This window comes from Arachis ipaensis, chromosome B6 (genome assembly GCF_059453495.1).
Source record: "Arachis ipaensis isolate K30076 ecotype BB chromosome B6, ASM5945349v1, whole genome shotgun sequence".
Classification (NCBI taxonomy): Eukaryota; Viridiplantae; Streptophyta; class Magnoliopsida; order Fabales; family Fabaceae; genus Arachis; species Arachis ipaensis.
In genome coordinates, this window is record NC_142441.1 from 17,743,866 (window position 1) to 17,883,708 (window position 139,843).

General features: G+C 35.2%; 7 protein-coding genes, 1 long non-coding RNA gene, 2 other non-coding genes and 1 pseudogene across 10 annotated transcripts; 6 read left to right on the forward strand and 5 right to left on the reverse strand.

The window, feature by feature from the left end:
• Positions 1 to 1,428: 1,428 nt before the first annotated feature.
• LOC148554753 (small nucleolar RNA R71) lies at positions 1,429 to 1,536 on the reverse strand. Its single transcript, XR_015886883.1, has one exon. It is a non-coding gene; the product is annotated as a small nucleolar RNA R71 (small nucleolar RNA).
• A 22,127-nt stretch (positions 1,537 to 23,663) lies between these two features.
• Positions 23,664 to 26,546, forward strand: LOC107645753 (2-methylene-furan-3-one reductase). Its single transcript, XM_016349837.3, has 4 exons — positions 23,664 to 23,988; positions 24,636 to 24,941; positions 25,418 to 25,577; positions 26,009 to 26,546. Exons 1-4 carry the CDS (start codon positions 23,776 to 23,778, stop codon positions 26,284 to 26,286), a joined length of 957 nt encoding a protein of 318 aa, XP_016205323.1. The 5' UTR covers positions 23,664 to 23,775; the 3' UTR covers positions 26,287 to 26,546.
• A 7,589-nt stretch (positions 26,547 to 34,135) lies between these two features.
• Positions 34,136 to 71,480, forward strand: LOC107645752 (protein DETOXIFICATION 14-like; annotated as a pseudogene).
• Positions 43,522 to 50,524, forward strand: LOC148554754 (uncharacterized). The gene is made up of 4 exons (XR_015885683.1): positions 43,522 to 43,664; positions 43,750 to 43,804; positions 43,914 to 44,040; positions 49,154 to 50,524. It is a non-coding gene; the product is annotated as an uncharacterized LOC148554754 (long non-coding RNA).
• Positions 71,481 to 86,636: 15,156 nt separating the features above from the next.
• On the forward strand, positions 86,637 to 87,230 carry LOC148554755 (uncharacterized). Its single transcript, XM_088490475.1, has one exon. The coding sequence runs from the start codon at positions 86,637 to 86,639 to the stop codon at positions 87,228 to 87,230; it is 594 nt and encodes a 197-aa protein (XP_088346601.1).
• A 2,240-nt stretch (positions 87,231 to 89,470) lies between these two features.
• LOC107646425 (uncharacterized) lies at positions 89,471 to 91,399 on the forward strand. Its single transcript, XM_016350608.1, has 2 exons — positions 89,471 to 90,544; positions 90,890 to 91,399. Exons 1-2 carry the CDS (start codon positions 89,471 to 89,473, stop codon positions 91,397 to 91,399), a joined length of 1,584 nt encoding a protein of 527 aa, XP_016206094.1.
• Positions 91,400 to 97,712: 6,313 nt separating this feature from the next.
• On the reverse strand, positions 97,713 to 100,630 carry LOC148554756 (uncharacterized). The gene is made up of 4 exons (XM_088490476.1): positions 99,857 to 100,630; positions 99,292 to 99,786; positions 98,626 to 99,093; positions 97,713 to 98,349 (listed from the first exon to the last, which is right to left on the reverse strand). The coding sequence occupies exons 1-4, from the start codon at positions 100,628 to 100,630 to the stop codon at positions 97,948 to 97,950; spliced, it is 2,139 nt and encodes a 712-aa protein (XP_088346602.1). The 3' UTR covers positions 97,713 to 97,947.
• Positions 100,631 to 100,744: 114 nt separating this feature from the next.
• LOC148554757 (uncharacterized) lies at positions 100,745 to 101,644 on the reverse strand. Its single transcript, XM_088490477.1, has one exon. It carries the CDS (start codon positions 101,642 to 101,644, stop codon positions 100,745 to 100,747), a length of 900 nt encoding a protein of 299 aa, XP_088346603.1.
• A 36-nt stretch (positions 101,645 to 101,680) lies between these two features.
• LOC107646424 (uncharacterized) lies at positions 101,681 to 102,556 on the reverse strand. Its single transcript, XM_016350607.1, has one exon. It carries the CDS (start codon positions 102,554 to 102,556, stop codon positions 101,681 to 101,683), a length of 876 nt encoding a protein of 291 aa, XP_016206093.1.
• Positions 102,557 to 105,086: 2,530 nt separating this feature from the next.
• On the reverse strand, positions 105,087 to 107,040 carry LOC107645751 (c-Myc-binding protein). Its single transcript, XM_016349836.3, is given in 6 exon segments — positions 105,087 to 105,313; positions 105,316 to 105,340; positions 106,443 to 106,566; positions 106,651 to 106,699; positions 106,764 to 106,836; positions 106,916 to 107,040. Coding segments are annotated over 6 exon segments (321 nt in total). The 5' UTR covers positions 106,934 to 107,040; the 3' UTR covers positions 105,087 to 105,281.
• Positions 107,041 to 116,011: 8,971 nt separating this feature from the next.
• LOC148554758 (small nucleolar RNA R71) lies at positions 116,012 to 116,118 on the forward strand. The gene has a single exon (XR_015887797.1). It is a non-coding gene; the product is annotated as a small nucleolar RNA R71 (small nucleolar RNA).
• Positions 116,119 to 139,843: the final 23,725 nt, after the last annotated feature.

The following is a 139,843-nucleotide window of genomic DNA, read 5'->3' on the forward strand; positions in this document are numbered from 1 at the left end:
AAGTCAAATTTTCAATTTAAAAATCCTATCTTTTCAAAACCTTTTCAAAAATCAAATTTTTTTTCATTTTTCTTTCAATTTTTTTTCGAAAATTTTAAAAATTGATTTTCAAAATCTTTTTCTTATTTTTATTTCATATTTTTGAAACTAATGGTAATAATTAATGTGATTGATTCAAAATTCTAAGTTATTACTTGCCTAGTAAGAAAGGTTCAATCTTTAAATTTTAAAATCATATCTTTTTGTTTCTTATTAGTCAAGTAATTAACTTTAATTTCAAAAATCAAATCTTTTTAAATTTCTTTTTTCAAATCTTTTTCAAAATGATTTTCAATCATATCTTTTTTAAAAATCAATTTTCAAAATCTTTTCTAACTTCTTATCCTTTCAAAATTGATTTTCAAAATCAATTTTTTTATTTCCGTTTTTAAAACTTTTTCAAAATAAGTTTCAATCATATCTTTTTCAAAATCTTTTCTAACTTTTTTTTTTATCTTTTCAAATTTGATTTTCAAACCTTTCCAAATTAACTACTTGATTTTTTGTTTGATTCTAAAAGTTTTCTATTTCAATCATATCTTTTTCAAACCCACCTAACTACTTTTTTCTCTCTAATTTTCGAATACTAACCAATAATTAAAATAAAAACAAAAAATATTTTCCTTTTATTTTAATTCGAATTCAATCTCCCTCTCTCATCTCTCTATTTATTTATTTATCTACTAATATTCCTCTTCCACTCAAAATTCGAACCCCCTCTTCTTTACTGTGTTCGAATTTTTCTCTTTTCCTTCTTCTATTCTTCCCTTCTTCTACTCACGTAAAGGAATCTCTATACTGTGACATAGAAGATTCCTCTTCTTTTTTGTTCTCTTCTTTTTCATATGAGCAGGAACAGGGACAAAGACATTCTTATTGAAGCTGATCCTAAACCTGAAAGGACTCTTAAGAGGAAACTAAGAGAAGCTAAAGCACAATCCTCTGGAGAGGACCTGACAGAAATTTTCGAAAAAGAAGGAGACATGGCCGAACCTTCTTCTGACTTATGTGGACTTTTCGAAAAATATGGTTGGTGACTTCATTGCACCTTCTTCTGACTTATGTGGAAGAAGCATCTCAATTCCTGCCATTGGAACAAACAACTTTGAGCTTAAGCCTCAATTAGTTTCTCTGATGCAGCAGAATTGCAAGTTTCATGGACTTCCATTAGAAGATCCTCATCAGTTCTTAGCTGAATTCTTGCAAATCTGTGACACTGTCAAAACCAATGGAGTTGATCCCAAGGTCTATAGGCTTATGCTTTTCCCTTTTGCTATAAGAGACAGAGCTAGAACATGGTTGGATTCACAACCTAAGGAAAGCCTGAACTCTTGGGAAAAGCTGGTCAGTTCTTTTCTGGCCAAATTCTTTCCACCTCAAAAGATGAGCAAGCTTAGAATGGAAATCCAAACCTTCAAACAGAAGGAAGGTGAGTCCCTTTATGAAGCTTGGGAAAGATATAAGCAATTGATCAAAAGGTGTCCTACTGACATGCTTCCAGAATGGAGCATCATATGTATATTCTATGATGGTCTGTCTGAGTTATCAAAAATGTCATTGGACCATTCTGCAGGAGGATCTCTTCATCTAAAAACCCCTGCAAAAGCTCAGGAACTCATTGAAATGGTTGCAAATAACTAGTTTATGTACACCTCTGAGAGGAGTCCTGTGAACAATGGGACGCCTCAGAAGAAGGGAGTTCTTGAAATTGATACTCTGAATGCCATATTGGCTCAGAACAAAATATTAACTCAGCAAGTCAATATGATTTCTCAAAGTCTGAATGGATTGCAAGCTGCATCCAACAGTACTAAAGAAGCATCTTCTAAAGAAGCTTATGATCCTGAGAACCCTGTAATGGCAGAGGTGAATTACATGGGAGAACCTTATGGAAACACCTATAATCCTTCATGGAGAAATCATCCAAATTTCTCATGGAAGGACCAACTGAAGCCTCAATAAGGCTTCAACAATAATGGTGGAAGAAATAGGTTTAGCAATAGCAAGCCTTTTCCACCATCTTCTCAGCAACAGACAGCGAATTCTGAATAGAGCCATTTTGGCCTGGCAACCATAGTCTCTGATCTATCCAAGATCACACTAAATTTCATGAATGAAACAAGGTCCTCCCTTAAAAATTTGGAGACACAGGTGGGTCAGCTGAGTAAGAAGATTACTGAAACTCCTCCCAGTACTCTCCCAAGCAATACAGAAGAAAATCTCAAGAGAGAGTGCAAGGCCATAACCATGACCAACATGGCTGAACCTGGAGAGAGTGAGAAGGACGTGAGTCCCAATGAGAAAAGCCTCATGGGACGTCCTCTGGATAGAAAAGAGTTTCCCTTTGAGGAACCAAAGGAATCTGAGGCTTATACAGAGACCATAGAGATTCCATTGAACGTCCTTCTGCCATTCATGAGCTCTGATGAATATTCTTTTTCTGAAGAGGATGAAGACATCACTGAAGAGCAAGTTGCTAAATATCTAGGAGCAATCATGAAGCTGAATGCCAAGTTAATTGGTACTGAGACTTGGGAGGATGAACCCCCCTTGTTCACCAATGAACTGAATGCATTAATGAGGCAGACATTACCTCATAAGAAACTGGACCCCTGAAAATTCTTCATACCTTGTACCATAGGCACCATAACCTTTGAAAAGGCTCTGTGTGACCTGGGGTCTGGGATAAACCTCATGCCACTCTCTGTAATAGAGAAACTGGGAATCTTTGAGGTACAAGCTGTAAGAATCTTACTAGAGATGGCAGACAAATCAATGAAACAGGCTTATGAACTAGTAAAGGACGTGCTAGTGAAGGTTGAAGGCCTTTACATCCCTGCTGATTTCATAATCCTAGACACTGGAAAGGATGAGGATGAATCCATCATCCTTGGCAGACCCTTCCTAGCCACAGCAAAAGCTATGATTGATGTTGACAGAGGAGAGTTGGTCCTTCAGTTGAATGAGGACTACCTTGTATTCAAGACTCAAGGTTCTCCTTCTGTAACCATGGAGAGGAAGCATGAAAAGCTTCTCTCAATACAGAGTCAAATAAAGCCCCCACATTCAAACTCTAAGTTTGGTGTTGGGAGGCCCAACCCTGCTCTGATTATCTGTGAGGCTCCGTGAGAGCTCATTGTCAAGCTATTGACATTAAAGAAGCGCTTATTGGGAGGCAACCCAATGTTATTTAATTATATCTATTTATTTTCCATTGTTATTTTATGTTTTCTTTAGGTTGATGATCATGTGAAGTCACAAAAACAACTGAAAAATAAAAAATAGAATGAAAAACAGCATTAAAAATAGCTCACCCTGGAGGAAGAGCTTACTGGCGTTTAAACGCCAGTAAGAGTAGCAGAATGGGCGTTAAACGCCCAATCTGGCACCATTCTGGGCGTTAAACGCCCAATCTGGCACCATTCTGGGCATTTAACGCCAGAAACAGGTACCAAGTTGGTATTAAACACCAAGAAAGGGAGAAAAGTTGGCGTTAAATGCCAGAAACAAGCAGCAACCTGGCGTTTAATGCCAGAATTGCACTATAAGGGCGTTTTGCACGCCTAAATGGAGCAGGGATGATAAGTCCTTGACCCCTCAGGATCTGTGGACCCCACAGGATCCCCACCTACCCCACCTCTTCTTCTCTCTTCTCCACACCTTTTCATAACACTCTTCCCCAAATACCCTTCACCAATCACCTCATTCACTCTTCCCCAAAACCCCATCTACCTTCAAATTCAAAACCCTATTTCCCTCCCAAACCCAACCCCAAATACACGAACCTAACCCCCCCACTCCTATATATACCCCTCATCCCTCTTTCAATTTCACACATCACAAACACCTTATACCCCTTTGGCCGAATTCACCCTCTCCCTCCATCTCCTCCATTTTCTTCTTCTTCTCCTTCATTATTTCTTCTTTACTCGAGGACGAGCAAACCTTTTAAGTTTGGTGTGGTAAAAGCATTGCTTTTTGTTTTTCCATAACCATTTATGGCACCTAAGGCCGGAGAAACCTCTAGAAAGAGGAAAGGGAAGGCAAAAGCTTCCACCTCTGAGTCATGGAAGATGGAAAGATTCATCTCAAAGGTCCATCAAGACCATTTCTATGAAGTTGTGGCCAAGAAGAAGGTGATCTCTGAGGTCCCTTTCAAGCTCAAAAGGAATGAGTATTCGGAGATTCGACATGAGATTAGAAGAAGAGGATGGGAAGTTCTCTCCAATCCTATTCAACAAGTCAGGATCTTAATGGTTCAAGAGTTTTATGCAAACGCATGGATCACTAGGAACTATGATCAAAGTATGAACCCGAATCCAAAGAATTGGCTTACAATGGTTCGGGAGAAATACTTAGATTTCAGTCTGGAAAATGTAAGGTTGGCGTTCAACTTGCCAATGATGCAAGAAAATGCACGCCCCTACACTAAAAGGGTCAACTTTGATTAAGGGTTGGACCAAGTCCTCATGGACATATGTGTGGAAGGAGCTCAATGGAAAATTGACTCAAGAGGCAAGCCAGTTCAATTGAGAAGGCATGACCTTAAGCCTATGGCTAGAGGATGGTTGGAGTTCATCCAACGCTCAATCATTCCCACTAGCAACCGGTCTGAAGTTACTATAGACCGGGCCATCATGATCCATAGTATCATGATTGGGGAGGAAGTGGAAGTTCGTGAGATTATACCTCAAGAACTCTACAAGGTGGCTGACAAGTCATTCACTTTGGCAAGGTTAGCCTTTCCTCACTTCATTTGTCACCTCTGCAATTCGACTGGGATTGTCATAGAGGGAGACATCCTCATTGAAAAGGACAAGCCCATCACTAAAAAGAGGATGGAGCAAACAAGAGAGCCCACTCATGGACCTCAACAAGAGCATGAGGAAGCTCCTCATCATGAAATCCCTGAGATGCTTCAAGGGATGCACTTCCCTCCACAAAACTATTGGGAGCAAATCAACACCTCCTTAGGAGAATTAAGCTCCAACATGGGACAATTAAGGGTGGAGCACTAAGAGCATTCCATCATCCTCCATAAAATTAGAGAAGACCAAAGAGCCATGAGGGAGGAGCAACAAAGGCAAGGAAGAGACATAGAGGAGCTCAAGAGCACCATTGGTTCTTCAAGAGGAAGAAGACGCCACCATCACCAAGGTGGACCCATTCCTTAATCTCCTTGTTTATTTATTTTTTTCCTATTTTCATTCTCTATGCTTTATGTTTATTTATGTTTGTGTCTTTATTACATGATCATTAGTGTCTAGTGTCTATGTCTTAAAGCTATGAATGACCTATGAATCTATCACCTTTCTTAAATGAAAAATGTTTTTAATCATAAAAGAACAAGAAGTACATGATTTCGAATTCATCCTTGAAATTAGTTTAATTATTTTGATGTGGTGACAATACTTTTTGTTTTCTGAATGAATGCTTGAACAGTGCATATTTTTGAATTTGTTGTTTATGAATGTTAAAATTGTTGGATCTTGAAAGAATAATGAAAAAGGAGAAATGTTATTGATAATCTGAAAAATCATAAAATTGATTATTGAAGCAAGAAAAAGCAGTGAAAAAGCAAGGCTTGCGAAAAAAAATATATGAGAAAAAAAATGGCGAAAATAAAAAAAAGAAAGAAAAAGAAAAAGCAAGCAGAAAAAGCCAAGAGCTCTTTAAACCAAAAGGCAAGAGCAAAAAGCCAGTAACCCTTTAAACCAAAAGGCAAGGGTAAAAAGGATCCAAGACTTTAAGCATTAATGGATAGGAGGACCCACAGGAATAAAATCCTGGCCTAAGCGGCTAAACCAAGCTGTCCCTAACCATGTGCTTGTGGCGTGAAGGTGTCAAGTGAAAAACTTGAGACTGAGCGGTTAAAGTCGTGGTCCAAAGCAAAAAGAGTGTGCTTAAGAGCTCTGGACACCTCTAATTGGGGACTCTAGCAAAGCTGAGTCACAATCTGAAAAGGTTCACCCAGTTATGTGTCTGTGACATTTACGTATCTGGTGGTAATACTGAAAAACAAAGTGCTTAGGGTCACGGCCAAGACTCATAAAGTAGCTGTGTTCAAGAATCAACATACTAAACTAGGAGAATCAATAACACTATCTAAATTCTGAGTTCCTATAGATGCCAATTATTCTGAACTTCAAAGGATAAGGTGAGATGCCAAAACTGTTCAGAGGCAAAAAGCTACTAGTCCCGCTCATCTAATTGGAGCTAAGTTTCATTAATATTTTGAAATTTATAGTATATTATCTTATTTTCATCCTATTTGATTTTTAGTTGCTTGGGGACAAGCAACAATTTAAGTTTGGTGTTGTGATGAGCGGATAACTTATACGCTTTTTGGCATTGTTTTTAGGTAATTTTTAGTATGATTTAGCTACTTTTTAGTATATTTTTATTAGTTTTTAAATAAAAATCACATTTCTGGACTTTACTATGATTTTGTGTATTTTTCTGTGATTTCAGGTATTTTCTGGCTGAAATTGAGGGACCTGAGCAAAAATCTGATTCAGAGGCTGAAAAAGGACTGCAGATGCTGTTGGATTCTGACCTCCCTGCACTCAAAATGGATTTTCTGGAGCTAAAAAAACCCAATTGGCACGCTCTCAATTGCGTTGGAAATTAGACATCCATGGTTTTCCAGCAATATATAATAGTCCATACTTTGCCCGAGTTTTGACGATGCAAATTGGCGTTTAAACGCCAACTTCCTGCCCTATTCTGGCGTTAAACGCCAGAACTGAGTTACAAGATGGAGTTAAACACCCAAACTGGCACCAAAGCTGGCGTTTAACTCCAAAAAGAGTCTCTACACTTGAAAGCTTCAATGCTCAACCCAAGCACACACCAAGTGGGCCCCGGAAGTGGATTTTCTGCACTATCTGCACTTAGTTACTCATTTTCTGTAAACCCTAGTTACTAGTTTATTATAAAAACTACTTTTAGAGATTTATTTTGTATCCAGTTTTCATATTTCGAAACTGAGATCATTGTACACGTTTGGAGGCTGGCCTCACGGCCATGCCTAGACCTTCATCACTTATGTATTTTCAATGGTGGAGTTTCTACACCTCATAGATTAAGGTGTGGAGCTCTGCTGTTCCTCATGAATTAATACAAAGTACTATTGTTCTTCTATTCAACTCAAGCTTATTCTTATTCTAAGATATTCATTCGCACACAAGAACATGATGAATGTGATGATTATGTGACACTCATTACCATTCTCACCTATGAACGTGTGCCTGACAACCACTTCCGTTCTACATGAAAACAAGCTTGAATGCATATCTCTTAGCCTCCTGGTTCACGATCAGAGTCTTCGTGGTATAAGCTAGAATCAACTGGCGGCCATTCTTGAGATCCGGAAAGTCTAAACCTTGTCTGTGGTATTCCGAGTAGGATCTGGGATGGGATGACTGTGACGAGCTTCAAACTCACGAGTGTTGGGCGTAGTGACAGACGCAAAAGGATCAATGGATCCTATTCCAACATGAGTGAGAACTGACAGATGATTAGCCGTGCGGTAACAGCGCATTTGGACCATTTTCACTGAGAGGACGGACGGTAGCCATTGACAACGGTGATCCCCCAACATACAGCTTGCCATGGAAAGGAGTATGAATGATTGAATGAAGGCATTAGGAAAGCAGAGATTCAGAAGGAGCAAAGCATCTCCATACGCTTATCTGAAATTCTCACCAATGAATTACATAAGTATTTCTATCTTATTTTATATTTTATTTATCTTTTAATTATCAAAACCTCATAACCATTTGAATCTGCCTGACTGAGATTTACAAGACGACCATAGCTTGCTTCAAGCCGACAATCTCCGTGGGATCGACCCTTACTCACGTAAGGTTTATTACGTGGACGACCCAGTGCACTTGCTGGTTAGTTTTGCGAAGTTGTGAAAAAGAATTGAGATTATGAACGTGTGTACCAAGTTTTTGGCGCCGTTGAGATCACAATTTCGTGCACCACCCCTCAAACACCAAAATAATTACAACCTTGCCCTTTTTAAGATCTAAAAGGTGTTCTTCAATGTTCTTCACCACACTCAAAGTGTTCTCCGTGTTCTTCATAAATTCTTCAGATTCTTTCTCTGTTTTCACCCGTTTTTCAATCTTTTCAGCAACCGATTTTACCATAATTCAAAATAAAATTGCAGCCACTAAAGCCCCTTATTTTCTACTGTATTTTAACATAAATTCAACCCCAATTTGAGTCCTAGGGTTCGAATTTCCAGCAGCCACAAGAACATGCATTCATAGCTTGAATATCATCAAATTTTCACCAAAATTTCAACAAGAATCACTCATATAAACAATCAATTTCAAGCATAACCAAATCATATCATAATCACACAACTCAAACACAATTAATCAAGATTAATTTTACCAAACCCTACCTTGATTTGCTGCCTCAAATCCGGTTATGCTTTTAGGTGTTCTTTTTGCACTTTTTCCTCCTAAAACACATCAAGAACAACTTTGAATCCGTAAAACCTCAACTGACCAAACCTTAATCAACATGTTAGGAAGGGATTCCTCACCTTAGACGTGCTGAGAATTGAAGATTCTAGGCTCACAAGTCAAGCTAAGCAAGAGATCTAAGGAAGAACATCAAGAAAACACATGTTTATGCATGTGTTCTTGAAAACCGAATTCAAAGGGGAAGGGAACAGCCATCTAACCTTATTTATAGCCTTGATAAGTTACATGATTATGTAGAGGAAGAAGAGAGGATCATTTTGGTGTAATCGGAGTTTTTATTTGAGTTTTAGTTCAGAAGAAATCAAGCTTTGAAGATTAAGTGTTCATGAAGTTTTCTCTCTTTTATCTCCTTTCAATTTCGGCCAAAGGGAGTAAATGACCAGCCTTGGAGTGTCTTGGGGGTGTAAGATGAGTTGTGATTGGTTGGCTTGGAGGTGGATTAAAATAATATTAAAATATCTCAGGTGTAGAATTACTAAAACTAGATGTATCGGAACACACGTAAAAACATCTCTAAAAATTTTTTTCTGAGCTACTAGCATAAATGACACTAGTAACATATTTAACATGAGAATATAACATGTATGATGAGGAATTAGCATTGCTAAAGTCATCAGAGAGTGCTGGTGCTAAGCTGCACCAGTAAACTGTGAACCCGGTTAAACCGATTTTCTGTTTTTAACTAAAACAGACCAGTTAACCTTATAATTATCATTCAAGCATCTTCGAATACTAATATAATGATAATATTATACTATTATCTCTCTTCTCTCATGAATCGAGTCTGGTTCGTCAAACAGAGACTATTTACGAAAACTAGAATCAAAACTCCTAACCGATACGGTTCAAAAACTAGGTTCTTTGTGATTGCGTTATCGAGCTTGCCTCAAAAGAGGTTCTAGATTAAAGATGACATAATGACAATGAGGATTGAGATGCTTGATGATACAGCAGAGGTGTTCCCTTTACTGATCTTCCGGAGAAATCTGTGCCTTCAAAAAAGATCTCGCGTACTCAAAAAACGGGTTGTTACAATCATTCTGCGCAACCTAGCCCTCATGCAAACCCTCGACCTAACCGACCTCAGCACCAGACACAACCTCCCCCATGTGGGACTGGGCATCGGCTCCACTACCAGGATCCCCACCACCGATGATGTCTTATAGTTTATTATGTAGAGTATATTGTTATTAACTTGATGTACTAGACTATGAATGATGTATTGTATAAGTGATGCTTGTATGACTTATTAATGTATAGTCAGTTTATGTGACTTTTTTTTGGCGTTTGGTATTATGAAAAAATCTGTTAGAACTTTTAATGGTGCGATGCAAAAGATGTATAATCCATTCATAAGAAGATGCTCATGATGAGTAACACGTTAATGATTACATATATATTACATAAACCACTATCACACTTATCAGCATTTAATATAACTAGAATAACTTGAAACAACTAGGTAACACCGATCCTAGTAAATGACTATCACCCCTAAGCTTTGTTTGTGGGTTAGTTAGGACAACCTTTCCTAGTATGACCGACTTGCTTGAACAAACCACACCTCTTCTCTTGTCGCTCGACCTCATCCATGTCATTTTTGAACCTGATAGAGATAGGTCTCCCAGTAGCCTTCCTGCACATGAGTGGGTTAGGACGAAGCAGAGCCCACTCTGGCCATAGGGACTCGTCGGGTATTAGTAAAAACTCTATCTCGTACACCTTGAACACAGTTTCTTGCCCATAAAATGGATGAACATACGGAGTCCACTCAATGCTTGCGACGGCACACCTGGCAAGAGCATATCGGCATGGGTAGTAGAGAGACTGAAAGAGCCCACAGTCACACGTACCCGCTGCTAGTCAAACTCGGAAGGAACCTTGTGACCAACTCTCAAACGACTCTAACTCCTCTACAACAAACACGGAAGCTCGTCGATCATAATGAGTAACACGCATTTTTGGGATGCCTTCTCTATTCTTCTCAATGGCTGCCATCAGCCTCTGGGTGAAGTGATTCCCAACAGCCAGTTGTGACAGTGCCTCCCTGCCCTTCGTCACAAACAACTTCTGTGACCTCTCGTACGTGATGCACACGATAGCAGAAATCGGCAAGCACCGTGTACCCTTGAGACCTGCATTCATACACTCCGATAGATTTGTTGTCATATGACCAAGTCGGCAGCCGCTGTAGTAGTGTTGTAGCCATATCTCTTTGTTGAAACGACCAGCCCAGTCTGCCATCTCTCGCGACAAACCTCTCAAGGCATCTATGTACCACATGTACCCAGCCTTGCTTGGACTATAAGCGGCGTTTATAAGGTAGCGCTTGCCCTCATTCGACTTGAAACGAGACATGAAGTTTGCGGCTATGTGTCTAATACAATAAGTGTGGAATGCCCTAGGAGGTTGCCAACCACTATCATCGGCCCTTAGTGTAGCCTTGATCGCCTGTGACCTATCAAATATCATTAACATGCCTTCTTGTGGGGTGACATGTCATCTAAGATTAGTCAGGAAGAATGATCATGACTCAGTACTCTCGGACTCCACAATTGCAAAAGCAATAGGAAGGATATTGCTGTTGCCGTCTTGTGCCACTGCAATAAGCAACACTCTACTGTATCTGTTATACAAATGTGTTCCATCAACAAAAACAAATGGCTTGCAATACTTGAAAGCCTCAACACAGGATGGGAAAACCTAAAACACTTTGTCAAACATGCTACTGTCACAGACCAGAAGGTGTCCATCGTAGTAAGGTACGGCCTTTATCTCACAAATAGTTTCGGGACAACAACTCTGCAGTGCCTGCAGCAGCTTTGGCACCTTGTTGTATGACTCCTCCCAGTCTTCGTATATCTGCTCAATTTCCTTTTGCTTCGCCATCCAGATCTTTCTGTAGGAGGGTTTGAAGTGATAGCTCTGCTAAACTGCACCTTGCAGGACAGTGATGCTGACGGATGGGCTGGACTGTATCAACGGTAGGATGACCTTGCAGATGAGGCTGCTGTCCAATTGTTGATAGTCTTGAGACATGGTGGGTGCTAAACAAGTATGCGCTCCACCTACCCTCCGGACCTCCCTAACGAAATAAAACATCCATGGTTGGAAACTACTCAATATATAGCAATCATAAATGAGTAAATACGCCTTTATTAAACTTGAACTCACCAGTATCCGAGGTTCTATCGGAGGGCAACACGGAGACTCCATGGACATCCATTTGCAGCTTGATGGCAATGCACATGGTAATTTAATCGGTCCGATTCAACCCTTGGTACTCAAAACTTCTGCGAATACTGTAGTTCTTCACACCCTGCATTACTGCATCTCAGCATTTGAATCTGTGGCTGACTCAAAACTCTACCCCACCGTCTAGGTTGTAATCCTCTTCTCCGGTGTTGGAAAATGGAGATTTCTCATGCATGGCGTCCAGATCCAATGTATGATAGTTACTTGGTACATCTGATAGCGCAGGAATCACTTGGGGAGGGGGGGAGGCAAAACATAGTGCACCGCTGTCTCATCCGGCGTCTTCGATACAAACTCCTCCTCCTCATCATCTTCAAAAGAATCACTATCGTTGCTATCCGCAACGTACTCTTCGTCATAGTCTTCCTCACCCACCTCCATGTCTTCTACTGGACTGACAACATGAATCGGTGGTGGTACGAGAGGTGGGTCATCCTGTACAAATGTCGAGTGTACAGAACCATCCCCACCAACATCACCAACCTCAGTGGAAAACTCCATCACTTGTTCCGCCATAATTCTCCCATAGATGTCAAACATGAGTCGCACATGCTCATCGCCCTGGAATCGAAATAGTCGAAACCAGAAAACTCCATTACCTAACGGTGCTAGTAACTTATACCCCACCCTTCCAATCTCTCTTCTCTGTGTTCCCCCAAGATTGCTCAATATCAAACTCTTCAACTCGAACAACGAACTTACGCATTGAGTGTGCAATAGTAACAGATTCTCACACTCAAATATCACTCCATTGTCGCTGTTTCTTATACGACAATTGGGGTACACACAGATAACCACATATCCGTTATTACTGGACATTTTTGCCTACTCTTTATAAGAAAAATAGGGAAAAAGAAGATATGAAATGTACGTGAAGAATGTCAAGGGTTACACATCTTTTTATAGCAGTTGAAAATTTATCTTACTATATCTTGTTTACACTGCAAATGCATTAAGTTACCACATATCTCGTTTACAATGTAAACGAGATAAGCTTGCACGTATCTCGTTTACACTGTAAATGAGATAAGGCTAGGGGGAGGATTTTGATAAAAATTTTATAATTATTTATTTCAGTGATTAAAATATTTATTTAATTTATTTAAATAAAAAAATCCTTGTTAGTGTGCCAAGTTTCAAAATGACATATATTTTGAAAAGAAGTATAGTATATAATTAGCTATTAAAATTAAAAAATATTTAACTATTTTAACTATTTAACAAGATTGCATAATTTCAAATCTCTTTTACTTACTTTCTGAGCATTAAGTAAGCAAGAACCAGAGTAACACTTCTGCTTCTCCCCTCAAAACAATAAATTAAAACTCTCTGACCAATCTGCTCAACATAATCTATAAAATCACAAGTTTCTTCAAATGTGCTGCTGATACAATCTTCATTGTCACTCACCTGTTTTCAATGAACAAGAACAGGACCAATATAAGAGTTAAATCACTGACATAAGTTAATATATGAAATAATTAAGTGAGGAGATTTTGACATCAGCATTAACATGGTGCAAACAAATACAGCTGCGTGAGAAGAATAAATAAATTCTAAAGAGACAAGAAAAGAGGAGGTTAAACATTCTTTTGGTAAGTTTTTAGCAAAAATTTAAATACTTAACCAATTTATTTTACATCTTGGATTTAATATTTGAAGAACCTGAAACAATTAAATCATCACTATCTTAACAGATTATAAATTGAAATGCCATTTCAATAAAATTTGTAGCTAATTTGATAAAGTACTGCTCCCGTGTTTAGTGGGCAATATGTGAAGACCTTTGGTAGTATCTATATTCTCACTATGGGACAATATTGTGTGATCAGCAATATTTTTTGGTTTCAATTTTTCATTAAGATGGAGCTCATTAAAGTTATCGTTTATTCTATAATGAGCAATGTTGTGCCTTGCCATAGATGTAGTGTAGGCATATTTTCAAATGGATACACAGACATGCAATCTATATCCTGCAGTATGAAAATAGTAGTGTCACTATTGTGCTAGTACCTCCTTTACAACGGCAACATCTTCTGTCTTCCCGAGCTCAATACTACCATTGCCCATGACCTCCTTTTATTTTTTTCAGTGAATCTTGTAAAAATCAACCTAAATATCTCCTAACTTGCTCCAATGGTACACATGGGTTATAAGCCCATAATTCAACAATTTCTTGGATAAATCATAAAGGAGAAAGGAACACATCCAATTGTGTTATGATTGGAATTCACAACACAAAATTCAGATTTAGTGTAGCAAAGCTTAGAAAAATAAAAGAAGGTATGAGATAGAGAACTGATTATTATGAATGCAAATTACAGCAGTAGCACTCCCTTCCTTCGAGTCCAGGGAACAGACTCCACCTCTAACAAACTGATTCTCTCCTTCCTCTATTCCCCCCTTCTCCTATATCCTATTGTGTCGTAACTAACTCTTTTTCTCCATTCCTAATGTACCCCTAGTGTACCCCTAGTGTACTCTCACCCTCATTTTCCCATATGGTAGTCCTTAGCCCAAACAGGGGCCTTCCTCTCCCTTCCACTTTTAATTGGGCCTTTTTCTATTACTCCTTCATTTGAGACTTCAGAACCTTCACTTGGACTGGGTTGTTGAATTGGGTCTGGATCCGGGTCAGTGCTTGCAACAATTATCCCGTCCCCGACAATGACCTTGTCCTCAAGGTCAAGATCTGAGAATAACCTCTGTAACTCTTCTCTATCTACCCAAGTTGTCTCTTCTCTGGGTGTTCCCTCCCAATCCACCAACACTTGTTCAATTGATTTGCCTTCTCTCATCACCGTGCGTTTCGCAATAATTGCTGAAGGCAGCGGTTGGAAGGTAGCAGGCGCTGTCGCCAGAACAGGGGATGTGGTTGGTGGCTCACCGTGAAACTCCTTCAGCATTGAAACATGGAACACCGGGTGGATGGTGCTACCGGCGGGCAGCTCCAACCGGTATGCGAGCTTACCTACTCGTCGCTGGACCCGATATGGGCCAAAAAATCGCCGCCCCAGCTTCGGATGTTCACCATGGAACAAGGATATTTGCCGGTATGGTTTTAATTTGAGCAAAATCCAGTCTCCTTCCTTAAACTCCCTATCACAACGGTGCTTGTTTGCTTGATTTTTCATGCGGATTCGTGCCTGATGCAGGTAAAAACCCAGTTCATCATTGAGAATCTCCCTTGTGCGCAAAAACTGATCTACTTCTAGAACTGGGGAAGATCCAGGAATGTAGCCAGGGGGTAAATTCATGGGAAATCCATGTAGAGCCTCGTGAGGGGTCATCTGAATGGCCGTGTGGAAGGAGCTATTGTAGCAAAACTCCGCCCAAGGTAAAAATGAGGCCCAGAGTTGGGGTCGTGAATGTGTGAAGGCACGAAGATATTGTTCCAATGAGCGGTTAGTAACTTCGGTTTGCCCATCGCTTTGAGGATGATAGGCAGTACTATAGTGCAGCTGTGTACCACTAAATTCGAATAAGCTACGCCAGAACCTGCTGAGAAATAAGGTATCACGATCTGAAACTATGATTGAAGGAAACCCATGAAGTTTAACCACCGAAGCAATAAAAATCTTAGCCACCGAAGAAGCTGTAAACCCAGTACGCAGGGCCTCAAAGTGTGCCGTCTTACTAAAACGATCCACCACCACCACCATGACTGCGGAATATCCTGAAGATTTTGGAAGTTGCACAATAAAATCCATGGAGTGTCCCCTCGGAACAGGTAACGGGTGGAGTAGCCCCTGTGGTTTAGAAGCACTATATTTTGTGGATTGACAAATTGTACATTCTTGAATAAACTTGTGAATATCCTTTCGCAGGCCAGGCCAAAAGAAAGCACTGCCCAATGCTTTAAACGTCTTGAGCTCTCCGGTGTGACCCGCCATGGGTGTATTGTGGAACTCTTTAAGTAATTGAGACCGTAGACCATCAAAATCAGGAACCCAAACTCTACCTTTGTACACCAACAATCCTTCCTGAAAATGAAAATCAGGAGGCAGAGTTCCCTCCTTGAATTGACTAATAAGGAGTTGGGTCTCTTGATCCTCTGCGGTGGCATGCAAGAGGGAGGGTAACAACGATGATTGCACCGTTGAGAATGCTTGAAAGCTTGTAACCTCAACATCCTCATCCTGTTGCGATACCGCATCAGCAGCATGATTAGTCTTGCCAGAGCAAAATACTACCTCAAAGTCATATCCCAACAACTTGGTGAGATAAAACTGTTGATTCGGGGTTAACACCACCTGATTCATGAGCTTCCGCAAGCCTTGGTGGTCTGTCTTGATGTAGAATCGGCGCCCCAACAAGTAATGGCGCCATTTAGCGACAGCTTGGGTAATGGCATAGAGTTCCCGCACATAAGCCGAAGCCACCCGCAATCTACTATTGAGCTTCTTGCTGAAATATGCGATAGGGTGTCCTTGTTGAGACAACACCGCTCCAATTCCTTGTGATGAGGCATCAGTTTCTACAGTGAAGGGAAGACTAAAATTGGGCAAGGCAAGGACCGGTGTTTGTGTTAAAACCAACTTTAAACGCTCAAAGGCACCATCAGCAGCTTGATCCCAATGAAAGTTGTTGCGTTTTAGTAGTTCAGTAAGAGGGGCAGCAAGATGCGCATAACTAGCCACAAATCTGCGGTAATACCCGGTTAGACCAAGGAACCCCCGAAGCTGTTTTAAGGTCGTCGGCCTTGGCCATTCCACTATTGCCTTAATCTTGGAGGTATCTACCTGGACACCCTCTTTGGTAACCACATGCCCAAGATACTCAACTTGTTCTTGACAAAAAGCACATTTGGAGAATTTGGCCACAAAGTGATGCTGTTGCAACACACTAAGAGCAATTCTGAGGTGAACAAGGTGTTCCTCCCTGGATCTGCTATAAACCAGGATATCATCAAAGAAAACCGCAATGAACTTTCGAAGGTGGGGTTTGAACACTTTGTTCATCGTGGCTTGAAATGTGGAAGGGGCATTGGTAAGGCCGAAAGGCATCACAACGAATTCATAGTGTCCAAGGTGTGTCCGAAATGCTGTTTTGTGAATGTCCTCATCCCGTACTCGAATCTGATGATAACCGGAGCGTAAATCAATTTTGGAAAAATAGGCAGCACCGTATAGCTCATCTAAAATTTCATCAATAGTAGGAATGGGAAACTTATCTTTGATTGTAATGGCATTGAGGGCGCGATAGTCCACACAAAACCGCCAACTACCATCCTTCTTCCGTACTAGCAACACCGGGCTGGAAAAAACACTGTGACTTTCCCTAATCACCCCTGCCTGCATCATCTCCTCTACCAGCTTCTCAATCTCCTCCTTTTGAAAATGTGGGTACCGATAGGGCCGGACATTCACTGGATTGGTTTCGGGCAGCAAGTGAATTTGATGCTCAATTTCCCTTTGTGGAGGTAATTGCTCTGGCTCCTTGAATACTTCTTGATACTCATCTAGTAACAGTTGCACCTCTTCATCTTGTGGACTCAGTTCTGTTGTAGGCATCGATTCAACCACACGCAAATACAAAAATGAGGCAATTACATCTGCCGACACCATCTTGTTGAGGACTCGGTTCCCTACTGCCCCCGGCTGGAACAACCTCTCCCCCTGCAACTTGATAGTAATTTCACCCACTTTGAATTCCATGGTCAAGTGCATGTAGTTCATCGTAACATCACCAAGTTGCATAAGCCATTGCGCCCCTAGAACAACATCTGCACCCTTAATGTCCAGTATGAAAGTCTCCAACCGAAAACCATACCCTTGCATATGCAATGGCACCGCACTGCACTTGGATACACAACCGATACACTCCCCATTACCCACATACACATTCAGCTGGTGCACTGGGGTCAGAGGTAAGCACAGTTTCTGGGCAGTAGCTGCTTTCATGAAATTGTGAGTGCTGCTGCCATCAACTAGCACCATAACTGGATGACCATCACAAGTCCTGGCAATCCGAATAGTCTCTGGATGATACGCACCCACCATGGCGTTGAAGCTGATCTCCATTACTCCTTCCTCCGGACTGGATTGTGGCGAATTAATGTCCAAATCGAAGCTCTTGTCCTCATCTGGTCTTTCTCGAGTTAACTCCTCTAACTCCTCTCCCCCTACTAACAACAAGTACGTTGATTTGCATTTATGGCCCCTGGAGTATTTTTCATCACAGTAATAACACAACCCCTTATCCCTCCTTTGTTTAATTTCAGCAGTAGAAAGGTGTTTGTGGGTTTGGTTAATTGATGGAAGCATGTTTGAAGACTTCTCTGATGCAGTGCTCATCCCTGTGGCTGATGGGATGTAGCTGGGAGATCGTGGAGGTGGAGTACGATTTGCACCCAGTTGGGCGGGTTGGGAGCTTCCCATGGTTCTACTCCCATGTGGCCTCAAATTCAGGTTGGTGGCTTGAAACTTTTGTTCATGAAGTTTGGCCAGCGCCACAGCTTCGACATACGTGCGAGGTTTAGCCAGCATGAGTTCACACTTCAATGCCTCAGGTAACCCAGCAACAAATAATGAGGTAAGCCATTCTTCACTCAACCCCGTTACTTGATTCGAGAGCTCTTCAAACTGGTGCTGGTAAACTACCACGGTTGTGACTTGTTTGAGCTCCTTCAAGGCTGCTTTGGGGTCATGAAAGATGCTGCGGCCAAACCGAACACAGAGCGCGTCCAAGAAACTCTCCCAAGTGTGATTAATGGAATTGTTCACGCATCAACGATACCATGTATAAGCGGGACCGGTCATGTGGAATGAGAGCATTCGTACCCTCCACGCCTCTGGCACGGCATATACTTCGAAATATTCTCGAGCCCGAAACGTCCAGTCTTCCACCCCCTCTCCGTCAAACATGGGTAGCTCTGTTTTCACCCCTTTTGGCCAGCGAGGTTGCTGCCAATCTCCCACAACAGCGGAAAAGTCGCTGGGTGTTCCATACTCCGGAATGGGTAGTTTCAGCTTCAGCGAATCACGCAACATCTTCTCGATGTTCTTGACAGAGGTCTCAACGGAACCGAGCCGCTCTTGGGTACCCCTATTTGAGCGATCGTCTCAATCTGGCCGCGTTGCAATGCAGCGATCTCGGAGCGATTTTGCTTGCAAACATCCTCGAGCCGTGAAATAGGAGTTCCTGATTCCATTGAATCCTCTCAACGAAAGCACCAAATTGTTATGATTGGAATTCACAACACAAAATTCAGATTTAGTGTAGCAAAGCTTAGAAAAATAAAAGAAGGTATGAGATAGAAAATTGATTATTATGAATGCAAATTACAGCAGTAGCACTCCCTTCCTTCGAGTCCAGGGAACAGACTCCACCTCTAACAAACTGATTCTCTCCTTCCTCTATTCCCCCCTTCTCCTATATCCTATTGTGTCGTAACTAACTCTTTTTCTCCATTCCTAATGTACCCCTAGTGTACTCTAGTGTACTCTCACCCTCATTTTCCCATATGGTAGTCTTTAGCCCAAACAGGGGTCTTCCTCTCCCTTCCACTTTTAATTGGGTCTTTTTCTATTACTCCTTCATTTGAGATTTCAGAATCTTCACTTAGACTGGGTTATTGAATTGGGTCTGGATCCGGATCAGTGCTTGCAACAAATTGAGCATGTTATGGGGGTTTATAGATTTAAGAGTTTACCTTGCATGGAAAAAGTAATACAGAACAAAATAAATCATTATTATAAAATATCATCTATGTGGCTATGTAATGATATCCTTAAATGAACTTTACAAGCTACATAATAATTCAAATAACATTGCTGATTAATTAAATATTTTAACCATATATATTGACATCTTCTAAAGTCAACCAACAAATTTTGTTTACTAATCTTAGGGAGTAAATGGAATATCATACTAACACTATAAAATATAAATTCCGATGATACGACTAAAAACTAAGAAAATATTATTCTCACTGTCAAAATAACAATTCATTGCGTTTGCAATTGAATAGTACATTTCAACATAAGTATCTGAACTTTATCTTATATATTAGCAATTTGAACTTTATTTATCATTTAATTTTTGTGATAAGATTCTACACAAGGCCTATGGCATCTCAACTTACTCAAAACCACTATCCAAATAACCAAACCCACCACAACTTATGTAGAATCTCTCACAAGACCTAAATTTTGTGTAAGATTTAGACAATAAAGTTATTTAATTTTTGCTAAAGCTGTTTGTTGCAGTCTCTAATAATTGAAAATAAAAAATAACAACTAAACTCTTTTTATCTGTCATCCTTGAGTAATTAAGTTTAGCATTGATAGGGTTTAAGGTTTTCCGCTTTTTAGTCTCTACACACTCAACAAATAAATAAAAAAAACGAATCAGAGATCTAACCAAAGCCAAAATTATAATAAAAAGTTTGTCTATAAGTATCCAAATCCATTATGTAATGGTTTCAATTTCTAGCTACACCACCCCCCTTCTTTAAAGGCAACAAGAATACAAAATTTGGGATTTTTTTTTTCTTTTCTACTTAATCCAACCGCGAGAGAAATTAAAATGTTTAAAAGAATATATAGACATAGAAAATCACATGAACTACAACCTGATACTTGTTACACATATATCATAAAATCGTCAACAATATTTGATTACTTGAAATTGATTGATGTTGCCATACTAACAAATTTGAAGAATAGACAAAAGATCTTCCATGTTTTTAACCACCAATCTGGCATCAATGTCTTAATATTCAACTTTTATATCCAAATACATCCTTGTCATTTAGATTGTTCAGAAATAAGAACAATAATCATCATACACTTTAGTTCATACTATGCATTGTATTTGTCTTTCTTAACTCAAACGATGCAAAATTATTTGTAATTAACCATTTCATCTTATGATGTATTCGCTATAGTTATTTCGTATTCCTTCTTTTTTCACAACAATGATATAATAATTAAAATCATAGAAATCATAGAAAGGGAGTTATAGGAAGGGAGAGGCTGGCGACGGTGATAAAGAATGAGAAAGACGATGACACTCTCTGAAACCAGGAAGACGGCGATGTTCTTTGGAACAAGGAAGACGGCAACGCTCTCTGACGCGTCGATGTTCTCCTCGGCTGGTCAGGCGCACGCGAATGCTGTGGTGACCTTGGCAGGGCTGTGAAGGAAGCTTCTTCGTCTTCTTTAGCGGAGATCAGAAGAGACAAGTGTGAAGAGGAGGGAAATACTAACGACAGCGACAGAAAAGAGATATGAAGGTTTGGTGAGAATCCAGCAAAACAAAAAATAACCTGATATTTTTTTTAGTATTTTTAGATTTGTTTATTTTTTTGTATATATGAATGATTGATTAGGGTTCATAGAGAATATCAATAAGATTGAAATAATTTCTTTTAGTATAGATAAATAATTAAATGTGTTTTTGTTTTTGTTTTTTAAATTATTTAATTTTTGAAATATAAAATTAAACAATTTGATTAATTTAAAAGAATAATTTTTGTCTAACAAAAAAAAAGATATTTCAGTCTTTTAAAAAATTAAATAAAAAAATATTTTTATTTTTATTAAATTATAAAGATATTTTAATAAAAATAGTGATATAATATATATTTTTTAAAAAAAAATTAAATGCTAATGTAAAAAATAAATTTCACACCTATCATGTTATTATTTATCCATATTTTTATGTATCAATGTATATAAATTTATTATGCTACCGAAACAATCACCTTTTGATTATTGTACCTTTGATTATTGTCTCGCATTTCATTTATGTTTGATGCTCTTATTTCTTTTCCTTTAAATATCCTCCTATAGAGTATTCCATCCAAAACCAATATTATCAAATCAGAAAAAAAAAAAGGTCTTCTAAAATTGAAGAATTTATAAAATAATAAAATAAAAAATAATCATCATTAAATTTATAACTTCTAATATATATAAATCTCACTTTCTTCTGCAGAAAAGGTTCACATAGGATTGTAACTCCAGGGAGCAAGCAGGATGCTTTGAACTATTCTCTATTTTTCTTTTTGGATATCTCAATACACTAATCAGTATTTTTGTGGGTAATTATATTAAGAAATGAGAAATGTTCAAAAATTAGTAAAAAATTTATTAGTTTTTGTTATTATTTTTGTTCATCAGTCTAATTTTTTTATTTTAATAATTTAATAACATACTTTTAATTTAAATAATTTTTAAATACTATTGACAAAAATAATAAAATTCTATTGATTCTCTAACATTTCTCATAAAAAATTATCTATTTATTTATTGTTTGTTTTTTTAAAATAAATATATATCAACTATTTAATATTCATTATGAAATAAAACGACTTAATTATTTTATATGATAACTTGTTTAATTTGGTTCTATTAAAAGTAATAACAAACTACATAATCGCAATTTCAATGTGTTTACATTTTTTTAAATATATTTAACGCATTCCTTTAGATTAGATTATTATTCATATTAATAAATAATAACAAAGTGATCTTTCAAATTAGTTCCTAATCTTTTAGAATATTAGACAAATAACTATCTAACAAAATAAATGAGAAATTAGTTCCAAACATTTTTTTAAAAAATGCAAAAAAAAAATAGTAACTTTTAATTTTTGCTAAAACAGGATTTAACTGTCTATAAAGTTTAAAGGAATAAGTGATTAATTTATCTATTTATTTTGTTGAAAACTAATTTATCTAATATTTTTAAACAATTAGAGGTTTATTTGACAACATTTTTTGTTAAGTTTATTTATCTGATATAAACCAATTTAGAATTTTACTCTATATTTAAGGATCGAATTTTTAAAACAACAATAACATCAAAGTCTTATACCATCATTAGCACTTTAGCAGGAATCGTTATACGGATAAAGTTTTGGACAAAAAATTAAATTAAATAAAAGACTAATTTTATTTAAATAAGACTTCTACCATAATTGAGAGTTCTAATTTATCATCTTATTATTTTCTTAATATTTAAATAAATAAAAATTTAAATATATATAAATTAGTTTTTGAAAACATAAAAAAATTAAAACTTTATTTATTTTAAAATTAAAAAATAATTAAAAAATAAGTTAGAATCCCTAATTAATTTTCAGGTCAAAATCCTTTTTTCATTGATGATGTTTAATTTTGTGGTGGGTTCATATGGAAAACAGGAAAAGTACAAATGTTGTTGACAAAAAAGTAAGATTTAATTTTGATATATCATAGTTTATATAATTATTAATTATATATATATATTTTAATAATAAATTTAAAAGTTAATTATTTTACTTAGCTAATAATACGACGAATCCGAACGTTTGGTTATGCATAATGCATGACGCCTTAACACCACAAGAAAATCATCATCCATGACGCTTGTATAAACAAAAAATAATAATTTGCATACTAAAAACTAATTATTATGTGTTTGTATATAAATATATATATTATACCGTTAATTAGTTTAATAATTATTAAAAATTCATCAAAAAATTATTTTTGATAATTGCTTATTTATTAATTCAATTTTTTTAATCTAATAGTCTAACAATATATTTTATCTCATATTTTTAAACATTAATAATTTATTAATAATAAAAAATAATAAATTCTGATTTTTTTAATATTTTTTTTATTTTTTATATACACCTAATACAATTTTTTCTCAAATATATATGATAACGTCGTGTGTTATAGGTAGGACTTAGGCGGCTTTCAACTGGTTCAATACATTTTACTTGAAAAGTAATAAACTAAAGAATAATATGATAGAAAATGTCTTATACCCTGACGAGTGACGACAATGCAGAATAGTTATACTAAGTTACTAACTACCAAGTAGTGTTATTCAAACTATAAAATTGATATAATGTATAAGCTCTCTATATAAATGCGACACTTATCCATATACGTACATTTGAGAAACACATAAAGAGAATTTAATCAAAAAAGCATAATATAAGCATACATAGTTGAGCATTCTAATCACAAAAACCATGGCCGCTGCATCAGCAATACCAACTCACATGAAAGCTTGGGCCTATTCTGACCATGGCAAATCAAACGTTGTTCTGAAATTTCACCCTAGTTTCCCTGTTCCTGAACTCAAAGCAGATCAGGTACTAATCAGGGTCGTTGCTGCAGCCATAAATCCCATAGATTATTATAAGATTGCAGGGAGTTACAACGATTCGGACGCCCTTTTTCCGGTAAGATCAAACTTCCCTCCTCCTCCTACCTGCTTTAATTTTACCTATAAAACACCGACATTTTGCTTTAATTCTACAACTTCTGCTAACTCTTGTTTATGATTGTATTTAATAGGAGTGTCTCTGTGGATATATCTAATAAAAATATTTTTTTTATGGTTTTATCTAATAGAAATGTCTTTATAAATGTATTTTTTGTATGTTTCTTTTTATACATGTGCTTAAAATATAATAATTAATTATTATTAACAGATAGTATATTGATATCCTATACTTTTTCTTAATAAAAATAAATTTTTTTTCCAAATTCATTTAGACACACCTAAATATTATAATGTGTCAACATATTTAATTTTATTCCTAAAATATATTTTTAAAATAAATTTAAAAATAATACATATTATTTTTTATTAAAAAATATTTTAAATATTTTATATAATTAAAATAAAATAATTAAAATAATTAAAAAATTAATTTATGTTTTAATATCAATAAAATATCATTATAATTTATCTAAAAAAATATTTTATATTTTATATATATGTATTACCGTATTTTATAAAATTTTTAAATTTATGTGTGTGCATGTCAATAAGAATTTTAAACTTTTGACATTCAATAAATGTTGGTTTTGGTGATGAGTGAAGATTGTTCCTGGCTATGATGTTGCGGGGTGGGTGATAAAAGTAGGAAGTGAAGCAAAGAAGTTTAAAGAAGGAGATGAAGTGTATGGTATCGTTGAGGCAAAAGATGTTGGGTCTTTGGCTGAATATACAACAGTACAAGAGAATGGTTTGGATCACAAGCCTCCTAATTTGACCTTTGCTGAAGCTGCTAGCCTTCCTTTGGCGATTGAAACTGCTTATGGTGCCCTTCAGAAACTTGACCTTTCTGCCGGTCAATCTATCCTTGTTCTCGGAGGCGGCGGTGGTGTCGGAACCCTTGCTGTTCAGGTATGTTGCCTTGGTGGAGAAAATGGATCAAAAAAAAGATGCACAAGCATTCCGCCTTAATATAGGATTCAGAAAAATGTCACATCCAAAAGAATAATTTACGTGACCTAACTTGATAATTACACTATTTCCGCAAGAGGAGTGCTAGGGGACAACAACTTTTATGTTTTGTAACTATCAATTGGCCATCAATAGTGTTTTTAATGATATGAGATTACATCTAATAGTGAGAGATCACTCACTTTTCTTTTGATGGTTAAGTGCTGGCCACAAAACACAAAAGTTGCTTGCCTCCTAGACTTTCTCTTTCCACAATTTAAATATGTGAATTCGAAATTGTACAGAAATAACTTAACCGTTTCTCTAAGACTCTCCTTCTTAATTATTTATTATTTTACAGAACAGAATCTTGACAATTTAGGATTTTTTGACTTAATATTGGAACTAATTAGTGTACAAATATTCCGGGCATGCAGATTGCCAAACATGTTTTTGGCGCTTCAAAGGTAGCAGCTACAGTCAGCACTGGAAAACTAGAATTGATGAGGAAGCTAGGAGTTGATTTGCCAATTGATTATACAAAGGAAAACTTTGAAGACTTGCCAGAAAAATTTGATGCTGTGTATGATGCAGTAGGTAAGATTTTGAACATAATTTTACCGAAAAGATGCTCTAGGTCTAACCACCTCTCTTTGGTTTTGTAATTTAGGAATGCAAATTGTAACTTCACCAATTCTTGAATACTTTGTAATATTTGATCAAAGATGCTGACATCTAAATTTTGTTTCCTTTTTCATTTGATAAAAGATTATTAAAATATTTTGGCCCGTTGAAAAATCCTTTATGAGGTATTGTTATAACTCATTAGACAATGTCTTCAATGAACTTCTTCAAGAAATATTTCATCTAATAAAGATGTTTTAAAAATTTAACATATTATCATTTTGCATCAGTATTAGTTATTATTTAAAATTTGAATATTGAAAGTTAAATATTTAACTCATGAACAATTGAAGTTAAAATTGATTAATTTAAGGTATTTCTTTTTGTTGAAAAAACAAATACAGGGGAGACTAACAAGGCATTTAAAGCCCTGAAAGAAGGTGGGAAAGTGGTGACAATAGTGCCTCCTGGGGTTTCATCAGCTATGTTGTTCATACTCAGCAGCCCTGATGGGTCTATGTTGCAGAAACTAAGGCCCTACTTGGAGAGTGGCAAGGTGGTGCCAGTACTCGACCCCAAAAGCCCATTTCCATTTTCACATACTATTGAAGCATTCTCCTACCTTCAAACACGTAGACCAGCTGGAAAGATAGTCATCTATCCCATATCCCAACATCTTTAAGTTGTTTAGTTTACATCAAAATCTATGCTATTTTTCCTCACCATGAATTAGGTTTGTTGAATTTCATGAATTTCATTCCACCACAAGCATGGTTGTAGTGATTTGTAGTAGAAGAGTAATAGTTCCATTTAGTGACGTTTTAGGAGTCGAGACAAAAATATCTATACTAAAATAAATGTCATTGAGCATGGTTAATTATACTAAAAATATAATGGAGATATAAAAATTAAAAAAATTAATGAATACTCTCATTCTTAAAATATTATTCATTATATATAATTTATAAGAAAATATTTTTTTTTAATTTTTATAATTCGAACTCAAAACATCTTAATTAAATTATAAATAACTTGTCATTCCAACTAATTTTACTTTTATTTATTTCTATACATATTTAATAAAAAAAAGAGTGAATTAGTTGGCACGTTAACGCTTATATACAGTAGTATTTATAATTTGAAACTAGAATTATATATAAATATCCAAAAAAAGCTAAACATGTATATAAAAAGTATTTTTATATAAAATAATAGAAACTTAATTTATACTTATTTTTATCTCTTTCTTTTTAAAATAATTAAAATTTTTAATATTTTTTAATTTAATTTTGATACACTATCGAATTAAAAATTTTATGCATCTATTTAATTATGTATTATAATTAAAATAACTTTTTACATTCATCAGGTAAATAGTTATCTAAAAGAATAAATGTAATTAAATGACTATGTAAAAAAAATATGCATATTTAAATATATCAAAATTAATTTCTATACCTTTAAACAATTATTTAACTACTCATTATAATTTTCAAATATTAATTATCACCTATTCAATTAGAAAATTTATTTGTTATAATATTTATGATATAAAATACTTTTTAATCTAAAATAGTTATTACAAGCAAGATTATTTAAGAAATAAAATTAAAAAATATTATATAATTTTAAAATAAAGAATATTAATTAATAAATAGATACTATTTTTTCTTATCTCAACTAATTTTTAAAAACAAAAAAGATATTAATAATTTTATTTATATTTAAAAAATTGAGATTTAATTTAATAATTAACTAATTAATTAATTTTAAAAAGTATATTAATACTATTCATTAATTTTTTATTGAGTTGATATATTTACTTAATTTTTAATTTTTATATTAAATCAGATTTAATAAAATAAATATTATTACATATTAAATTAAATAAAAAATTATTTTTAACATAAATTTTAAGATAATATTTTGTAAATTTTTGTGGGAACAAAAATATAATTATATTGAAGACAAATATATATATATATATATATATATATATTACTTTTTTTTTAATTTAGTGGGAGCAAGTGCCCCCTTTTTATGCCCTTGGCTCCGTATCTGGTTCTATTTAATACAAAAGTAATGTAAAATAATAAAAAAAATTTAAAAACAGCACTTTTATTAAAATTTAATTAATATTTAATTAATAAAAAAATTAAATAATTTCACACTACTAAATATAATCTCAATAATAATTAATTGATGGTTATAAATTATAAAATCTGCTTTACTCCTCAATAATAAATACCAGGCGGCCAAACACTGAAAACAAAAGTCCACACATGTCCCTCTCTCTCTCAATTTTTTATAAACGGTTTTTTCTTCGTTTCGTCATAAACGGCTTGTTCTTCTTTCTCCTTTGAATTTTTCGTTGTATTCTGTTCGTTACATTCTGTTCAGATTATTCTACTTACTACATCTTGTATCAGAATTTTTTAATCTACAATACTGTGTTTGTGAATTGGATTTGAGTTTTCGTGAAATAAGTAAGTCTTCGGATAATGGATCATTATAGTTCAAATCAAGTAAATTAGGGCGTACTGGTTCCTTCTTCTCAAAAAAATATTTTTGTGCTATACCTTCATAGATTTTTATACCTTTCTTCATGACTCTCAGTAATTATGATGTTAGTTTCCCTTGTTTGAGTTGTGTTATATTCCAATATTTCAATGCTATGTTTACGGATTTCTATGTTATGCGCAAAATTTTACGAGCTAATGTTTAAATATTTCTGTGCTATAATGTATCTTTCTCCATGATTTTAATTAATTAGGTGGTGTTTGGTTTGAGTGTTTTCATTTTTTTTAACTCAAAATGAAAACTAGAGATAAAAACATATTAGTTTGATTTTAATAAAAACTGTTTCTATGAAAATATTTCTAGAATACGGTGAAATAAGGGAATGCTGATTCTCTTTTTTCATCATTTTTATTTGAAAACTTTAAAAACACGGTCACACATGTAATTATGGAGTGTCTTTTTCGATTCTCATCACAGCCAACAATAAAAAGAACGTATTTTTTCTATCTAAACCTATTTCTCTTTATTCATTTTTTTGTGCCGCCTCCATACTCTCGTTGATATGATAATACTTATGCTCCTTATGTCCAATTATATTAAGTTAAAATATTGTCATTTTATTTATATTAATTTATTTTATTTCATAAAGTTTATTTGTTTTTTGTATTTATACTTGTCAGAAAGGAAGGAACTACATGAAGTTTAAGAAGAATGAATTTATGCATGACTATGATATATATTTTGGAAAAAATATTTAATTCTAGCTAAATTAAGTCATGCATCTACTCAAGAGCTTCCAAATTCTGATAAAGAGAAACAAATGGAGAATGACTTTCTTTTAAAAGATGTGCATGTTTCTGATATCATTGATGTTGATAAAGATAATGCCGATAATGTTAGCAACAAAAGAAAACAAAAAGGGTCTTCAAGTGAGAGTAGACGTAAAGAAGCAAAGAATTCAAGATTAGTAATACTTGAAAATGCATTGAGTCAACTGAGTGAATCAATGAGTGCAAAGACAGAGTCATCCAAAGCAAAAACAGATTTGTTAAAAGCTAAGGCTAGACTACTAGCCTACTATATGACCCTTACTCCATAGACGCATGCATGGAATTGTTAGACTATATGAAAGACATTTCAAATAAAGTCTACAATAAAACACTCAAAAAGTTTAAAGATGAGAATTGGAGACGCATCTTTATTAAGATGCCTTCGTTTAGGAGGAAGGATGGGCTAGCATCACTTGAATAGTTTTAAGATAATATTTGACTATTGTTATTTTTAACTCTTGTAACAGCTTGCTTAAATTTTAAGAATTAGATTGTTAATATGTGATATCTTGACTGTTTTTATTTTTAACTCTTGTAATGACTTGCTTAAATTTTTAAGTATTGGATTGTTAATGTATGCTATCTTTTATATGATAACTCATCATTGTGTAATATATTTGAATACCTTTTACTATGAGCCTAATTGACTTTATTAATATTTTGAGTAGGCTTATTATGTCAGAGTATGTATCTTCAATTAGTTCAAGTAGTGACAATAGCTGATTTAGACAAAGATATGAGTGATCTAATTATAGTTTCTTTGATTAAGGAATAATATGAACAAAGTTTTATAAGTAAGATACCATGTAAGACTTTAGCATTGACTAGAAAAATGTATACACTTGAGTTTTTGGCCGGTCATGAAGCTAGATGCTATCAAAGTTTTAGAATGGAAAAAAGATGTGTTTAAGAAATTTTGTGATACTTTAAAGGGAATTTGGATCCTCTAAATTTTGAATTCTCACTTTAGAGGGTAAAGTGTGATCTCTCACCATTTATTTTATAGGTGGGACCAAGAGTAAATATGAGAGAGAAACTATTTAAGGGTAAAAGATCATACTTTACCTTCTAAAGTGAAATTCAAAATTTAGAGAATCCAAATCCCTTTAAAGGACACTGAAATTTTGAAAAACGACAAGAAGGTAAGTGTAGAAGAAGGAGTTGCTATGTTTTTAATAATAATAGGTCATAATTTACGACAGTGAGTCGTTGTAGCACACTTTCGTCTTGAAAATTGTTTGTAAATTGGGTAGTAAAATTATTCGACCAACAAATCAGACAACAACTCATCTGAACATCATGGGAAATTCAAGATTCTTTTCTTATTTTAAGGTAAAATTATGTACAAGTATTTTTAAATATTTTGTAAATGTATAAGTATTTTTAAATATTTTGTAAATGTATAATTGTTTAATTTTTTTGTATTAAATTATTGGTCATATTTCATATGTAGAATTATATCGGTGCAATTGATGGCACACACGTTTCAACATGGGCTCCTGCATCAAAGCAAACTACCTTTCGTGGATGAAAATTTTTAATAACACAAAATGTCTTAGCAATATGTGATCTTGAGATGTTATTCACATTTGTTTATTCTGGATGGGAAGGGACAGCAAACGATTTAAGGGTGTTTTTAGATGCTTTAACTCTTGAAATAATTTTCCAAAGCCTCATGGAGGTATGTTTTCTTCTAATACAAATATGTGTATGTTTGTGGTTGATTTAATCGGAGTTTCAACTTTCAATTATTTTATAGATCGATTCTAATTTTAGATTTCCTAATATGCCGGGTAATCTTGCTCCATATCGTAAGGAAAGATATCATTTGAGTGACTTAGTGATGGGAGACGGGTTTGACGAAAACAAGAACTGTTTAATCATAGACATTATTCACCATTGAGGAATGTTATACAGAGATGTTTTCGAGTCTTGAAAGCAAGATTTTCAATCTTGAAGTTGATGCCAAATTATCCTGCTAGAAGATAAAGATTAATTCCAACTGTTTGTTGCACTATACATAATTTTATTAGATTGGAACATAATGCCGATAATCTTTTTTAAAATTGCTCTGTGGATGACATAATTACAGATGAACCTGGGCTTAAGGGTAGACCAATAAGGCATGAGCAATAATGGTGCTCAAGCAAACCAAATGGCTATTGTGCGATATACAATTGCAAATGAACTGTGGGCTAGTTACAACTATTGAGTATTATATAATAGAGTCTTATTACACATTCAAACAATTTTACATTTAAATTCATCCAAGTCATTTAATTAGTTTATGCGAGGCTTCGTCTTCTTCTTCTTTCTTCTTCTTTCATCCAAAGTCATTCAAATTTTGCTTCTTCTTCTTCTCCTTCTTCTCCTTCTTCTTTTTCTTCATCTTTTTTTTCATTATCGTCATCGTCATCACCACCATACCACTACATTCATCTCCTCCTCTTATTTATTTTTTATTTGAATTTCTTTGATCTTATCCTTCCTTTTTTTTCCTCATTCATCATCATTATCATCATCACCAACAACACTAATATTTTGCTAACATATTTATTGATTCTGATTCTCTGTGGTAATCAAATGAATCGAAAATATTATCAAAACAAAAATTATTGTATAATACCAAATAAACCGAAAATGGTCCATTATATAAATTCGAATTCAGAAACACCTGTGTAAATGAACAAAAAATGTCCATTATATAAATTCGAATTCAAAAACACTTGCGTCTCGAATGAATCGAAAATTAGCTCAAAATGAAACTATTGTATAATACTAAATGAGCCGAAAAGTGTCCATTATATAAATTCGAATTTGATGATAACGATAACGACGATATGTATTAGAAGAAGACAATGATGATAACGATGATAATGATAATGATGATGATGATGGAGGAGAATGATGAAAAGGAAGGAGGAGACGAAATTCCAATAGGAGGAGGAGGAGGAAGAGGAAGAGCTGTTGTTAGTGATAATGATAACGAAATTAAAAAATAATAAAAAGGGAGGAAAAGAAGAAGAAGATGTAGCATCCGGAGTGAAGAAGAAGAAGAATCAGCAGCACAAAGGAGGGAAGAAAACGAGAAAAAGAAAGGCATAACTCAAATCACTTGGATGAACTTGAATGTAAAATTGTTTGGATGTGGAGAATTACTCTATATAATAGATGTATTTAATATATGATAACAAGTATGTTGAACATAATGTGATTTTGGATGATTTGATAAGATTGTGTTTTAGCTATTTTATTAGTAACTATCTTAAAAAATTGCTTGTATTTTTTGTGTCAAAATTCTAGCTTATTTGTTAATTGTATTTATATTTGCAAAAGATCTACATGAAATTTAAAAATAATAAAATGGATTTATCCATGACTATAACATTTTAAGAAGAATGAATTTTTAATGACTATGACATTATGCATGACTATTTATTCATTTGTTCATATAATATTATTTTAAATATTTTTAATATATTAAAAACAATCAAACCAAACATGTTTTCAATGTTTTCATTTTTTTGAAAATTGAAAACAATTATCAAAACAACATATTTCCTAAAATCTAAAAATTTGAAAACAAAAACAATTTTTAAAAAATAAAAATAAAAAACAAAAACAAAAAATATTTCCTCAAACCAAACACCACCTTAGTATGTTAGTTTTCCTTAAGTGAGTTTTTGCTCTGCTCCAATATTTTAGTGCTATGTATGAGGATTTATGTGGTATACACAAAATTTATGTGATATGCTTAAACATTTCTATGCTATGTATTAGATGACTAGATGTTCTTATTTTTCATGTGCTTTCTATTCTGGCTATGTCATAAGTAAAGTTGTTAAAGCTGGTAGTCCGTCCCGCCACACTAAGGTTCGCCTTGCAAAGTAAAGCGAACTTAAAATGCTAATTCGTCCGAATTTATGACAAGTTGGTAGGCCGGCGGGCTAGCTCGACTAAATTTTAAAAAAAAATATTAATTAAAATGAATCTAATGATATAATTTAAAAATTAAATACAAATAAAAAAATTAAATTATAATACAATTTTTTTCTCTATACTCTAAATTTTCAACTTTAATAGAGTTGTTCTCAATAATATCCATCAATAGAATCGTCATTATTTTAAGAAACAAGTAACATAAGTTAAGCACATATATGGAAGTGTAAAAATAACTTAAATAAAGTTAATAACAAAAAGAAGAAAAAAGAAAAAAAATGTTTGAAAATTATATAATTGTTAATTTTTGTAATACTAATCAGTCTTTCATATAAAACAAAGCCTTGGTCCAACGGGATGGCCCGTCCCACCCTACCAAAATCCACAAGTTTGACTGTACTGGCTTGGCAAGTTTTTTTAAATTTGACTAGTCAGGAGCAATTTTTGTAAAATATTGGCACATGAATAGTATGTACCAAAGGTTGGGATGATTTTCAACACATTTGAAAAAGTTGGAAAATTCTATAAAGATTATGCTAAATTGCAAGTTTTTCTACCAAGATAAGGAACTCAAATAGCACGGCAAATGAAATAAAAGATCAACCAATTACATGTAATAAATTAGGGGATAGAAAATTTGATAAACCATCTGCTAAAAAACAAACCCCTCACTTGCTGCGAACTGTCCTGTAAGAATTTATGTCCATATAGTGAAGGATCAATATGAGAAAAATGCTGAATACTTCAGATTTATTGTCGGATATTAGCGGCAAATTTAACGGCGAATTTATTGGCAGATTTGGCAATAAATTTGTCGGATAAAGAAATTACCATCGAATTTAGTTTTTTGATGGTAAATTCACTAATAATAATTGGAGGGAAAAAATTGTTGCGATCATTATCATTGGATTTACCGACGGATAGATCTCCCGGTAATCCGAATTAGTGCAACGCTGCGTTTTGGTCATTCGCAAAGCGTTACTATCGGATTTATCCGCCGATAAATTCGACGGTAATCTTGCCTTAAATTCGAATCACGGACCCTCTCCCCCCTCATTTTGAACTACTCTCTCTCTCTCTCTCTCTCTCTCTCTCTCTCTCTCTCTCTCTCTCTCTCTCTCTCTCTCTCTCTCTCTCTCTCTCTCTCTCTCTCTCTCTCCCCTACAAACCACCTCTGACAGTTCCTCCACTAGCTTTGGCCACCACCAACAACGTTCAAAGACTACATGGACTCTTTGTGTCATGTCGGTTGCTCTATTGCCGCTATTTTTGTTGCTCCCGCCACTACTGCCGTCACTACTACCACCGCTGTCGCTGCTGTTCCCTGTATCGCCGGAGTTGCCTCCTTCCTCCCTCCAGGTATGTTGTCCTCCTCCTTCTTCTTATTATTTTTTCTAATTTATTTATTAAAAAAACCTCATACAGCTCTACCGATTGACCATTGCCGCCGTGACTTCGCCGCCCATTCTACCACCATGCCAGAAAAGTCCTCTACGTTACCATTGTCTCTAAGTAACTCACTAATTAGTTTTAGGTAGTTAAATCCTAAATCCTAATTTATCTAATTTTAATTTGTTATGTATTATAAAATTTGCAATTAAGATGTTTGTATTAGGGATTTAACTGTTTTTTAGATTTAGTTCATGTATTAGTTTAGATTTAGGGTTTATTAATTCTGTTTTTCAGTGATACCTTTCCCATTGGGTTTGTTCTCATTAGTCCGAATTAGTTGATTCTGTTTCCTATTTCCACCTGGGGCTCTCTCTTGTTTCCTTCTAAGAGACCTTTTGACCATCATCCATGGCCCAAAGTCAAGAGGGTTCTGATTTGGTCTTTGGCTATGCTGATCTTCATCACAATTTGCTTCCTTACTTGCACCGAGAATTTTGCCTCCTTCCTAAACCGCTACATTTCTGTCAAAGGCATCTCTGACCATCGTCACCTGTTGTTCATGGCTACCCACTAGTCCTTCACTGCATTGATGATCCGCCTTGTGGCCATATTTTCCACACGAGAAATAGATAAAGTGCAAACCTTCATACTCCACATTGAGGGTACATCCTAGAACCGAGATTCTGGGGACGATTTTTTTAAATAGATCAATTTCAACACATATGTGAGCAAACCTTTGCCTAGAGTAGATTGAAGTAGCTCGATCAATCTTTAACATGGTACCAATGGTAGAGCCAATCGCCACAAAAAGTGATGATTATAGATCTCGATAGGCAGGCTAGGGATACAAATCCACACCGCAATCTTCTTCATTTGGCCTTTCGAAGAGAGAAAGAAGGGTCTCCAACGTTGGACAATAAGATAATGTCTGGTTATCATCCATGGGCCTCCCATAAAGGCGTGAGCATAGTCTTCTTCATCTGAAAAATAAACAAGAAAATAATCATGATTCATGTCAATAGCATTAATCTTACCTTTCTTAACCCAATCTCTATTAAAGCGTTGTTCCATAAAGCCGAGGTAAACTCTTTTTCCAAGCACTTTAACAATGAGAACCGTTTTCCATGGCTTATACCATTCAACAAAATCTTCCTTCAACATGGGAATCACTGGACATAAATCAAAAGGTTTTTCTTCGATATCATTCACTTTTTAATGCATTGTTGATATGAATATAATTGTATCTAAAAGAACAATGGCGTTAAGTGTGATCTGATAGTAGGGGTGAACGCGGATCGAATCGGATTGGATATGGCCAAAATTTTGATTTGATCCGCACTAAAATCATCGAGTCGGATTGGATCCAATATCAGCACCAGTTTTTTTAATGTTGGATCCTATCCGATCCGATCCACACATTTACGGGTCGGATCGGATCGAATATCGGATATATCCGCAAAACACAAAAAATATTTTTAAAAGATTATTTTTATTAAAAATATATTAATAAAATTCAATTTTTCTATTCTTTTAAATATATTTACTCTTAAAATAATATTAAACATACTTTTCTTAAATAATAAATTAAAATAATATAACATATATGATAATTATTAGTTGAAATAAAATATAAAAAGAATATTTACTTATTTATTTCTTTATTTTTGCGGATACGCGGATATGCGGATCGGATATGTGGATACCAATACAAAATCCGCAATCCGATCCGATTAGTGTGCGGATCTGATCTGATCCGATCCGAAAACCTTGCGGATCGGATCCATATCCGTAATTTTCTGATCGGATTCGGATAAACGTCGCAGATATGCGGATCGGATCCGATCCATGAACACCCCTAGTTATCATAGGCAGTGCTAAATAACCAACACCCTTAATCTCTTTTGCCACTACACTCCATGTTATGGTTTCTGAAAAACCACCACCTTCTCCATTTTTTTTTCTCTTTTTGGCCCTTAATCTCTTCCATTGGAGAAGCCAAAAAAAGAAGAAAATGAAGAAGGTAGTGATTTTTTAGGGACCATAACATGGAGTGTGTTGGCAAAAGAGATTAACGGCGTTGGTTATATAGCACTGCCTATGATAACTGTCAACTTATCAACCTATTTTCTTCAGATAATTTCCATGATGATGGTTGATCATTTGGGAAAGCTTGCTCTCTCTAGCACAGCTATTTCTATCTCTCTTTGTGCTATCTATGGCTTCAAGTTTGGAATGTCATGTGCATTGGAAACTCTAGGTGGCCAAGCCTATGGAGCAAAGCAATATACAAGATTTGGTGTTCAAATCTACACTTGTATTGTAACTTTGAGTCTAGCTTGTGTTCCTATGAAATTCTCTACTCAGTGTGAAAAGACTCGTGCTCCAATCACGATGGAACTATTCCATGGGCTTGGAGAGTTCTTGTGCTATGCCGTTCTATCTGATGGGATGATTTGGTTAGTTTCTTCCTCTAGAATCTGATCTTATTATATACATGCGTGTGCACGCACGCTTATCAACCTTGATTTGTTTCTATTGTATTTGATGATCAATGCAGCCTTGAATGGTGATTATACATGTAATAACTCTAATAGAACTTTATGGTGATATTATACATGTTTAATAAGAAATGTTTAAGCCTGGTAGTCATCACTTTTGTTGTTTATTACATAACCGTCAAATTTGTAAATGATGCCACTAAGGTGTTCTATTTTGATATCTTCCTAAACCCTTTGCTTATCTTTAATGAACTCTATTTTTCAAATCATGGTAACCCTATTTTCAAGTTGTTACTATTTGTTAAGCTTATCTTTAATGAACTCTATTTTTCAAATCATGGTAACCCTATTTTCAAGTTGTTACTATTTGTTAAACTGTCTACTTATTTCAGTTAAATTCAAATAAAAGTTACTGCATGAAATGATTCTTTTATTTTCTTCATTTATCTAGGCACAAAGTTGTTATTGTAGAAGTTAAGGTAATTATTTGCTCTTAGAAGATGGGGTTTAGAAGGAGATATCATGTTTTTGTTAAAATTTTTAGTCCCTCCAAAAATTTCTTTTAAGCTCTGCCATTGGCCAGTATGTTCTTCTAGTATGACTTTCTTGGTGGCCAGCCTACCACTTGTAATTGTAATTGGTGGCCAGCATGTTCTCCAATAAAAGATGTTTTGCTATGATAGATTAAGACAAGAAAAAAGTGTAACTGAATGTTTTTGCTACATTCTTACAAACTCAAACAAATTTAGAGCATTGAATTATTGATACTTAGACATCTCATTGTTTTAATTTGTTTAAAATATTTATATTATATTACAAACCACAATGATACATAAATACATGATTAACTAGAAATAGTAACATATATATAATAATTCAACACCCTGAGAATCTAGTTAACTGGAAAGTGTTGGTCACCCCTAAGAAGTTTGGAGGTCTAGGAATTAGAGACCCTTTTTGTGCTAATATTTCTCTTCTTGGAAAGCTAGTTTGGCAACTTTTTCACCATCCGGACAAGCTATGGGTTCAACTGTTGACGGAGAAATACCATTCTTCTAAAGATGGTTGTTTCAGTCGGTCTCGAGGAAGGGGATCTTATGTTTGGAAGAGTATATGTCGAGCCTGGGATATCCTGAAGGAAGGTTTTATTTGATGCATTGGGAATTTGGAATATAACTTTTGGTTTTTTAAATGGAGAAGAGAGGGGCGACTGTGTCAGGAGATGGATTATGTTCACATTTCTGATTTGGATCTCAGGATCTTGGACCTTTGGTCATCTGGACAGTGGAACCTTGAGAATATCTATTCTCCTCTGAATCAGTCTCTGCAGAGCAACATTAACTCTTACAACCCGGATGTTCAAGCTGGTTCAGAGGTCGGTTGGTGTTGGACTGGTGCGGCTTCAAAGGTTTATGATGCTTGTAGTGGTTATTTATGGCTCAGTAAGAAAATATTTAGTTGGGAGGATAAGGGTAATTGGCTTTGGCTTTGGCGTCAACATGTTCCGAAAAATCACAAACTTTTGGCCTGACTATGTCTTCGGGAGGCTCTTCCTACTGCTGCATTTTGTTTTATGAGGGGCATTTCGTACACGGATAATTGTCCACGATGTTTCTCAGGTCAGGAATCAGTTTTACATTATATTCGGGATTGTCCAAAATCCCAACTAGTTTGTCAAGCTTTAGGGATCTCCCATCAACCAGTAGATTTGATGAGTTGGTTCTTACATAACAGCAAACAGTGCCCCTTTAGGTTCTTTTCTGTTCTCTGGTGGATTTGGCGTTCGAGGAATAACGAGATCTTTCATCCTCACGAGCATTGGACCACAAACAAGGTAATTAGTATGGCTTTGTCCTTGGAAAAGGAGCTCCAAAATATTTTTGAGTTGTAATGACTGTCTATCCCCTCCACCATTAGTGGCTCTTGGATTCTCCCTCAGTGGGTACCTTTAAGATTAATTGTGATGCTAGCTATCCTGACAATGGTGCTCGAGTTGGTTTTGCTAGTGTTAGCAGAGATTGGAAGGGAAGGTGGCAACGAGGCTGTTTGGGAACAATTGAGAGTCGTAGCATTTTGCAAGGAGAGTTGTTTGCTATTTGGAGAGGCTTTCTTTTAGCATGGGACTCGGGACAAAGAGACATTATATGTGAGACAGACTGTATGGAGGCTTTTACTATTGTTAATAATTTACAGGATTGCTCTGGGTTTATTGATCTTTTGGTGTTAAAAATCTGAGATATCATGTCTTGGAAATGGCGTGCTGATCTTCGGTTGATCTTGAGAGATGCAAATACAGTAGCAGACATCATGGCAAAGACTGCAATGAGGACCCTTTCTCCCCAAGTGGAGCTTCATTTGCCTTGGAAGGAGTTTGAGAGTAGTATTCAGAGGGACTGTCTTTCTTAAGCAGTTTTTTTTTCTTTCTTAGTTGTTGTTTATTTTTTTAAGTCACCAAAAAAAAAAATAATTCAACACCCTGCTATTTCATTCCTGATAAAGAATTAAACAGGTCATCATCAACTGGTGGTTGGTAACTACTATATATAGTCTAACATATATATAATAATCACTTTCTATACTAATAAAAAAAAATGTCATCAATATGTGGGGATATATAGTAGACACATGTCATCGTCATGGTTCAAGAAAGTTGACGGACATCATCTTTAGCCAAATTTCTTTTCCAAATTTTTTTTATTAATCAATATAACAATAAATTTAAGTTCCTATACTATTCCAATTTTAAAGATGATTGCGTTACGTTTCTTTTTTTGGTAGAAAGTTACTAGGGCATCCCAAAAAATATTTATCTGATAAATATGGTTTTTATATAACTCTCTAACCCTATTCCATGTGCGCCCTCTAGAGCACCCCACATTACTCTCTTAATCTTTTTTTTTCTTCATTTGTATTATATATGTATCTTAAATTTAATTATTAACATTATTACAATTTAGAAGGGGAGAGTAAAAAAAAATGAATGAATCAACCATGAAGAAGAATAAGTGATCACCGCACTGAGCAACTGTAATGTGTATCGTAAAGATTAAGTATAGAAAAGTTAATTTTTAATTAATTAATTAATTTTAATTAGATATTTTTATTTTAAAATTATTTTTTAAGTTTTATTTTTTGGAAGATTAAGGTTTAACATTTAAATTTAAGATTTAAAATTTAGAGTTTTAAATTTTGTTGATAGTAATAAAAAAAATAGTTGGTTATCTAGTTGAATTTATTATTAAATTATATTATACTAAATTAAAACATTAATTTCTAATGCAATTGCACATTTACTATGAATACAAATGTGCAAAAATAATAGACTTAGATATATGTCAAAAAAGAGAGCAATAATTTAATCTGTATCATCATAAAATCTATTGGGAGAAATTAAAGTCAAATAATGTTGTCATTAACTTATTGCCTTTATCTATAAATTAGATATAAAAGACAATTTACACATAAAAAAATAATCACTAAATTAATTACTATGTATTTACATTGCATATAAATATATGTATTATTTAATTTATTTTTAATATATATTTAATATTTTAACATATATTTTATATTAGTAATTGATTTTTAAATACATATAACATGGTTGGTTATACATGGATATATTTATTTTTCATCGCAAGCACGGCAAAGTTAAGATAATTGACTTATTTAATGTGAACGTCTAGCTTATAATTAATCATTAAATTTTATTTTCAGACAACTTCATCTTAAGCAGGATGATTAAACATTTGACAGATTACATAGTAATAATAGGGACATCTGAAGCAGAAAGGCATCAAGGCTTAGCTTTTTTATGATGTGATCAAACTCAGCACCCCTTTAACAAAAACATTTTTCCGCCACAATTACCATTTATGAAAATAAATCTAAGAACCATCAAAGAAAATATAGTGCCAATTAAGTGTTACTAATAAACACTTTTCTTCCTTTCTTGTCAACTTAATTATAAGAAGATAAATCATACTATCTTTTTATATATTATTATAATTATGTTAGGTATATATAAAATTTAATTATTAAATTAATTATTTGTATAAAATATTTTAAAATATAAAATATAAGTTAAAAATTAACTAAATAATTTATGTATCATATATAAATAAATAATAACTAATTTGATGATTGATTTTTTATAAAGAAATAGTATTTTTATTACACATTCTATTATTATTCTTTGGTTAATTTGTACAATTATAGTTGCTTCGATGTTAAAGCTAAGATATATGAAAAAAGGCGCATTGATAGAATATAATAGTGAGGAATTACATATTTGCATGTATAATAGAATTGGGCATGGAAGGAAGCAAGCAAGCAAGCAATAATTAGGGGCAATATTTTTTACTACAAAGAAATTAAAGTTTGGGCTTCTCGTTCCTTATGTTCTTTTAAAATCTAAAAGGCTCTAGTTCCATCACGCACGTGTCACTTGACTCACTAGGTCCACAATATTTCTTTCCTTCATTATTTGGTTAAGACTCAGGAGTAATGGTTATTACTTATTAGGAGGCGTAATTCATATTCTAATATTTAGAATTTAAATATATAGGTGAGTTTTTAATAAAAAGATAAAAAATGCAATTTTTTTATTTAAAATTAAAAAAGATTAAAAAATGAATTGAGATTCTTAATCATTTTTTTGTTAATGTCTATATCTATGTTTAGGTTTATAAAAACTATGAATATTATGACATATATTTATTATTTATTTTTCTTGATTAATTATCTTAAATTTGAGTTCACCAAGTTAAGAAATAATCAGTTTAGGAATAGATATCTCTTTACAAGTTAATTCGATACTCCAATTTGATTATTTTCGCCTTCTCTTTGTTGTTTTTTTTTTTTTTTTGAGTTTTGCTATAAATTCGGTTAGATTAAATTATGATGCTAATTTAAATATTGATATTAAATATGCTGACTTTGGATGTGTCTTCAATAATTTGGATGACTCTTAATTAAAAGGATACACAGAATTTTAATACTTTTTGCACAAAAAATACATGTAATTCTAAAAAAATAAAAACAAACAAACACATCATGAGTGTGTTTTATGAGATGACTTAATATTTTTCTTTTCACGTTCTCAATATTTATTGTGTATAAAGTTACGATACAATAACTCATACACAGGGACGGATTCAAGTGTAGTGTTGTGGGGCAAGCGCCCCCACTACAATTTGGAATTCTTTTGAGTAGTATATGATAAAAATATTTATTTACTTCCATTAGATTATTAAATTTGACCCCACAATAATTGTTTACTCAACTTTTGGTACTTAATCGTCAATTTAAAAATTTTATATTAGATATTCGTTAGAATGATCAATTCTCATATTTAAACGAAATTAGTGTTCTGTTTTAAAAATCAACTCAAAAGAATATTATTTATCTTCTTTTCAAATTAGCTTTAATTTTTGCGTAGCAACTATATTAATTGAAAGAACTTTTTTAACTATGAATATCAATAAGAGTCGATTTCTAATTGTGTTGGGAAGTAGATTTTTAAATAATTATTTAGTAATATATATGAAAAGAGAGAAATTTTGATGGTAGTGTTAAGAGAAAAATTACTTAATTTTTTAAAAATATAAAACCTAAAAGAATAGAATTTTAAATTATATATTATTATTTAAATTACTATTTTAGTGTTTTAATTTGTATATTAGATATTTTGAAGACTAATCATATTTTACAATAACAAAATATAATTATAACAATAATCATGTTATATGTACATAAAAAATAATTATCTGTATAAAATATATATTAAAATATAAAATACACATTAAAAATAAGTTAAACAATACATGTATTTATACATAGATATATAGTGGTTAATAGATAATTTAATATTTAATTTTTTATATACACATATTAATTTTATTATAAAAATTATTATTATGTTATATAAATTTTGCCCCCACTACCAAAATTTTCTGGATCCGTCACTGCTCATACATATCATTCATTCATAACTTCACAACTATAAAGTATATCATCAAAGTGGTTGACAAAATTAAAAATTAAATAAAGTTGGAGAGACACATAGTTATCTAATAATGTGCCTTTTATAATCTTTTTCTAATAATTAATTCTATTTTCATAATTCGATTCCCACTTGTATAGTGCCTTTTAGAATTATTGATGTTTCTGTTCATATAATTGATACTTAGGTATCTCACTTGTTTAAAATATTTATAGTATATTACAACCTATAGTGATACACAAATACATGATTAATAACTAAAAATAGTAACATGTATATAATAAATCAACAGCTTGCTATTTCATTTCCAATAAAGAATGGAGTAGGTCATCATGAACTGGTGGTTGGTAACTACTATATATAGGCTTGATTTGGTAAAACTTTTTGATGAGGTGCTTGTACTTTTTAAAAGTTCAAGTTTCTTATTTTGTGTTTGATAAATTAAAAAGACCATGTGCTTGTGCTTGTGTAAATTCCGTAAAATTAGCGAATAATTAGTCAATAAATTAAATCTTAATTAGGAAAATTAAAAATACAAAACTAATATTAAAATAGGATAGAGCTCTTTAAAACGAGAATTTTGACACTAATTTTAAAAAATTTGACCCAAAATTAGACCAAATAAGCCGAACCGATTAAACCGGACCCAAATTGGACCCGTGGGTCCAACCGGACCCATCACTTAAAAAGAACACAGCATTCTTTCCCTTCGTTTCTGCATCCCCGCTGCCATTGTTGGGAGGAAGAACACCAAAGCTTCCAAACCCTCATTGAAATTTCATTTCTCAATAACTTTTGATCCGGAGTTCTGATTGACGATCCGTTTGCGACTACGCGACCGCGACGTCGAGCTCTACAAAGCCCGATACATTGTAAGGTAAGGAAATCACGTTTTCTTCCACAATTTTCTCTGTTTCAATTTCGAAAATTCAAGAGCAATTATGTTGAAATTCGGTGTTTAGGATCAAATTAACTTGGTGGACTTGTCGGGTCTTGTCCCAATTTTCTGTTGGTAAGGTGAGAATCCTAGAACTCTAGTTGATTCATTAATTTGGTATTTTGGGTATTGAATTTTGGGAATATGTTGTGATAACTATGTTGGGTGCATGTAAATATGTGATATGAGGCAATTGGAGATGTTGGAAGCTTAATTGGAAACTCGGTGAGAGTTCTAGTTGCTGGATTTTTGGTGGTTGAGGCTTACAACTTTGCCGTGTGGGGTAACTTGGATAAATACGCGGAAATCGGCCAAGGTATGGTTTAGGTTTCGCGTATTTAATATATAATGTTCTGCGAAAATTTAGGCTAGAGACCAATGTCTGGATTAGCTACGAGATGTGTCGGGCTCTGGCAAAGTAACCGACATGTGAGCTCACGGCCAGTAGGATAGACATTCATCATAATGCATATGTGTGCTTTGTTTGCTATGCTTTAATTGGGAATGCTTAATTGACTATATTTATTATTAAGCCTTTAATCGTATTAGCGCGCGAATCGAATTTTCGAAAAAACTAAGATATTTCAGTAAGTACAATAAAATAACACAAACATCAGAGACAGAGATAACATACATCATACATACTATGTATATATATATATACATATATTGTCATACGGGTTTTAAGTTAGCATACAACCCTTCACATCTGGTTACTATATTCGTGTTCAACACTCCAAGCCCTGGTCCATATAGGAAGTCCCTAAGCTGGCGCCCGAAAACTAGCCTAATCAACTATATACATCCTACTATCTCAGTGAGTCTAACCAAAAGTGAGAGACTAAACACAAAAGTTAGGCTAACACAAAAACTCTCAAAAAGTCACATATTCAGCTCTCCAGTATCCACTGTCGTCAGAGGAGGAAATCTCGATCACATCTGATGGGGAAGGAAGGAAGGGGTTCTTAGTAGGGTCGGAGGTAGTTAGTTTAGTCAGGATTACCACAGTTCAAGTGATTCACAATAAAATATACAAGAATCAAAGAAAAGTATCTAATTACCACAATTCAGAGTAGCAGTAAGGAATGCATAAACACAGAAAGACAATCACAAACAATTTCACCGCATCAAGTAGAATGCAAATGCACAACAAGGATGATACATGTCTAGTCCTATCGCAGGTAATGGGCTCATTTGTTGGTTTCAACCCGCACCCGACGCAATCCGACTCGCAAGTCAGATAAGGCATTCCAGCGGCATAACCTCTGCAAGTTTCTACTTTTTGCAGGCACTGATTCTCCAGCTGAAGTATGCCGAACATAACCTCTGCAAGTACTTGCAGGCGCTGATTCTCCAGCTGAATCATGTGCCACTTTCTCCTGGAAGCCATTCCATATACACGGGCATTCCCGTACAATTACTCACACATCAAGCCCACGGCTTAACATTTTCACATCAACACTATAACTATTTACTCTCCGTCACCCTCTTGTGACCTTTTAATTATTTCATAATCACACGTGCTGGTTTGTCTTCTCTTTTCCTTTTAAAACCAAAACTAATCCCCCTTTTATTTTTAACACAAATTCTTTAATATTTTTCAAGATGTTGTCAAACGGAATCATTCAATAAAAACTCAATTACTTTTGAAGTTCACTAAAACTTCTTCAAATAAAATCCTTGAGTCAAATTCAAAACATCAGCCCCTTTTCATTTTCAAATCAAACTTAAACATAGTACTTTTCTTAAATAATTTAAAATTATAAAATAATTCTTTTCTAAATAAATCAAACTCAGAATATATACTTTAAATAAATTAAATCCGACGTATAATTATTTTCTGAATAAATCGAAAATCAAATAATACAATTTTTTAAATCCAATCTTTTTCTTATAAATAAAATTTCAAATAAAATTCTTAAGGTTTATAACAAAATTTTGGCGGCACCTCCTCTAAAATCCGGACTCTGCCACCCTTCTCGGGTTCCATCCAAACCATTTTCTACACTCTTTTCAAATCATTTCCAATAAATCAAACCGGCAACTTTTAACATTTTCAAATTATCCTACCGTAATCCAGAAATCACAATTATCAATATAAATTCAATCGACAAATAATCACGACATCAATTCACTTATCAAATACCAATTTAACCGGTGAAAATTTACCAAAACCCTACCTTCGTACGAAATCAAAATATGCGAAGTTTCGGAGGAGCCTTCTGATCGAGCTGCTGAAGGAAAAAACGTCCAAAATTCTCCGTACTTCCTAGAACTCCAGTTGGTCAAACTCAAGGGGTAGGGGAGCTACGTCACCGTCGACTTCCACCGGACAAAAGTAACGCCAACACGTAGAAGAGGAGGATACGAACACTTTTATCGAATTAGATTTTTTATTGAAGTTACAGATCGCAAAAAATCGAAACCGGAAATTCGATGGGTTACGGTTCTCTCTCTTTCTCTCTCGGTCACTCTTTCCCTTTGCATGCAATGAGTTTGAAATTGAATGATAAAGTTTTGTTGAGAAATGGATGCTTATGTGTCACCCATTTGATCTTCTGTCATATATATATATATGCATAAGCCTTTGCCTTTTTGTTTTTCTTTGATTCCTTAGTGAAACCACCGAAGGAACCTAGAAATTATAATAATGTAATAATGATGATAGTAATGAGAATAGCAATAATAATAATATAGATAATACCGGAATAATAATAATAATATATAAAATTAAATGTATATGAATTACTAATATAAATGACATTAGTAACTTAGGAACAAAAAATATTTGATGAAGTGTTAACAATTTTAAGTTCATCAAAAAATAACAATAATTAATTTTATCGGTAAAAATCGAACTTGATAATAATAATATTAATATTATTATCTAGGCTTCTTTATAATTAGAGCAAGTAAAATAAATAAATAACATAATAATAAAATTATATTACCATTTATTTTATTTCGGGATTCGAAGTCGACTAGTCAAAATAAAACTAATCGCTTTAAAATATTATTTAAAAAAAAACTCGCACTAGTGCAAAAATTAGAGTTGTTACAATGACCAACCTATCACTTGTGCTTTATGGACCGATAATATTTAAATTTTTTAATTACAAAAATTAATTAATTAATAGGTCTGAGTCATATATTAGTAAATAATTATTTTGCTTTATTTATTAAATTTGAGTAAAATTTTATCTGTTTAGATGCAGAAAAAAATGCTTTGGTATAATTGATTAGAACAAAAAAAAAGAGTGTAATTAAATAATTTTTATTACTCTCATAAAAATTCGAACAAACAAATTTAGAATATTAAATTATCGCTAGCTAGCTAGACATGTAGTAGAACACATTTTACGCACATAATTATACCTGTTTATTTTATAAGGTAAATGTTGGTAATTATTGAATATGTTCAAGTCAACTTTTCAGAGGCAAGGTGCTCTATCCATGCTCACTTTTACGAAGCTTCTATTCTTTTCACTTTTTCATGCACCGCTCTTTTGTTGAACTACCACGCACCATGTTTTCCGATACAATAAGATGACCAACCTATCACTTGTGCTCTATAAACAGGATAACATTTTAAGTTTCTTAATTACAAGAATTAATTAATTAATAGGTTAGAGTCATATATTAGTAAATAATTATTTTACTTTATTTATTAAATTTTGATTGGGTAAAATTTTACCTGCTTAAATGTAGAAAAAGATGTTTTGCTATAATTGATTAGGACAAGGAAAGAGAGTAATTGAACATTGTCGGTTACTTTCATAAAAATTCGAACAAATAATTTTAGAGTATTGAATTATTGCTAGCTAGTTAAGCATGTAGTAGAACACATTTTACGCACGTAATTATACCTGCTTATTTTATAAGGTAACTATTGGTAACTATTGAACATATTCGACTTTTTGGAGGTAAGGTGCTCCATCCATGCTCACTTTCACAAAGCTTTCATTCTTTTCACTTTTTTCTACAATGCTCTTTTGTTAAACTGTCACCATATTCTTCCGGTACAAATTTACTGATGGCCAATCTATCACTTCTGCTTTATGGGCGGGGTAATATTTTAAGTTTTTTAATTATAATAATTAATTAATTAATTCATAGGACGGAGTCATATATTAGCAAATAATTGTTTTGCTTTATTTATTAAATTTTTACTGGATAAAATTTTACCTGTTTAAATACAGAAAAAGATGCTTTGTTATAATTGATTAGGACAAGAAAGGAGTACTGTAATTGAATATTTTCTGTTATTCTCATAAAAATTTGAACAAATAAATTTAGAACATTAAATTATTGCTAGCTAACTAGGCATGTAGTAGAACACATTTTACGCAAGTAATTATATCGCTTATTTTATAAGGTAACTGTTGAACTTGTTCAAGTCTACTTTTTCGGAAGTAAGATGCTCCATCCATGCTTACTTTATTTCACGAAGCTTCCATTCTTTTCACTTTTTTTTGCATTACTCTTTTGTTGAACTGTCACTGTATTCTTCCGGTATGATCTCACTGATGGCCAATCTAGCTACCACTTGTGCTATATGGGTTGGAATAACATTTTAGGTTTCTTAATTACAAAAATTATTTAATTAATAAGTCATAGCCATATATTAACAAAAATCTGTTTTACTTTATTTATTAAATTACTATTTGGTAGAATTTTACCTGCTTAGATATAGAAGAAGATGCTTTGCTATAATTGATTAAGATAAGAAAAAAGTATAATTTAATTTTTGCTGCTTCTCTCATAAAAATTGGAACAAACAAATTTAGAGTATTAAATTATTGTTAACTAGTTAGGCATGTAGTAGAAAACATTTTACGCATGTAATTGTATTCGCTCATTCTATATATAAGGTAAAAATTCAGGTACAGTTAATTTAATGTGAAGTTGATAACTGAGAATTGATAATTAAAAATTATCAAATGACAATTTAATCAAACTCATTTAACAACTTTTAATTATTAATTTTATATAAATTTAATTGAATATGAGTTTTTACCATTATGTTGTACTATACACCTTTCTATTGTATAATTGTAGAAACAAACATATACTACTTTTTTTTTAGTTTCTACATCATTACTTTCCATATTGCATAATCTAATCTCTTTTATTAATTCGTTTTCGTTTATATACTTAAATTTTTACTATGTAATTCTATATATAAAATAAATCATATACATATAAGTTTTTTTTAGATCATCAAACAAATTAATCCAACTTCAAAATCAAGAGAAAAACTATATATATAAAATAAAACGTAGTGATCGAACATATATAAAAAATATAATTTAATAATAAAAAGTGAATCGATCCGATATCTAAGATTATAAATAATAGAAGTTGTATGGAAAAGCAGGTATCTAAAAACGAAAATGATTACTTACTTGCATTGGGTGGAGGTTTGGCAGGATTCTCGGGGAGAAGGGCTTTGGATTTATGAGTTGGATGTGGCTCCTTGGAAGACAGATTAAGCATCAAATCCACATTAGTCTGCTGAGTCTCAGTTTCAGAAAAAGGGTCTCTGAATTATGTGTGTATATATATCTCTAAGCATTAATACAAGGACGCATGCATGGAGGTCTGTTTTGTCTTTTTCATGTGTAGTGGGATTCGACAACCCCATGCATGTTGCCTGCTCTTAATTACTCTCCATTATTTTTTTTAACAAAGGAGCTCAACACAACACGGTGGAGCATAAAGAAATACAGAACGACAAAGCACAATACAGAACCAAAAACAAAAACAACAATAAAATGATCGAATCCGTTGTCATCTCCGGCATTGCCATCAACAACCAAATGGATCAACTCCACACCATTCCCTGTAGCTCAAGAAAGATCTAATCTTTACTCCTTCAACACTTGTCTGTACACTCTGGAACACTCTACTATTGCGCTCCAACCAAATGTTTCAAACAACCGCACAGAAACCTGTTAGACATTTCCTTTGCTCAGACTTGCCACCTGGTACTCTAGTCCAACTCTCAAAAAAATTTTTTCCGGTTTCCGGACTGGCCCAAGCTCTATTAGCACCCGTCAACCAAGCACACCATACCTGCCATGTTAACTCACAAGCAAAAAATAAATGATTCACTGATTCTATGTCCTTTTTGCACAACACACACACATTGTCATTATGATTAATAATGCCGAGTTTAGTCAGTCTCTCCTTCGTGTTGACCCTGCCTACTAAAACAAACCATGCAAATAGTTCAACTCTTGGAGGAACCAAACCTCTCCAGATGGAGCTAGTGAAGCTGTAACTCGTGATGTCTTCTGAGAGAGTCTCTTTCTGCAACACCTGCACAAACGATTTAGTAGAAAAAACACATTTTTTGTCAAATTTCCAGACAATTGAATTCTCTCTATCAACCGACAAACTTACAACCCGTAACCGGTCGTGGAGTTGATTGAGCAGCTCTAGCTCCCATTGGAAGAGTTCTCTCCTCCACTAGAAGTTCCACACCCACTCTAGCCCATCCTAAAACCCACAGTCCCCTATTACTGATCCTTGCTTATTTGAAACAGAGAAGAGCCTCGGAAAACATTCTTTCAAAGATCCACCTTGTAACCAAGTATCCTCCCAAAACCGGGTGCTTCGGCCGTTTTCCACCTCCATGGACAAGTCACTGATCATCATATTTCTTATATGCTGCTCCTTAATATTAAGCTGGCAGATATCTTTTCACGACCCCCCTTCCTGATGGCAACGGTTGGGTTGACAGCATCGCAGTTGGGTTCAGCTGATTACAGGAGCAAACCATCTTCTTCCAAAGTGGACAGTCCTCCTTTGAGAATCGCCACCACCACTTAAATAGGAGCGATGCATTTCTAATTAAAGCATCTCCCACCCCCGAACTTACTTCAACTGCCTCTTGCTTGCATTTACCAATATCAAGGGTCAATGGTCAATGATAACAATACATATACATACGTAATAATATGGACAACTATCTATTATATATACGTGGCTAGGAAGTAATAACTATCAGATCACACTTAACGCCACTGTTCTTTTAGATACAATTATATTCATATCAACAATGCATGAAAAAATGAATGATATTGTTTTGGAAAAGAGTGTGTGAGTTGAGTGACAAAAAGGGATAGATGACCACCAACAATAACTTCATCGGTGGAGTGTGTTCTGCGGGTGAAAAAGGATAATCTAATGAAAATGCTTTTATTAAGTGACAAGTTAGAATGCAAATCTCAACCATTAAATCAGAATAAACAATTGATGAGATTAAATTTTTTAAAATTCGTACCCTCTTAAACTAATTTGTCCTCAATTTCTATATTACTATCATATCTTCTTTCGTCTTTTTGTGTTAGTTTCTCTTTCTAATTTCATGAATGTCATTTTAAATTCTTATTAATCAAATTCTCTCGTGGGTGGTGTGAGTGGATTGCTATCTAGAGGAAAGAGGATATGAATGTTAAGTGAAAGAGACAGATACAAATAAAACACTTTAATTTTTAAAATATTAAATATATCTAAACCGTTTATTCTAATTCAATTTTGTTAGATAATTAATTAGGTATCAACATACAACCAACTATTAGTTGAATTATAAAAAAGTAGAGAAAACACCAAAAATATGTAATTTATTCTATCTCAAAAGATATATAGATTGGTGTATAATCATTCATACTTTAATTTTATTATTTGTCAATTTTATTTCTATCTCACTATCTACCATTTTGTTCTCACTATAATAATAATAATAATAATAATAATAATAATAATAATAATAATAACTTCATTAGCTTTTTGTACAAACCACTTTAATTAGAAATATATGTATGTTGTTTTTAGAAGTAGAAATATTTAAACAAATTAAAGTAAAATCAAATTAGGTATGTCTCACCAATCCACTGCCATCTTAAGTAGTTAGTATCTTTATCATTTTCATAATAATATACAACATATATATATGTCTCTATATAGCTAGTAGGTGTGTGTATTTAGGGAATAATAGAACACACATAGAGACCTAACAACTTAATTGGTTAACTTTACACAATGCTAGTTAATAGGTGTGTATTTAGGGAATAATGGAACACACATAGAGACCTAACAACTTAATTGGTTAACTTTACACAATGCTAATATAATAATCAAGTCCATTGATTTCTAAACAAAAGTGTATTATAATTTCCCATATCTGATAATTAAAGTGACTAAACCTAGCTATTTTTTTCTTTTTTCTTTTTTGTTTGAATAGTCTTACAACAATAATAATGCAATGTATATAAAAAAATTTAGTTATTGTGTATAAAAATATCATTTGATTATTTTAATTATTTTTCATTATACTACTATAAAATAATTAAATTATTTGTTTATTACATATTTAATTATTCTATTATATTAATTTTAATTATTTTAATAGTTAATTATTTAATTAAAAATATGTAAATTAATATGTATAAACAAAGACAAAATTTTGTGGAAGGGAAGAAGGGCAATGCCCTGGATTTTTTATTTATATAAATTAAATAAATATTTTATTTATTGAAATAAATAATTTTAAAAATTATTACGAAAATATGTCACCTACTCTTATCTTATTTACAGTAATAATTTTTAATGTATCTCGTTTATACTGTAAATAAAATATGTATATTTTTTCAATTTTATATATCTCGTTTACAGAAACGGGATATATGTATTTATAAATATAAAAATATATTTTTTTAAAAATAATAAAAAATATTAATAATTTAAATTGGAACAAATTATTAGAAATAAAACATTTCAAATAATAAGAAAGATAGACAGTTTTATATAATAAAAAAATAGGTAATTTTAAAAATATTATTACGGTAAACGAAATAAGAGTAGATGACGTATTTTCGTAATAATTTTTAAAATTACTTATTTCAGTACATAAAATATTTATTTAATTTATATAAATAAAAAATCCGCAATTCCCCACTTAATTTTTTTAACAAATTATGTATAAATTTTTATTTAATTCTTCTTTTATAAAATTAATTTTTAGTCTTCTCCAAAATATAACATAATTCAGCTGTTACGTATTACTTTAATACATAGTAATTATTTTAATATTTAATTTTTTTTGCATGTACATAATATTTTTAACTTACAAATATGTTTGTAATAAGCTTAAAAATTTATTTAAAAATTAATAGAAAATAATGGTAAACTCTTAATTTCGTTTGTAATCAAAATTATGTATGTTATATTTTGTAAAAACTAGTTATTTTAATAGGAATTTAAATATTAATAAAAAATAGAGTAAAGTGGATAGACTTTATAAAAAATAAAATACTTAAAATTAAGTGTAATAAGAGTTCTTTTTTTCATAATTAATGAGTTAGCCGATTTGAATTCTTCTTATCTATCTCATAGCAACTACCAATCACAGAAACGTTGTTATGCTTTTCAATTTTTTTATTTTCATGGACACCTGTGATCTATTATTTTCAACTAAACAATAATTAAGTTATTTACCAATAGCATGTGACAAAAATTAGTGTTATTTAAATGAAACAATGATCAAGTGAAACACTAACACCTTGCTACATGCTATAAATAGTTTAGTCTCTAAGTGTGTATATTCAAAATCTTTCCAACGAAAGCAGTCATATAAAAAAGTCAAAATCTGTGTTTTTGGTATTTCAGAACCTTCTTTAAGACATGGAAGCGGGTCTTTTTTGTTGCCAGAAGGTAGTGATTTTTCAGAAACTATAAGATAGAGTATGGTGACAAAAAAGATTAAAAAGTGTTGATTATTTAACACCCTCTATGATAATTGTTAATTTGTCAACTTATTTTCTCCAAATAATTTCTATCATGATGGTTGGTTATATGGAAAAACTTGCTCTTTCCAGCACAGCTATTGCTACTTTTTTTTGTGTTGTTTATGGCTTCAGTGTTATTATAAGTATTTTTTCTATTATCTCATATCATAATCTTCAAATTTTTGTTTCAAAATTAACTGTGTTTTATTATTTTGTTTTATCAAACAGTTTGGAATGTCATGTGCATTGAAAACTCTAGGTGGCCAAGCCTATGAAACAAGACAATATAAAAGATTTGGTGTTCTAGTCTACACTGCTATTGTAGCTTTGAGTCTAGCTTGTGTTCCTCTCTCTCTCTCTTTTATGGATATGCTTGGGAAAAATAATGATTTTGTGTGGTCAAGACCCTTTGATTTCACAAGAAGCTGAAAAATTTGCTGTGTGTCTTATTCCTACTTATTTGCTTATGCTACAGTTCTCACCCTCATTCGCTATTTTTTTATGCAAAGTTTGATCTTTCTTCTTGTTATGAGTTCTTACGTCACTTTATGTTCTCACATAGCTTTTTGTTGGATATTTTTTTTTCCAGTTCCAACTAGGTAATTTAGGATCAGCATTCTCTATTGGCATTTTATATTGGTTGAATGTGATTTTGCTTGGATTATATATGAAATTCTCTACTCAGTGTGAAATGACTTGTGCTCCAATCTCCATGGAACTATTCCATGACTTTGGAGAGTTCTTGTGCTACACCGTTCCATCTGCTGGAATGATTTAGTTAGTTTCTTCCTCTAGAATCTGATCTTACTATATACACACATGCGTGTGCACGTACACTTATCAATCTTTTGATTTGTTTCTATTGTGTTTGATGATCAATGCAGCCTTGAATGGTGGTCATTTGAGCTGCTCACTTTGCCTTCTGAGCTTCTACCAAATCCAGAGCTTGAAGTTTCATTTTTGTCCATATGGTAAGTAGAACTTGGTCATTGAGAATGAGAGATATTTTTATGTTCTATAATCTCAATTGAAATTGGAATAATTGTTGACAAAAATATTATTAAAAGATTTTTAAGTATTGACAAAAATATTATTAAATTAAAATAATAAAGACACATTTAAAATATTTAAAAACATGAAACAACGTTTGAAGATGTTTATTTTAATAAGTGAATAAAATATATAAATCTTTTTTCATACTTTATTATTTGATATATACCTGTATTGATAATTTCATAAATAAGTTGAATTAATTCTTTTTTTGATGTTATAAAATAAAACTTACACAACATAGATTACTAATTTTTCCTATGTATTTTTTTTATTTGCATAATTATTTTTAAACAATGAATTAAATTATATCATATGTATTTTGTGTTTTCTTTTTATTAGTTATTTTAGCTTTCTTTTTTTTTTTTTTTGTTATAACATTCACTTTCACTTTGGGATTAGGCATAAAATACATAAAAATGTTGAGTTTTTTAAATTTTTTTACACTTTGAACCAATAAATTTTACATTTTTTTGGTTTTGTTTTTTTAAAAGATAAAAATAAAAAATAAATAATATGATCTTAGTTTTTAAGAATATACATAAAAATAAACTTTTAAAAATCACACTGGTTGCCAACGTTTATGGTAGATACATTAACACTCTTCTAGGTTCTAAGCATATGTACACAACACTAGTTTGTAATTTTTATGGGTCTATATATAACAATTTTCTACCTCTTTGATAGTTTTTAAATCAGTTACATTGAGTAACATTTATAAATTGGTTGATGTTTTTTTTTTAATTTTTTTTATTGGAGTTGTCAATTATTTATTAAATTGTAATTAGATAATTAATTTTAACTTTGTAGATTTTACTTAGTAGATAATTAGTTTTAATTAGATAAATCGGTTGATGCTTTTTTTTAAAAATTTTTTTAACTGAAGTTAGCAATTATTACTTTTAATATAATTTTTTTAAATGTGAATTTTTACGTATTTTTGCTAATAATTTTATATAATATTTTTTTATTCTCTTATTTTAAATTTGTTATAGCATGTAATGCTTTCCATTACTGATTTTATAACTCATTCTTTTTAGCACCACTCTTTTCAGAGATTCTAACATTTTATAACATTTGTTATCATTATTATGACTTCAAATATTGCATAGTGTCTATATGCATATAAATTACATGTTTTAAAAAATATGAATAGTTAAGAAGACATTAATATTTTTAAGAGATTTTAATAATATACGACATCTTGCTAAGTATTATAAAAATCGTTACAAGATATATATTAATTACTTATATACAAAATATTCACATGCATTTATTATGTGAGAATTACAATATATTAATTTGTAAAACAACCATAAAAATAATAAACAAATATTTTTCAGCAATTATAAGATTATATACCATAATCAATTTGAAAAAATAAAAAATTATTTAAATAAGATTTTTGTGTAAATTTTGTAAGATTCATGCATTTAATTGATTGAAAAAAATAGCATACAAAATATCAGTAAAACAGTATTATTTTAAATAAGAATTTAGTTTTGTAAAATTTATTTAAGAGACTAAAAGACCTTTAAAAATTAATTTTAAAAAGATAAAAATACCCTTCAAGTTTTTATTTAAAATATTGAAATACTCTTTAAACATTAATTTTAAAATATTAAATTATGTTTATAAAATTAATTAAGATTGTTTAACTGTATTAGAAATAAAAAATTTAATTAAATAGTAGACAAACTAAACTACCCTTACTAAAAGACTTAAATAAATTTTTAGAATTAATCTTAAAATGATTAAAATATGCTTTTAGAATAAAAATTATCTAATTATATTAAAAATTATAAATTTTAATTTTTAAAAAGACTAAAATACTCCTATAATTAATTTATAAAAGAGTAAAATAATATTTGAAAATTAATTTAAAAAAGATTAAAAAGAATAAAATGTCATTTAACATTAATTTAAAAAGACAAAACTACCATTATAGTATTAATTAAGAATTTTCGACTCTATTATAAATTAGAAATTTGATTTTGATTCTAAAAATATTAAATTACCCTATTGATTAGTTTTTAAAACACTAATATGTTAGAATTAATTCACGGACCTTCGTATCCACAATGCATTACCCAGCTAATAATTTTTCATGCACTCACCTAACAGTCCACACATGACTAACAATTAAAAAGCCCACAAAATTATCAACCCGTTAGCTTAGCACAAAGCCGCAAACAAGCCTTCATCAAACACCTCTGCAACACATGTGCAGCGTCTGACAGCATTTCTTAGCATTTGCACGTGTCGCATTCACCTTTATTTAGAGAAAATATTGTACATATTACTTTGTACCGTAGTAATCTCCTTGAAATTATTACTCATAGTTCAATATTCATATTCATATCCATTCCAAACTAGGGCTAATTTTTTTGCATATGACACACACTTTGGTGTTACGCCCAGTTATGGATCGTAGGGGGGATTAACACTGTTGTGACGGCTGTTAACTGATGGAGGAAAATCGGACGGTTCGATTTCTTGTATGGGAGAGGGGACACAAATCGGACCGTCCGATTTGTGGTGCAAGGATAGCTGGGTACAAAGAAATTGGACCCAGCGATTTCATGCACGCATGATGAATTTGATTTGGGCCAAGCAAATTGGACCCATCGATTTTAAGGCCTCTGACCAAAAATCTGAAAGGATCTTAAATCAAACCCACCGATTTGTTGGAGTCCAATTTTTTTTTGGCGGGCTGTTCTCTAATCGAACAGTTCGATTTTAATGTTCAAAAAATTTCGAATGACCAAGAAAGCGGTCAGACCGTCCGATTTCTGATGTGTGTATATATATATATATATTTCCAAATCCAGATTGAGCATCCACTTCATCTTCTTCCTCCTCTCTTGTTCTCCGAATTGCTGCAGACCGTCTTACTCTTTCTCTTCTTCTCTATTATCATGGATGATAGAGTATGATTAAAGGTGTATTATCATGGCCAAATTTTATTACAAATATCAGAAGGAGTAAAATTTGTGTGTAAAAATTCATTAGATATTATTCCATTCACACTGTCATTTGAAGAATTAAAAGGTGTCATTTGTGAGAAGATGGATTCTCAAATATCTAGGAGAGTGGCATGTATTCTGTACAGATATCCTATATTTGTGTTTGGTGGGTTCGTACAATTTCAGACGAACTACGTGACCGATGAAGCGAGCATGCAAGAAATATTTTCAGTATATCGTGAAAGTTGGTCTCGAATATCGTTCATCGAATTATATATTGAGTTCGAGCAATCTGCAGCCGACCGAGATATTGAGTTGGAAGATTACAACAGTGATAGTGAAAAAGAGTTTGAAAGTAACTACGAGGTCGTTCATTCGGGTGTAGACGAAGATCATGCTGACGATGCTATGGTGGTAGATGTGGCGGATGTGGCAAATGCACTAGCAAACCAGTAGCCATTTGAGGAGCCGACTTTCATGCGGTCGTTAGATTTGGAGGCCATGCATGCACCGGAATTTCCTGAATATGTAAATGCAGGTACGTCATCATTTTAAATTAAGATTTGTTAAAGCATGATTTGTGCATGGGTTTTGAGTTTAGGACAAATAATTAAGACAACGGTAAATAGGCAAAATATAACATATAATTAGTAATTGTTTAATGTTTAATTATCAAGTAAACATGTATGCTGAGATATTTAGTATTTTCCATCATTGTTACTAAAACTGGATCGGACCGGCCGGTTTGATCGAAAAACCAATGAACTGGTTTGGATCGGTCGGTTCGACCAAAAAACTGATGAACCGGATCTTAGACCGGTCCGGTCCGATGATGAGACTGCACAAGGAAATGAACCGGTACGAATCGATCTGATCTGGAGTGAACCGGTTAAAATCGGTCAAACTCGGTAAAATTAACAAAATACTTATTGTTCCTGTTTCATATTATTTTAAAATAGCTAGATATATTTAAAATGCTAGTGAAAATTTGACTATGGATTGTTTTTTATTTACATAGGACCGGGTCAATCGGTTCAAGTACTGATCCACCGGTTGAACCAGTTATCCACCAGTTGAACCAGTGATCCACCGATTGAACCAGTGATCTACTGGTTGAACTAATGATCCCTCGATTGAACCAGTGAGCTACCGGTTTGATCACCGGTTCGATTTTGATAACTATGTTTTCCATTTTTGTGTGATTATTAGTTTATTAGACTATTAGTTCTGACAACTATAAAATTTGTGATGTGATTGCAGGGGAGCTTCCCGTTATGCTAGATGGTGAATTTACCGTGGGCATGGAATTCAGTTCTAGGGAGGCAGTAATTAAGGCGATGAAAGATTATACTATTCACAGAGGTGTAGATTATCGGGTGCATGAGTCAGAACCGACGACATTCTATGCTAAATGCACCCAGTATGGCGCATGATGTGATTGGCTTATCAGGGTGAGCAAAATGTCCAGAAAGTACTGTTCAGGGATAAGCAGGTACAATGGTAGTCACACCTGTACTAGGGCCACCATTTCTCAATATCATTCGAAGCTAGATTCCAACACAATTGTAGAAGCAATAAAGCCGTTGGTAGAAGTTGACCCATCTTTAAAGGTGAAATCGGTAATTGCGGAAGTACAGTCAAAGTTTAACTACACCATAAGTTAAAGTTTCAAAGGTTGGGAAGCTTCGTATGAAGCCTTGCCGATATGGTTTGAGGCCATGTGTCACAAGGAGCCATCCGCAGTCGTTCATTTTGAAACAATGCCTGCGTATCAGGGAGATGACTTGGTTCCTAATATTCGTGTATTACACCGAGTCTTCTGGAGTTATTACCCTTGTATTAGAGCATTCAGACATTGCAAGCCAATAGTGCAGGTAGATGGAACTCATTTGTATGGAAAATACAATGGTTGTTTGTTGGTTGCAGTTTCGCAGGATGACAACAACAACATCGTGCCTATTGCATTTGCGATAGTTGAGTGAGAGACATCTGAGGCTTGGCACTTTTTTCTTAGTAACTTGCGACAGCATGTTGTGACACGTGATGGAGTGGGCCTTATCTCCGATCAGCACGATTCCATTGGGTCAGCTATTGCTCGCAGTAACGGAGCTTGGTCTCCTCCAAGAGCATTCCACATGTTTTGCATCAGACATATAGAGTCCAACCTTTTGAGGGAGTTCAAGGCTCCGTATCTGCAGAAGCTTATCGTCAGCATCGGTATGATAGTTACGATTACAGATACTATTGAACCCAGTTATTATGATGAACGTTATTTATAGTGGGTCTTTTTTTTATTGACAGGATACTCGCGAACAGTTCGCGAGTACGAGACACGTTATCAGTGTTTACGCGAGCGGGGTGAGGCTTATACCAACTGGTTAGATCGGATTCCACATGAGAAGTATGCTTTAGCATTTGATGGGGGATATCGATGGGGTCATACGACCACTAATCTAGTGGAATGAATCAACTCAGTACTGAAAGGGGCTCGAAATCTTCCAGTCACTGCACTTGTTAAGGCAACGTTTTATAGGCTTAATGAATTGTTCACCCGAAAAAAAGCCGAGGCTGAGGCTCAAATTAATGCAGGACATGTGTTCTCTGAGCTTATAACCACCAAACTGCATGCAAATCAGTGGGCAGTGGGTAACATCCAAGTTAGTTGCTTTGACCGACAAAATAAGGTATTTGAAGTGCGTGAGTGTCCAAGTGGTGTGGAGTATGCAGTGGACTTCCGTCGACAACGGTGTGACCGTGGTAAATTCCAGGTCAACCGGCTTCCGTGTCGACATGTGTTTGCTTATTGTGCGAACCAGCGGCTGGATTGGCAACTATATGTACATGATGTCTACAAAATGAACCAAGTTTGATGAGTTTACAGGGCTAGGTTTAGGGCTTTAGGCCATCGGAATACGACGTGAATGTCCACTCTGTATGATCCCCCTCGTGGCATCATCACTCCTACTCGAGTAAACAGAAAGTCTACCTCCGAAATTACCAGAGGAAGTGAGCTGTCGAGGTCTCGTATCCAATGACAATCTACCTGGAGCAATCCCACTCGGCTGGGCCCTCTGGTCGGTGGGAATGGCTCCGTAACCGGGATGTGAATAACCTGGCACAGGAGCCATGAATCCAAGCAGCTGGCTAAACGACCTATGCATCTGATTCTTGATGCGGGACACTCCAATACTGTTGATGTACTGGATATGGTGGTGTGAAATAATCTGCAGACTGTGTGTCAGGGATGTATGGTGTGAACTTCTCAGGCTCTTACTGTGCCTGTGTTTGTGTGGGGGGGGGTGGCGGTTGCGGAGGCGATAGTGGTGGCGGTGGTTGTACTTGTTGATCATCCTGATTATGCATAGGATCACCGTCCTGATTCTCCGACGGTTCGAGATCTGACAGGCGCAAGTGGTCACCATATGTACCTCGGTACCAATGCAAGTAGATTTCTAGCTGATGTTGTGAGGGAACCATGTGCTCGACAAGAACATGACTATACCGATTCGTCCAATGCATAACTGATGCACCACTATTTTGTGGCACATCTTTGCTTAATTGAGTGGATTTTATCCACTATTCTCACACTTATTCATTGAATTCACATGTTTTACATTTTCCTTCCTAATTTTGTGCTATGATTGAAAACTTGCTTCTTTGGCCTTAAATTTGCTAATTTTAATTCTCTCTTATTACCATTCGATGTCGTGATATGTGTGTTAAGTGATTTCAGGGTTTATAGGGCAGGAATGGCTTAGAGGATGGAAAGGAAGCATGCAAAGGTGGAAGGAATACAAGAAATTGAAGGAATCGCTAAGCTGTCAACCCTGACCTCTTCGTACTAAATCAACCATAACTTGAGCTACAGAGGTCCAAATGAGGCGATTTTAGTGGCGTTGAAAAGCTAACATCTGGGGCTTCAAAATGATATGCAATTTGCCATAGTTGCCATGCAGTTAAGCGACACACACGCGTGCATCACGCGTACGCGTGACCCTGCGAAATTTCAGCGACGCGTACGCGTGGACAACGTGTACGCGTGACAGAGCCACTTGCTGGACGTATCAGAAATCGCTGAGGGCAATTTTTGGGTTATTTTTGGCCCAGTTTCAAGTCCGAAAAACACAGATTAGAGGCTGCAGAGTGGGGGAATCAGATTAATTCATTCACACAACTTTCATTCAAATAATTTGAGGTTTTAGATGTAGTTTCTAGAGAGAGAGAGGCTCTCTCCTCTCTCTAGGTTTTAGGATTCTTAGGTTTAGCTATTCTCAATTTCAGATTTCTATCCTAGTTTAATTAGTTTCTCTTCTACTCTTAATTGTTCTAGCTTTCAAGTTTATTTATTTCTCTTGTTGATTTGTTTATTTCCCCAATTTAGTTTATGAATTCTCATGTTAGATTTGATTTTCTATTTAATGCAATTTGAGGTATTTCATATTTATTGCTTCTTCCTTTATTTGTCATCATTGATGCTTGCAATTGGTTGTTTAGGTTTTATTATCTCTTATTAATTTCTATTTTTTATGTTATGCCTTCCAAGTATTTGACAAAATACTTGGTTGGATTTTAGTGTAGATTTCTCTCCTTTTGGCTTTGGTTGAGTAATTGAAAACTCTTGAGTTATCAAACTCCTTTGTGACTTTCCTTCATGGTTAGAGGTTAACTAAGTGGGAGTGATGGACAATTCTCATCACAATTGATAAGGATAACTAGGATAGGACTTCTAATTTTCATACCTTGCCAAGAGTTTTCTTAATTATTATTTTATTTCCTTGTTATTTACATTCCTTGTTCCACATTTCAAAAACACAAAAAGATACAATCCCATAACCAATAGTAACATACTTCCCTGCAATTTCTTGAGAGACGACTCGAGGTTTGAATACTTCAGTTATTATTTTTATAGGGGTTTGTTGCTTGTGACAAACAATTTTTTGCATGAAAGGATTCTTTGTTGGTTTAGAAACTATACTAGCAATGAGAATTCATTGAGGAATTCTAAATCGTCAAAAATCCGTTCATCAAAATGGCGCCATTGCCAAGAAATTGCAAATGTGTGCCTTATTATTGATCATTGTAAATATTGTGAATAATTTTGTTTTTTCGTTTCTTTGTTAGTTGTTTCTAGTTTTAGGAGTTTAGTCTCATTATTCTCTTATTAGTTTTTGTTTTTACTTGCTACTATGAATTCTCATCCCTTTGGCTATGAGTCTGGTTCAAATTATGTTGTAGGAAATGGAAGCTATAATGAGAACATGCATCAAGGATGGAACAATCAAAGGTAGGAGGAGCCTCAAGCATATGCCCAACCTTCTCGGCAACAACCTCCTCCAGTCTCATATAGGTATAACTCCAATCCTAATGCATATCAATCTAATGGATGTGGTAGTCCTTATTGTACTTGTCAACAACCACCACCATACGCCTATGAACCCCCGCCTCAACATAGTTTTGAACCACCATACTCACAAGTCTCTTACTACCAAACACCCTCATATGATCCTAACCCATATCCACCATATCAACCACCCTATGAGCCATATGAACCATACATAGAACCACCCCAATTCCAACCCAATTACTCCCAAGAACCACCACTTCCATATACACCATGTCCACGTCCATCAACCCAAGAGCCATATGATCCTAATCATGCAATCCGAGCGGAACAAGAATCAAAGGATCGTCTCAAGAAAACAATGGATCGATTTCAAGAAACCATTCATCAATTGGAGCGAGTGGTATGCCGAAGATCACACGAAGCTCTTATGGCTAAAGAATCTCAACTTAAGAACAAGGAACTGAAGTGTCTTGTGCAACAAGTGGAAAAGATGGAGAGTGATGAACCACCACATCCTTATTATGATGAACCACCCTCTTATCATGAACCTTTTCTCCTAAGTAATGAGCCCTCATATCCACCTCAATCTTCAATGCATGACACTCTTGGTGTTCTTTTTCAAGGGCAAAGAGAGATGAAAAGGGAAGTACTAGAATTCACGGCTGCATTGACCGAGGTAGTAAATCGATTAGCTTCCCAATATTTGGACACTCAAAGTACTCCCATGGCTACATGTCGAGAATCAATAGAAGAGCGTAGCATGAAGGAGACACTAAAAACTCTGGTAGACAATGAGGAATGTGATTTTGTATTAGAACAAGTGGAAGAAGCCGTAATAGTTGAAGAGGAAGAAGTGGTTGAAGACTTAGGAGATGCTGAACCTCCATGGGAATCAAGAGTTGTAGAGTATTCCTCCAAGAAGATTGAAATTGATGTCAAGGAGGCTAGTGCACACCCTCCGTGGCATGTTCCTTATGAAGAATTGGATGGGATAGATCAAGAAACAAGTTCCCTTGGAGATGAAATTGAAGAACCTTCCCCCGATGAAATTGAAAGCAACATTGAGGTAGATTTCTCTCAACCTCATGGTTATGATGTGAGTGACGGAGAAGAGTTTGATGAACTTGGTGAGGAAGAGCTTGAAGGTGAAAAATCTTCTCAAAGGGTGGAAGTCCTTTGGAAGGGTTGGACAGGAGTTGAACATGCTTTGTCAAGATCATTGGAAACTTCTCTACCTAGGTGGCCGTCTACTCCTTCACTTGAGTGGGTAAAACTTACCTCTATTTGCCTCCCTATCCCACTTGAGTATGGTATTCTTGAAACGGATGGCCAACTTAGGAGTCTTTGTGGCATTAAGCGTAAGAGAAGAATGTTTAGTGGTTGGAGTTGCAAATCAAGGCTCATCAAGGTCGATACTTCAAGAGCTAGATGCAAGGGTGGAACTAGTGAACATTTGGTTGGATCTAAGAGAAGAGTTTAGTATTGCATTGAGAATTCGGACTGCTTGCCACCCGGTTGGGACAATGGTGATCCACGTCAAGACGGGTGTAGAAACAAGATTTGGGATCCGGGCATACAAGAGGATCAATTTTGGGAGCTCAAAGCTTGTGAAGAACTCCATCAAAGCTTGGGGAATTTACTTGGAATAGATAGAGCTTATTGGAAGTCCAAGCGTTGGTGGTAGTTTCAAGATGAGTTCAAGCACAAGTCACCATGACAAGGAACCCACCAAATATCCAACTTAAGGAAAATAACTAAAAGTGCTAGGTGGGAGACAACCCACCATGGTATGATCGTCCCTTTCCATTCCTAGTTTTATTTTATTTTGTTTTTTCTAGTGTTCATTCATAATTTCTGCATAATCATCTGCATAAAAAAAAAGAAAGGAATCGACGCGCACGCGTCGTGTGTGACTGCGCAATAAAGAGAAAACGGATAGAGGGTTGTACTGGAACGACGCGGGAGGGGTGCCTGGCACACAAGCCAACCTACGCGTACGCGTGCTGCACGCGTACGCGTTCCTTGCATTTTTGCCAATCCACGCATAAGCATCCTTGATGCGTATGCGTGGGATTGCCAATCGGCGTGAAAGAGTGCTTGAACAGAAAGTTGTGATGCCATGGTGCTGGAGCTGCGCAGGTTCTCACGCGTACGCGTAACCGACGCTTGCACGTTGGTGTTCATTTTCGGCAACCCACGCGTACGCGTAGGTGATGCGTACGCGTCGCATGGCTAATGTAGTTCTCACGCGCACGCGTGACTTGCACGCGCACATCGCGTCCCGTTTCTCATTCCCTTCTCCTTTCTCCTTCTTTCTTCCCCCTTTCTTCCTTACTTCTTCTTCCTTTCTTTAACTTCTCATCTTTATTCTCTTTCATTCTCTTTTACTTCATTCATATCTTCATTTATTGCATTTTAACTTTGTGCATGTTTATATTTTCTCTTCTAAGTTCATTATGTTTTCGTTGGTGTTAAATGTTCTTATTCAACTGTTGTATCTTTTCTGGTATTATTTTGGTGCTCAGTGACTTGTTCTATTCTGATTGGGTAATATTATTTAAGTCAATGATAATCTTCTATGACACTTGTATTCCCTTTGCATTGATATGAATTTCTATTGTCTTTCATGACCCGCTCTCTCCCCCATTATTGCAATTTTTGCACTATTGATATGCCATTTGCTTCTACTGTTTTCCTCACTTGCATATTTTAGCTACCATGTAGCTGAGACCCTCCTTATTTTACATTAACCCACTCATATTTTATTTATTTTCTTATCTTTATTTTTGGGTTACTTTTCTTCCTTTTTCTCTTCTTTCAGGATGGCCACCGAAGAAGGGAAAGGAAAAGCTTCTCAATGGGGCAACCGACGAGTTAATCTGCACAATATTTGGAGAAAAGCGTCAGTTGTAGCAGCCCGTCCATTTGCACATCTTAGCATGCACCGAGGACGGTGCAATCTTTAAGTGTGGGGAGGTCGATACCGACTTCCGTGGGTTAGTTATTTCCTATTTCAACACCAATGTTTAATTTTCCTTGTTAAATTAGTTGTTTCATTTGCATGTTTGATTGCATGTTTGTTAATTTTGTGCATGTTCTTCTACCACTACTTGGTTGGAGTGATAAGTTCTTTTTCAAAGACCCTTTTTTATAGCATTTTACTAATTTAAATTAAAACTTTTTGTTAAGCTTGTTTGAAGATTTTAATTTAGAACATGGTTTATAGCTAAGAACACACAACCTGTGAGATTTTGAGCTTAATTATATGGTTACATTATTTAACCATAAATTTTATTCTTGTGTGTTTTCTTCTCTATGATTTCAATCTATGGTTTGTTCCATTCTATATGTCCATTGTTTAGTGTATATTCATGCATATATATGATTGAGGCCATCATTTGTTATTAGCTCACTTATCCCAAATAGCCTACCATTTCAATTACCTTTGTTTGCCACTTTGAGCCTTTTAATCCTCATTTGTTCTGTATTTTACCACATCACTAGCCTTAAGCAGAAAAATAATTAATTATCTCATTTGAATCTTTGGTTAGCTTAAGATAGAGATTATGTATCAACTAAGTGTGGGAGAATTGTGGGAACTTGGGTTGATGAGAATATGTTATGTTTTATTGACAAAAATATTAGGAATTTAGGTGCTTACTCATGTGAAAATTGAAAAACCATATGCATTGATATATTATGATTTCATTTATATATATAAATAAATAAATAAATAAATAAAATAAAAAAAATAAAAAATAAAAAATAAAAAAAAGCCAAAAATACTTATGAATAGGGGATAAAATTACCCCAATGTTAAGTCCAATAAAAAGATCAATGCATATGTGGTGGAATTAAAAATTGATACATAAGTATGTGATGAAAAAAGTGGGATTTTTGGTAGCTAGACATGATTTTAGAGTTATATAGAGTGTGTGTATGTTAGGTGAGAACTTAGGTTAGTCAAAGATTCAAAGTATAGCTCACTTGGCCATACATATATCCTCACCCTTACCTTAGCCCCATTATAACCTTGAAAAGACCTCATGATGTTTGCATTTGTACACTAAATATTTGTTGATTGGTTAGATGAAGAACAAAATTTTAGAAAGCATGACTAGAGAAGATAGAGTGGATTAACCCTACACACTTGAGCAATTAGAGTGCATATACACTTCCAATGAGGGTTCAATGCTTGATTCTGTGTTCCCGGTTTTCATGAGCTATCTTCTTGCAAGTTTACTTGTACTTTATTTTGTGATTTGAATTAGTGAGACCCAGTTCATATTTATTCTTGGAGAATTTATTTACTTTTAAACAAAGTAGGTAAAAACATTTTGCATGTAGTTGCATTCATATAGATAGGTTGCATTTCATACTTTCTACCATTCCTCTTCACTCTTATAGTTTCTCTTGAGCTTAGCATGAGGACATGCTAATGTTTAAGTGTGAGGAGATTTGATGTACCACTATTTCGTGGCACATCTTGTGCTTAATTGAGTGGATTTTATCCACTATTCTCACACTTATTCATTGAATTCGCATGTTTTACATTTTCCTTCCTAATTTTGTGCTATGATTGAAAACTTGCTTCTTTGGCCTTAAATTTGCTAATTTTAATTCTCTCTTATTACCATTCGATGCCATGATATGTGTGTTAAGTGATTTTAGGGTTTATAGGGCAGGAATGGCTTAGAGGATGGAAAGGAAACATGCAAAAGTGGAAGGAATACAAGAAATTAAAGGAATCGCTAAGCTGTCAACCCTGAACTCTTCGTACTAAATCGACCATAACTTGAGCTACAGAGGTCCAAATGAGGCGGTTTTAGTGGCGTTGGAAAGCTAACATCCGGGGCTTCAAAATAATATGCAATTTGCTATAGTTGCCATGCAGTTAAGCGATGCGCACACGTGCATCACGCGTACGCGTGACAGAGCCACTTGCTGGACGTATCAGAAATTGCTGGGGGCAATTTTTGGGCTATTTTTGGCCCAGTTTCAAGCCCAAAAAACACATATTAGAGGCTGCAGAGTGGGAGAATCAGATTAATTCATTCACACAACTTTCATTCAAATAATTTGAGGTTTTAGATGTAGTTTCTAGAGAGAGAGAGGCTCTCTCCTCTCTCTATATTTTAGGATTATTAGGTTTAGCTATTCTCAATTTCATATTTCTATCCTAGTTTAATTAGTTTCTCTTCTACTCTTAATTGTTCTAGCTTTCTAGTTTATTTATTTCTCTTGTTGATTTGTTTATTTCTCCAATTTAGTTTATGAATTCTCATGTTAGATTTGATTTTTTATTTAATGCAATTTGAGGTATTTCATGTTTATTGCTTCTTCCTTTATTTGTCATCATTGATGCTTGCAATTGGTTGTTTAGGTTTTATTATCTCTTATTAATTTCTATGTTTTTATGTTATGCCTTCTAAGTGTTTGACAAAATGCTTGGTTGGATTTTAGTGTAGATTTCTCTCCTTTTGGCTTTGGTTGAGTAATTGGAGACTCTTGAGTTATCAAACTCCTTTGTTGTTTGATAATTAAAATTTGCTAGTTGATTTGAATCCCTCTAAAGCTAGTCTTTCCTTAGGAGTTAACTAGGACTTGAGGAATCAAATTAATTTATCTACTTGACTTTCCTTCATGGTTAGAGGTTAACTAAGTAGGAGCGATGGACAATTCTCATCACAATTGATAAGGATAACTAGGATAGGACTTCTAATTTTCATACCTTGCCAAGAGTTTTCTTAATTATTATTTTATTTCCTTGTTATTTACATTCCTTGTTCCACATTTCAAAAACCCAAAAAGATACAATCCCATAACTAATAGTAACATACTTCCCTGCAATTCCTTGAGAGACGACCCCAAATTTGAATACTTCGGTTATTATTTTTATAGGGGTTTGTTGCTTGTGACAAACAATTTTTTGCATGAAAGGATTATTTGATGGTTTAGAAACTATACTAGCAACGAGAATTCATTGAGAAATTTTAAACCGTCAAAAATCCTTTTATCAATAACCCAGAATGAGTGGTTTCCAAACCAATCTTGATTCTTAGGACCTGTCAGAACTTTGCCGTGTGCTTCACCTAGATCCCGCTCTTGATGAGGAACGCCCTGAGTCAAGCCAAATTGCCTCCTCAGTCTATCAGATGCATGCCACTCAATGCATTCAAAAGATATAAGCAGAACTGTGGCACTCCAAATAGCCGAATGCTGACGGATGTCAGGAGGAATCACGTCTGGATCGATCCGACCAATTGCATAAGCCTCCCAAACAAACTGCACACATTATTCAAGTAAAAGAGGATTACACACTGAATAATAATACGGCTAAACTAAAACAACTACTTGTTTGTTACAACAAACCTGTCCTTCTTGCAGACCATTTAGTGCTCTCCTAAAGTCTGCAAGGGTAGGAAATCTGTAAGGCCAATTCTCACGCTCCCAGTTACGCCACCTGACATCAGACAATTCGTTAAGTAACATTTATCAATCAATTTTAGAATACACTATTTCAAAGCATTTAGTAATCAAATTTACCTATTTGTAATTGGAAAGATTCGAGGATTGCCAGGAATCGGCGCAATGAATGGTAGACGGATCCAAGCCCAGGTAAGCAACAATGTCAGTGGACCATCATTCTCCTTACAGTCGACACGAGTTGCCCTACACAACGCTCTATACAGGTGTGCCAGGCATGCTGATCCCCAACTGAACTGTATGATCCCGCCAAAGTTACGGAGTAAAGGCAGAAACTTCCAATGCACCCCTGTCCCAGACTTATCTCCAAACACGATGGTTCCAAACAATAACATTATGTGGCACTTCACGTACCTCTGAATCTGAATATCATTAACCAAGACTAAACGATCTTTCAATCCTCGAAACCACGTCAACTTGATGAAACTTCCCCTACAGTCTGCCTTCCTAGGTGCAACACCAAAATGATCCAAGCATTCACCATCTAATGCCTCAAAACTACTGAGTGTCGGTCCTGTAACTGGCAGACCATTCATCGGAAGACCAAGAATTAACGCCACGTCCTCCAACATCACGACACACTCACCAACTGGAAAATGGAATGTGTGAGTCTCAGGGCGCCATCTCTCTATCAGAGCATTAACCAATGCCGACTGACATTGGACAACTCCAATCTGTGAAACATTATAAAAGCCGATGTCCCGTAAATGCCCCTCCACTATTGGATTGTACCGATCCGGCGGCATATAGTGGTCACATTGCAACATCTGTAAACCCTACAAAATGTAGCAATAGACCACATTAAACAAATGTAACATTTTTTAATTAACAAATTAAATTTGTATAGCAACAACAACAACAACAACAACAACAACAACAACAACAATAATAATAATAATAATAACCTCAAATTACTATTCTATTCTACTCTAACAACACACAATAATAAATCCTTAATAAATAATTAATCCTTTATTGAATATTTATATGACGCTCATAACAAAGTCGCAAACAAGCCTTCACCAAACACCTCTGCAACACCTGTGCAGCATCTGACAACATTTCTCAGCATTTGCACGTGTCTCATTCACCTTTATTTAGAGGAAATATCTATACATATTGCTCTGTACCGTAGTAATCTCCCCTCCCCTTGAAATTATTATTCATAGTTCAATATTCATATTCATATCCATTCCATATTAGTTGTGCTAATTTTGTTTAAATGTTGAAATTTTTCTGGCTAGTTACTCAATCACCACAACAATCTATACAATACCAGAAGCAATTGGCTCAGTAGCAAGGTTTTATTTTTATTATCATATACATATTATTTTATATTAATTACATATTTTTTTGTCATTAAATTTTGTTATTTTTTGTGATTTTTTTAGCACTAGAATTTCAGATGCATTGGGAACTGGAAATTCAAGAGAAGTACGAATGGTGGTCATAGCTGCCATAACTCTTGCAGACTTACAGGCTCTTCTAGTGAGCTCAACCATTTTTAGATGCCAAAAAATTTTAAGCTATTTTTTTAGCTATGAACAAGATGTGTTAGATTATGTCACAAATATGATTTCCATAATATGTGTCTCTATTATATTAGACACTTTACATGGTACCTTTTCAGGTTGATAATTTTTTTTTCTCTTAGCATTATTATTTAATGCACAATTTATGTCTTTCTATGAATTGTAACACTTAGTCATGTTAATATATAGGTATTGCTATAGGATGTGGTTGGTAAAAGTTAAGAACATATGTGAACCTTGGAGCTTATTATATTTTGGGAATTCCAGTTGCTATTATATTGAGTTTTTGTGTACAGTTGAGAGTTAAAAATTTGTGGATTGGAATAATAAGTGGTACTTTTTGCAAAGTAATTTTGCTTTCTCTACTCATTATAATAAGTACAAATTGAAAAAAAACAGGTTTGTCCTTATTTTTCTAGTTTTTAGAGTCTGTTTAGTTGATTGGCTTCTTTTCTACTATTTAGAATGTTAGAAAAAACATATTTTACTTGTTACTTCATGCTATATTTTTTTTTGAATTGCAGGCAATAAAGGCAAAAGAAAAGATATTTGAAGAAAGATCTTCTATAAAACATGCATTAGTGTGAGAGATTAGATTTAAATATTTAAGATGATATTTATTATGAATATGTATTAGTATGAGAGAATTGTTATGTGTGTATATTCAAAGTTATAATTAAGAAAATTCTTTAATTATCTTGTTGTTGTCAATATGAATGACCATTGTGCTTACCATTTTTCTTGTGTTTGCTATTGGTTGTTGTGAATATAAATTTTCATTCATAGTTCATTTCGTCTCTTCACATCATCCATAATACTGTTCTTGAAATTATTAGTTTGAAAACAGTCAAATATGTGCTTGAAAGTCGAAAGTGCTTGATAGAGTAAAGGAGAAGAGTGGAGTTAGTTAGTCTTCATTCAACTATTTAGTTTGTTAGTTTGTTACAGAGTTAGTTTAAGTTTGCTGAGCTGGCACAAATAGTTTCACATACTCCAGAAGCTTCTATGTATGTCTATAAATAGTGTAGTACAATTGTGAGCCTGCGATTTTTTACTTCGAAGATACAATAACACGCACCCCTTCTTTCTCTGAGTTCTCTCTGTCTTTCTCAACTTCTTCACTCTCATTCACTAGTTTCTGATACCTTTCATGGTATCAAAGCTACGTTCCAATGGAAAACGAGATCAACGCCATGGCAGCTTCAGGGAACACTCATAGCTCAGCACAAACGGCGAGCACACCTGGATTTGTTGCAACTCCCATCTACATGAAGCTGGACAGTGAAAATTTTCAGCAATGGAAGGATCAAGTAGAGGCAATGATTGAAGGTAATGATCTATTGAATCACATCACTGGAATTGGAATTCCACTGCAGTTTCTTAAAAATGGAGGTGTTAATCCAGAATTTCAACGATGGAAAAGGCAAGATGCTTTATTCAAGTCTTGGCTTCTTGCTTCAATGACAAAACCCTACACTACTCAAATGGTTGGCTGCATGTTTACCTATCAGATATGGAACAGGTTAGAGACTCATTTCGCTTTACAAATCAAAGCTAGAATCATGCAATTAAGGAACAAATTGAGCACTACTCGCATAGGTCCGTCAGTAAATGAGTATGTGTTGTCGATAAAAGGCACAATTGATGCATTAGTGTCAGTAGAAGAGACAGTGAGTGAAAGTGATCATGTCAATGCTCTGCTCCATGGCCTAACTAAAGAATATGCACCTTTGCTCACCTCACTGCTAATAAGACCACAGGGAATCACAGTTGGAGAATTAGAGGCAGTGCTTTTTGCTAATGAAAGCATGTTGGAGAGGTTCAGAAAAACTGAGCTGAATCAGGCAGCATATGCAAACATAGCACAGTCCAACTATGCGAATCAAGAAGGTTTGCAAGAAAGCCCTCAATATTAAGCAAATTGGACTCAAACAAGAAATTTTCGAGGAGGCTTTAGAGGAAGAGGAAGATTTGACAAAGGAGGATGGCATGCCTCTGGATTTAGAAATCAACAATAATATGGTGAAAGGCAACAACAGTTTGATGACAGGTCAAGGAATCAACACTATGGAAGAACACAAAATTATGAGAGATCACACTATGATAGGCCTCAGTGTCAGCTGTGCAACAAGGTTGGCCACACAGCCTAAACCTGTTGGTACAGGTATGAAGAAGATTCACAATCTCAAGTTTCAGATCAATTCCATGGAAGGACCAGTAACAGGCCTCAAAAAATTGAGCAACCAGGGGCCAATTACAGCCATGTGTTAGCAAATCCAGCAACTCTCAATGACTCTGTGTGGTACCCAAACTCAGGTGCAACACATCATATGACATCTGTCCCTTAGAATGTGGCTGAAAAGGAGAATTATGATGGTCCAGAACAAGTAGTTGTTGGCAACGGAACAGGTTTGAGCATTAATTGTGTTGGAAAAGCATATTTTAAAACTGAATTGAGCTCTAAAACTCTTATTATGCAGAAATTACTACTAGTGCTTGATATAACCAAGAACTTACTAAGTATCTATCAATTTTGTCGTGACAATAATGTCTTTTTCGAATTTCACTCTCAAGGTTGTTGTGTCAAATCTCAGGATTCTAAGGAACTGCTCTTGAATGGAACTGTTGAAAAAGGCATGTATAAGTTGCTGAATTTTCATCCTGTACACCCACCTGTTGCACTTCTTGGCTCGGTGGAGTCAATTTTAGATCAAATCCATGTTGTGGCATGCTCGTCTTGGACATGCCTCACATAATGTAGTCTCAAAAGTTTTACAGCAATGTAATCTCCCCTTTTCTCCAAATAAGTCGCTTTGTCCCTCTTGTTGCATAGACAAATCTCATTCTTTACCGTTTACTGATTCTCAAACAGTGTATCATGCTCCTCTAGAGCTTGTGTATTCTGACATTTGGGGACCAGCCCCAATTTCTAATTGCAATGGAAATAATTACTTTGTCAATTTTATTGATGCATATTCCAGATTCACTTTGTTGTATTTGATTAGAAGTAGAGCTCAATTGAAAACAGTGTTTTTATATTTCCAACATATGGCTGAACTTCAGCTTAATGCCAAACTAAAAGCTTTTTGTTCATGTCCTGGATCGAGCTGTACGACCCGGCCTGATTAAAGACAAGTTGACCGACCTCTTCAGGTCTGAAATTTCCGACCTCTTCTCAAAGAGCTTGGCTAAATCGCTACAGGGAGCCCAAGCAGACCCAAATAAAGGGGCATAGCCCAAATCTAAAGGCAACTAAAGCCTAGAAAGATAAGGACGGTTCCCCTTGAAGATAAGATGACTTCACTCATAAGATAAGATAAGATAACTCACTTATCTTATCTGGAAAGGTCAACCTATACTACTATAAATATACTGGAGCACTCAGGTATAACTCATACTCTGATTCTACAAAATACCTGCTTAAAGCCCATGCTAACTTAGGCATCGGAGTCTCTTGCAGGTACCACCACCCTCCGGTGACGAAGGATCAGCAGCATCCCAAGTCCAACAAGTCGGACACATCAGCTCCGGCCACCACCGCAGATCTCGACCGAGATCGATCTACAGTTTCAGGTAATCCTCGGAACACTTTTCAAAGTGATAATGCTGCAAAATATGTCAGTTTGTCCAAAATGTTGCAGGAACAAGGCATTATTCACAGGTTTTCATGTCCACATGTCCATCAGCAAAATGGTACAGCTGAGAGGAAGCATAGAGGTGGAAATGTGGCTCACAACGCTTGCAGCAGCTTCTATGGCGATCAAGTTTCGGGGTGAGGCTTTCATTACAGTGGCACAGTTGATCAATATTCTTCCAACTCTAGTGCTGAATGGGGTGTCCCCAGCTGAGAAATTGTTCAACAAGCAGCCCCCTTATGAGAACCTCAAGGTCTTTGGCTGTCTATGTTTTCCACATTTAAGGCCCTACAACAAAAACAAGCTTGATTTTAGGTCTTCATCTAGTGTGTTTCTTGGTTATGGCACCTCTCACAAAGGCTACAAATGCCTCACAAATTCCGGAAAAGTGATCATCACAAGGCATGTGGTGTTTGATGAAACTACCTTCCCTTTCAAAGACCCAGCCTCAGAATTTCATGAATTTTATGAATTTAATTCAGAACCTACAACTAATGCCCATCAGCCACCACCATGCATTCCTATCATTCCACGTCCACAGCCAGCCCCTTCTATTTCTGTATTCCCAACACCACCCTCAGTTACCATTCCATCTCACATCCCTCCATCGACCTCTCTTAATTTTGGTGCACCTGTTTCTCACTGTCCCACTTTACCTCTACCAACGAGTTCTCCCATTATATCCAATGACCTGCAGCCTTCTTCCTTCACATTACCGTCCCTAAATTCCTCCCATAGAACACCATCAGACATACCGGTCCCAATCCCAATTTCTGATTTAAAAATAGTCCCTCCACCAGTTAGCTCTGTTAATACTCACCCCATGGTGACTAGAGACAAAGCTGGCATTGTTAAGCCTAAAGTCTTTTGTGCGAGTGTAGAACCAAAATCTGTCAAGCAGGCATTAGAGGATCCAATGTGGAAAAGGGCCATGGATGCTGAATTTGCAACTCTTCAAAAGAATAATACATGGAGGTTTGTTCCACTCCCAATCGACAGAGAAGCCATAGGGAGTAAGTGGGTATTTTGGCTCAAATACAATGCTGATGGCAGCTTGCAAAAACACAAAGCCAGGCTTGTTGCTCAAGGATTCTCCCAAAGGCCTGGGTTTGATTTTATAGAGACATACAGTCCGGTTGTAAAACCGACATCTATCCGAGTTATACTCACAATTGCATTGGCAGAGTCATGGTCTATACGACAACTGGATGTAAACAATGCATTTCTCTATGGGGAGTTAAGTGAGGATGTCTATATGAGGCAACCACAGGGATACATTGTTGGTGATGTCACATTCGTGTGCAAACTTACAAAGGCCCTCTATGGATTAAAGACAAGCACCAAGGGCTTGGTACTTCAAGCTCTCCGCTGCCCTTTGCAGTTTGGGCTTCTCAGCCACCAAATCTGATGTTTCAGTGTTTGTCAAGCACTCTCCAGCCTCACTTACCTATGTTCTCATCTATGTTGATGATATAATCATCACTGGCAACTTGGACAAGGAGATTTCTGAAGTGACTCAATGACTAAACTCTACCTTTGCTCTAAAAGACATGGGGACTCTACATTACTTTTTAGGAATTCAAGTAACTCAAACTAGTGATGGTGGAATGCTTATGTCACAAGGTAAATATGTACAGGATTTGCTGGTTAAAGCAGGAATGATAGGGTGCAAACTGTGCCATACACCCTTACCCTCTACTTTGAAGATTCAAGCCACAGGAGGAGCAAAATGTGACAACCCTCAATTGTATCGCTCAGTGGTAGGGAGCCTGCAATACCTCACTATCACAAGACTCGAGCTGTCGTTTAGTATGAATAAAGTAGCTCAGTTTATGCAAAATTCACTAGAGACACATTGGAAATTAATTAAACAAATCCTGAGATATGTTAGTGGGACTGCAACTTATGGCTTCAAGCTCAACAAAGCCCCACCCACTTCATTTCTAACACTGGCAACCTACTATGATTCAGACTAGGCAGGTGATCCCAATGATCGAAAATTCATTGGGGTGTTCTGTGTCTACTTAGGCATGAACTTAGTATCATGGCATTCAAAGAAGCAAGGAGCAATAGCAAGATCCAGTACTGAAGCTGAGTACAGGGCGTTAACGGATTTGGTAGCTGAGTTAATATGGATAAAAGGCTTAGTAGGTGAGCTAAAGTGGAGGATATCTAAAGCTCCTGTTGCTTACTGCGATAATCAAAGTGCAGTGCTATTGGCTGCCAATCCAATCCTCCATTCAAAGACAAAGCACTTTGAAATTGACCTACATTTTGTAAGGGATTATGTGACTAAGAATGAAATTCGTGTTAGCCATGTGTCGAGCTCAATCCAAATTGTTGACACCTTCACCAAGGCTCTCCCATCAACAGCTTTCCTCAATCTCAGAGACAAACTCAAAGTGCAGAATTCTGAAGATTCAGCCTCTGTGAGTTTGAGGGGGCATGATAGAGTAAAGGAGGATAATGGAGTTAGTTAGTCTTCATTTAGCTGTTTAGTTTATTAGTTTGTTACAGAGTTAGTTTAAGCTTGCTGAGCTGGCACAGATAGTTTAGTATGTCTATAAATAGTTTAGTACAATTGTAAACCTGTGATTTTTCACTTCAAAAATGCAATAACATGCACCCCCTCTTTCTCTGAGTTCTCTATGTCTTCTCAACTTCTTCACTCTCATTCACTAGTTTCTGATACCTTTCAATGCTGATGTGCATATTGCAATATCTAATAGATTGTCTACAAAGATTGCAAAATAAACACAACTTTTTTATTTGTTAATTTCTTGGAGGTAGAACCAAAGTCAATATTAATTACATTCCAACCAAAGGGAGATTACATTATGTTACCTAAATTATTTTTTTATCAATAGTAGATGTAGACTTATTTGTTATAATTTTTTTTTAGAAAAATAAGTTATTCTCATTGTTGAAGAGAATGAAAAATCTCCTTAAAATATCGGTTGAGTTATTACATTTTATATACTATGTACTCCTTATGTACTCTCACAAAAAAATTATAACAAAGAAACTTACATCTACCATTGATAAAAAAATAATCTAAATAACATGTTGGAAGAGAATGAAAAATTTTCTTAAAATATTTGTTGAGTTATTACACTTTATATATTATGTACTCCTTATGTACTTCCATTAAAAAATTTAAAACAAATAAGCCTACATCTACCATTGATAAAAAAATCTAAGTAACACATTACATAAACAAAAGTATCACATTTACCAAATATCTTTGTGAGTATCTTACATCAAGATGGTCCCAATGATAAGCATTTTATATAGTTTTGACATGAGATATGATTCTAGACAAGGCTAAATAATGAATAATTTAAAGTTTACGCATTAAAAAAGAGAAATGATCATCATAGATGAGATCAGAAAATAAAATTTAATGAATTATCTCCACCCTTAGAAAAATGACCCAATATTTAAATCCAGGTGAACTCCATTGTTTTAAAATCCGGTAATCTTAATTAAGTCCAGACGATTATATTGATAAACCTAAATGTTCATGAATTTTCTGTTGCATACATGTAATAATTCTAATAGAACTTTATGATAATGTTATACATGTTTAATAAGGACTATTTAAGTCTCTGATAGTCATAATTTTGTTATTTATTACATAACTAAAATTTGTAAATGATACAATTGAGGTGTTCTATTTTAATATCTTTTTAAACCATTTGTTTATTTTTAATGAATTTTATTTTTCAAATGAGGATAACCTATTTTCAAGTTGTGCTATTTGTTAAACTGTCTACTTATTTTAGTTAAATTCAAACAAAATTTACTACATGAAATGATTCTTTTATTTTCTTTCTTTATCTAGGCACAAAATTGTTATTATAAAAGGTAACTATTTGTTCTTGGAATATATTTTTGTTGACTATTTGCTCTTGAAAAATGGGATTTAGAAGGAAATATCATGTTTTTGTTAAAAATTTTTAGCTTCTCCAAAAATTTCTTTCAAGCTCTGCCACTCTGGCCAGTATGTTCCTTCTGTACGACTTTATTAGTGACCAACCTATCACTTGTATTGTAATTGGTGGCAGTATGTTCTCCAATAAAAGATGCTTTGCTATAATAGATTAGAACAAGAAAAAAATGTAATTGAATTTTTTTGCTATATTCATATAAATTTCGACAAACAAATTTAGAACATTAAATTATTGATACTTAGATATCTCACTGTTTTAATTTGTTTAAAATATTTATATTATATTACAAAACACAATGATACACAAATACAGGATTAATTACTAAAAATAGTAACATGTATACACATATAATAATTCAATAGCCTGCTATTTCATTCCTAACAAAGAATGTAATAGATCATCATGAACTGGTGGTTGATAACTACTATATATAATCTATCTTCAGTTCTTGCAAAATAAGTTATTCTTATTATTGAAGAGAATGAAAAATTCTCTTAAAATTATTACATTTTATACATTATGTACTTCTTATGTACTTCTACTAAAAAAATTATAATAAATAAACCTACATCTATTATTGATAAAAAATTAATCTAGATAACAAAGAACTTAAATTTATTGCTATATTGACTAATAAAAAAATTGGAAAAGGAATTTAGTTAAAGATAACATTTGTCTATTATATATCTCCACATATTGATGACATTTTTCTTTTATTAGTACAGAGAGTGATAGGTTTTTTTCATAATTAACATAAAATAGTGTTCTCATTGTATATATAGAAAAAAGTGATGTGCATATAACATCATTTTAGTTTTCTTTATCTCAATTAACTTTACCACCACGATGTTTGTGAAATCATGCAAGCCTAAGAGGCTATTGGTCTTGGTTAATATATATCTTAATCTTTTTATATATATATATATATATATATATATATATATATATATTATTTACATGTGCTATACTAATTAATTAATATGTATTGATTTAATTTTTTTCAAGTGTAATTAGTGTTATCTAAATTATTTTTTTTATTAACAATAGATGTAAATTTATTTGTTATATTTTTTTCAGTAAGAGTACATAAGGAGTACATAGTATATAAAGTGTAATAATTCTAATAGATATTTTTAAGGAGATTTTTCATTCTCTTCAACAATGAGAATAACTTATTTTTCTCCCTCTCTTAATCCCTTCTGATTCATTAAACCAAACATGATAGCTTGAACAACTTAGGGCATGAGAATTTTTTCATAATACGGTGAGCATGGAGAGCAACAAAACGGTGAATCAAATTGAAAGAGTTATAAATTGAGATCTAATTGTTTCCAATTTTACCATTTTCTTGCTTTCTCTAATTTTTCTTTCCACATTTTCTTTCCCCCTTTCTTACATCTTCCTTCAAAATCATTCAATAGAGTTTGATGAGAAGTTATTTTGCAAGATTTTTTTTTGGTGAACATAGTTATTCCGATCATATTACTATATTAATTATTATTGTTTCATACTATACACGTAATTAATATATTACTAAATTTTGACTCGCCTAAGAATTCGCGGAGAATTTGAATTATAATTTTTACATAATGTTTTTTATTAGGTTTTATAAATTTTTATAAATAAAATAATATATATTTATATGAAAAATTTAATTGAGTAATTACAATAAATAATATTGTATTAAATTATTTATTTAATCATGTATGAATATATTTGAAATCATTAAAAGTTGTAATGTGTTAAGTAGTAAATTTTAAAAAATTGCTCAATATAGTTATTTATTTATTTATTTATTTTTTTACTTTTGGTATTTTTTTTTTTGGTTGAGTTGCTACTTGTTGGTGATACTTATTTTGTTTTTCTCCGCTTAAATGTTTGGAGTAATATGTGCTTGTCATTTAATTTTTTGTATCGTTGATTGTATTCTTATTTTCCCTTGTTATTGTGATTTGTTGATCCATTTATTCTATTATTGGTTGTTGAATGTGTTTTGGTTTTTGTTTATTGGTAGTAGATTTTTATCGGATGATATTAGCGTTGATGAGTCTGGTTTTTTTTTTCTTAAAAGGTATAATTTTGTTAGTAAGTGTCAAAAAATATATAAATATTAAATAAGAGTATTTATTTGTAACATAGAGATTAATATTATAATTTAATATTAATACATGTTTGATTTGTTTTAAAGATATTTCTGATTGGACATCACTTTGTGGAACAAATGTATTTGTCACAATAAACTTTTGAGAACTTTTCTTTAAGTTGTAAACTTGTAATCATTTAATAAATCTTTTACACTATTACATTTGTATAAGATTAATTTATAGTTAAAGAATCCATCTAAAAATAAATTCATAGAAACAACTAAGTAGAAATTTACAATAATAATAATAATAATAATAATAATAATAATAATAATAATAATAATAATAATAATAATAAAATTTAGGGTTAAGTATTTTTTTCGTCCTTAAGGTCTGGGGCGAAAATTAAATTCATCATCGACCTTTTTTTGTTATTAAAATCATCATCAACGTTACAAAATATTATAAAATCGTCCTTTATTACTTCAATTTTATTATCTTAACCAAATTACCCTTAATAATTAATATAAATAATATTAAAATGAAAACCAAAACAACCCCCCCAACCCCGTAACTTTCAGTTTCTTCCCTCCATCTCCTTCTTCCTATCCTTCCTCCTACCCCTCTCTTCGGAACCCCCCCAACCACAACCCCAATTCTTCTACTCTCTCTTTTCACCATTATACCATCTCCGCCCCCGCCTCCTTCATGACATTGACTAAAGCATCCATTTTTTAAATCCATCTTCATGTTATGATTCAAGCATAAAGTGAGTGACTTTAAGTGACAATACTGAGTAATGCATTTAAGGCGATTGTAACAACATTAATTCATATTAGTTCATAGCAATCAAACCATTGAATTACATGACATTGTAGTAGATGTGCCATAGAAAAGATGCATTAACATGCCATTGTATAATTAGCTTTAATATATACCATGTACTACTAATAAGGATGCTTAGACCATGTGATTAATCACTAACGACATAAACTAAAGACTAATATGAGACATGCACGATACTTAGGCCTAAAACTAAGGTCATTACAAACAATAGAGGTAACTTAGAGGTATTCTAACATCTGGCTTCTTATAACCTTGCTGAAACTGAATGCAATCTATGAGATCGGCTTCACACTAGGTATATTATCTCATAGTACATATGCATTGACCTAAGTCTTACTTGATCTTCATGTTCTACCCAATGAAAAATTCTCCTTGTGTCGTTCATGGGAATATATCGGCAGATATAAAAGTGTGAAAAGTGTGATTCATCTGCACCCTTGGTTTCAAAATGTCTTTCCTTGATTTATATTATATCTTTATCAACAAACATAGTAAGAGTAAAGAGAGAACCAATGTCATTATACATGAACAACCTAGTCCATGTTGGGTCTTCCTCGGTAACATAAACATGCCAAACAGAAATGTGGAACACTTCCTCGTCATGATCAGATGCAGCAAGGCAAAGCTTTTGATTGAGAATCATGAGCATGTAGCAATGAGCCAGAGCTTGTTCAAGAACAAAAATCTGTTGAAAAGTGTTAGATAATATTGAGAAGCATACAATATAAGGGTTTGTTCTTTCAACATCCTCATCCGAGTATGTTACTCAATAAATACATCCATCAAGTGTAACGTAAGTTGTATCTATAGTTTGTACATATGGTGGATTCACTAATAATAATTGGAGGGAAAAAAGAAAAATTGTTGCGATCATTATCGTTGGATTTACCGACGGATAGATCTCCCAGTAATCCGAATTAGTGCAACGCTGCGTTTTGGTCATTCGAAAAGCGTTACTATTGGATTTATCCGCCGATAAATTCGACGGTTATCTTGTCTTAAATTCGAATCACGGACCCTTTCCCCCCTCATTTTGAACTTCTCTCTCTCTCTCTCTCTCTCTCTCTCTCTCTCTCTCTCTCTCTCTCTCTCTCTCTCTCTCTCTCTCTCTCTCTCTCCAAACCACCTCTGACAGCTCCTCCACTAGCTTTGGCCACCACCAACAACGTTCAAAGACTACATGGACTCTTTGTGTCATGTCGGTTGCTCTATCGCCGCTGTTTTTGTTGCTTCCGCCACTACTGCCGTCGCTACTACTGCCACCGCTGTCGCTACTGTTCCCTATATCGTCGGAGTTGCCTCCTTCCTCCCTCCAGGTATGTTGTCCTCCTCCTTCTTCTTATTATTTTTTTCCAATTTATTTATTAAAAAAACCTCATACAGCTCTGCCGATTGACCATTGCCGTCGTGACTTCACCGCCCATTCTACCACCATGCTAGAAAAGTCCTCTACGTTGCCATTGTCTCCAAGTAACTCACTAATTAGTTTTAGGTAGTTAAATTCTAAATCCTAATTTATCTAATTTTAATTTGTTATGTATTATAAAATTTGCAATTAAGATGTTTGTATTAGGGATTTAACTGTTTTTCAGATTTAGTTCATGTATTAGTTTAGATTTAGGGTTTATTAATTCTATTTTTCAGTGATACCTTTCCCATTGGGTTTGTTCTCATTAGTCTGAATTAGTTGATTCTGTTTCCTATTTCCACCTGGGGCTCTCTCTTGTTTCCTTCTAAGAGACCTTTTGACCATCATCCATGGCCCAAAGTCAGGAGGGTTCTGATTTAGTCTTTGGCTATGCTGATCTTCATCACAATTTGCTTCCTTACTTGCACCGAGAATTTTGCCTCCTTCCTAAACCGCTACATTTCTGTCAAAGGCATCTCTGACCATCGTCACCTGTTGTTCATGACTATCCACTAGTCCTTTACTGCATTGATCCGCCTTGTGGCCATATTTTCCACACGAAAAACAGATAAAGTGCAAACCTTCATACTCCACATTGAGGGTACATCCTAGAACCGAGATTCTGGGGTCGAGTTTTTTAGATAGATCAATTTCAACACATATGTGAGCAAACCTTTCCCTAGAGTGGATTGAAGTAGCTCGATCAATCTTTAACATGGTACCAATGGTAGAGCCAATCGCCACAAAAAGTGATGATCATAGATATCGATAGGCAGGCTAGGGATACGAATTCACACCGCAATCTTCTTCATTTGGCCTTTCGAAGAGAGAAAGAAGGGTCTCCAACGTTGGACAATAAGATAATGTCTGGTTATCATCCATGGGCCTCCCATAAGTGCGTGAGCATAGTCTTCTTCGTCTGAAAAATAAACAAGAAAATAATCATGATTCATGTCAATAACATTAATCTTACCTTTCTTAACCCAATCTCTGTTAAGGCGTTGTTCCATAAAGCTGAAGTAAACTCTTTTTCCAAGCACTTTAATAATGAGAACCGCTTTCCATGGCTTATACCATTCATCAAAATCTTCCTTCGACATGGGAATCAATGGACACAAATCAAAAGGTTTTTCTTCATTCATAGGGTCCTTCTACCTTCACTGTACCATTTGTCCTCTAGGTTTGGGGCATCCTCCACTATATCATCTAGGTGACTCGCCTCTCCCTCCAACAAAATTCCTAGAGTAGATAGCAGCGACTCCTTATAAGAAACTTTCATTGACACTTTAGGATTTGGCTAGTCCTCCATTGTCTCCTCTAATGAATCTGCTTGTTGGTTTAGATCAAGATCAGTCCTATCTTTGACTTTTTTGGTGCTCTATTGAACAAGGTCATATTCTTGCGGTAAAATCCTAGCAGAGCTATCAAGGTCCATGATAATATACTTCATTATTATTTAGCAAGATTCTTTTTTTCTCATTGCCCATATCTAATATGCATTTAATCTTATTAGTGCGATAATTCACTTGCTTTTTACCTATCATCATATCATTATATGTGGTCAAATCATGAAATAACATGTATCACTAATGATCCACATTATCAAGCCACGTCAGCACGCTGTTAATGGAGAATAGGTCAAGGAGTAACATGGGGTACTTTTGTCAATCTCAAGAACGATTTTGGTGCACGACACCAATATCAAAGACTACTTTGAGTTCTTCGGGTATCTATAAAGCACGGATACTTTGTTGGGTTGCCGTGTCCACGTGTCGGACACATTTTAGACACAACACTCATCGACATGCATGTCTGCCGTGTGTAACCGTGTGTTAGTAAAAAATAAAAAATTCTTCTTCGGACATGCTTGGACACACCTAAATACCATCACGTGTCAACATGTCCAGCCTTATTCTTAAGATATATTCTTAAATAAAGTTAGAAATAGTATATATTATTGGATTCTGATCCTCTAAAGTTGTATTGTCACTTTAGAGAAAAAAATACACCATTAATTACCATTAAATTAAGATAATGGGGCTTATAGATAATAAATGTTACAAATTTAAAGGTGATTGATTAAAGCATCACTTTACCACTTTACTAACATTGTCACTTTAGAGGATCTTTTTCCTATATTATTATTTATTAAAATAAAAAAATATTTTAAATATTTTATATAATTAAAATAAGATAATAAAAATAATTAAAAAATTAATTTGTTTTAATATCAATAAAATATTAAAATATCGTTACGATTTTTTTTAAAAATACTTTATATTAATATATGTTTATAAAATTTTAAAATTCGTATGTCGGCGTGTTCCGTGTCGTGTTGTATCCGTGTCTGTGCATCATAGTCGGGTATGGATTTCAGCATTGATTTCATCATTAGCATTTTTCAGCGGCTTTAAAACTATTTCTTATTGTTAATAATTGTAGAGAAAACGTTTTAATATTAGGAAAACTATTAGAAACATTTAATTATCAAAAAGGATTTTTTATATTAAAATTATTAAAAAAAATTAAAGAAAATGCTACTTGTACAACAAAATTCAGCTTTTGATCAGCTTTAATATTATTTAATTAATTTTTAATTAAAACATATTCCTATTTTTTAGGATACACATTTATAATTAAGGTTAATTTAAATTTTAAAAACTAAAATTTCTCTAACTTTCTACCCACTTCATAGTTAGTTATTATTTTCTTCTTTTACATTTCTTCTCTCTCTATATAACACGGTTTTCTTCTTTAATATTCCAATTTGTATCTGCAGAAAAAAAAAATTCAAAATCAGTGCATTTAGAAAAAAATTAATCCCTTACATATTACCTTTGATAAAATGCAGGATCTATTTTATGACTTTTTAGTGATGAATGGTCGAATATAATTATATACACAAACTAAAATATTTTCAATTATAGTTTTTTTTTTCAATTGTAACACATCTAAAATTATTAAGTTATACAAAAAAAAATATTTTTAAAACACATCCAAAATCCAAAATCCAAAATCATAATTCTAATTTAAATTTAAACATTAAAAAACAATTGTAAGACATCTAAAAATATTTTTGAAACACATCCAAAATCATAAATATAAAATCTAAATTTAAACATTAAAAAATAATTGTAACTCATACGTCACCCTTATCCTCGGTCGCCCGGAGTGCTCGGCACGTGGGCAAATAAACTCAGTTCCACGTCAGCCGCCCGAAAAGCTCGGCACAGAAGCAGGCAGCAACGGCCTCACCCAGCCGAAAACAAGAGACGTGCTCAGCAAACCTAATCACCAAAATAGAATATATCATAACCAACCTACAAACTAGGACTTATCCACCAACGGGTAAAAACAACTCCTATAAAACCGAGCTAGTATCCTCGGTTAGCTCTCAGGTTCTATCACTCTCAATCTTCTACTATTTACTTTAAACTCATTCACTGAGAATCATTACTGACTTGAGCGTCGGAGTATCTTGTGCAGGTATTCCGCCGCGGTGTTTGACCTCGGCCGACGTAAAGCTCTTCCTCTTTGGTGGCGACTTACTCGGAAGCGCTTAAGCTCGGCCTCCCTCGTGTTCGGATGAACCACTTGGCGCCCACCATGGGACCGGAGTACATCAAACCCCACTTTTTCCTTCATTTAATCTTCTACTCTATTTTGCAGGATTCCCGATCCTCGAACATGACTGACAAGGAAAGCCCACAACTCTCACAAGACGACCTCCTGGCTCGAATCGCCGAGCTTCAAGCAGAAGTACGAAGAATAGCCGAGCTGTCTACATAGAACAACGGAGAAAGCTCCAAAGGCATCAATGATGTTCTTCAACGGCCCTAACAATGAGCCCGTTCTTTGCCGAGCATATCCCACCTACCTCGATGGTGCTACGTTACTCTGGTTTTCTAAACTTTCTGCAGGTTTAATTTCCTCCTTTGAGGATCTCGCCAGATCATTCATTGATTATTTTGCTGCATCAAGAATCTACGTACATGGATCGGACTATCTCGGCACCATCAAACAGGGTCAGCACGAGAGCCTGAAGGACTACATGACCAGATTCGCTGACGCCACTATAGAGATCCAGGACCTGGACCCGACCGTTCACCTGCACGCTCTCAAGGCCGGCCTCAGGCCCGGCAAATTCCGGGAGACCATTGCCATAACAAAGCCAAAGACGCTAGAGGAATTCCGAGAAAGGGCGGCAGGCCAAATAAAGATCGAAGAACTCCGAGAAGCCCAAAATCGGACAAACAACCACATCAGAGAGACAAAGAAAGAACTTTCAGATCGCCAGGCAGCAGAGACACTAAGAAACTTTCCAAGCCCACGTCGAAATACAACATATACACCCGATTTAATACAAGAAGAGAAAACATCATCAGAGAAATCCTCAACGCCAAAATCATAAAGCCACCAACTCGAGCAGGGAACTACCAGGATCAAAGGTTCGTGGATAGGACAAAGCATTGTGCACCGAAAGTTCGGTCACACCACGGACAACTGCATCGTCGCGAAGGACCTCCTGGAAAGGCTGGCACGCCAAGGGCTCTTGGACAAATATATCGAGAGCCGGAAGGGCAGAAGAGGAAACTCGGACAGGGTTGAGAACAAGCAAGCAGTGGCCGATGACAACAAAAAAGAGAGGACGACTCCTGATCCACCAAGAGGAGTCATTAGCCACATATCAGGGGGATTCGCAGGTGGAGGTGAAACAAGCTCGGCCAGGAAGCGAAGCTACAGGACGATGCTAGCAATCGAAGGAACCATACAGCCAAAGAAGGACAAAGATCCAGATGTCACAATATCCTTCAACCAAGCAGACTTCAGATCGGCAAGCCCTAACCTCGACGAACCCGTGGTAATCTCCATCCAGGTCGGAGAACTGTTGGTAAGAAAAACGTTGCTGGACCCAAGTAGTAGCGCTGATGTTTTATTTTATTCTATCTTTATAAACATAAAATTATCAGAAAAACTGATACAGCCCTCCTCGGGAGAGCTAATTGGGTTCTCCAGAGAGAGAGTCCCCATCATGGGACACATATGGCTAAAGACCACAATGGGAGAAATCTCTATGTCAAAATCAATTGATATTCAATACCTAATAGTAAACTGTTACAGCCCTTACAATATTATAATTGGGAGACCCACCCTGAATATATTCAGAGAGTGGTGTCCACATTACACCTGTGTGTCAAGTTTCCAGTACAGAAAAATAAGATAGCTACGGTGTACGCCGATCATCAAGAAGCTCGGCAGTGCTACAACGCTAGTCTAAAACTAGTCCAAACAAAACAAGAAGCTCGACCTCAGGTTCAAGCAATCCACACTTCTGCCGAGACAGCGACACTAGCTGACCTAGACCCAAGGGAAGATCTCGGTGAAAGACCTCGGCCAATGGACAACCTTCAACAAATAACACTAACAGCAGATGACAAACAATACACATACATCGAAGAAGCATTAGAAGGGGAAGACCGAGCAAGACTCATACACATACTGCGTAAGAACGCCGACCTTTTCGCGTGGACACCAGATGACATGCCCGGAATAAACCCAGAAGTCATCTACCACAAGTTAGCAATTGATAAAACAGTCCGACCCGTTGCACAGAAGAAAAGGAACCTCGGAGAGGAGAAAAAATGAGCAGCACTCGAAGAAACCCAGAAGCTCCTCAACGCAGGTTTCATCAGAGAAATTCGCTTCACCACATGGTTGTCCAACGTGGTAATGGTAAGGAAGAACTCAGATAAATGGTGCATGTGCGTCGACTTTACAAACTTAAACAAAGCTTGCCCTAAAGATGCATATCCATTGCCTTGCATTGACAAATTAGTTGATAACGCCTCTGGTTTTAAAGCTTTGAGTTTTATGGATGCATACTCTGGTTATAACCAGATTCTAATGCACCCAGAAGACCAAAGCAAAACCGCTTTTATAACAGAACATGGAAACTTTTGTTATAAGGTAATGCCCTTTGGCTTAAAGAATGCAGGTGCGACATATCAAAGGCTAATGGACAAAGTATTCCAATAGCAGATACGCCGCAATATGGAGGTCTATGTAGACGATATGGTAGCAAAAACACCTATGCAAGGGTCACACTGTGACGACTTAGCAGAGATCTTCAAACAACTCCGAGTATATAACATGAGACTCAATCCGGACAAATGTGCTTTTGGAGTACAAGGAGGGAAGTTCCTTGGGTTCATGTTAACATCGCAAGGCATCAAAGCCAACTCAGAAAAATGCAAAGCCGTGCTGAACATGACAAGCCCAAAGACAGTAAAAGAAGTCCAGCAACTAGCAGGGCGAATAGCTGCCTTATCACGTTTCCTACCTGCAGTGGCAAACCGATCTTATCATTTTTTCCAGACATTCTCTAAAGGCAAGAAGTTCACATAGACAAACGAATGTGAGAACTCTTTTACCGAACTCAAACAGCACCTAACATCACCACCAATCATCCAAAGACCAGAGACAGGTAAACCATTGTGTTTATACCTATCAGTATCTAACCATGCTATAAGCTCGGTATTAGTAACAGAAACAGGAAGAAAGCAAAACCCAGTATACTTCATCAGTAGGGTGCTACAACCAACAGAAACAAGGTACCCGAAGATAGAACAATTGGCACTAGCACTAATCACCATGGCAACAAGACTGCGGCACTACTTCCAGAGCCACACAATCATAGTACGAACAGACCAACCGCTAAGACAGATATTAACTAGACCCGAGCTCACCGGCAGATTAATAAAATGGTCGATCGAGCTCTCCGAGTTCGATATTCAGTACGAATCAAGGAAAACACTGAAGTCACAAGTGCTAGCCGACTTTATATCAGAGATGACTAATGACACACAAAATACAGAGGTCAGTTGGAGCATGCATGTGGATGGAGCGTCAAACAAAGAAGGCAGTGGAGCAGGGATACTACTGATGGAAGGAAACAAAGTGGTGGCCGAGCAGTCACTGCGTTTCCGCTTCAATGCAAGCAACAATCAGGCAGAATATGAGGCATTACTCGCTGGACTGAAGCTCGCCCTACAACTACAAATACCCCGAAAAACAGTTTACTGCGACTCTTCATTAGTGGTACATCAAATAAAGGGCGAATTCCAGGTAAAAGATCCTTTGTTAGAGAAATATTGGCTCATAACAAAAGATCTTATTTCAAAATTTAACAAATTTGACATTATTCATGTAAACCGAGAACAAAACACCAGGGCCGATGTGTTATCTAAGTTAGCCACAACTCGGCAAGCCGAAAACACATCGGCACTATCCCAGCTAACACTTGACAAACCGAGTTTTGAGCAGGATACAATTCTGAGTATTACACAGGTCCCAGATTGGCGAACACCTTTTCTCGACTACATCAACACATGCACCATGCCAAATGATGAGCCGAACTTGCCACTCTTCCGAAGAAGAGCAAGCTTCTATACAGTGCTCGGAAACACTCTGTACAGACGAGGACACTCCCAACCACTCCTAAAATGCATCAGCAGGGAGGAGGCCGAGGATGTCATGGCCGAAACACATGAAGGAGTCTGCGGCAACCATATCGGCGGCCGAGCATTAGCAGCAAAGATTCTGCGAACAGGATATTATTGGCCGACGATAAAACGGGACTGCATCTCCAAAGTCAAGGCATGTGATAATTGTCAAAAGCACGCCACCCTCTCAGAGACCCCGGCCGAGGAGCTCCATACCATAGAGGTAAGCTGGCCTTTCGATAGGTGGGGATTGGATATCCTCGGACCTTTCCCGAAAGCGCCAGGCCAGGTAAAGTTCCTCTTAGTGTCGATAGACTACTTCTTTAAGTGGATAGAAGCACAACCACTAGCGCATATAACAGCAAAAAAAGTCCGATCTTTTTTATGGAAAAATATCATATGCAGATACGGTATCCCAAGAGAGATAGTCTCGGATAACGGGAGACAATTTACAGATCATAAGCTCGCTTCCTTTCTAACAAATTTTAACATCAAACATCACTTCAGCTCAGTAGAGCACCCGCAAACCAACGGACAAGTTGAATCAGCTAATAGAATTATCTTATAGGGATTAAAGAAAAAGCTCGGCGAAGCTAAAGGAGAGTGGGCCGATCTCATTCCAGAAATTCTATGGAGTTACAATACCAGCATTCAATCTGCCACAGGAGAGACTCCTTTCAAGCTGGTATATGGCGCAGAAGCACTTATCCCAGTAGAAGTCAGCAGGACCGAGCTCTATGATCAATCGAATAATCTACAAGCTCGGACAGCCGAGTTGGATCTTGTAGAAGAAGAAAGAGACATTTCCGCCATAAAGCAGCGAGCCAGAAAACAATACCTAGAGCGAAGACACAACAAAAAAGTAGTTCACAGGTCTTTCAACAATGGAGACCTCATACTCAGATGCACAGAAGAAGCTCGGAAACCTCCGGCATATGGCAAATTAGCAGCAAACTGGGAAGGACCTTTCCGAGTTCTTCAAAATCTCGGAAAGGGGGCTTACAAACTAGAAACCCTTAAAGGAGATCAACTTCCAGGAACATGGAATGTCTCCTCCCTAAGGGAATATCAGTCATGATGTAGTCTGTAAATTCGCGAATGATGGTACTCTTTTTCCCCTCCGAAGGTTTTCTCCCAAAACACATGGGTTTTACTCGGAGAAGGTTTTAACGAGGCCGGACGCCACAAATCATCATGCCGATGTACCTTGTATTACAAATAAAGACATTTTTTACATTGGTCGTTACCATACATTCCAATAAATGAACATTCAAAATTAATCTGAGCTTCATACTCGGAAATCAACATGCGCATTCCGAGCATAATACTCGGAGAAATACAAACAAACACAAACAATCACCAAGTTATTCAAGCGAAATCTTAAAGGCTCATTCAAACACAAGCCCTATATTAGAGCCTCTGCTCTCCTTATTAACAATTCAATCAGACAAAGGATGGCTTCCGCCATCTTCAATACATACATGCAATCGTTTTTCACATAACGATATACCATGATAACTTATCCAAAATATCAGATTTCATTAAGCAACATAAGTCATTTTTCAAACCGAGCTAAATACTCGGAACCCAAAATATCACTACCGAATACAATACTCGGAAACTGTTCAACAAAGACAAAACACAAGTTTCAAAACCTACTACACCATATACAAAATAAAACAAGCAATAAACTACAAACTTAATCTGCCTTATCACCAATGCTGGACCCCTCGCTACCACTGCCGACAGCAGCCTCATCATCCACGAGCTCACCATTCCCGACAACCTTCATAACATCAAGCTTCGAGGGATCAGCTTCCGGGAAAAGCACCTTAACCTGGGAAACAGCACGCTCAAAACCTTGAACAAAAGCCTCATAGATTCCACCCTCTAACTCTTTGATCCGAGCAGACAGCTGGTCATTCTCGGACTCTATATTCTTCAACTTCTCCGAAGAAGACTTGCGCAGTTTCTGCTCCTCAGCTAATTCAAGCTCTCTCTTCTCTATGGAAGAAGACAGCTCAACAATTTTTTCATCTTTCTTCTGGATAATTCCAGATAACTCTTCAACACGCGTAGCCTCTTTCTCCTCCCGCTCTAAGGCACGCTCCTGGGACCAACCAATAGCAACGATCCGAGCACCAATAACCTAAAAGAAAAGCAACTCAGTAAACAAACAACACTATGAAGAAACACTCAGCAAACACAAACAGTTAGTCATACCTGAAGAAATCGGCTGACGCCAGCCTGGCCCACCTCATCAATCATCTTCATATCATCCGAGAAACAGCAAAGCTCGTCAGCCATAACGCCAAAAGGATAGAGTTTTGCCCATAAGGATCTGCCATGCTCGTTCTCGTCATATCTATGAAGTCTCTTTTGCGATTCATAAGCGGATTCAACCACTTGCAGTATCAGCGATGACTCTCCCTTACCATCCAGTACCTCGGCAAGGCTACCTTTAGCCTATCCTCTCTTTCGCTTAGACCTCGGCCCAGGACCATACTGGGCTATCATAGCAGCAGGCCCCTTCCCCACATTGGAAGAAACTTCCTTCTCACTTTTCTTACGTTGGTTGAAGAAGGACTTCAACCCTGCAGTAGTAATCGCAGGAGCTTTCTCGGCTGCAAATTGCAAACAACCAAGTCAGAAACGACAAAAAAAAAGCAGAAACACGAAACAAACATAACAAAACACAATTACCTATATGATCATACACAGCCTGCCTATCGGTATCCCATTTCAACATCTCGGCAACTGACAACAAACCCTTCGGACCCAGAGACTTAAACAAGAAATCCATGACAATATCATCATCCAGTAACCTATCATCTAAATCCAAGGCCTAGTAAGGCTCGGCACACCAAAACAAAGGAAACCTTTCAACCAAATGCTCGTTCAAGTAAAAGGGAAAGTCCTCGGGTATACTCCTAACCTTAACAAACATCGATTTGAAATCCTTAAACGAAGACTTGTACAGACCAAATACTGCCCGACGAGGATAGCTACTAAGAGTCACCCACAAACCCCTATTCACCCCTTTCGCCTAAAATAAGGAGAAAAACAACCTAAGAAACGGCGGATACTCTAAAAGTTTCATCAAAACCTCAAAAGCTCGAACGAAACCCCATGAGTTATGATGAAGTTGGGTTGGGGCGTAGTTCAACCAGTACAAAACCCCACACTCGAAATCGGTAAAGGGAAGCCTCACACCCAGCTCTGTGAAAAGACAACTATACATATAAAAATAAGACCAATCATCTAATCGATCACAAACCCGATCCTCCTTCCCAAAAGGTAACAACTCAATCTTAACATTACTACCAGGCCTAACCCAAATACCCGACCCCAATAGCTTCACCGATTCATCATCATCAAACTGGGACTTGCGCTCTCTCACTCTAACGTCTACCCAGTCATATGAACTACCCACATTACAGTTCTCCATCAAGAGCAAGGAAAGAAAAAAGCAAGAAGATGAAGAAGAAAGAAGGAAAGAATCAGAACTGACCTTGCTTGCTCATTTTTTCAGACAACGAGAAGAAAATAACCTTTATCCCAAAATACAGCAGTTTGGAAAGAAAAATAAAGTGCAAGTAACATAAGTTCCACAAAAGAAACGGTTACCAACCCTGTGCATTTACTTCAGATTGGCAAAAAAGAGGGAGGCATTAAAACCACTACAAAATCCAATGGACAGGGGTGCCTAGAGAAACAGAGCGGTTTTCACATCAATCACTTCATACTGGCGCAAAGTACGAAGACACTCAAAACGTTCTGCATTCCAAACAGAACCAAGCTGAGCTTGGGGGCTGCAAGGAGCGTATACGATAACAACTCAGCAACCGAGGATTGCGTCGCTTTTGGTCCTAAAGCTCGCCTTAGTCCTGTCCAAACCAAGACAAGCTTGGGGGCTATGATACGTCACCCTTATCCTCGGTCGCCCGGAGTGCTCGGCACGTGGGCAAATAAACTCGGTTCCGCGTCAGCCGCCCGAAAAGCTCGGCACGGAAGCAGGCAGCAACGGCCTCACCCAGCCGAAAACAAGAGACGTGCTCAGCAAACCTAATCACCAAAACAGAATATATCATAACCAACCTACAAACTAGGACTTATCCATCAACGGGTAAAAACAACTCCTATAAAACCGAGCTAGTATCCTCGGTTAGCTCTCAGGTTCTATCACTCTCAATCTTCTACTCTTTACTTTAAACTCATTCACTGAGAATCATTACTGACTTGAGCGTCGGAGTATCTTGTGCAGATATTCCCGCCGCGGTGTTTGACCTCAAGATACTCCGACGGGAATATCTGCGGCGGGAATACCTGCACAAGATACTCCGATGCTCAAGTCAGTAATGATTCTCTGTGAATGAGTTTAAAGTAAAGAGTAGAAGATTGAGAGTGATAGAACCTGAGAGCTAACCGAGTATACTAGCTCGGTTTTATAGGAGTTGTTTTTACCCGTGGGTGGATAAGTCATAGTTTGTAGGTTGGTTATGATATATTCTATTTTGGTGATTAGGTTTGCTGAGCACGTGTCTTGTTTTCGGCTAGGTGAGGCCGTTGCTGCCTGCTTTCCGTGCCGAGTTTTTCGGGTGGCTGACGCGGAACCGAGTTTATTTGCCCACGTGCCGAGCACTCCGGGCGATCGAGGATAAGGGTGACGTATCATAGCCCCCAAGCTTGTCTTGGTTTGGACAGGACTAAGGCGAGCTTTAGGACCAAAAGCGCCGCAATCCTCGGTTGCTGAGTTGTTATCGTATACGCTCCTTGCAGCCCCCAAGCTCGGCTTGGTTCTTTTTGGAATGCAGAACGTTTTGAGTGTCTTCGTACTTTGCGCCAGTATGAAGTGATTGATGTGAAAACCGCTCTGTTTCTCTAGGCACCCCTGTCCATTGGATTTTGTAGTGGTTTTAATGCCTCCCTCTTTTTTGCCAATCTGAAGTAAATGCACAGGGTTGGTAATCGTTTCTTTTGTGGAACTTATGTTACTTGCACTTTCTTTTTCTTTCCAAACTGTTGTATTTTGGGATAAAGGTTATTTTCTTCTCCTTGTCTGAAAAAATGAGCAAGCAAGGTCAGTTCTGATTCTTTTCTTCTTTCTTCTTCATCTTCTTGCTTTTTTCTTTCCTTGCTCTTGATGGAGAACTGTAATGTGGGTAGTTCATATGACTGGGTAGACGTTAGAGTGAGAGAGCGCAAGTCCCAGTTTGATGATGAGGAATCGGTGAAGCTATTGGGGTCGGGTATTTGGGTTAGGCCTGGTAGTAATGTTAAGATTGAGTTGTTACCTTTTGGGAAGGAGGATCGGGTTTGTGATCGATTAGATGATTGGTCTTATTTTTATATGTATAGTTGTCTTTTCACAGAGCTGGGTGTGAGGCTTCCCTTTACGGATTTCGAGTGTGGGGTTTTGTACTGGTTGAACTACGCCCCAACCCAACTTCATCACAACTCATGGGGTTTCGTTCGAGCTTTTGAGGTTTTGATGGAACTTTTAGAGTATCTACCGTCTCTTAGGTTGTTTTTCTCCTTATTTCAGGCGAAAGGGGTGAATAGGGGTTTGTGGGTGAATCTTAGTAGCTATCCTCGTCGGACAGTATTTGGTCTGTACAAGTCTTCGTTTAAGGATTTCAAATCGATGTTTGTTAAGGTTAGGAGTATACCCGAGGACTTTCGCTTTTACTTGAACGAGCATTTGGTTGAAAGGTTTCCTTTGTTTTGGTGTGTCGAGCCTTACCAGGCCTTGGATGTAGATGATAGGTTACTGGATGATGATATTGTCATGGATTTCTTGTTTAAGTCTCTGGGTCCGAAGGGTTTGTTGTCAGTTGCCGAGATGTTGAAATGGGATACCGATAGGCAGGCTGTGTATGATCATATAGGTAATTGTGTTTTGTTATGTTTGTTTCGTGTTTCTGCTTTTCTTTGTCCTGACTTGGTTGTTTGCAATTTACAGCCGAGAAAGCTCCTGCGATTACTACTGCAGGGTTGAAGTCCTTCTTCAACCAACGTAAGAAAAGTGAGAAGGAAGTTTCTTTCAATGTGGGGAAGGGGCCTGCTGCTATGATAGCCCAGTATGGTCCTGGGCCGAGGTCTAAGCTAAAGAGAGGACAGGCTAAAGGTAGCCTTGCCGAGGTACTGGATGGTAAGGGAGAGTCATCGCTGATACTGCAAGTGGTTGAATCTGCTTATGAATCGCAAAAGAGACTTCATGGATATGACGAGAACGAGCATGGCAGATCCTTATGGGCAAAGCTCTATCCTTTTGGCGTTATGGCTGACGAGCTTTGCTGTTTCTCGGATGATATGAAGATGATTGATGAGGTGGGTCGGGCTGGCGTCAGCCGATTTCTTCAGGTATGACTAACTGTTTGTGTTTGCTGAGTGTTTCTTTATAGTGTTGTTTGTTTACTGAGTTGCTTTTCTCCTAGGTTATTGGTGCTCGGATCGTTGCTATTGGTCGGTCCAAGGAGCTTGCCTTAGAGCGGGAGGAGAAAGAGGCTACGCGTGTTGAAGAGTTATCTGGAATTATCCAGAAGAAAGATGAAAAAATTGTTGAGCTGTCTTCTTCCATAGAGAAGAGAGAGCTTGAATTAGCTGAGGAGCAGAAACTGCGCAAGTCTTCTTCGGAGAAGTTGAAGAACATGGAGTCCGAGAATGACCAGCTGTCTGCTCGGATCAAAGAGTTAGAGGGTGGAATCTATGAGGCTTTTGTTCAAGTTTTGAGCGTACTGTTTCCCAGGTTAAGGTGCTTTTCCTAGAAGCTGATCCCTCGAAGCTTGATGTTATGAAGGTGGTCGCGAATGGTGAGCTCGTGGATGTGAGGCTACTGTCGGCAGTGGTAGCGAGGGGTCCAGCATTGGTGATAAGGCAGATTAAGTTTGTAGTTTATTGCTTGTTTTATTTTGTATATGGTGTAGTAGGATTTGAAACTTGTGTTTTGTCTTTGTTGAACGGTTTCCGAGTATTGTATTCGGTAGTGATATTTTGGGTTCCGAGTATTTAGCTCGGTTTGAAAAATGACTTATGTTGCTTAATGAAATCTGATATTTTGGATAAGTTATCATGGTATATCGTTATGTGAAAAACGATTGCATGTGTGTATTGAAGATGGCGGAAGCCATCCTTTGTCTGATTGAATTGTTAATAAGGAGAGCAGAGGCTCTAATATAGGGCTTGTGTTTGAATGAGCCTTTAAGATTTCGCTTGAATAACTTGGTGATTGTTTGTGTTTGTTTGTATTTCTCCGAGTATTATGCTCGGAATGCGCATGTTGATTTCCGAGTATGAAGCTCGGATTAATTTTGAATGTTCATTTATTGGAATGTATGGTAACGGCCAATGTAAAAAATGTCTTGATTTGTAATACAAGGTACATCGGCGTGATGATTTGTGGCGTCCGGCCTCGTTAAAACCTTTTCTGAGTAAAACCCATGTGTTTTGGGAGAAAACCTTCGGAGGGAAAAAAGAGTACCATCATTCGCGAATTTATAGACTACATCATGACTGATATTTCCTTAGGGAGGAGACGTTCCATGTTCCCGGAAGTTGATCTCCTTTAAGGGTTTCTAGTTTGTAAGCCCCCTTTCCGAGATTTTGAAGAACTCAGAAAGGTCCTTCCTAGTTTGCTGCTAATTTGCCATGTGCCGGAGGTTTTCGAGCATCTTCTGTGCGTCTGAGTACGAGGTCTCCATTGTTGAAAGACCTGTGAACTACTTTTTTGTTGTGTCTTCGTTCTAGGTATTGTTTTCTGGCTCGCTGCTTTATGGCGGAAATGTCTCTTTCTTCTTCTACAAGATCCAACTCGGCTGTCCGAGCTTGTAGATTATTCGATTGATCATAGAGCTCGGTCCTTAATGTTGGGACGCTGACTTCTACTGGGATAAGTGCTTCTGCGCCATATACCAACTTGAAAGGAGTCTCTCCTGTGGCAGATTGAATGTTGGTATTGTAACTCCATAGAATTTCTGGAATGAGATCGGCCCACTCTCCTTTAGCTTTGCCGAGCTTTTTCTTTAATCCCTGTAAGATAATTCTGTTAGCTGATTCAACTTGTCCGTTGGTTTGCGGGTGCTCTACTGAGCTAAAGTGATGTTTGATGTTAAAATTTGTTAGAAAGGCTAGCTTATGATCTGTAAATTGTCTCTCGTTATCCGAGACTATCTCTCTTGGGATACCGTATTTGCATATGATATTTTTCCATAAAAAAGATCGGACTTTTTCTGCTGTTATATGCGCTAGTGGTTGTGCTTCTATCCACTTAGAGAAGTAGTCTATCGACACTAAGAGGAACTTTACCTGGCCTGGCGCTTTCGGGAAAGGTCCGAGGATATCCAATCCCCACCTATCGAAAGGCCAGCTTACCTCTATGGTATGGAGCTCCTCGGCCGGGGTCTCTGAGAGGGTGGCGTGCTTTTGACAATTATCACATGCCTTGACTTTGGAGATGCAGTCCCATTTTATCGTCGGCCAACAATATCCTGTTCGCAGAATCTTTGCTGCTAATGCTCGGCCGCCGATATGGTTGCCGCAGACTCCTTCATGTGTTTCGGCCATGACATCCTCGGCCTCCTCCCTGCTGATGCATTTTAGGAGTGGTTGGGAGTGTCCTCGTCTGTACAGAGTGTTTCCGAGCACTGTATAGAAGCTTGCTCTTCTTCGGAAGAGTGGCAAGTTTGACTCATCATTTGGCATGGTGCCTGTGTTGATGTAGTCGAGAAAAGGTGTTCGCCAATCTGGGACCTGTATAATACTCAGAATTGTATCCTGCTCAAAACTCGGTTTGTCAAGTGTTAGCTGGGATAGTGCCGATGTGTTTTTGGCTTGCCGAGTTGTGGCTAACTTAGATAACACATCGGCCCTGGTGTTTTGTTCTTAGTTTACATGAATAATGTCAAATTTGTTAAATTTTGAAATAAGATCTTTTGTTATGAGCCAATATTTCTCTAACAAAGGATCTTTTACCTGAAATTCGCCCTTTATTTGATGTACCACTAATGAAGAGTCGCAGTAAACTGTTATTCGGGGTATTTGTAGTTGTAGGGTGAGCTTCAGTCCAGCGAGTAAGGCCTCATATTCTGCCTGATTGTTGCTTGCGTTGAAGCGAAAACGCAGTGACTGCTCGGCCACCACTTTGTTTCCTTCCATCAGTAGTATCCCTGCTCCACTGCCTTCTTTGTTTGACGCTCCATCCACATGCATGCTCCAACTGACCTCTGTATTTTGTGTGTCATTAGTCATCTCCGATATAAAGTCGGCTAGCACCTGTGACTTCAGTATTTTCCTTGATTCGTACTGAATATCGAACTCGGAGAGCTCGATCGACCATTTTATTAATCTGCCGGCGAGCTCGGGTTTGATTAATATCTGCCTTAGCAGTTGGTCTGGAAGTAGTGCCGCAGTCTTCTTGCCGTGGTGATTAGTGCTAGTGCCAATTGTTCTATCTTTGATACCTTGTTTCTATTGGTTGTAGCACCCTACTGATGAAGTATACTGGGTTTTGCTTTCTTCCTGTTTCTGTTACTAATACCAAGCTTATAGCATGGTTAGATATTGATAGGTACAAACACAATGGTTTACCTATCTCTGGTCTTTGGAGGATTGGTGGTGATGTTAAGTGCTGTTTGAGTTCGGTAAAAGAGTTCTCACATTCGTCTGTCCATGTGAACTTCTTGCCTTTAGAGAATGTCTGGAAAAAATGATAAGATCGGTTTGCCACTGCAGGTAGGAAACGTGATAAGGCAGCTATTCGCCCTGCTAGTTGTTGGACCTCTTTTACTGTCTTTGGGTTTGTCATGTTCAGCACGGCTTTGCATTTTTCTGGGCTGGCTTCGATGCCTCGCGATGTTAACATGAACCCAAGGAACTTCCCTCCTTGTACTTCGAAAGCACATTTGTCCGGATTGAGTCTCATGTTATATACTCGGAGTTGTTTGAAGATCTCTGCTAAGTCGTCACAGTCTGACCCCTGCATAGGTGTTTTTGCTACCATATCATCTACATAGACCTCCATATTGCGGTCTATCTGCTGTTGGAATACTTTGTCCATTAGCCTTTGATATGTCGCACCTGCATTCTTTAAGCCAAAGGGCATTACCTTATAACAAAAGTTTCCATGTTCTGTTATAAAAGCGGTTTTGCTTTGGTCTTCTGGGTGCATTAGAATCTGGTTATAACCAGAGTATGCATCCATAAAACTCAAAGCTTTAAAACCAGAGGAGTTATCAACTAATTTGTCAATGCAATGCAATGGATATGCATCTTTAGGGCAAGCTTTGTTTAAGTTTGTAAAGTCGACGCACATGCGCCATTTACCTGAGTTCTTCCTTACCATTACCACGTTGGACAACCATGTGGTGAAGTGAATTTCTCCGATGAAACCTGCGTTGAGGAGCTTTTGGGTTTCTTCGAGTGCTGCTCATTTTTTCTCCTTTCCGAGTTTCCTTTTCTTCTGTGCAACGGGTTGGACTGTTTTATCAATTGCTAACTTGTGGCAGATAACTTCTGGGTTTATTCCGGGCATGTCATCTGATGTCCACGTGAAAAGGTCGGCGTTCTTACGCAGTATGTGTATGAGTCTTGCTCGGTCTTCCCCTTCTAATGCTTCTCCGATATATGTGTATTGTTTGTCAATTGCTGTTAGTGTTATTTGTTGAAGGTTGTCCATTGGCCGAGGTCTTTCGCCGAGATCTTCCCTTGGGTCTAGGTCAGCTAGTGTCGCTGTGTCGGCAGAAGTGTGGATTGCTTGAACCTGAGGTCTAGCTTCTTGTTTTGTTTGGACTAGTTTTAGACTAGCGTTGTAGCACTGCCGAGCTTCTTGATGATCGGCGTACACCATAGCTATCTTGTTTTCCTGTACTGAAAACTTGACACACAGGTGTAATGTGGACACCACTGCTCTGAATATATTCAGGGCGGGTCTCCCAATTATAATATTGTAAGGGTTGTAACAGTTTACTATTAGGTATTGAATATCAATTGATTTTGACATAGGGATTTCTCCCATTGTGGTCTTTAGCCATATGTGTCCCATGATGGGGACTCTCTCTCCGGAGAACCCAATTAGCTCTCCCGAGGAGGGCTGTATCAGGTTTTCTGATAATTTCATTTTTATAAAGGTAGAATAAAATAAAACATCAGCGCTACTACTTGGGTCCAGCAACGTTTTTCTTACCAACAGTTCTCCGACCTGGATGGAGATTACCACGGGGTCGTCGAGGTTAGGGCTTGCCGATCTGAAGTCTGCTTGGTTGAAGGATATTGTGACGTCTGGATCTTTGTCCTTCTTTGGCTGTATGGTTCCTTCGATTGCTAGCATCGTCCTGTAGCTTCGCTTCCTGGCCGAGCTTGTTTCTCAGCCGCCTGCGAATCCCCCTGATATGTGGCTAATGACTCCTCTTGGTGGATCAGGAGTCGTCCTCTCTTTTTTGTTGTCATCGGCCATTGCTTGCTTGTTCTCAACCCTGTCCGAGTTTCCTCTTCTGCCTTTCCGGCTCTCGATATATTTGTCCAAGAGCCCTTGGCATGCCAGCCTTTCCAGGAGGTCCTTCGCGACGATGCAGTCGTCCGTGGTGTGACCAAACTTTCGGTGGAAGGCACAATGCTTTGTCCTATCCACAAACCTTTGATCCTGGTAGTTCCCTGCTCGAGCTGGTGGCTTTATGATTTTGGCGTTGAGGATTTCTCTGATGATGTTTTCTCTTCTTGTATTGAATCTGGTGTATGTGTTGTATTTCGACGTGGGCTTGGAAAGTTTCTTAGTGTCTCTGCTGCCTGGCGATCTGAAAGTTCTTTCTTCGTCTCTCCGATGTGGTTGTTTGTCCGATTTTTGGGCTTCTCGGAGTTCTTCGATCTCCATTTGGCCTGCCACCCTTTCTCGGAATTCCTCTAGCGTCTTTGGCTTTGTTATGGCAATGGTCTCCTGGAATTTGCCGGGCCTGAGGCCGGCCTTGAGAGCGTGCAGGTGAACGGCCGGGTCCAGGTCCTGGATCTCTATAGTGGCGTCAGCGAATCTGGTCATGTAGTCCTTCAGGCTCTCGTGCTGACCCTGTTTGATGGTGCTGAGATAGTCCGATCCATGTACGTAGATTCTTGATGCCGCAAAATAATCAATGAATGATCTGGCGAGATCCTCAAAGGAGGAAATTGAACCTGCAGAAAGTTTAGAAAACCAGAGTAACGCAGCACCATCGAGGTAGGTGGGGAAATTTTCGGCAGAGAACGGGCTCATTGTTAGGGCCGTTAAAGAACATCATTGATTGGAACTTCTTCACGTGGGCTCGGGGGTCCCCGAACCCCTTGTACGGCTCCAGTGCGGTGGGCAGCGTAAAGTTTTTTGGCATCTGGTAATTTGTGATCTCCTCAGAGAAGGGGTTGTCGAGGTTGAGCTTCTCCTTTGGCGGGACGATGTTTAAAGGGTCTTAGAGGAAAGGACCCGCGCGAGCAGTGGTGGACGAAGCGGAAGCGAGAATGTCGGCTTGAGTAACGCAAACGTTGGTGAGAATCCAATGCCTCGAAAACCTAAGGGTCGATGAATAGGAGATGTTGTGCGAGTATCTACAGGACCCAAATTATCAATAGGTTCGCCAAGTACGTTAAAAATTCCTCCTAGAGTTGCTCCGCCCACGGGAACACTTAGGGGAGCTCCCTTTCTCCTCGGTCCACAGAACAGAGACAAAATGTAGGACTGGTGCCAACAGTTCATCACGAAAGAAAGAACTCACTGAGCCGAATTCACTAACTAATACTAATCTAATACTAATAGAATACTAATAGAATAGAAATAGAACCGTCTTTTCTGTATATTCATTTCCCCAAGGATGCCCTAAGGTTCCACCACCGAATTGGAGTACGGAATCATCTCCAAAGATCTCGGTCAGAGCAGGCATATGGAATAGTTTTTTGCAGCGCCTTGAGCCGAGCCTTTGGAGCTTTCTCCGTTGTTCTGTGTAGACAGCTCGGCTACTCTTCGTACTTCCGCCTAAAGCTTGGCGATTCGAGCCAGGAGGTCGTCCTGTGAGAGTTGTGGGCTTTCTTTGTCAGCCATGTTTGAGGATCGGGAATCCTGCAAAATAGAGTAGAAGACTAAACGAAGGAAAAAGTGGGGTTAGATGTACTCCGGCCCCACGGTGGGCGCCAAGTGGTTCGTCTGAACACTAGGGAGGCCGAGCTTAAGCGCTTCCGAGTAAGTCGCCACCAAAGAGGAAGAGCTTTATGTCGGCCGAGGTCAAACACCGCGACGGAAATACCTGCACAAGATACTCCGACGCTCAAGTCAGTAATGATTCTCAGTGAATGAGTTTAAAGTAAAGAGTAGAAGATTGAGAGTGATAGAACCTGAGAGCTAACCGAGGATACTAGCTCAGTTTTATAGGAGTTGTTTTTACCTGTTAGTGGATAAGTCCTAGTTTGTAGGTTGGTTATGATATATTCTGTTTTGGTGATTAGGTTTGCTGAGCACGTCTCTTGTTTTCGACTGGGTGAGGCCGTTGCTGTCTGCTTCCGTGCCGAGCTTTTCGGGCGGCTGACGCGAAACCGAGTTTATTTGCCCACGTGCCGAGCACTCCGGACGACCGAGGATAAGGGTGACGTATAGTTATGTTCTGGTATATTCACGTGAAACGAGTGATGGCTCTTTCAAACTTCCGGGTCGGAGATTAGCTCTTCGGCAATCGGCAGTACTTTAGGATGGCGGCGTGAATACCTGTCAAAGGCTCGCTGACACTTAAGTTAGAGTGGGCATATTTTCTAGTAACAAGACTTTATCAGAGACCAATGATCATACCTTCTCTTTGTGATCATAGTTTTATAGGAATTGTAGAATAAAGTGTACGTTACAAAATCTTTGAACCGTTTATGATATAAATTGAAATAATTGCTAAATTGGTGTAACACATATAGCGTGAGTTATGAGAATTATATCCGAATTATAACTTATTGCTCCGTAGTTAGTCCAACTGTCCAAGTTATAACGGGCAGATTAGGTTATGTATTCTTTTCTCCCGTTATTTTACATAATTGAGGTTTGATTATTTTAATGGATAATATTTCTATATATATCTAAATTATCCATTAATAATTATATCCTTCTGGTCTAAAATATTATTTGATCCCCGGCAAAGATATAAGGATATTTTAGGCCAATTTTACTTTATACCAAGGAAACTTATTGACCAATACGAGATTGGGAACTGAAAGGACAATGAAATATTTCTTATGAAATTTTGAATGATAGTATTCAGAAACCGCAACACAGTGAGGAAAACGATATAGAGGGTACTAAATTTATCAGTTGAATGACAAAAGTTTGTTTTGCTAGAAATGTGAAAGACTTTACTCATTGCATTTTACATTGTAATTTCTTATTGATGTGAAAGTGCAAAGAATGTGAAACAAGGGTTACAACTAAGAAGTTCTAACTTAGAGTTGGTATTCTAACTTATCCATTATCATTTATCTATCTAATGGATATAACTTGTAATTGATGTACTCAAATTTGCAGTTGTTGACACTTGACACTGTTAGAAAGATAAGAGAGCAGTAGAGAAAGGATTTGTGTGTATTCTAGTTGTATGTAAAATGATACAATATAAAACGATATTTATAGGTGATAAGAGAATCGAAACAATAAAAACGTAATATCTTATAATAAATATTCAGATATACTAAATAACGATCGTGATATATTCTATAGAAAGCAAACTTTTTTGATGGTATGACAAAGAAGTGAGCTTGGAAACATAACCACGTAGCCACGTAGGTGTAGTCAAAGCAAGCTAAGTTTCTTTTTTATTTTGTGAATACAACAAAATACAGCAAAGACAAGGAACAATGAATTATGAACAAATTGACAAAATCAATTAGTCTCTCACTGGGTAAAAAGTAGACACATAAGAAAGAATTGTCGTCAATTATTTACGGAGAAGCTTTAGAGCCCATCTTTTGGGGATTCACTCTCAGTTGTTTCCTTTGTTGATGTGGTTGCCAAGGCATGGGAGCTTTTCATTTCTTCTAACTGCCAAAGTAAGTATAAGACATGGTATGGTGATTTAGTAAGTCAACCAGAAGAAAACAAGTATTCTCGCTTAATAAAAATCAAAGGAACATTGGAATAGCAGATTACAAGCCAAAATCATAAATCACAAATGAATTAGAAACTTAGCAAAGTCTAAAATCCCACCTGATGTATAGGAAGCCACAAAATAGTTACAAAACCTTCCATTTTTCTTTGGGCTATAACTATAACATGGACTATATTTTGGCCTACAGAAGATCTATATGGATATGCAACTTGGACACAACTTACAGACAAGAGAAAATTATTACTGACATCTTTCTTTCTTCTTATTCTTCCTCCCCCCCTCCCCCCTTTTTCTCTCCTCCTCCTCCTCAGACCCCATCCCCCTTCATTTTTCTGCAAGTGCAGCTAACTAATGAAGCTTCAACTTCATGGTTAATACTACTGTTTTATTCTCCATTCCCTCTGTTTGTAGTTAATATATGCCAACTGCCAAACCACAGCATGTTCACACTCCTGATACTAATCAAAGATAACAAGATAAGATACTACTTTTATCATCGGCTTTATTCGCAAACACAAGAATGCTTACTACCCCTGCCATCTTGAATCCCAAGTCCTAACTATTACCACCTAACCATGTAGAAATTACCCTAATTATGCCCTTGTTATAGTTCCAGATAAAATTAATCAAACATAGCGGAAATCATTCCATCGAGACAAATTTTATCATAATAAAATCTCTAAGTAATTGGAACTAAAGGATATGCAGACATACTGATATGCCATAGCAGTGTTCATCATAGATTAAATTTCAACTACAAACGTATATAGCATTTGAGATCATTATGTAAAGCTTGTTAAATAATGTGATTGACATACATAGATATAAACTACAATTACAAAATCATGCTGTACACTTTAACGATTCAAATATAATCCAATTGGCAAGGAATGAGTGGGCCTTGGTAATGTTATGCAAAGCCACAAACACTTGAGAAGAAAAGTGGATTCATGCGACAATATGATATCATATAGGGTCTTGTGGAGTTCAAATTTCAAATCATGGTATAAAATTGCCAAAAATAAAAAGGGGAACCTCTTTGGAAATTTTGTGATGTGCAGCCAAAAGGTCATTATATTTGTTGTGGAGATCAGAGAAATCTGCTTGCAGCTTTTCATAATCTGAGATGGAAGGACAGCTTAGCTTCTGTTGAATGAACCTGATGAGTGATGAGCGTAACAATTAACAAATCGGATCACAATTCAGAACACAATAATAGGTGAAATTGAAAAGGGTAACTCACTCAAGAGCAGAAGCAGGCTTGTCGTTTTGCTCATAAAGAGCAACAAGAACTGCATAAAAGTAAATACAGTTATTAGAAAAACAAAGATCGAAAGGGAGAGGGGGGAAGTACACCTTTGGTGAGAGCGTCGACGGCTCCACTGGATTCAAGGTATTTTCTGAAAGCTTCCTTCTTGGCTTCTTTTTCCTGTGGAAATTGATATTACAGTTAATAATAATGTGAGACGAAGCAGAAGATTTGAAGTTAGAAGAGATGAAAATGGAACCTCTTTGTATCGCATCATGATCTGCGTCGCAACTCACAACTCTACTCTTTGCTATGCTTATAGTCCTCTCAACTCTGCTTTACCCTTTACACCACCAAACTATCTCTATCCTACTTACAGTTACAGCTACCGGTAGATCCGTAGATATCTTTATCTATTCATACTAACATAATTTTTTTAAGTTGAATTTAATTTTAATTATATTTAATTAGATAGAATCATATTAACAAAAATAATTATATTTTATATTTATGATAAATGATTATTCAAAAATAATGAAAATAATTATACAATTATATAAAATATTTTACATTGTTAGTAAATTAAAATTAAACTATTCACTTTAATGCCAAGGTTTTTTTTTCTTTTTTTTTTAATAATAATAAATTTAATTTTAATATATTAATAATTTAAAAATTTTATATAATTATTTAATTAAATTTATATATTTAGATAAATTTTTAAATAATATATTTAAAAATTAGTTATTTTTACTCGTGTAAATATACAACAATATAAGATTGGTTGTTATGTGAATTTTTTTTTATATTATTACTGTGTAAAAATTAAACTAAATTAAATTCAATAATAATAATAATAATCTATCTATCTATAATAATATATAATGACAAAATATAAATTTTGGTGACTAATTTTATTTTTTAATATTGATCTTAATAATAAACCGTTATTAATATCATTTTCAAAATACTGATAATTGTCTTTTTAACAACAATTCATTTTTTTTAGGGGTGAACGCGGATCAGATCGGATCGGATTGGATATAGCCAAAATTTCGATTCGATCCGCACTAAAATCATCGGATCCAATATTCGCAGTTTTTAAGGTTGGATCCGTGTGCGGATTGGATATTGGATATTTCCGCAAAACACAAAAATATTTTTAAAAGCTTTTTTTTAAAATAATATCAATAAAATTCATGTTTTTCTATTCTTTTAAATATGTTTACTCTTAAAATAATATTAAACATATTTTTCTTAAATAATAAATTAAAATAATTTAAAATATATGATAAAATAATTATTAGTTGAAATAAAACATAAAAAGAATATTTACTTATTTATTTCTTTATTTTTGCGGATATGTGGATACCAACACAAAATCCGCAATTCGATTCGATTAGTGTGCGGATCCGATCCGATCCAAAAGCTTTGCGGATCGGATCTATATCCACAATTTTCAGATCGGATTCGAATAAATACCGCTGATGCACGGAAAACTTGTCTCTCAACAAATCTCCCTTCGGCAAGTGTACCGAATTTGTCGTCAAGTAAAAACTCACAATAGAGTGAGGTCGAATCCCACAGGGATTGATTGATCAAGCAACTTTAATTAGAAGAATGTTCTAGTTGAGCGAATCCAGAATTTGGGTTGAGAGTTGCAGAAAATAAAATGGCGGGAATGTAAATAACAGAAAAGTAAATGCTAGAATTAAAGGACTGGAAGTAAATGACTGAAAATAAATTGCAGAATTGTAAATGGGAATGGGGGATTTGCTCATAAAGTAAATGGCAGAAATTAAAGAGAATGGGTAAGATCAGAGATGGGGAGTTCATTGGGCTTAGGAGATGTTGCAATTCTCCGGATCAAGTTCATTTTCATCTCTTCCTCAATCAATGCACTCATTGATCTCCTTGGCAATCTTAAGTGATTGAATTACAATTTCTTGCAATTCAATCTCTCAAATCTTGATCAATATCCAATTCCTTGGTCAATTGCTCATGAGAAGAGATGAAGTATGGTCACTGATTATACCACATGCATTTTCCAAATCAAGTATTGAGAGGGTTATAGTCACATACCCATCCAAACCCAATTTGGTCCAGCATGAGAAAGCATTTCTAGCTTGATCTCTTCATTCCTCTTTCAAGGTTCAAAAGAGATTCAAGTTTGAATAGCTTCTTTTCCAAGATAACTACTCAATTGGATGAAGATCGAAAGCTTTCAAGTAAAATCAAGAGAAAAGATAGAAGAAGAATAATGAAAATTAGTATTGATCCATCAAATTACAACAGAGCTCTCTAACCCAATGAAAGGGGTTTAGTTGTTCATAGCTCTAGAAAATGAAAACAAAGATGGAGAATACATCGTAGAACTAGAAATTGCAGAGAAAGTAAAATACAGAGAGTAATTCTCTTTTTCCAACTTCCAGAACTCCTTAACAATTCAAAGCTACTCCTATATATACTACTTCTCTCAGCTTCTAGTTGGCTCTTCAAGTCTTGGGCCTTTGGATCTTGAGTTTGAAGCAGTTCTCTTCTTCATTTGGGCTTGGCTTTACTTGCAGAGAGAAAATGTGAATTGGGCAGAGACTTTAGCTCAGGACGTTAGGGGTGTTAACGTTTAGTGAAAATATGAGTTCAAGAACGTTAGTGACAATCAACTTTCTCACTAACGTTACTAAGTAAAAGCCACGTTAACTTCAACGCTAGTGGCATAAACGTTGCCACTAATGTTGCCTCTAAGTCCTTCGCACACGTTATTGAGACTTAACATTTCCAATAACTTTGAAAAGCCCCCTTTGTTCCCTCGTTAGAGCCCACGTTAACTTAGTTAACGTGGCTCTTTAACGTGGGCTTGTCATCCTTCGAGAACGTTAGTGACACTCAACATTGTCACTAACGTTCCAAGGTGCCCCTATGTCTCACGTTAGAGTTCACGTTAACTAGGTTAACGTGGCTTCTAACGTGGCCATGCTTAGCCATCCCCAACGTTAGTGACAATGTTGAGTGTCACTAACGTTGGCCATTCTTTCACTCATCAACGTTAGCTTCCACGTTAACTAGGTTAACGTGGAAGTTAACGTGGCTCCTTGGGGGTTGTGTGGTTGCTTCCAACGTTAGTGACAATGTTGGGTGTCACTAACGTTGTTGACCATGCTTGCTTCTTACGTTAGCTCCCACGTTAACCAAGTTAACCAAGTTAACGTGGTATATTTCTCCTTAGGCCAACGTTAGTGACAATGTTGAATGTCACTAACGTTGGCGTTTCTTCCCCTCTTTAGCGTTAGAGGCCATGTTAACTAAGTTAACGTGGACTCTAACATGGCCACTTATGAGCATTTGCCAACGTTAGTGACAATGTTAAGTGTCACTAATGTTGGCTCAACTTCCCTTCTCCACGTTAGAGTTCACGTTAACTTAGTTAACGTGACTCTTAACGTGGTCAATGATGGCTTCGAGAGCGTTATTGGCAATCACTTTTCTCATTAACTTTGCAAGTTACCTCCCATTCCTTGCTTCCTTTGGTCCTGAAATCAAGCAATAAAGTGCATCAAAGTTCTAGTCCAAATCATGGGTAATGCAACATACAATTTGTCACTAAACTCATGCAAAATCCTCATTAAATAATGTAAAATGCACAATGTATGCTTGAATCAAGGTGTAAGTGAATATCTACCCAAAACTAGCTTATTTCCTAAGGAAATGCATGAAACTAACCTAAAAACAGTAAAGAAAGGGTCAGTGAAACTGGCCAAGATGCCCTGACATCACAACACCAAACTTAAAGCTTGCTTGTCCCTAAGCAAGTACTGAAACAAGAGAATGATGAATGGAATGCCAAGAGCAATGAGTCATTCTTGTGGAAGTCATATCACTGATTTTATGGTGGTTTCATGCATAGCAACTTAGGTTCATTCCTGGCTTTCAGACCTTTATCATGTCTTAAAACACTCACTTTGCTTACATCCCATGAGACTTTTATTCATTGATCCCTTTATTGTCATTTCAGATTGGTGTTCTTAGGCTAAGTGCTCTGTAAGGGGGCAACTTTTTAAGATAAGCTTTCAGCCAACACTCCCGAACCAGTTGGTTCAAGGTGCTAGGTGTTGAAGCACCCCTAAGAACTTACTCCCTCAAGTCTCTCCCCCATACATACACACCACAGGCATATAGTTCATTTATTTTCCTTCTTGAGACCTTGGTGTCCAGCACCTCTTTGGGTTACTAAATGCTCTGTGGTGAGGGTTACTCTTGATAATGGACTTTCAGCTAATAATCCCGGGTTAGTTAACCCAAGTTACCAGGTGATAAAGCACCCCTAAGAGCTTATTCATCCAAGTAGATCCCTCACATAGGAACACCACAGACACATATCTTAAGATCAAAACCATTGGTGCCTAGCCTTATTGCTTACTCTTTTTCTTTTGTTTTTTTCCACTTTCATTATTCTTTTCTCTTTCTCTTATTAGGATCTTGTCATATACTTAGTCTCATGAGTATATTCAAAGCAAAGTATTCAGGCCAGATAGTTGTCATCCCACCTTATGGTTGAACCAACTTAGATAACTTATGATCATACCACAAACTCATGAATGTACTCCATAGTGTGAGCTCCACTCTGGTCTTTTGAAACATAAACATTCTCTCTTCATTTGATTAAAAGGGACAGGCACACAAGTAAGTAAAGTAGGGATGCAGTGACATAAAGACTAGCACACAGAGATTTTCTTCAATACCAAAAACTTAAAAGACATAATTGAAAAAGGTTTAAACATAACATGGAAGCAAGTTCTATTTCATACAAGATCTTCCTTATTTAAAGCATAGAAAACATGGACCAAAAAGAACTCCACCACCTGTCATTCATGTGGATGCCCATGCTCCCATCCTTGCTTGTCCTCATTGTGTCTCTCTTGAGTGCTTGTACTTCCACTTCCTTTGCCTTTTCCAAGCAGCTTCTTCCAGAAACCACCATCTTCCATCTTCTTCTTGAGTGTCTCCTTTTGCTGTTTCACCTTCCTCTCTTCTTGTTCTACAAAATCTTTTTGGACCTCATCATATGTAGGGATGGCATAGTATAGCTGATGCATATTACTAGTCATGTAGTTCAACTTGGCTTGAGTGTTCACATAGAACTCCTCCCTATGTAGTTACCTTCCTTCATTGAGTACACTGAACTCATTGAAAGTTTTCATTTGGGCTATCTGCCGCTGGTTGAGTTCTTGCAAGTGCTTCTCTTGAAGCTCTTGCCTCTCATTCACTTGGTTGATGGCTTGGGTGAGCCGGGAGTAGTATTCTTGCTGCTGCTCCATTTGTTGTTTTTGCCATGCTTCCTGTTGGCTCAGCCAGTTGGTTTGAAGGTTCAGTATTGCTCTTGTCCTTCCATATGTCTCATCCCCAAATCCTCAATGGCTCTTAGAAGGTGACTCATGTTCAAGTTGGCTGGATCAGAATACTCTCCTTGTTGATATTCTTCCTGATGGGGTTCCTCTTGGTGAACTCTTTCTTTTGCTTTCCCTATTTGTGGCCTTCTTTGTTGCTGAGCAGGTGTAGTATAAACCAATCGCTCGAGTGTAACTGGCCTCCCTGTGTTCACCCAGTCTGGGTTGCTGTCCTCAAATACTACCTTAGCCTTGTTGCATAAGCGGAGGATGGTGCTGGGGTACCAAAGCCTGGCACCTGAATCAACCTTCTCAGCCGAATCTTGAATCCCCTCGGCGATGAGCTCATTCACATTGATTTCCCCACCTTGTATTAAGCAATGCACCATAGTAGCTCGATTGATGTTTACCTCTGAATTATTTGCAGCTGGTAGAATGGACCTCCTTACAAGTTCAAACCACCCCTTGGCTTCAGGGCTCAGGTCTCCTCTCTTGATGAACTTGGGTCTCCCATCTGTGTACCTCTCCCAGTCAGCTGCTATAACACAGATGTCTGCCACTATCTCTGAGAGCTCATCATTATCAGGGCTTCTACTTATCCTTGCCTGATAACTGTCCTCATCAAAATGAGGTGATTTCAGGTGAAGAACTCTTGTTATGGCATTTGGGCTGAAGTCCACCTCCTTTCCTCTTACGTAACTTTTGAAAGTCGGGGCCTTGGTTTTATCCTCTCTTACTACATTTGCATAAAATTCTTTGATGAGGTTTCCATTGATCTTTCCCTCTGGACTTGTGAGAAATTGCCACCCCCTCTGTTCGATTTTCTCCAGAATTTGTGGTGACTCATTTGCATTGATTTGGAAGATTAACTCTGGCAATATCTTTCTCGCCCTTATCCGTTCGAATTCACATTCATAAAAGGTAGTTTTAAATTTCTTCTCATCGAAAAGAACACTCTCCATGGGTTCCTTCCTCTTTTGCCTCTTTGAGCTTGATGATGCCATGAATTGAGTTGCTGTTTTGAGGGGGAGGTTGGAGGATACGGATAGATGAGGAATAGATTGGCTAGGACAGAGTATGATGAAGGAGGTTGAGCACGCCGAAAGTATGAAGTGTGGAGAGTGGGAATTTGAGTGTGAGGAATGATCATGCACTAAGGTTCACTTATATAGGGAGGTCATGAGTGGATGGAAGGTGTGGATTGCAAGGATTTTTGCTTGATGGACGGTCGGGGTTGTGTATGAAGGAAGGACAAGGATCATCACTTAATGAGAGTGATTGGTTCGGTCTTCAAGGATCTTCCTTCTCCAATGTTGCATGGCAACGTTTCCCCATGCGTTCCCTCTTGAGACATGTGTGTAGTGCTCTTCATTAAGTGGCGGAATCTCCCCCCATTTAATTGTCCAATCAATCCCTTTTTATGCTTCTTTTCTTTTTCTATAAAGATTTAAAATAAGGAAATTAATATCATAAAAATCAAACTCTACGGCTAGAATAATAAATAGAAGAAAAAGAATTTGTTTATTTATGAATTTCAACTAACTAACTACTTGTGTATCCTTATGCATTTTGGTGGCACCATGGGGTGACACCAAACTTAGTTTGAAGCAATGTGATGAAAAGTTTTGTTCAAAGCTCCCAAGACTAGCATGCATCTTTGTTTGCTTTGAACACCAAACTTGTTCTTCACTATATACTGCATGATAAAGATTGCACCAAGTGTTTGTCAAGTTTGGGTTGAAATTCATAAACATTGATTTATTCATTATTTTAAAAACATATAAAACATGGGTTACCTCCCATGAAGCGCTTCTTTAGCGTCACTAGCTTGACGTTTTTCCCTCATCAAGGTGGTTGATAGTGCTTAAAGTCCTCCCCTCTTGCTGTGGACTTATATCCATTGGTTGGATCAATGATCTCCACATGTTCTAGGAAAAGAACTCTATTGATAGTGAAGACCTTAGGTAACTGAGATGGTATAGTAGGGAGATTAGGGGGAATATCTGGAAAGTAAGCTGAGACAACTCTATCCCCTGGAGAGAAGTCTTCTGTAGGGATCTTCTTGTTCCTCCACCTCCTTGGTACCTTCTTCTTTGTTCCTTTTGATGTTGCCTTCCCCTTGGTGACCTCTTTTTCTAAGGGAGTTGTGATGCTGTCTTTACCTGCCTCTAGAGGTTTAGGTTCCTCTAATTTTTTCTTGAGCTGTGGCAATTGCTGTTTTCCTTGTTTATCAATTAAGGGAATCTCAGAATGAACTGGCTGTGCTTCAGTGCTTGTCTCCTCCTTTAGTGTCTCATTATCATTTGTGCTTAGTTCCTTGTCCTCTTGCTCTGTTTCTTGTGAGAGTTTGAAAACATTGAAGCTGAGTCGTTCATCATGGATTCTCAATATTAGCTCCCCTTTCTCTACATCGATAAGTGCTCTGGCCGTAGCTAGGAATGGTCTTCCCAATATGATTGGGTGAGTGTGACTCTCTTCCATGTCCAGGATGACAAAGTCTGTTGGGAGAAAGTATTTCCCAACCTTTAGCAACACATTTTCCACCACTCCTATTGCTTGCTTTTGAGTTTTGTCAGCCAGTCTGATGATTACATCTGTGGGCATTATCTCATTGATCTGCAGCCTCTTCACCAGGGATAAGGTTATTAAGTTGATGCTGGCCCCCAAATCACATAGTGCTCTATCGAACATAGTTTCACCTATGGCACAAGGGATGTGAAAACTCCCTGGGTCTCTTCTTTTTGTAGGCAACTCAGGTTGAATAAGGGCACTACATTCCTTGTTCATCACTATAGTCTGGCCTCCTTTGAGTGAGCTTTTCCTGGGAAGAAGTTCCTTCATATACTTGATGAATGCAGGCATTTGTTGAATTGCCTTGATGAATGGTATGTTTACATGCAGAGATGCAAACAAGTCTAGGAACCTTGAGTATATTCTCTTTCCCACAGCACCATTGAGCAGTTGAGGGAAGGGTGCATAGAGCTTCAGCAGCTCTTGTTGTGAGATTTCTGGTTCTTGGTGATCTCTATCCTCCTCCTTTGTTGAGTTGTCTTCAGGTTGTTTGCAAAGTTTGCCTTGCTTGTCTTCAGTCTCTTGATCACTCACAGTGACCATTTTGCAATCTTCCCATCTTACTTTCTTTGCTTCTCCTTTGGGGTTTTTCTCCGTGTCACTTGGGAAGCTATCAGTAGGTTTGGGAATCTTCTCAGCTAAATATCCCACCTGGAATTCCAGCTTCCTGATGGTCTCTCCATGGTTCTTAATATTGGCTCGCACCTCCTCTTTGAACACCTTATTTTCTTGAATCTCTTGGCATATTCCATCAAGTAAGGCTTCAATCTTAGAGAGCTTGTCATCAATTGATGAGTGATTCGGAGCAGATGTGCTGTTTTGGTTTTGATAAGCGTGTGGAGAAGTGTTGTTGTGGGGGTGTTGAGATGTCCTCTGTGTGAATTGCTGGTGAGCTGCATTGTTGTTGGAGTTGTAACGTCTCTGGTCTTGGTTTTGATCTTGCTCACCTCCCCACCCAAAGTTTGGGTGGTTTCTCCATCCGGGGTTGTAGGTCTTGGAGTATGGATCATAGTTTTTTCTTGGTGAATTTCCAATGTAGTTGGCTTGCTCCTGACTCCCCTCTGCTTCTTCATTCACTCCTTCTTGGGTTGTTGGTGAAGTTGAGATTGCTGCTACTTGGTTCATCTCCATCTTCTTGGTGAGGTCAGCCAGCTGCTGGGTAATGAGCTTGTTTTGGGCCAACAGAGCATCTACATTGTTTAGCTCCATTACTCCTCTTGTGTTCCCTCTTTCGGAAGCATAGAAGTAGTCGTTCTCTGCTACTGTTTCAATAACATCTATGGCTTCCTCAATAGTCTTCTTCTTGTTCAAAGATCCTCCGGATGAATGGTTTACGGCCTTCTTTGACTCATAAGAGAGCCCTTAATTCATAGAAAATGTGCAGCTGCACCCATTCGTTGAACATATCTGGTGGGCACCTCCTTGTTAAGTCTTTAAACCTCTCTCATGCTTCATATAGAGTCTCACCATCTTGTTGCCTGAAAGTTTGGACCTCAGCTCTCAGCCTACTGATTCGTTGAGGAGGGTAAAATCTTGCTAAAAATTTGTTCACCACTTCTTCCCACGTTGTCAAGCTTTCCCTGGGGAAAGATTCCAGCCACTTGGCTGCCTTGTCCCTAAGTGAGAATGGAAACAAGAGCAGTCTATAGGTGTCAGGATGAACACCATTAGACTTCACTGTGTCACATATTCTCAGGAAGGTGGTCAAATATTGATTGGGGTCTTCTTGAACACCTCCTCCAAACGAACAGTTGTTCTGAACAAGGGTGATGAGCTGTGGTTTAAGTTCAAAGTTGTTGGCATGGATTGTTGGCTTTTGGATGCTACTTCCACAATTGCCTGGGTTTGGATTGATGTAAGAGCCTAAAACTCTTCTATCCTCCCCAGCATGATTTGCTCTACCTCCTCCCCCATGGTTGTGATCCTCTTCTTCATGATGGTTTTCCATGTTGTCTTCCATGTTTGGTTCAAAGAATTCCTCTTCTTCCTCAGCACCAACCACTTTCTTTCCTCTTGCCTCCCTCCTTAATCTAAGGAAGGTCCTCTCAGGTTCAGAATCGAAGGAAGTTGAAGCCCCGCTTCTTCTCCCTGTCATACAACCATCAAGTGCAAGCAAGAAAAGATAGGTGCATAAAGTATTTGTGTCAGAATTACTGTTAGTTGTGGGTGATGCAATATATCAAACAGTTAGTGGGTTAGCAAACAGAATTGAAAATAACAAAGAAAAACAAAAGAGTAGAGGGGGAAGGGAAGAAGTTTAACTAAAACAAAAAGTAAATCACTCAAACAGAAAATGAAATTCACAAAATAAAAATGCTCAATCTAGTGATCTTCCAAATTAATCATTGTTGATGCACAATCAATCCCCGGCAACGGCGCCATAAACTTGATGCACGGAAAACTTGTCTCTCAACAAATCTCCCTTCGGCAAGTGTACCGAATTTGTCGTCAAGTAAAAACTCACAATAGAGTGAGGTCGAATCCCACAGGGATTGATTGATCAAGCAACTTTAATTAGAAGAATGTTCTAGTTGAGCGAATCCAGAATTTGGGTTGAGAGTTGCAGAAAATAAAATGGCGGGAATGTAAATAACAGAAAAGTAAATGCTAGAATTAAAGGACTGGAAGTAAATGACTGAAAATAAATTGCAGAATTGTAAATGGGAATGGGGGATTTGCTCATAAAGTAAATGGCAGAAATTAAAGAGAATGGGTAAGATCAGAGATGGGGAGTTCATTGGGCTTAGGAGATGTTGCAATTCTCCAGATCAAGTTCATTTTCATCTCTTCCTCAATCAATGCACTCATTGATCTCCTTGGCAATCTTAAGTGATTGAATTACAATTTCTTGCAATTCAATCTCTCAAATCTTGATCAATAGCCAATTCCTTGGTCAATTGCTCATGAGAAGAGATGAAGTATGGTCACTGATTATACCACATGCATTTCCCAAATCAAGTATTGAGAGGGTTATAGTCACATACCCATCCAAACCCAATTTGGTCCAGCATGAGAAAGCATTTCTAGCTTGATCTCTTCATTCCTCTTTCAAGGTTCAAAAGAGATTCAAGTTTGAATAGCTTCTTTTCCAAGATAACTACTCAATTGGATGAAGATCGAAAGCTTTCAAGTAAAATCAAGAGAAAAGATAGAAGAAGAATAATGAAAATTAGTATTGATCCATCAAATTACAACAGAGCTCCCTAACCCAATGAAAGGGATTTAGTTGTTCATAGCTCTAGAAAATGAAAACAAAGATGGAGAATACATCGTAGAACTAGAAATTGCAGAGAAAGTAAAATACAGAGAGTAATTCTCTTTTTCCAACTTCCAGAACTCCTTAACAATTCAAAGCTACTCCTATATATACTACTTCTCTCAGCTTCTAGTTGGCTCTTCAAGTCTTGGGCCTTTGGATCTTGAGTTTGAAGCAGTTCTCTTCTTCATTTGGGCTTGGCTTTACTTGCAGAGAGAAAATATGAATTGGGCAGAGACTTTAGCTCAGGACATTAGGGGTGTTAACGTTTAGCGAAAATATGAGTTCGAGAACGTTAGTGACAATCAACTTTCTCACTAACGTTACTAAGTAAAAGCTACGTTAACTTCAACGTTAGTGGCATAAACGTTGCCACTAATGTTGCCTCTAAGTCCTTCGCACACGTTATTGAGACTTAACATTTCTAATAACTTTGAAAAGCCCTTTTTGTTCCCTCGTTAGAGCCCACGTTAACTTAGTTAACGTGGCTCTTTAACGTGGGCTTGTCATCCTTCGAGAACGTTAGTGACACTCAACATTGTCACTAACGTTCCAAGGTGCCCCTATGTCTCACGTTAGAGTTCACGTTAACTAGGTTAACGTGGCTTCTAACGTGGCCATGCTTAGCCATCTCCAACGTTAGTGACAATGTTGAGTGTCACTAACGTTGGCCATTCTTTCACTCATCAACGTTAGCTTCCACGTTAACTAGGTTAACGTGGAAGTTAACGTGGCTCCTTGGGGGTTGTGTGGTTGCTTCCAACGTTAGTGACAATGTTGGGTGTCACTAACGTTGTCGACCATGCTTGCTTCTTACGTTAGCTCCCACGTTAACCAAGTTAACGTGGGAGTTAACGTGGTATATTTCTCCTTAGGCCAACGTTAGTGACAATGTTGAATGTCACTAACGTTGGCGTTTCTTCCCCTCTTTAGCGTTAGAGGCCACGTTAACTAAGTTAACGTGGACTCTAACGTGGCCACTTATGAGCATTTGCCAACGTTAGTGACAATGTTAAGTGTCACTAATGTTGGCTCAACTTCCCTTCTCCACGTTAGAGTTCACGTTAACTTAGTTAACGTGACTCTTAACGTGGTCAATGATGGCTTCGAGAGCGTTGTTGGCAATCACTTTTCTCATTAACTTTGCAAGTTACCTCCCATTCCTTGCTTTCTTTGGTCCTGAAATCAAGCAATAGAGTGCATCAAAGTTCTAGTCCAAATCATGGGTAATGCAACATACAATTTGTCACTAAACTCATGCAAAATCCTCATGAAATAATGTAAAATGCACAATGTATGCTTGAATCAAGGTGTAAGTGAATATCTACCCAAAACTAGCTTATTTCCTAAGGAAATGCATGAAACTAACCTAAAAACAGTAAAGAAAGGGTCAGTGAAACTGGCCAAGATGCCCTGACATCAATCGCAGATATATAGATCGGATACGATCCATGAACACCCCTACATTTTCTCCGGTCTTATTTTTATATATACATTCCTTACTTCAAATTAAAAAAAATTCCACCAATTTTCTCTTTTTCTATATACATAATATCGAAATTCACTCCTTATGATAGCTAAAATGCTTGATGCTGATATCTTCGAAGTTGCAGTTTTGGACACATATTTTAGGTTGCGTTTGTTTTTAAGAATAGAATAAGGCAAAACACTGAAAATAAGATACAAATAATAAAGACACAAAATTTAATGTTTTTTTTATTTTGTTTGGTGATAAACAAAAATAAATTATAAAAATTCAATTTATTTTTTTTTTTCCATTCAAAAAATTTAAAAAAAGAATAATAAAAAATTAAAAAATAAATTATGTCCTCTACTAATATTTTTGTGTCATTTTTATCAGGACAAACACAAAATACATTAATTCATTATCTCTGGATATAATATCTTTATTTTTGTCTTATCTATTAAACACAATTTTATATTTTAGTATCTATATTTCAATAACCCATCCTTATAAACAAACATAAGCTTACATATTCATTCCAAACAAAATCTTCTCATCATTTCCTGTATATGGTCAGCTAAATTTTATGTCAACTACCGGACACAAGTGAAGAGCATTTTAAAACAGATAGCGCATTAAGTTTGAGGGCTGGTTCTACTATGGAAAAAGCATAATGTGATCCTTTAAAAATCTAGGAGGTTTTATTAAATAAAAAAATTATAGGAGTTAATTTAAAATTCCTTTTTAACCAAATAATTTTGAAAACAAATTGACTATGAATAATACTTTCATACAATAAAATTATTTAACTACACAAATTTCACTAAAAATAAAATGATCACATTTACAATAACTTATTATTATTATTATTATTATTATTATTATTATTATTATGTAATAATAAACTTGTTTAACCATTTCAAAAAATAATTTAATTTAAACGGATTACATTCATTTATTTTTGCAACAAAAAGATTTGGTTTATCAAATAAAAAAAATTTTAACATTTCTTTGTTACATAGCAAGTATATAAATTATTAATTTTCTTAAAGATTATACAACATAGCTTATGAAAAATATAGTACAAAAAGTTCTCGTACAAAATTTTTTTAGTAGTATAATTATTTTTAAATAATAAATTTTTAGTATTTTGTATAAAAATATATATATTGATTATTTATTATTCTTGCATTAACTAGGTGTTACAAAAATATAAAAAAGAATTTTTCTAAATTCTAAATCTTAAACTCTAAACTCTAAAACCTAAACGCTAAACCCTAAAACCTAAGGTCTTGGGTCAAAATCAAAATCGTCCCCAACTTTCTTTCGTTATTAATATCATCCCCAATGTTAAAAAATATTATAAAATCGTTCTTTCTCTAATTTTTGGACAAAAATATCCTTCATCCATCATTTACCCTCATTTGTTCTTTTTCCTTCAACAACACAAACACAGAGGAGGGAAGGGTGGAGAACAAAAAGGAAAAAGAAGAGAAGAGGAAGAAGAAGGCGCCGCCAGCGAGAAAGGGCATCATTGCTGACGTTCTCCTTCGATGCCGACTCAATCCCGTTCTCTCCTTAAGTGCCAACTCCTTCTCTGTTGCGCTCTTTCTCACACAGCGCGACCTGTATTCTTCCTCTCTTGCAGTGCCACACCTTTGTTCTGCCTCCTGCAATGTTGCACTTCCGTTCTGCCTCCTTGCCACATCGCGCCCCGTTCTGCATCAACTTCGCCACCTGGGGATACGCCGTCTTCGCCGCCGATCTCCTAGACCATGGCTGCTCCGATAGTGGACGGGCTTGATCTTCTCTGCACCGCATGGAAGTGAAGATGAAGAAGATGATGAAGAAGATAAAGGGTAGCTTGATGTTTTGTTCTTTTCAATCTTGGTTCCCAATTTTTTCAACTTTCAACCAGCACATAAAGTTTTGACATTATTCAGATTGATGGGTAGCTCAAATGGGTGTGGATTGGGTTGAAACCGAGGTGGGTGAGAGAAAGTTGGATCCTTTTTTGGGTTCTGTTGCAGTGGCAGGGTTTTGATCCAGTTCAATTAAAAGGTTAGAAGAATAACGGATGAATGATCATCGGTCTTGTAATTGAGCTCATTACTGTATCTGTTGCTGTTGCTAGTGACTACATATGTTTCAAAAACTAAGATGGTTTGTGGCTCTGAATCAGAAGAATTTGTCAAAAAGATGTTGGGAAATGTTGAGCACCAACCTAGACCTGAAAGGCCAAGCCAGCTCCCAGTGTTAGATGTTGTTCTTGAAGTTGCTATTTACATTCATAGGTTTCATAATCTTGACCTTTTTGAATAAGGGTAAGCTCTAATTTCTTGCAGCCTTATTATTTATTTATTCATGTTTATGATGAATCTGACCTTTGATTCTTATTTCTATCATGCAGATGGTACAAAATCAAGATTACCGTGAGATAAGAAGTGGATGAAGATTCATTTTCTGGGATTCCAGCACGAGTTTTTCAATATGAAGGTGACATATGTTCCTAAGCTGTTTATTGTTGTTGTGAATGAGAAGAAGAAGATGAAGAAGAAAGAAGATATGAGAAGAAGGGTTGTTATGAGAAGAAGAAGACGAAGGTTGTTGTTGTGAATGAGAAAGGAAGAGAAGAGGAATCTGTGTTTGGTTACATGTTTTTTTTTTGTTTAAGGATAAAATTGTCCAAAAAATATTATTCATGAACAAAAGAATAATTTTATAACGTTTTGTAACGTTGATGATGATTTTAATAACGAAAAAAGGTCAGGGACGATTTTAATTTTTGAGCCAAGATCTTAGGGACAAAAAAAGTACTTAACTTTAGATTTTTAGTATTTTGTATAAAATATATATATATTGATTATTTATTATTCTTGCATTAACTTGGTGTTACAAAAATATAAAAAAAAAATTTCTAAACTCTAAATCTTAAACTCTAAACCCTAAAACCTAAATGCTAAATCCTAGAACCTAAAACCTAAATCATAAACCCTAAATCTTAAACATAAACTATCATTTTTAATACTCTAAACCCTAAATTCTAAACTTCAAATCCTAAACCCTAAACTATCATTTCTAATTCTCTAACCTTTACACCATAAACCCTAAACCTTAAATTCCAAACTCTAAAATCATAAGACATAAAATTCTAAACCCTAATCCCTAAACGCGATACTCAACCATAAATCCTAAACTATTAACTATAAATCTTAAATCTTAAATATTAATTATAATATAAAAATATTTTAATATTTATATAATAACATTAACATCTAATTAGAGGTTAAAAAATCTTTATATATTATAGTACATATATAAAAATAAATTATTTTAAAATTTATTTATTTTTCTTATAATAATAAAATTATAACATATTAAGTAAATTTTTTAAAATGATTATATTTTATCCACCAATGTGTTTTAAATGCGCGCGCACACACACACACATATATATATATATATATATATGTGTGTGTATAATTCTTGCATTTACTCTATGTTATAAAAATATAAAAAGAAATTTGTTCGAATTGATTAATTAAAAATGTATATTCGTATAAATCTTTTTTAAATACATAAATTATAAATGTTTAAACTCTAAATTATAAATCCTAAAATCTTAAACTATCATTTTTAATGCTCTAAAGCCTGGATCCTAAATCCAAAACTATGAATCCGAAATTCTATACACCATAAACTTTATACCCTTAATCCTAAATCGTAACCCCTCAACCATAATCTTTAATCCTTCACCTCTAAATCCTATAAAATGATAGATACATATTAAATCATGGATTTGTCTATGACAAAAAAAAATTAATATAGTGTAATAGGAGGTGAAAATAGAATTACAGCAAATAGTTTTAAGGTGTACAAAAATGTAAGAACTACTTTTAATGATGGTAATAAAGTAAATGGATTTAAATTTCAAAACCTTAAATTTAATAAAAAAATAAAATATGAAATTATCTGTGATAAACATGAATTTAGTAAAATAAATTTATAAAAAAATTATACATATCGGATTTAAGTAAAAAAAAATTATTTATGCCTTTATCTTTTTATAGAGTTTATTTTTTATGTATTAATAGTGTAAAATATTTTATATAGTAGTATAATCATATTCGTTGTTTGTTTTAAAAGACTATTCACGTAGTTAAAGTAAAATTAAGTTATTTTTGTTGATACGACGTTATATATCTGAATGTATGTGTAAAACTGCTTTTATACTGACAGTAAATTAAAATTAAATTATTTTTATGTTGACAAAAAAAAGTAAATTGATAAATGTTTGCTTTGCTTTATTTTATTAGCAGAAAAAAATATATAATTAATTTAAATCTTTTGACAAAATTATTAACAAAAATAAATATCAAATTTAAAACTATTATTTACAAACAGTGTAGTTTATATATATTAATAAGTCACAAGTAGATGAACACACAAATTTTAGTAATTCCATATGTCATGAGTAATACAAATAATGAAAATATAGTATTATTATTTAATTGATTTAATTATTATTCATACAATTTTATTAATTAAGTAAATATAGTCTAGCATTTAAATTTTTAATATATTTAAAATGAAAAAATTAAACCTTTTTTTTATTTTATAAGAAATATCAGGTGAACAAATTATTTTTGTAATAAAGTCTAATCAAGTTTTGTTTTCTTCTTATGCCTCTTGTTTTTCTGTTTTTTCTTCTTCAACTAAATTTTTTTTATCAATTTTTAAGGTTTGTGTTTATTTACAGGCACATGACACTAAAATAGGGATACAAAGACACAAAATCGTATTTGACATATGAGATATGGATATTGTGTCTAGAGATATTGAATTAGTGTATTTTGTATCCATCCTAACAAGAGGACACAAAGACACTAATAAGAGACAAAACTTATTTTTTATTTTTTCTTTTATTATTCTTAGCTTGTTAGTTTTTCATAATTATATTTTTTATTATTATATTTTTCTTTCCAAATTTTTTAAATAAAAAACTGAGAATAATTTAGACTTTTATAAATTATTTTAGTTTATCACCAAATAAAATACAACACTAATTTTTGTATCTCTGTCTTTTATGTCTTATCTCAATATCTTATCTTATTCTGTTTTCAAAATCAAACGCAACTAACCTATTAGATCAATTTAATTAAATTAATTACAAATGAACTACACATATATTATTCACAATCTAATTTTAATCATTTTAAAATTAAAAAAATAATATATTAATCTTTTTAAAATTATATTTAAATTTGTCTATAATACAAATAAACATAATGAATCCTAAAACATACCCCTTAAATAATTGTTATATGTTTTGACTGAAATTAATGCTTTATCGAAATAATGTATATAATAAAGAATTATTATTATTATTATTATTATTATTATTATTATTATTATTATTATTATAGACACTTTGCTTGGGAGTTTTTTTTTTCTTGTTTACAGTTTGCTTTGTGAGTTTTAATTCTTGAATTATTAACATAATAATTTTTTTTACTAGTGTTCAATATTAGTTTTATATAGAGAGTTGAAATTGTTAATTCTTTATACGGATATCTATTAAAAGTCCAAGTTGCAAAAAGTTCAGAAACTTAACTCCTCTCTAATTTTATTAAAATTAAAAAATTTTTATTAATGATTCAGACCTCTTTGTAATTATTATAAATTTTGAGTGAAAACATAAATTTATAAACTAACTTGTACGATTGAATTACAACCATACATTTAAAATTATTTTAAAGAATTCTTTAAGGACTACTTTATACTTTCTCCATTATAGCCAAATTCTAAGTTTGAGTAATAGAAAAGAGAACCAAAATATTTAATGAAGATAGCAGCACCACGTTGCAAAGTTTTAAATTTGAAATTTAAATATTTTTCGTAGAAAATAAAGTATGAAATTGTCTGATTTCAATTTTAATAAGTTGTGTTTGGATTTAGAATGGGTAGGGAAGAGTATTTTAAAAAATAAAATTTATATAATTAGAGAGCACGTAAAAAAATTAATGCTCAAAATACATTTAAAAATATAATTGATTGTTAATTTATTAAATTATTTTTTTAAATTTGTTTTGGATTGGAATAATATTGATTTTTTTTTATTTTTGAGATATAGTCAGTTGTTATGAAAATAAGAATTAGGATTTTAGGAAAAGAGGAGAGAGAATAAAGAGAAAAATAGATGATTCTATTATTGATTGTGTACATCAAAAGAATATGAGAATGGTTATTTATGACCAAAGATCTAACTCTTATCCAAGGATCCAACTCTTAATCAAGGGCCCAACGTCTCGTTAGGGCATCCACAATAAATATATTTATAACATTTTTGTTTGGATGTCCTTAGTAGTAGTAGACTAGTGCCTTATTAAAAATCTTACTAAAAAAATATAGTGAAGAAAAAAGAGTACACTGTCTTACAAAACATTAGGTAGCTGTCTCGTTAAAAATCTTATAAGGAAAAATCCAAAGTGGGATAAAAATCATGGTTAAAAAAAATAGTACATCCCGTATTACTCCCCCTAATAATTACATCATTTGATATCTCTTAATCAGCGCATTCTAATCTTGTGTACTAGCTTCTCAAATGTTAAAGTAAGTAGAGCTTTAGTGAACATATCTGTTAAATTATCATTGGAACGGATTTGTTGAACGTCTATATCAACACTTTGGTGAAAATCATGAGAGTAGAAGAGTTTCGATGAAATGTGCTTTGTTCTATCTCCTTTAATGTATCCCTCTTTTAGCTGATGTATGTAAGCAGAGTTATATCTTCGTGTATGACTATTGACATTTTCTTCATAGGTAAGCCACACATATCTTAGATATGTTGGGCGATTGACCTAAGTCAAACACATTTTCGAGTTACTTCATGAATTGCTAATATTTCTGCATGATTTGAGGATGTTGCAGCTATAGTTTGCTTTGTTGAGCTCCAAGATATAGCTATACTTCCACATATGAATAGATAACCTGTTTGTGATCTGCCTTTATGTGGATCAGAAAGAAAACATATCCAACTAATTGAAACGTTGATTCATTGGAGTAAAATAAACCCTTATCAACAGATCCTTGAAGGTATCTTAATATATGTTTAACACCATTCCAATGTCTTCTATTAGACATGAGCTAAATTTCGATAACAAATTTATTAAAAAAGATATATCTGGTCTTGTATTGTTAGCGAGATACATTAGTGCGCCAACAGTACTAAGATAAGGTACTTCAGGATCAAGGGGCTCCTCACTATTTTCACATGGTCGAAATGGATCTTTATCCACATCTAGTGATCTCACTCACCATCATTGGAGTACTCAATAGGTATGCCTTGTCCATATAAATTTTTTTCAAAAGTTTCTCAGTATAAGTTGACTGATGGATAAATATACCGTCCTTCAAGTGTTCAATTTGTAAACCAAGACAAAATTTTATTTTACCAAGATCTTTCATCTCAAATTCTCTTTTTAAATAATTCACAGTTTTCGGAATCTCTTCAGGTAATCCAATGATGTTTAATTATCAACATATACTGCAATAATAAAAAATTTGGATTTAGATCTTTTTATGAACACACATGGGCATATACGGTCATTTTTGTATCCATCTTTCAATAAGTACTCACTGAAATGTTTGTACAACATAAGCCCAGATTATTTTAATCCATACAAGGATTTTTGAAGTTTTATTTTGAACAAATTTTCGGAGAATTATTGTATGCTTCAGGCACTTTGAGTCCTTCAGGAACTTTTATATAAATTTCTTTATCAATTAAGCCGTATAAATAGGCTATAACAACATCCATTAGACGCATGTCAAACTTTTCATGCACAGCGAGACTAATAAGATATCTTAATATTATTGAATCCACCACTAGAGAATATGTTTCCACATAGTCAATACTAGGTTTTTGTGAGAACCCTTGTGCTACTAGTCGTACTTTATATCTTTTTATTTCATTTTTCTCATTTCGTTTGCGTACGAAAACCCACTTGTATCCTACTGGTTCTATACCTTCAGGAGTTTTGACTACAGGACTAAAAACTTTATGTTTTCTAAGTGAAGTTAATTCAGTGTGAATTGCGTCTTTTCATTTTGGCCAATCATCTCTCTGTCTGCATTCTTTGACAGATTTTGGTTCATGATCCTTATCTTGCTTTACTATTTCTATAGCAATATTATAAGCAAAAATGTTGTCGACGACGGTATTCTTTCGGTCCCATATTTTTCTGGTAGTGACATAACTTATCGAGATCTCTTCATTTTTAGGTACCTGAATCTCTTCAGAGGTCTTATCAATAGTTATGTCTTGGGATCCCCTTTAAGTATTTGCCTTTATATTGTGACCATTATGATTGATTATCTCTCTTCTTTTTCGGAATTTTTATTCTTAGAACCGATTGGTCTTCCACGCTTTAGGCGTGAATTGCCTTCGTTTGCACTAACAATTTGACCTTCCAAAATACTTGTTCTTATTGGTGCATTTGCAGCTGGAATGTGAGATTTTGTTACTCTTTTTAGGTCAATAAATGCGTCTGGCAGTTGGTTTGCAATATTTTACATATGAATTAACCTTTGTACTTCTAGTTCATATTGTCTAGTGCGAGGATCTAAATGTAATAACGACAATGTATTTCAAGTAATTTTTTTTCAACTAATTATTTGTTCCCCCTAATTTTTGAAAATCAAAGTGGCAATCAGAAAATTTTGCCTTAAATAAATCACTCGTCGTGGGTTCAAGATATTTTATAATTGACGGAGATTCATAACCAACATATATCCCAACTCTTCTTTGGGGTCCCATCTTTGTGCGTTGTGGTGGAGTAATTGGGACATAAACCGCACATCTAAATATCCTAAGATGAGAAATATTTGGCTCCTGACCGCAAACCAGTTGTAAAGGGAAGAATTTTAGATAATTTATTGGTCTTAAGCATATAAGTGCTGCAGCATGAATAACAGCATTCCCTCATGCTGAAATGGGCAGTTTAGTTCTCATAAGTAATGATCTAGCTATTAATTGAAGGTGTTTAATCAATGATTCTGCTAGACCATTTTGAGTGTGTACATGAGCAACAAACTCTTCTATAGTAATTCCAGTTGACATACAATAATCATTAAATGATTGTGATCTAAATTCACCAGCATTATCAAAGCGTATTGCCTTTATAACATAGTCTGAAAAATAAGTTTTTAATTTAATTATTTGAGCTAACAATCTCGCAAATGTCATGTTGCAAGTTGATAGTAAACAAACGTGAGACCATCGTGAAGATGCATTGATTAAAACCATGAAATATTTAAATGGTCCACATGGTGGGTGAATGGGCCCACATATATCACCATGAATACATTCTAGAAAAGATGGTGATTCGATCCCAATTTTTTCTTGAGATGGTCTTGTAATTAACTTTTTCTTGAGAACATGCAGCACATGAGAATTCATTAAATTAGAGGATTTTATGTTCTTTTAGAAGATAAACAAATAAATTCTCGATGATTCTTCTCATCATAATTGAACCCGAATGTCCTAACCGGTCATGTCAAATTGTAAATATATTTGTATTTGTAAACTTCTGGTTTATTATGACATGTGATTTCACATTGCTAATAGTGGTATAGTGCAAACCTGAAGAAAGAGCAGATAGTTTCTCTAACACACATTTTTCTCCTAATCTCATAGTTGTAATATAAAGATATTCGTTATTTTCTTCATTTGCAGTTTCTACATGGTATCTATTTTGGCGGATATCTTTAAAACATAACAAGTTTCTATGAGACTTACTTGATAGTAATGCATTATTTATGAAAAACTTAGTTCCTTTAGGTAATACTATAATAACTCTTCCGGAGCCTTCAATCATTTTTTTACTATCAATAATTATACTTACATTTGCTTCCTTTGTAACAAGAGAGACAAAATATTTTTTGTTTTTAAGTATTGTATATGTTGAAACACTGTCAATGAGACATACTTTTTCATTGTTGAATTTGAGCGAAACGTGATAAATATCCATATCTTCATTACGAAAAATAAAAATTACCATTAATAAAAAAATTCAAAATAAATTTAAAAGAAAACTTGAAATTACAATCAAAGAGAGAAAGGAAATAAAAAACTAGCTAAAAATGATATAAAATCAAAGATTTCTTGATTAATGTTCTCCTAAAAGAAAATTGCAGCATTAAAAAAAATATCATTGCTTGGGCCACCAAAATCAAAGGTTAAGAAAGTCATCAAGGTCTGCATAGATATCATCGGTAGATTTTAGATTTGTTTCAATACTGTTGCTTCAACTTCATCTCTTTGAATAGTCAAATTGGTCCCTTGTTTTTGTCCTTCCCTCTTGATGGAGTTTGGATATAGCTTGGCAAAATACTTAGGGATACGACATGTACGTGACCAATAATCTTTTAATACGCGTCGATAGCACAAAATTTTTCACATTTTCTGAATTGTTGCTCGGAGCACGCTTTTCATGTTTATTCCATTTTTTATTATGGGTAGGAACCCTATTGTTCCATTTGCCATGCCCATGTCCACGTTCACGTCCACGTCCACGGCCACGGCCACGGTTTCGACCAATATTTTGATCGTGATTTCTTTTATGTTCACGAAATGCCGTATTCACTTCAGAAAAAGTAGTTGAGTCCGTAGGACGGACTTCATGGTTCTTCATTAATAATTCATTATTTTGTTCTACCAATAGGAGACAACCTATATGATCAGAATACCTTTTGAAATCCTTTTCACGGTACTGTTGTTGCAATAGTACATTGAAAGCGTGGAATGTGGAATAAGTTTTTTTCATTAAGTCCTCATCTATGACATTTTGGTCACACAATTTCAGTTGAAAACTTATTTTGAAATGTGCAGAATTGTATTTACAGATTGTTTTGAAATCTTGCAGCCTTAAGTATATCAACTCATAACGAACTTTAGGCAACAGTACAGTCTTTTGGTGTTCATATCTCTCTTTCAAATTTGTCCATAGTTCTTGTGGGTCTTTAACAGTCAAGTATTCTACTTTCAACCCCTCATGAAAATGATGACGCAGAAAAATCAGTGCCTTAACCTTATCTTCGCTTGACGATTGTACTTCTTTCTTTATGTTATTTCCAAACTTTTTGGATACCAATTGGGTTTCAGCATCAAGCGCCCATTCTAAATAATTTTTTCGGTTAAATCAAGAGCGACAAATTCAAGATTTTGCAAATTTGATATGATAGTTCTATTAAAAATAAATAAAAACAAGTAAATAATTAAGAATAATAATGTTAATAATACATATATAAAAAAAGAAGATAAGTAAAATGATAAATAAATAAATAAATTTGCTTTAGGAAATTGATAAAATATATTATTCCTTTTAAGATAGTAAAAATAATTTAAATAAATTATTAAATTTATACATTCGTTGCTGAGAATGTAAATAAAATTGTGATACTAACACTACAAGTGCTATATCTTCACTTAAAGAAATAATTATGTTTATCATTTACTTTGAGGAATGATTATGTTTATAATTAATTATTATTCACTTTGGAAAATAATTTTGTATATGATTAATTACCATTCACTTCAGGGAATGATATTAATATTAAATAAAATGTCATACATAAAAAAAATAAATAATATAAATAAATCAAATAAGAATAATAATATAACAAACTAAAAAAATGAAAAACATCATAAAAGAAAGAAAAAAATGGTGTAAAAATTTGAGGAAAGAAAAAAAAAATAGCGTTACGTACATGATACTACTTGATATGCATATATGAATTTATATGAATTTAAAACAAAAGCATGTGCATATATGGATTCAAACAAAGGAAAAAAACACACATAAAAAAATGATAAACGCATTTATGAATTAAAAAAATAATAAAATAGTTATTTATGTGTGGTATATATATATATAAGAAAAAAATGTGAATGTATATAAAAAAAAAATTGACAATGATCACTACGGAGGAAGCAGGAAATTGCGGCAGTTCATATAAGGATTTGCTGCGGTTTTAAACCGCCGCGAAACGGAATTCCAGCGGTTCGTTAAACGTCGCCTATTAGGGGGTGGTAATATGATTTTGCGGCGGTTCTAATGAACCTTGGCACAACTGCCGCAAAACAAGATTAGATTATTTGCGGCGGTTTAAAACCGCCACAATTTGGCTAACAGGTTTTAAAAAAATTGCAGCAGTTTGTAAACCGCTGCAATTTTGAAAGTAGTTTAAAAAAATGTATATTGCAGAGGTTTATAACCCCCACAATTTTTACATTTATATTAAAAAAAAATTGGTTTCATAAAGCTACTCAATTATATTACTTCTACATCTAGACAAACACAAAAATAAAAGCAAGCTAAAAATAGCTAAAATATCACAAGTAATAACAAATTTAGTAATGACCCTATTAAAGAACCAAATTAGATAATACACTAACAACTTGATTAATCTAGCAAGTAGCAATTAATTGCTCTGCAACCAATGACAATAATTTCTCCTGTGAGATTTCAGAAATATCTTAACTCAAATTTATGTTGTTTCTTAGCAGAAGAACATCACCTGTAGTAATAAAATATAAAACAATAAGCAATAAATATGATATCTTCAAACAGGAAATGTAACATAAATATAGCAACCTGTAGTAATAAAAATATAAAACAATAAGCAATAAATATGATATCTTCAAACAAGAAATGTTAACGTAAATATAGCAAGTAGCCCCCTCTAAACTACAAGGCATTGTGCATGGTGTTTGCAATATCATATAAGAGAGATTCAGATTATTGCAAATCTTAGAGTCTCCAGGATGTATTATAGTACAAACAAAAGGATAAATATATAAGACAAAGGGTAACATGAAGAAAATAGACTTCAACTTTTGTACACTAACGTGACAACTACAAGGCTACACATAAAAGGGTCACAGAACACATCTTACATCAGAGATAAGCTTTTAGTCATTTATAATTATTTTATTTTCTTCAATTTCACTTGTGATAATTATAAGTCTCTGTAACCTGACAGAGAAGAATTTCGATGGAAGATTTCTAAAAATAATAAGGAAATTGGTCAAATAGAAAGTTCAAATGAAGATGGCAATACTGTTAAGATACATGGGTAGAGCAAGCAGTTAAGGCATAGTGTATCAAAGATTCGAAAGTAGTTTTGAAGAAAGTATCTCTTGCTAAACTAACATAGTATTTCTCTAATAATAAAAATATGGTAAAGGAGATTAGCCCAAATAATATATTTTGTTTCTAGACCATGGTCTTTGTTGTACAGAACATGTACACTAATGCAGCAAGAATTAAGATAAAACGTGAAAGGCTAATAACCAAAGGGGGACATATTATGAACTAACTCTCCTAATCGTTGCTTGCGCAGCTAGGCAGCACATACTTATATCTCTAGCCAGTTATATAAACACAAGTTTTGAGCTCACTATCAGATGAAAATGAAGATGATTTTCATCATTATTTACCTATTTCATAGAAAAGCTCATTGATGTTCTCTGATCACCCGTCTTTGTAGATGTTTCAATGTAGAACATTTCACTCTCATGAGCAAATTGCTCCCCTTCCTACAATAGTTTTAATTCATTTAAGTGGAAACAAAAACAATATGATGCAGTCAAAATCGTGGGTTTGGATCCTCTAAAGTGAGTAAACAATACCTCAACTTCAACCTCTCTATTTGGCTCCAAATCCAATTTGTTTGCCACCAATGCCATTACCAACTTATGGCTTCCTATAGATAGTGTTAAAGTTTTATTATAGTGAGACTGAGACAAGCATAAGCATTTGAATCTGAACTTGCTTTTGTTAGTACAAATAGAACAACGGAAAAGAACAAAATGGGAAGTTTTCAAAGGGAACAACAGATCAAGTTGAGTAAATATTATAAATTTGGATAGTGAATGATTTATAAGTGGCTGGTTTTGAATTAAAGTTAAAGTTTCTCATGACACAAGCATGAGTTTCAATAATGAGTTCTAGGGGTTAAAAAAGAACATTGAGGTTGTTGTAGTAATTGTCATTTCCAGTATTCTAAGGCATTACCATGTACTTGCAATTCTTCAACCCATTTTTTTGCTTTAACAAATGTATCCTGGGACTAAAAACAAAACAAAAAAGGTAAGATATATATTAGAAAAGTTTTCATGAATTTTAGTGAGAAACTAAGGCTAGAATTGTTGGATTCTTTTAAAATTAACTAAACTGAAATTCTTACAATGCTTGAGATATCATAAATAACAATTATTGCTGCTACACCACAGTAGTATATAGGAGCCAAACTATGGTTTCTTTCTTGTCCTGCTGTATCCCATATGTCAAACTTCAATGTAGCTTATGGTAATGATAACAGTTCTCTGAAAAATGTTGCACCTACAGTTGGTCCCTATTGATCTTTTTTTTTTTCTTTCATCGATGAAGCAAAGCAATTAATGGATACAAAAAACAAGCAAAATCAATTTCAAAGTTCATAGAAAGAAAATTCAGAACAAATCAAACCAAAAAGAACAAACCAGAAGTGAATGAGTAAAGCAGGAGAAAGGATGCACCAACAGATCTGAACCTGCGATGGGTGTACACCGTTGAAGGCTGGAGGTGATAGAGGCAGGAACCTATATAACTATAGTAGATTTGAACCACGCACAATGTAGGAGGAGATGGAGAGAAAATATGGCAGACAAGACAAAACAGATAACCCGATGTTGTCGAAATATGGTAATGATAATAGGCCGGTGAGGAATCTGGAAAAGAAAGAAAAACAAATATGATTAATTCCAGATTGACATGACTATGAAAACACACTCAGCTCATAATTCTCCCCATTTTAAGCCCAAAAAAGCAGAAGATACTTTAAAGTAGATGTCTCACTTACTCATGTCTAGCATGGTAGCACCTATATATTTTATGGTGAAATCACACAGAGCATTGCTTTTATCAAGTAATGCAAAATCTTTGGCACAAAATATCACTAACTGTGACATGATATTGCAAGAAATAAAATTTTCTCTAACTAGAACAATACAACAACAACCCAGCCATATCTCATTAGGTTGGGTGCACTAAATGAATCAAACATTGCCATCCATAGTGTCCTTATCATAGATCATATATGCATAGAACTTTAAAACATATTCAAAACACTTGGCATATTGTCGAACACTTGGCATGCAAAAGCATAAACAACACAAAATAACACTAACAAGCATTCTTTGCAACACCAATTCAAAATTCAGCAGCAATGACATAAAAAGTCAGCAGCATTTGGCAGTTACTCAGCAAAGCATCAGTCAATCAATCCAAACAAATTAAAATTCAAACTCAAGAAGCTCTTAACAGCATGTTTAACTATGTATAAACCAATACTAATTCTAATAAGAAAATCCTAATTCTAACCTAAACTCAACTAACAGCAGCAAATAATTCTAAGCAAATCAAATTAACACAAGAATCAACATATAATTAATCCTAAATTAACTAAAATAGAGAAGAAAAGGTGATCTGAGAACCTGAGTCGAATTAACACTAGAGTGGCTCTGTTCTGATTCTGCGACTGGGAATGAGAGAGGCATGGGCGAGCTAGAAAGCCACAGGCCCACAGTGCGAGGTTGTAAGGAGGGGAAGAATATGGTCGCGGCGGTGTTGGATGGTAGCCTGCAGTGAGACAGAGAAGGCAGGAAACAGGGGAAGAGAAAGAGAGAAAGGGTTTTCGCAGTGGTTGTTCAGCGAAGAAGAAGAAGAAGAAGAAGAAGAAGAAGAAGAAGAAGGTGGTTCTGTGGTTCTGACGAAAACGCAGGGGGTGATGATTGATGGTGGTGCTGGGTGGTCGAAGAGAAGCTATGGCTGGAAAAGGGGGAGTGATTCAGACTTCAAAGCTTTGGACTTCAGTGAGTGACGGGGCACTTAGAGCTGGCTCTCTTCTTGGTTTGATTTGCAGCCATTGGAAAGCTAACCGCGGCTATCTTGGTTCTTTTTGTAGCAGATCCCAAACCGGTACCCTATTGGCCGCTATCTTGCCAATTTGCTGTGACTTGATAAACAACCGCTAATTAGCTGCCGCTATCATCCGTGTTTGTTGTAGTGGATGTTTAAGAAGAGAGAAGAAGAATAAAGTGAGTAGTAAGAAAAAATAGGAAGAAAAATAGGTGATTCTATTATTGATTGTGTATATCGGAGAATATGAGAGGAGCTATTTATAGCCAAGGATCCAACTCTTAGCCAAGGGCACAACGCCTCACTAGGACATGCACAATAAATATATTTATAACATCAGTGGAATATTCAATTATTAATTATGTTGAGTTTTAATTTTTCTTTCATTTTCATTGCAATTACTTTTATATTTTCATGCATCAATAAATTCATTGGTAATTAGTAGAGCTGGAAGTGAGTCAAGCCAACTCATGAGCCAACTCGAGTTCGACTCATTAATAGTTCGATAAGCTGAGCTTGTGAGTCGAACTTAAGTTTGAAATTGAGCTCATAAATTAAATAAGTCGAGTTTGAGCTTTGATAATCTTAGCTCATTAGCTTGTGAATTGACTCGATTATATATATATATATATAATTATTAATGCACATATTTTATATGTATTTAATCTATAGTTTTAATATTATATATACACATATAAAACAGTAATATATAATTTTACATATATGTTTTGTTTTGTACGTTAGTCAATAGAAAAAAAATTTGTTTTTTCCCAATGTGAATCCTTGTCAAGTTTTAATCCTAATTCCTATTTTCTAGTCAATAGAAAATATAATTAATTGATGTCGTTTACTCATTTATGTTTTTAATATGTAAAATTAATTTTTTTAAATATTTTTAGTATAAATAAGTTATAATTTATTAATATAAAACTATAGATTATATTTCTGTTATTTGAATCAGTTCGTAAGTTTTCGATGAGTTGAGCTTGAATTTAAACAATAAACTCGATTATTAATGAATCGAACCGTAAGTCAAGTTCAATTTTTGTGAGTCAAGCTCACTAGCTACATTCACTTCCAACCCTAGTAATTAATAATTACTAAATATATTTTATGCATAACTTCCACGCGTAAGCTTCTCCTTCAATTATATTCTTTAATATATTCTTTTAGCCCTTCATTTTTTTTTATATTTTTTTAACATTTTCTCAACCATAGCACATCCTGAAATCCAAAGTATAAAGAGGAGTAAAATATGATAGATATTATATTCAGGGACGGATGCAAAAATATTATCATGGATGGTCAATAATACATATAATATTAAAAATTATGTAAAAAATTATATAATATAAGATGTATTATAAAAATATACTGATAGAGAATATATTTTAAAATACAAAATATACCTGTGTACTTTTCACTAACGAAGTGGTCGATTTTTTGTATCATAAAATTTATCGATAATAGAATTTGTGTCAAAATTTTTAACAATTTTTTTCAATATAATTAAAAGACAATTAGCAAGAAATTCATCTTTCATTTTATTTTTGAGTTATTTTTCACAATATTCATAGTTGAAAAAGATCTCTTAGTTGTAGCAGTTGAAACAAAGAGAATTAATACCAATAAATCAAAAAAGACGGTCACAAAAAGAAAAAGAATTCCCTTTATGAAATTTAAAAAATTTTATTTAATTAAAAAATATTAATAATAATATCTTTTTTATATTTTTTTAATATTATTACTTACTTTTTAGATATTAAAAATCATTAATATTTAAATTGGACTGAATTTTTATTTATACTAAACTAAATACTAAATAATTTTTTAAAATTAAATTATATATAATAACTTATTACTATTAATTTTTTTAAAGAAGTTGGGGCTGAGCCTCCACTCGCTCCCTCTTATATCCATCCCTGATTATATTATTTGTATCATGATTATGTTTACAACACCATGTGTAAAGATAGTCTTTTAGTTAAATATTTGTTGGGTTCTACTACTGTGTAAAAGAGAGATTCTTTCAACACATGTAAAAATTACGTGTCGATTAATGACATAGGTAGCGCCGTAGCGGAAATAGCATACCAATGCATAATAGAGCAGTGTAGCGACCCTCAGTTTTAAAAATATAAATATAAATAAGTTATAATTTATTTTATAAATTGGAGTTTTCTATACTTAAAAATTATTTTATTATCGAGTTCGATATCTGCCGATATGAGTAAATATTAGTACTTTTACTGAGTTTAACTTTGCTAATGTTTCACCAAATACTTTTCACCCTTAAGTTACTAATGTCATTTATGTATTACGATTGTATTATTATTATTATTATTATTATTATTATTATTATTATTATTATTATTATTATGCATGGGCTCATATGGAAAGCCATTGCATACGTATACACATATGTATAATATCTAGTTATGAGTATTATTATAGTCTTATTATATCATTAGGTTTATATATAATAGTATCAACCGAAGGAATTAAGTAATATTTACTTCATTATCATTATTATACTTGCGCCGCTATATATATATATATACACAGGAATGAGAGGCGAGAGAGAAGAGTAATCAAGAGAGAGGAGCGAAGAGAACGTAAACCCCATTAAACTTCCTGTTTCGATTTCTTACAATCCGTAACTCCAATAAAAAATCTAATCCAGTAAAAGTATTCGTATCCTCTTCCTCTACACGTTGGCACCACTTTTGATCGGTGAAAGTTGAAGGTGATGTAGCTCTTCTATCCCTTGGGTTTGGCCAACAGGAATTTTAGGAGGCACAGACGATTTTGGATATTTTCTTCTTCGATAGCTCGGTCAGAAAGCTTCTCCAGAGCTTTGAATATTTTGATTCCGTACGAAGGTATGGTTTTGGTTTCTCGTAGTTAATGTTTAATGTCACGTGAAAATTTAGGCTAGAAGACCTTAAGATAGGAATGAATTGAATGTATAATTGATGGATTGTGCATATTGGATAAAATGTGTGGTTTAGCTGTTGTTAATAATTTGCTGTTGAAGTTGGTCGGTATGGAAAAGATTTAATATTGGTATTTGTTTGATTTTGAAATAATTTGTTACTGGAAATGATTTGAAGGACTGAGAGGTGTTTGATTTGATAGTTGGGACCCTTGAAGGGTGGCAGAAATTTGAGCTTTAGAGGAGATACTGCCAAAACTTCTATAAGAATTGGAGTTTTGATTTAAGGTGGTATTTTAAGAAGAAAGAGATTATTATGTGGCTTGTGTATTAGAGACTATTTGTTGACCCTCTGTCGCAAGATGTGACCGGGCACTTTAATTCCCCGGATTCCCCCATGGGCATGCATATATATGAATATTGAATATTATATTTGAGCTTGGAGTTCGACTCCATGGAATACTATATTGTTGAGCTTGGAGTTCGACTCCATGGAATACTATATTATTGAGCTTGGAGTGTGACGCCATAGAATATTATATTTGAGCTTGGAGTTTGACTCCATGGAATATTATTGAGCTTGGGGATGCGCGCACAGAGGAACTGTCCAATGATTAACTACCAGGACATGTCGAGTTGGCTATATAACCGCCAGATGAGACTCATCAGCCATAGGACATGCATACATTATATGCATTTGTTTGTTTGCTTGAGTGTGCATTGTTTTGGTTTGCTTAACTGTTTAATTCTGCTTATCCGCTACTTGTTCTACTTGCTGTAAATGCTTCTCTATCTGTGCTTTTCTTGCTTGAACTGTATGTGTATGTTTTTTGAGAAATCCCTCTTGACGAAGGTGTGACGGGAGATGGTTGTTCCACCAATGATTCGGAGGATTGGAGGCGACAGAAAGTGAAGTATTAAGTTAAAATTAGATTCAAAACTAGAACACCTTAGATAACTTACCTAACTTTTGGTTTAGTTTATTTTATTTAAGAATGATTTTGAGTGTCAGAGTTCTAGGAATGCCTCTGGCTTTCCCAAGACCTTTTATATTAACTATGTGGGCACCTTTACCATACTGAGAACCTCCTGTTCTCATTCCATACTATGTTGTTGTTTTTCATATGCAGGTCGACAGGTATCTCATTAGGCGTCCGGACACCTGAAGCAAAGTGGTTACTATGTTATTTTGTTGTGAAGTGATGTATATACACGTACTTAGCTTTCTCTCCACATAACTTATTCTTTTTTATCCTCTTAGAGGTTTATGGAGAGGCAGAATTTTGTTTATGTACATCTTGGGTTTTGGATATGTATATATATATATGTAAATATTCTTCGGCCAGCCTTGACTTCGCAGACTGAGTTAGGAGCTTGTTATTTTGTACCTATGGCTTTCGATTCCTACTTTTATTGTCTTACGTTTTATAGTTATAGTTTGCCTCACACGCAAGTTATTCCATTTCTGGAGCGTGGCGCTTTTCATTTTGCGATTTTGTTTTACCCATTTTTCAAGGCTCTTAGTCTATTATATTCTTTCTACTATTATAGGTATGTGTTATAATTTTTAGAAGTCGTAATACCTCACCACCTCTATTTTACGACTTAAGCAAA

Excerpts from the sequence above, each read along its gene's own strand:
- LOC107645753 (XM_016349837.3), top strand. The coding sequence starts at position 23,776 with ATGGCCGCTGCATCAGCAATACCAACTCACATGAAAGCTTGGGCCTAT. Across the intron at positions 23,989-24,635 it reads ATTCGGACGCCCTTTTTCCG|ATTGTTCCTGGCTATGATGT; the intron begins GTAAGATCAAAC and ends TGATGAGTGAAG. Across the intron at positions 24,942-25,417 it reads TCGGAACCCTTGCTGTTCAG|ATTGCCAAACATGTTTTTGG; the intron begins GTATGTTGCCTT and ends CCGGGCATGCAG.
- LOC107646425 (XM_016350608.1), top strand. The coding sequence starts at position 89,471 with ATGGCAACAAGACTGCGGCACTACTTCCAGAGCCACACAATCATAGTA. Across the intron at positions 90,545-90,889 it reads AGGAGCTCCATACCATAGAG|GGATTAAAGAAAAAGCTCGG; the intron begins GTAAGCTGGCCT and ends ATTATCTTATAG.
- LOC148554757 (XM_088490477.1), bottom strand. The coding sequence starts at position 101,644 with ATGCTAGCAATCGAAGGAACCATACAGCCAAAGAAGGACAAAGATCCA.
- LOC148554755 (XM_088490475.1), top strand. The coding sequence starts at position 86,637 with ATGATGTTCTTCAACGGCCCTAACAATGAGCCCGTTCTTTGCCGAGCA.
- LOC148554756 (XM_088490476.1), bottom strand. The coding sequence starts at position 100,630 with ATGTGCGTCGACTTTACAAACTTAAACAAAGCTTGCCCTAAAGATGCA. Across the intron at positions 99,094-99,291 it reads AAATAAAGGGCGAATTTCAG|GATACAATTCTGAGTATTAT; the intron begins GTAAAAGATCCT and ends AGTTTTGAGCAG. Across the intron at positions 98,350-98,625 it reads TCCCGAAAGCGCCAGGCCAG|GGATTAAAGAAAAAGCTCGG; the intron begins GTAAAGTTCCTC and ends ATTATCTTACAG.
- LOC107646424 (XM_016350607.1), bottom strand. The coding sequence starts at position 102,556 with ATGAGCCCGTTCTCTGCCGAAAATTTCCCCACCTACCTCGATGGTGCT.